This window comes from Ornithodoros turicata, chromosome 4 (assembly GCF_037126465.1).
Source record: "Ornithodoros turicata isolate Travis chromosome 4, ASM3712646v1, whole genome shotgun sequence".
Classification (NCBI taxonomy): domain Eukaryota; kingdom Metazoa; phylum Arthropoda; class Arachnida; order Ixodida; family Argasidae; genus Ornithodoros; species Ornithodoros turicata.
This window is the reverse complement of record NC_088204.1, coordinates 62128865-62273043: the sequence shown is the minus strand read 5'-3', so window position 1 is coordinate 62273043 and position 144179 is coordinate 62128865. Positions and strand designations below refer to the sequence as shown.

The following is a 144179-nucleotide window of genomic DNA, read 5'->3' as shown; positions in this document are numbered from 1 at the left end:
CATGACTAGCTGATACCTCTCAACAGAATACTGCATTGCGAGTGTAGTGAAAGTTTAAATCCTGCCACGATTTAAATCTGAATGAAATGGAATCCCACTTTAAACCACATTTATCATATCCATCGCCAAATCCAAAAGGCTAGCAACATAAAACAAAGTTCCTGGAAGAACAAGCCCAGCTAGCCAATCTAAATCCTGATACTTCCACAAAAGTATAATGCAATCAAATTTTAAATCCTTTATTAGATGCACTATTCATTCTGAAGCTAAATTTGCTTGCAAAATGAAGTTTATATCTAAATTCATTGGAATTTTTCCCATACTTGATTTTGATTTGATTTGCTGCATCCTTTCAGATAACCTCCAATTTGTTTGGTCAAATTCACATCCCTCGTGTAGACTGGTATACACATTATACTGTGAAGCCAATGTACATCTCATTGCTTAGTCGGCCTCTGAAACTGCAATTCACTAACGAACGTTTATCAGCTTACATACGACTTTTGTAGCTTACTTAAATGCTTCGTGTTTCTTCCTTTAGACCTATCGTGAACCAGCCAGAGGAGCGGGGCCTTCCAACAGAGTGAGCCTCCCAACAATACCAACTTGTTAAATAAATATTTTTATAAAGTTCCTGCACAGTTCCTGCACCTGTTGTGTTGGTGACAAGTAGTCTGAGCAGCGAATGTCATTGTGGATGTATTCAAGTAGGTTTTCCAGCTTAGAAGAGACGTATCACCACTCCAGAGCACAAGTACATCGTACCGTATATCGGTCAGAGGCTGCGATGCCCTTGTTCTATTTATCTATTGCCCTTGTTCTATTTGTCTACACATCTTTGTTCATGTGAATCATTTATATGCGGTCTCCGTTAGTACAATTGGGTATGGGTTGAAAAGCGGTAGCACGTCATAAGTACCACTCGTGTATAAGGAACGTGCGTCGTACAGGAGCTAGTGCAAACGCGTGGAGCTGTAGAAAAGAGCTGGTACACTTCATTATAAAGGAACAATCACTAGTAAAAAAACGGCGCACCTTAATATTTTATAACGGAACATGTGCGGTAAAGAAACAGTTCGCCGTACACCGTAGAACGGACAAATCTCTGCAAATACGTATCGGTAAAATGTCAGTTTTTCTACGGCGCTTTTGTAACGTCTTGCAACGGAGGATTTGTTCGTAAAGAAACTGTGCTCCGTTGATCAGAAAACAGACAAATGTATGGCAATATCATATCGAGTAAAGTTCCCGTTTTTCTACGGAATTATTTTTAACAGTGTAAAGCTGAGTAGCAGAGAAACACTTTGAACGGCGCATCATCCACGCGTAAACAATAAATACATGCAAGGGAATAATGAGAAACACGATCAACAGCTAATAGAGAGCCAAAATAATGCACCATCCAACACGTAAACAAGAGGTACACAAAAGAAAAATAATCGAAAAACAATCTATCAAAAGGATAAACATGGACGCACTTAACACTGAATAGTAGGGAAACACTCTAAATGGCGCATCTGCCAACGTGTCAACAACAGACACATGCAGGAAAATAATATCGAAACAAACTACCAAACAAGAACCATTACAAATTTAGCGGGGCAATTTTCGGGGTAGCAGAATTCGCATGCGCCAATTTCAACCTCCCCTTGTTATTTTACTAACCACCAACCATTACAAATTTAATAAATCTAAATGGAACTAATCTATCTTTTCAACTATCATAAAATCATCCTTGCAACCTAATCTAGTCGAACAATATATAATTTTCATTCCAGTCAGGCACTATAAACATTACCTTGACAGAGGTATACAACCAAGACAGCTATCTTTGCTACTTGAGCCTGATGGGGTCACAATCAATCTCCCTCTATACAGCCCAAAGCGAAGAAACCGCACGTCCTTTGTCAATCTATGGGTGGGGGACTCTCTCTCTCTCTCTCTCTTTCACATTCTTTCATCCAAAGGGGAATATTCTTAGGACTGGTCAAGTTTGCACAGAGGCGAAATTTTTTTATTGATCAACTATCGGAAATAGATGTTAGTATTATTCGATTCTCAAGAACACAATAAGAATTCTATCAAAACAAACAGTAGCAAACAAAACAATTTACGAACAGACATCATTATCACTGCAAACTGCTTTTAGAGAAACATCTAAACAAGCGAGAAATATTATGCTACCATCGGTGGAAGCAATACTCAATCAAAACGAGAAACGTTGTGAATTGTATTTTCAGACTATTGTTAATCAATCAAGAAATCAACAGACACAACTAATAAATCATGCCTACATAATTTTCAACTCACAAAATATCAACCGTGTGAACATCTGAACCAAAGAGAGAAAGTCAAGTTTATCCAGTGATAGAAACAATACTCATTCAAAAACGAGAAACAAATTTAATTACATCATTTTTATGATAACTTTGCAACAATAATTTCTACACGCAGAAGCCACAAACAAACAACACATCTGAAATGCCAATTAATGTGAAAGTTTTCTACAGAGGAAATCAACAGACACAACCCAGAAATACCTTCCCGACTCGTAGGGTGCGTTTTCTTATTCAACTCTGGCAACTCCGAGTTACTCTCACCCGGCGAAAAATAGCCGGAGTAGCCAGATTAGCGGAAATGACGTCATAACTCTGCGGCGAAAATTAGCCAGAGTAGCCAGGGAGTGACAACTCTACTCTACTCTGCTCTGAAGAAGGGTAGCCGTCGTTCTGACGTCACACACAAGCTAGCAGACGACGATGCGTCGTCTGCTATCAACCGTCCTGTTGACAGACAATATGAGTGGTGTTCATTTTCGAAATGTAGGACTGGTTAAAAACTGTCGACCATTTTCAAAATCTGCTGGAGTGCACGCATCTGCGTTACGTTGTTAAACAGAGTGTCTGCCAGCACTTCCACATCGTCTCGCCCGTCAGGCCAGTCCGCCATTTTGAGCGCAGAGTAACTCTAGCCGTTCGAAAATTACGGTCAAAGGTAGCTACTCTGGAGTCACGTGATGATAAAGGCTCTGACGTCGTTACCCAACTCCTGGCTACTCGGGTTGAATAAGAAAACGCACCCGTAGAATATTTTTATTAATATCAATCCAGTGATCATCTGAAACAAAGTCAAAGCAGTAATTAATTCAGGCAAACATTTTCTAAACAAGCAGCGCGAATACACAAAGAAACTTGTCTTTTTCATTCAGGATACACTAGTGGATTCGAAAAGAGGGGGAAGCTGCTAACCATACAATTCCCATACATTTTCGTCAAAGTTCCGCCCTCAGGGAGTAGGGGAATTCTCTTCGCGGTCTTGGTACACAATAGTTGAAGGCCATAAACTCGCCCCTACCTAAGTCAAGATAGGGAGGGGAGGACTCTATAGCGCGGTCTTGCACATAGAATCATTGAAAGCATTTTCCATAATTCTCGCAGCGGGATATTATTAATATTCTAAACCTGAATAAAATGAGCACAGATATGATTTAATGAAGTGCAGAAGCGCACCAGAAAACAGGACAAGGAAGCTTCAGCGAAGAGATAGACGAACTTTGTACTCGTTACCATAGGTCATGGGAGGACATGATAAGAAGCTGATTCGAAAAAGAAGAGCAGCGAAATGATTCCATTATCACAGCATTTCAATACGTCTTAGATATGGTCGTATTCGGAGATATGGTACAAATTACTGAAGTGAAGGTGCAAGAACTTGTATGCCGAATCTACAATAGTTATAAAAATATTTGCACGTCAACAAGGAAGGACCGCTGGGATTGATAGTGGAGTTTTTGAGGTTTGCTAATGAAGAATTGAAATACACTAGACCAGATGTATTTCTAGTCATTGCAATATGCATTGCATTAATCAAGAAAGCAATCAGATCAAATTATCATATACAAGCAGTCTATATCGCAGATTCATTACGGATTTGTTGAAATTACACCTAACGATTGAAATGGAAAGTACATAAAAAAATCTTATCACGTGATATGTACCACTACAGCGTCTACACAATTATTTTTTCTATCAGTTCTTGCAATGATGTCGAATGAACAGAAGTTCAATATTGTCGTACAAGGTTTGATGTATCATCACTTATTGAAGCTCAATGAACATATGAATTGTGGTGGACCACCGGACGATTTTCATCTAATACTCTCTTGTACGCCATTCAAAAATCTTCATACAAAGAAAGGAAACATCAATAAGAGACTGTGCAAGTTCATCGCAACAAAGTGCAAGTTGTTGAAGCAATACAAACACGGCGACAACATATCACCTGCGTTAATCAACGCTGGATTGAAGCGCCCAATAATCAGACTAAACTATTTGATGTCTTCGGAATTCATCAATCAAGACAACAAACGAAAACTTCAGAGTTTGGAATAGAACTGCAATTTATCGAAATAAACAAGTGTATAACTGAAATAATAAATGTAATATTCGTCATGAATGTAATGTATTCTACACATCACAACGAAAACAGCTGATTATTATGGCTAGATTGAAGATTGCTATGGACACATTTATTCCACACTATGTACAAGGATCCTCGCATGGAATCAGCACTGACAATCAAAGAGGTTTTACACGACTACACTCTATACAATATCGACATCCGAAGGATAGAATTGCAGAAGAAGAATCACTAATTGAAATTTAGACGCAGGTTACATCAATATTTGGTTACAAAAGAGCACCACTAATGTTTTGCAAAAGCTTATTTTATGAATTAAATTGCAGAGTGTATATATTTCTCAAACGGTTGGACAGTTGTCAATATATGTTGAAAGGCATCTATTATCAAATTACGCCATGCAAGTGATGGATTTCGCAAGCATGACGCGCAGGCGCAATCTACAATTCTAATCATCACAGAACATGCGGCACACGATTGCATTTAGATTTTGGGAGAATCGAATCACACAACTGTCACCAGACATGTTTAACCACTATACAATGAAGATGAGCACTATGCATAAACACAATGGAAGATATAAGATGCAAAAGGAATAAGTAAATATTCCTTTTGCAAACTTAACCAAAGCAGCACAGATCACACATAAGCATAGATCTAATTCACAAAATGTACCTGAGGTTTCCATTAGCCATACTGAAAAACTATCAGTCTATTCATAATCTCATAGCATATGAGGCACTCCAAATGGAAAGGGCATAGTTTAATTTTAGCTCATAATGAGACAAAATGCACATCTTGGGGACTCCACACCAAAGATCATTTTGTAGTTTAAATTTTCAAAGTCAAACCTGTACACTCTTCAAAGCTGTCTTAAATTAAAAAGATTAAAAAGCTGTCTATATAGTCACACATTGTATACAAGATATTTGTTTGTGCATAAATTGATAAAATTTATTAGATCACATTCTGGAGCAGTGGAGACTATCACACATCAGTAAGTGTTTAATTAAAATGTGAACGGGTGCTAATTTCACAATACGCAAGCTTTAGCTGGCTCACTTTGACACGCGAAGGTTTTAAGAACTCTTTCACGATGACAGAGAATTTAATCGAATGGATTGATATTTTCTATACACATTATAACGAAATGTGAATTCTCTATGTCGTGGATATTAAAAGTTACGAATATTTCTCGAACGAAGTTTACTTAAAACTCAAAGAAATTGCCACCCGCGTCGTCGAATGTGTTTCGGCAACATGTCAAGCAACGTTTCCCGGACACCGTTCCGAAACCGAACGCGATTCGGCGCCCGACGTGTTAACGCGGCACCCCACGCGAGCGTGTTGCTTTCTTCCGGAAACGGGTTCGCTCACGCACCACCTGAAAAAATTACGAACGAAGTCGGCCCAGGCGGAAAATCGCCAAAAAAGTCGGCCCAGGTGTTGTCAGCGTGCATGCGTCTGCTTGCACGTAAACCACTCACACCCCACCTGAAAAAAATTGCGAACGAAGTCAGCCCAGAATGAAAAATTCACAATGATAAGGGCACGGCCAGACCTACGGCCCACTGCTAAGCCCCTCACCCGCGCACCACCCACCGCGCGCTGGAAGAAAAATCGCGAGTGAAGTCGGTCCAGGGTGAAAAATGTACAACGATAAGGGCACGCCCAGCCGTTCGGCTCGTGGTAAGCACCCGGCCAGCCTCTCACCTGCGCGCCACCCATCGCGCACTGAAAAAAAAATCGCTAGAGAAGTCGGCCAAGGTCGAAAAATGCGCGACGGTAAACGAACGCAGAACCCAACTAAGCTATTGTTCTTGAAGTTACGTACATCTATCAGAACTTTGTGACTAAAACTCCACTATGGTGCTCACGTATAATAATGTTAGACTTTTTATAATAAAACTCGTAATTTTGATTGTAATCATATTGATTAAAAATATCTTCTTTGATTAAATGTGCTACCCATTTTAGTTCTGATTCATTGAAAACTTGTGTGGTTACCATTAATAAATAATAGTGTGTATGATGTGTGATACCCTTCAATGCTATGGCATCATACCTGCAATAAGTGTAATCTTTGTTACGTGTATCGTATTGTGTTTCTTCTACATCAGGTTTTTAGCTGGGTTTTTCTCCTTCAGAGTTATAACATATTTCCCAACACTAATGACTTTAATAAATATATTTCCCCTTGTACTTTTGTGTATGGCTATCCTTTGCATGTAAACCATCTACTGCACACCTGTTGTAGCGGGGAAAAAATGCCATTGAAGTCGGCACACATAGAAAAATGACGAAAGAAGTCGGCCCAGGCTGAAAAATGTATGAGGCTAAGCGCACACGTAGCCGTTTCCCCGCCGGTAAGCGCGTGGACAACCCTCCGCCCACGCGCCGCCCGCCGCGAGCGGGAAAAAATACGCGAGTGAACCAGATTCGACGGTGGCGCTGCCCTGGCGGGGGTGCCCGCATCTCTCATTGCCCGTGTTTCTCACCCTAATAATACTACTGGGGATGATCGGAGATTATGAAAACACAAGAAAAAACGCCGGTATTCGTGCCACCGATCACCGACGGTTCCCAAAAACAGACGAGGGGATGCGTCATATTTCAGTACGCTCAGAAGTTAGCAAAGAGAAGAAAATGCTAGAAGTCCAAACGCGTTTTTTGTAGCCATAGCACCATTCTTGGGAGGGAGTGATGGTCGGATATTACGGAAACAAGAGAAAAGACAACAACATTCTTCATTCAGTCTTCTATCTTCAGTCACTCTGAGTCCAGCAACCCAAGATGGGCGTAACCTCAACGGACGCTCTCAGTTGTAAACAATGCTGCAACAGCCACACTGAAAGGAAGAAAATAAATCAAATAAATAAAACAATAAAAATCATATGCTGTCATCTAATGCTATGATGGAAATGGCATAGAATGCATGAAGTTCATGTTATGTAAGTCTCATGTCTTGATGTCATGTAGCTTGGTGATGTCACGAGTGGGTAAGCCAGTGATGCACCTTGGATATCCAATATTGCGCTTTGTTTCCATGCTGCTATGTAGTATTTAGAGCATTGTAGGGAATGGCGTCATAAAAATACAAAAAGAAAATTAACAGTCATTCATAAAGTCAAATGTCATCGCACAACACTAGTAGCCATTACCCGAATTCAATACCGAACGATAATTTTCGTTCACGTTTCTGTTTCCAGTAATGGAGGACAGTGGCTTGCGTTTCTGTTTCCGTTACCATCTCCAATTTCGGTAATATGCCGTTTCTGTTTCCGTTACCATTACCGTTACCCTCCCCTCATGTGATCATCGAGTAAGAGCAGGCCTATGGCAGCCTTAGACGTAATAGATGGAACATGTACTGAAATGATAGTTGTTGGAGTACGTTCATTAAGTCTGCAGTATAGGGTGAAGACGTTTTTGGAATTCATTCGTTCATCTGCCAGTAAAGCCGGAGTATAACCGCTGATACCTCTGGCGTCCCTTCCTCACACGTATTGTGTTTTTAAAGGTCAGCTATGCCGATATCCCAAATAGTCGAAACGGTTGTGATATTCTGAAAGCCCACATCCAGCTCTCCCCCAAAATGCACCTTCAGACTCTCAGTTTGGTACAGTACCATGTCAAAAAAATAGATAATTCATTCCGAAACACACATGGGCGCAGCCATTTTTATGACGTAGATGCACCCGAACGGGCATTGTGACGTGTAAGCGCCTTCGTACTTGTCAGTGGATTCCAGCTACGGCTTCTCGCGGCTTCACGTATCTGTGCTTGAAGATGGCGGACAGCCGGGTTCCATCGTTGCGCGATAAGTAAACAGTGCAACAGTGCAGCTGAGAACTCATTCGCGAACCAACCTCTGTGCGATGTTGTGACTGGAATTCGTCGTTTGTGTTTTGTGAGCACGTACAATTTGTATCAAGTCGCGTCTGCGTTAGCCCCTTTAGAGCACTTGCTCATTGTAGGGTCAATTATCTTAAGAAATTGACTGACATTTCGACAGCCGTTTTAGCAAGAAAATGCCGACAGCGTTTTATTCTTGCAGGAAAAAATTGTGCTATGTATTTGAGAAACCGCATAAGCACTGTTATGGGACAAGTTTTACGTACGATATATCAATGTGCAACACCGTCGACGATGGTATGTAACGACGAGAGACGTAAAACGAAATACAAATCACATTTTAAACTTTTTGTGGGATTCTGTGCATTTTCCAGAAGCTTTCTTTGAAACACACACTCCCATGTCACGCTGCGTTGTGTGGCACGCTACAAACTACTGCATTTTATATGTCTAACATCTGGTTATTGTTTGTAATGAGCACCGTAGCACAAAAACATGCACACGAAAGCTCCAGAAGCCATGTGGTTGCACACTATGCAGACGCAAAAGAAGTACCAGAGCACATACTGACACTGAGAAATTGTATTTTCAGAAATGTGGGGTCTGAAGAGTTAGGGCATAGCATAGATCCTAGAAATCAGGTGCACCTTATCCTTCTGCAGAGTGCTGTTTCAATTCACAACTCAGCCCATGGGGTGTAAAAGTGTTAGAGGCAATTATGTGACTTATCGTCCTGGGTGACATCACTGGCCAGCCTCGGAATTAATTCCGTGCTCAGGAATTATTGTAGAAATCACTTTTAATATTTATCATGTAGGACATGATAAGCAATATGTAAGTTGCAACCCTGTCTGCAGCATTCTCGATTGCCTCTTACCTTTACAGTTAGAGACACGTTACCAAACCATTTGCAAAGGGCACTCTTACACTTGAGTTTTTAATTTTTAAAATTGATAAAAAATAAGTATACAATAAGTAATATAAAATTTATATAAAATAAAAATAAAATTTATAAAAAGAATTTATAAAAAAGGAATCATGGCAGCAATGCGTTAGCAAACCCATTGCACATAAAGCACAATTATATATGCTTGGACATCATCTTATTAATCTCCTGAACCATATGTGTGGCTGCATACGAAATTTTTTATGCGCATGCTCTACCGTCCTATTCCTACATGTGCACACGAATAACAGTGCATATATGTGAAGTGGCAAAAAGCAATGCTAGACTCTACCATCATTGTGCCCCTTTAACTTTTCCACATTCATGTCTGGTGAACAGGGAATACCTGAACAGGTTGAACCATGTTCGAGTCCTACAGCTGGCTCACCTTTTCTGTGACTTTCATCTTTCATCTTCTAGGGAATACCTCACTAGAAAAGAAGACATTTGTGCATCGTTTGGCAAGCAAATAAATATATTTATTTACATTTTCCATCAATCAACAATGTTGTGACCTGGTGCAAATATTAATGTCAACAAGGAAATTATTCCTCTGTACTCAAATGCAGATATGACAATTCTCTTTTTGTACCTCAGCACAGTACAGTTTCAAAATTAACAAACTGCACAGCATCAGTAATCTTAAACTATCTCAACAGGGGAATCACATCACAGGGGAAGAATGAAGCACTCACCCTTTCTTGCGCTGCAGGTTCTGCTTGTTGCGTCAAGCTTATCGGAATCATCACGCTTCATACCAGCATTTTCGACAACTGTTCCACGTGATGGCAGAGTTGAGGATCTTCATCTGATCAAGTCAAGTACGGCGATTTTGACATCTACCACCTGTCAACATTGGTCGGAGCCCATCTCACTTCTTCAAAAGGACCGGAACGCCAGCCTTCAGTCGGGGCACGGCATCGCTCAAAGAACGAAGCACTCACCCTTTCTTGCGCTGCAGGTTAGTTATCTCGGTGGTACCTCTTCGTTTCGCAGCAATGATATTTATCTTGTGGCGGTGCCGTGCCCAGGCTTTCGGAGGCGCTATGTTTGCTTGCATTGTGCGTTACGTACTTATGTCAGTAGACTTCTCGCCCTGTCAGGAGACATTGAACTTAACCCTGGCTCCCCAACTCTCAAATCTCAGGACGACGTAATGACTGCCCTAAGAGTCATACAGGAAAGTCAGTCCAACGTACTTCGCGAGTTACACAAGATTCAGGAAAACCAAAAAGTTACTGAGCTTTGCCTTCGGTCACTCACCGATAAAGTTGCGGGTATTGAAACCGAGCTAACTAAACTTCGTGGCCTGTCATGTGAAGTAGCAGCTGTTAGCACCTCAGTATCTGCCCTATCCACTACGGTCAACAATGTATCATCTCGTCTGATAGACCTCGAAGACCGCTCGCGTCGCAACAATTTAATATTCTTTGGGCTCAGTGACTCGTCAACCGAGACATGGGCGGAGTCTGAAAGGCTCAGAAGTCATTTTTAACACCCCGTTTTCTTCCTATAAAACTGTTAAGTTTGCCAGTAAGATGCACCATGCGAAGTAATTTACACCACAGAGTCATAATTATCGCAGAAATTGAATTTAAAATACGCCGCAAAAAGCGACCGTGCGCAACGGTGGTGAAGAGCAGTACCAGCCTGCGATCTGCCTGGAACCTCGCGCTGACGCTATAAGGAGAACGTTCGCTGATTGGCCTAGAGAAATGTTGTCTGCTACTCCGCTGTCGTCTGCTACTCGGCAGTTCGGGGTTCTGATAAAGCCTTTCTCCTTGCTCGGTAATGCTTCGGCCGCTCCTTCTATCCCCAATTCTCCAGGAAACTGGCAAAACAGGTTTACGGCGGCAAAGGGACAATGCGCTGACCCCCACTGACCGGCAAACCAGAACGAGTCTCCTTATGCCGTCATCGGTGACGTGCCATCATACCTCCTCATCCTCGTTATAGCTGGAGTGGCGAGTTAAGGGTGAAGGCGCGGAGCTATGTTTATGTGAGTTTTTTTCTGGGAAACAAATTGCACACATCAAAACCTTTCGCGCTATTCGGTATAATGACACACACACTTTCATCAGATGTCTTAATCTGAAATTTTTTTGGATGGCCCTCTGTACTCCTTTAAGGTAGACGTCGCCTCGCACGAGATCGAACGCGCACATCGTCTGGGTAAATACACACCTGGGGGGGGGGGATATGTTTAATGATAGCAAACAAACAAACAAAGAAGAGGAACGAGGGAAAGGTCAGCCAGACAGGGTGTCGGCTTGCTATTCCCCAAAAAAAGAATATAAAATTAAAAATAAAAATAAAAGAATCAGAGAGAGAGTACCCAGGCGGGCACAGTCCGGTTCACAAGGCGACCAGTAGGTCGGTGGCAGCGAGGTAACGGAGGAGCAGTCTGGTGACTAGGCACTGTCGGGCGCGCTGCACGGGGCCGAGTAAGGTCCGCAGCGTGAGGTGCAGGCCGAGGTGTGTGAGCTGTTGCTCAAGTGCGGCTCTGGCTGAAGAGTAAAGGCGGCAGTGCAGGAGGAGGTGGGTAGTGTCCGCCACCACACCACATTTCGTGCATAGTGGAGAACCTACGTTGCCCATGAGGAACTGGCGCGATGGGGTCTTAGTGACGTTGAGTCGTAAGCGGTGAAGGAGTGAGCTCTCCCTTCGAGTGAGGCTCAGTGGGATGGTGAGCTCCATCTTGGGATCGATGGAATGAAGGAGAGTGCGGGCTGGGACGGCGCTCTCAGTGAAGAGGCGAGTGTGCTGGGCGCACATGCGGCGTATGTGGAGTCGGCATGACGAGGGTGATAGCGGGACCGATAACAATGGTGCAGAGGTGTGGGCCTGCTTCGCAGCGGCGTCGGCGGATGTGTTGCCGGGGAGGCCTGTGTGACCGGGGACCCACTGAAGCCAAACGCTGTGGCCCGCGCGGGCGAGACGGCTGAGGCACTGAACGATGAGAGCGCCAATGTCCTGAACAAGGGCGATCGAGAATGATGACAGCACTTCTAGCGCCGCCTTGCTGTCTGTGAAGATGGTCCATGGTGCGGGAACGGATGCCGAGATGAACTTCAGGGCTTCATAAATGGCGATCATTTCGGTTTCGGTGGATGAAGTCTCGTACGGGAGTTTAAACCCATGGCTGCAGTGGGCGTGAGGCACGTAGAAGGCTGCTGCCGACCCGCCTGGTATCACCGAGCCATCAGTGTATATGGGTACTCGCTGGTCATGAAGCGAGTAAATGTGCTCCAACGCGAGCTGCCGCGCGACCCCCGTGGGTGTGTCATGCTTGCGAGGGAGGCCGGGGATACGTGTTATCGTTGTGGGTCGGTCGAAGGTCCACATAGGGGGTGCGAACGACCCCGCCGGTGCAGGCGGAAGGCGCCCGTTGAGTCTGCGAATGGCGTCGTCGAAGGCAGAGTCCGGGTACTTCTGCGGTATCGTTCGCAGGTGATGCAGGGGGTGCCGTGTGATGAAGCGCGCGTAGGTTCGGAGGGTCTCCTTGTCGCGGAGGATGGGGGCCGGGGGTTCTCCCGCCTCTGCAAGGACCGAGAAGGTTTCGGACGTCCTTGGGACGCCGAGACAGATACGGAGGCTACGGCCTGGATGTTTAAGAGTTCCCTCTCTCCGGTACGGCCAACACCGCGCAGGACCGGGAGGCTGTAGCGGAGAGCGCCCAGCGTGAGCGAGTTGTGCACATGGTGGAGGTCAGCGTACGACGGGCCCCAGGAGGCGCCGGAGATGCGGCGGAGCACATTTGCGAGGATATTGGTTTTGGAAGACAGGACCCTGACATGTGGCGACCACGATAGCCCTGCGTCAATGGTTATGCCTAGGTATGTGCACTGTCGGACAAAGCTGAGCTGCGCTCCCGCAACTCGAAGGGGGTAATTCTTGAAGGAACGGCGAGAGAAGCCCATGGCCGACGTTTTGCATGGGGACACGGAGAGACCACGGTCGGAGAGGTAGGACTCGACGGTGTTGAGAGCACCTTGTAGGCGGCGTTGGATAGTGTCCCGGCGGGTGGATGATGTCCAAAGGCAAATGTCGTCCGCGTAGATCGTAACGTTGACATCAGTACTTATTTGCGAAGGGAGGGAGGCCATGATGACATTAAAGAAGAGGGGACTGAGCACACAGCCCTGCGGAACGCCGCGCTGCACAGCAAAGGTAGCGGTGTCGCCGTCGGCAGTACGAATAAACAGGGACCGGTTGCAGAGGAAATCTTGTATCCACGAGAGCGGGCGGTTGCCCACTCCCGCTTCTTGAAGCGTCGCGACGGTGGTGCTGTGGAGGACGCTGTCGTAGGCCTTCATCACGTCCAGGAAGACCGCCACAGTGAGCTTCCCTTCAGAGCGTGCTTGCTGTGTGCTGGAGACAATGTCGATGACATTGTCAATTGATGACCTGCCTTGCCGAAAACCTGCCATGGCTTCAGGGAAGAACATCGTGGACTCGAGGTACCAGTTGACGCGGGAGGACACCATGCGCTCCATAACCTTTCCGACGCAGCTTGTCAGGGCTATTGGCCTGAAGGAGTCGATGTTATGAGGGGATTTCCCTGGTTTGAGGATGGGAACCACCATCGCCGTTTTCCACTGCTGCGGGACGCATCCTGAACGCCATGATTCGTTAAAGAGTTTGAGGAGGGCTTCGCGCCCGCTGCGAGGGAGATTGCGGAGTGCCTTGTACGTGACCTGGTCTGCCCCTGGAGAGGTGTGCATGGGTGAGTGTGCTATGGCCGACTCGAGCTCAAAGAGGGAGAAGGGAGCGTCTAAGCATGGCTCCATCGACGGCTCCAAGGCTATAGGAATATCATAAGGTGACGTAAGGGCGTTGGCTGGCGCTGACGTCAAGCGCGAACAGAACTCCTCTGCGACTTGGACTTCGGACTGTCCAGAGGATACTGCAAGCGACCGAAACGGGTGTCGCTGGGTGACTGGTGTTGCGAGGCCGTGCAGGACAGTCAATATCCGGGAGAGCGGGGTGCGGGGGGACAAAGATAATGCAAAGTTTCTCCAATGATTCCGCGCTAGTGTGCGTAAACGCCTTTGTATTGCCGTTTGTATGTTTCGGGCTTCACGGATGTGGGTTGGAAGACGGGTGCGGCGGGCACGACGCTCAGCGCGGCGCCGTACGGCACGGAGTCGTTCATATTCCGCGTCGACGGCCGTGAACTTAGAGGGTAAGGTGAGGACTGTCGTTGCGGCGTCCACGGCAGACACGACTTCTCGGGAGAAGTCCTCCATATTGTCCGGAGCATGATCAGCCACGTGGGACCTGAGTGCAGACCTGTAGCACTGCCAGTCTGTCCTCTTCACACGGCGAGAGGGGCAGGCCCGCCGGGGTCCCAGCACGCTAACCAGGACGGGCGGGTGGTCGCTTCCGAGCGAGTCGGCGTCGACGCCCCACCTGAAGAGCCGCGCAATGGGGGACGAGACGACGGTGAGGTCCAGGCACGAAGAAAGATTCATGGACTTAAGGAACGTAGGGGAGCCATCGTTCAGAACAAGGAGGTCCCATTCCTCGAATAGAGCCGCAAGGCGCGCGCCCCGAGCGTCCGTACGTGTGCTGCCCCAGATGGTGTTATGGGCATTAAAGTCGCCACAGAGGAGACACGGAGACGGCACGCTGTCGAGTAGAGCAGCCAGGTCGTTGACGTCATACGCTGTAGCAGGAGGCAGGTACAGAGATATCACCGTGAGCACGAGGTCGCCCATATGTACGGAACAGCAGACATACTCCCCAGTACCCACGGTGGGGACCGGCCGCTTAATGGCAGGGATGTCGGAGCGGACGAACAGCGCGGCACTGCATCTCTGTCCTTGGGAGCTGGAGGTAAAAGTGAGGTAGTTCGATAGGCGGAAAGCCTCGGTGATTCCACATTCGGAGATGCACAACAGCGGGAACTTGTGGCGCCAAACAAACTGACGAAAGTCAGACACTTTGGGCTGGAGGCTCCTCGCGTTCCATTGGAAGATTGTCGTCTCTTGGTACTGCATGACTGGATGAGTGGTGGTGGTGAGTGGTGAGTGGTGGGGCCTAGTGTCGGCCTAGACCGACGTGGAGGAGTGAGTCGATTTCGCTTTCGAGGTTCAGAATCGACTGGACTTCCGAGAGAGCGGTACATTGAGGGAGGGCGGTGACAATGGCCTTGAGCGCCGCGAAGAGGACTCGAAGGATGATGGTTGGCACGTGCGCGCTGTGTGATCGGTCCCAAGATGCGCGGTCGGAGGCCCGTGGGTAAGTGCGGACACTGGGGGTAAGGGGCTGCTTGGGTGAGGCGGGGGCGGAGGGGGCGGGTTGGGGGCTTCATCCTGGCGACCGTGGCCTGGTGGCGGTAGGGGCGGGAAGTCGCTCTCTGTCCTGGCGGGCTGCTTGCATGGGTCTGGTCCAGACGCATTACCGGATGCGCGCGAGCGAGCTCTGGTGGAGCGGCCAGGTGTAACCCTTTTCCTTCGGCTTTTCCGGCGTTCGACGTTCCGCACCTTTTCAAGCGCAACTCTGTAACTGCTGTCCGAGCGATAGCGCTCCCTGGCGACGCGCCGCTGTTCCTTGAACTTCGGACAGTCCCTAGAAGTGGCGGGGTGGCCACCTCTACAGTTTGCACAGACCGGTTCGGTACCTGGACATTCAGCGCTGTCGTGGGATGATCCGCAGTTGACGCACGTTTCTTTACGGGTGCAGCAGGCAGCGACATGACCGTACCGCAGGCACTTGCTGCATTGGGTGGTGCGGGGCAGGAAGTCACGGACTTGCATAGTAACGAGGTGAAAGGTGATTTGTCTTGGTGCCTTCGATCCGAGGAACGTAAGCCTAACAGCTCCCGCGTCCTTCCGTATTCGTCGCGCTCCAACGGTTGGCGGATCCGACTTGATGGCCTCCAAAATCTGTTGGTCCGATAGCGAGGAGTCGATGTCAGTAATGACGCCATAGCACGAGTTTGGCGGACGTGGCTCATAGGACCGCACCGGAACAGAGCAGATTCTGGTGAGTTGCAGCAGCGACGCTTTAGCGGAAGGCGCAACAACGTCTACCGCAATAATATTCTTAGAGTAGTTTGGGCGGATCTCTTTAATTCGCCCGGGCAGCTCCGAGGTGAGGAACTGGGAGACTTCAGGCGGTTGAGCCGTGCAAGGTTCAAGGTTCTGTCGACTGGGGCAAAAATCACGGTCGTGCCCTCAAGGGGAGGGTAGTGACCGGTGACGCGGCGACCAGCTTTCCGGGGACGCTTCAAGACATCTTGGAACGGTTCGTCGTCGGATGAGGATCTACCGCTCGTTGAAGGCACGCTTCTCTTCCCCAGAAGTATGGTGCTGCAGCTCGAGGTGGAATCACTGTCAATATTACTCGCCTCCTCCGTGGAGGACGAGTCAGGGCTGGGACACTCCCATTGATCGCAATGGGGACGTTTTTCGGGCAGCAGCAGCGCCAAATACGACCCCAGTGGTTGCAAGACCAATTCTGCGCATGCGCATTCGCTATGATTTTGGATAAGGCGGCGGGTACCGCATTCGTCCGAGGACACTGTTTTTCATGCTTATCCAACATGGCGGAGAGCTCAGCGGCCTCTCCGGTGCTGCGGTTCTGTGCCTTTCATTAATTATTCTACTGGTTTACGAGGCGGACGTCAGAAAGTGACAAACACAGATATTGGAACGGAAACACTGTATTCATCAAGCTTATTCATAGATATGCAAATATGATGTCACTAGTTTTCTCGAAATCGCTGCGCAGGCGTTGCAAAAAAGTATAATTATAGTTAACAAACACATCACAGGGTTTCTTCGTAACAAGCCTCTTCTGGAGGAGGCATGCTTTGTGACTTGCTTTCCAGTATCATGAAGCTTGATTTTCAGGCGGCCTTTATATGTTTGCAAGGGTTCTTTGATATGTCAATGTGGATTTCCGTACGTACACAACGCTTCCGGGAAAGCAGTTTCGGTGTTCTGCACCTCGAAGGACCTGAAAATAATCGATCAAATGTGAATCCTGCAATTCCGGGTTCTGCACGTACTAACTACCTTCACAGAGATACGAGTATTCTTATTCTTACCAGTGCGCTTTTGCTTGGCGTATATCCGTGTATCCGGAACTGGTGTCTATCACATCTGTGCAATACAAAATCGCACAACAGTTCACGCACCCACCCACGCACATTCACCATAACTCATAATATTTCTACGGTTACTTACTTTGAAAGATACAGGTTGATACAAAGCGCACACTAACGCACCAGCTTCCACCTTCCGTTGCTGCCACTCCAACGATCAACGGTTCAAAGCTCGCGCCCAAAGTTTCGGATTGCTTGCTGGCGGTTGTAGGAATGTGACCACGTGACACACACATTCTAAATGGAAGAGAACATGTTTACTCAAAGAAACTTAGGCTCGCACTTTGTCCAGTTGTTGTAGAAGAAGTACACCTATTAAGTCGGGTTTTGTTTTCATGATGAAGAAGTCTTGCGAAGTGATGGCGCCCCAATCGATACTACCGTGGCGACACACTTGGCGCGGCCGCGAAACTCTCGCAGTGGCCCCCCTGTGGACGAGTGGCCGGGGGACGCCGCTGCCTCCATCTTGGGGAGGCGGGCGAGTTGCCCTACGCCGCCGTTTGGGGGGCTTACGGGGTTGCCGTACAGGGTGTGGGAGGAACAAAACGCTCTGGAATCTCGAAAGATTTAGAACAAAATCGGCGGAGCAGCAAAATCGTACGTGTGGACAATTCAGCTTCGTCGTCGTACACACCTGGTAAAAACCGCCCAGTCATTGTGAAATTGGTCTCAACTAAGGTTAAAGATAATATAATCTCAAAGAGCAGTGCCTTTCGTGAAACTGGTGTTTCTGTTAGTCAAGATTATTCGTTAGCTACAAGGCGCGCTAGAAGTAAGCTTGTTGAGCACGGGCGAACTCTTGGTCACCCTTTCAAACTCCGCTTTGATAAGCTGTACGCCGCTGGAAAGTGTTTTGTCTTTGATCATTGTGCCAATTGCGTACAGGAAGTACCAATATAGCAAATTGAGAGCAATGTCACGCAAACACGTCCGCCGTCGCCACCACCCCGACAACAGTTATCGGTTATTCTTGCTAACGTGCGAAGTATACTGAATAAACAAGATATCGTTTCAAGTGTTATAGATGATTGCTCATGTGATGTCCTACTTCTTACGGAAACGTGGTTGACCTCCGCTATTTGTAACAATGAAATCACTTGCTTGCATCCAAACTTTGATGTCTATCGTTGCGATCGTGCAAGTCGTCGTGGTGGCGGCGTCCTCATCGGCGTAAGGCAGGGCGTCCAGTGTTCACCAGTTCATGTCGAGTTTCTTTTAGAAATGTTATGGGTCAAACTAAAGCTCGCATATGTCGACTTACTTTTAGGCGTTTTTTGTAGGCCACCGGACTCTGTTGGTTTTGTACCTTTGTTCACTGATGCACTGTTGACACTTATCACACGTCATCCTAATGCTAAGATGTGTATCACGGGAGATTTCAATTATCCGGGTATCAACTGGAACATCCCTACTGGGTCTTCGCGTGAGGAATTTGATTTCGCCTATGTTTGTTCTACCCTTGGTTTAACACAACTAATTTCTGAACCTACACGTACTTCGACCTCAAGTGCATCAATTCTCGACTTGATACTTGCTAATGACCCTTCTATCGCTAGACCAATATCATTCCCATTGCATATTAGCGACCACAAAGCTATTCCCTGCCGCTTCGCTTATGCGCTCCTATTAGACAAGCCGCTCGTAAAACAATAAGGCTCTATGACAGGGCTGACTTTGTGGCAATAAACCACGAGCTACTTTCTTACTTTCCATCATTCATGGTCGGTGGTGGTGAACGTTCGGTTGAGGAAAATTGGATCCTCTTTCGAAATAAACTTAATGAGCTGATTGACAGACACGTCCCATCAGTTGTAATAAAACCATCTACGTGCGCTCCTTGGTATTCAAATAACCTAAGGAAGCTCCGCAATAAGAAAAACCGCCTCTACCGGCAAGCCAAACGAACTGGTACTGAGTCCGCGTACTCAAAATATCACGAGTGTTCGACCGAGTACATAAGGGCTATTCGCCATGCAAAGCGCAAGTTTTATTCCACGGAGCTTACCACTACGTTATCTAATAACCCTCGCAAATTTTGGAAAATTATTAATCCACCGGCGCGAGATTCCATCCGCCTGACTAACCCCGACGGATCAGCAATGTGTGACGCCGACTGTGCGACTGTCTTTAACGAAGCTTTTGTCAGTGTGTTTACGCATGACGACCGTCAAAGTTTCCCCCGTGCTCTCACATCCACCGGCGCTTTCACTCCTATGCCCAAAATTGTGGTCTCCCAGCCCGGGGTACTTAAGGTAATTGAGAACATGAAATTATCGCACTCTTGTGGACTTGATTCCATCAACTCTAAGGTACTTAAAAATACCAAAGAACCCTCGTCCATGTTCCTGACCTTCATCTTCACGCAATCACTTGAACAGGGGCACGTGCCCCACGACTGGCGACAGGGCAAGCTCGTCCCCTTTTTCAAAGGCGGCGATACGTCATCTCCCCTCAATTATCGTCCCATTTCCTTAACTAGTATTCCGTGCAAAATCATCGAACACGTAATTTACTCAGCTATCTCGTCTCACCTCGAAGGCAACAATTTCTTTTTTGCTCAACAACATGGTTTTCGTAAGGGTTTTTCATGCGAAACCCAGCTCTCCCTATTCACCTTTGATATCCTCTCCAATATGGATCGTGGAGTCCAAACAGATGCAGTCTTTCTTGATTTTAAAAAAGCATTTGATTCTGTGTCACATTCAGGTTTTTTACACAAACTTTCGCTCCTTAACCTACATTCCGACGTCTTTAAGTGGATCGTGAGTTACCTTTCTAACAGAGCTCAAACAACTCCTCTTCGGCCTTCCTCCCTGTTTCTTCGGGTGTACCCCAAGGTTCTGTTCTTGGTCCTCTTCTATTTCTTATATTTATAAATGACCTCCCGCACTCCATCTCATCCTGCATCAGGCTCTTCGCCGATGACTGCGTATTATACCGTGCTATTAAATCCCGTTCAGATCAAATAACCTTTCAGCAAGACCTTGCGTCAGTTTCCAGCTGGTGTTCCTTTTGGCGTCTTCCCTTAAATGCTTCCAAGTGCTGCCATGTTCCATTTTCTCGCTCTAGGTCCCCTCTCACCTATCAATACCACACTGACGAATGGGTTGTCAACACTTCTGATAACTACAGGTATTTAGGGCTTCATTTCTCATCAAATCTTTCCTGGTCAGATCACGTTCATACCATTGTAAAGGATGCAAATCGTAAACTTGGCTTCATACGTCGTAACCTTAGGCCTGCTCCCCCGGACGTCAAACGTCTTGCTTACCTAACCCTAATTAGACCCAAACTAGAGTATGCCTGCAGCATAAGGGATCCCTACCACTCAACTCTTACGGATCTTCTCGAGTCCATTCAAAATCGTGCAACCCGTTTTATTTTGTCTAACTATTCATATCCGTCTAGTATTACCTCGTTAAAATCATCCATCGATCTTCCCCCTCTTGCACTCCGTAGAAGATACTTTTGTTTGTGTCTCTTTCACAAGTTTTACTTCAATCAAGCCATCCGACCCTCTTTCATTGCACCAGCACACTACGTCTCCGCCCGGACTGATCACACATGCAAAGTTGAGCATATCCATTGTCGTTCATCCCAGTTTCTCCATTCCTTCTTTCCACATGCTATTGACATTTGGAATGACCTTCCCCAATCCATCGCCACCATCTCTGATGTTTCTGCATTTCGTAGACAGTTGTGTTCCTTTTTTGAATTATAAAGTGTGTCTCATTTACTTGTATTATTTTGTTTGTGTGTTACTGAACATATGTAACCTCGCGTGCTAGTTTATATTAATATATTCATTATGTGATGTATAGTTCTTATTGTATTATTCGTTCACACACCCCTCATGTAACGCCCCTCGCGGGAATCTGAGGTATTTGCAGAAATAAAAAAAAAATAAACATAAAGCTCCAATAATAGACTGTGCAAACAAGGCTCCAAAAAACAAAGTTCAACAAACAAACAAACTTCAAGAAAAATCTGAACAATCGGTTGCCATTGTGATATGTACTACTATGCACAGTTCATGAATGGAACATGTCACCTGATTGCATTGCCTCCATGTGAGCACTAGAACAGGCAGCTTTTTAGGTCGCTCTTTTCGTGTTTTTCTATGGTCTTTTTTTGTTTTGTTTTTGTTTTTGCAATAGCAAGCATGGCCATAGTGAAACACAAGCAGTCAAGGACAGGATGAGACATCTACAATGCGACTGCTAGCTCTCAACTGATATATTTATTAGCAGACTCTGGAATATACACATATATGCTGCTAAGCGAATGACAATTTAACCAATAGAATAACAGACAACAAAAAGGGTTATATATCTCCCCCTCTCCTCATTCTATTTCACAGGCAGCCCTAGTACCATTCATAGTGTGCCCGTGCGTCACCTTTGAGATAACGTATCTCGGCCAGAAGCAAATGCAACTGCGGACTGCTTACACATGCAACTGTCTTGGATTTCTCTAACCACTTGTTGTTTAACCGCTGCCTTGAGCTCTGGTTCTGGAAATTTAGGCAGCATCTAGGGTCCCTGCAATGTGTTGCCATGTTTCTCGAGGGCATCAAAAGTCTGTCCTTGGCTGCCGGTGTTTCGCTATGGCTCTCAGATACAAACTACCCCATTTCAGCACAGCAGGAAACACAGATTTGTAAATAGCATCTGTTGATTGCACTGTACATACCCCCCGCATAAAGGATCATAGTGGATACTACATCTTGTGCGATAATGTCAGGAACACAAAAAAGCTAGATTTGAAACCACTCTTACGTCGTAGTAGTAGTATTTGTGTGACGCTACATAGTTCCTGTCCTGCAAATAATTTAAACCATATGTTTCATCTGCCAGCGTAATGATCCCCTGAAAAGCAATCCACACTTGGCCGGAACTACCGGTTCTGAAACCTGTCCCTGACATGTGTAGCCATCAGGGAGGAAACCCAAGGGCGGCGGGGGAAAAGACAAACACACACGGGCTATGTTCTCTCTGTGTATCAGCTGCTCTGGCTACTAAGAAGAACATGTTGCAAATTAATGTAACATGGCTTGACATGATACGCCGGCGAAAGCCAACCAATAAAACAAATTAGTAGTTAAATGTACAATACATAAACACTTGCCATAGCATGACAGTTTCCTTCCTGCATTCATGCGCTACAATTCAACCCACATAAAGAGTGTACTGAATTTTTTATAGCATTACACTCTCGTTTGACAGAACTTGAACAAGATTACATAGCACACGATAAAAGTAGAGTAAACATAATGTGCAGAAAAAACGGCTAGGAAACAAGCGAGCTGGTGAAGATGATGCATGATGTAAAACCCGAGAAAAGGGAACACAAAGGGACGTGTTTGTGTCTGTTCCTTCGTGTTCCCTAGTCTTGGGGTTTTACATCATGCATAATGTGCAGCTTTCCATTCACGTTTAATGGCCGTAGCAGTAATGCATGAAGGCCACTGCTAAGTTGTGTTGAGAAACACCACTTTATGTTTGCCATGTCTAAATGAAACGTACCTGACCTGATCGAAATTAACCGTTCTGAGTCTGGAACACACAAAGAGAAAAACGCAACACACTCCACAACATTAACAGATGAGCTGTGGCGAGCTCCACCTTGGGACAAAGTCAACAAGTAATTCACCAAAAGTCAATGAGTGCCTGAAATGTAACATCTCTGACTGGTAGCAGGACGGTCCACGTTCAATTCCTGGTGCTAGCACTGACTGGCTTTTTCATGAATTATTTGTGGAAGTTTCGATGTGCTTGAGAACATGAACCATTCGTCAACAATTGTATCCTCATGAGGTGATGAGGGTTTGTCATCCCAAAGAGACTCCCTTTCTGGCATGTGTCCTTATGGTTGCTTATCACGCCGAAAAAAAAAGAAAGAAAAGAAAAAGCATTTAATGACAAGAAATGGATAGTCATATGTACTTTATAATGATTGTACACAACAGAAAGAAGACTTTCGCACAGAAGGCTGTACTTCTTGAGGTCCAACATCAAGTTGCAAAATTCCAGAATATATAAGACATGTTGTAAGGTAGAGAACAAGTAGAGTTATTGAGTTATTGAGTTGAGAGTTCCTTTTTATTTTGTTCTATATGATTGTATAATTATTTTTATGTCTGTACCAACCCTCGCTCTCTACATTACAACATGTTTTATATATTCTGGGATTTTGTAACTTCATGTTAGACATTAACAAGAGCAGCCTTGTGCACGAAAGTCTCGTCTCATTAAAATTTAGATGCTCTCAACAGTCTTCTTTCTGTTGTGAATCTATATCGCAGCATACCTGCACATTGCTGTTCTACGTACTGTGACTTTGCAGTAAGAGTATGGACTTTGGGTAAAAAGACTACACAGCATTACTCAGGTACTTTTGCCTATCGAACAGTATGTATGTATGCAGTATGCACGCAGTATTTGTGCACCGGACCCACTAAAAATGTAATAAATGTGGTATTGCCCACGGTAATGCACCAAGTTCAACACAATTATTGTAGAATCCAGGTATTTTACCTTACATGTCAATCCAGTACCACATCCAGTGTGAAGTTGTGACAAATAAATAGTTTCCATATTTCTTAGGTCTTCGAACACAGACAGTGAATTAATAAGAGTAGACAATGTTAACATGAATTCTGGGCTATTCTTCAATTAAAAATTCACGGATAGTAAAGACACCTTCCTCAATGGACGTTGATGACACTGAAAATTCTAAAACGTTATCAGAGGCGACATCAGCTTCTGCGTGTCACAAAGGATTGTTTGTCCAACAGTAATCCAGCTAACAGTAACAAAAATGTGCAAAAGACAAATTAACTGAACTAATGTAACGTACCTTCTATATCAGACAGTGAAGCTTGTAACACCCCGTCCACAGGAACCAGTGTCCAGACAGCAAAAGTGCTTGAACTGGGAGATAGCAGCTAATCGGAATGGCGACCTTTGTTTTCCACCCTGAAAGCACAGGTTGTAACTTTGAGGGCAGATTTAAAAGTGGTGTCAAGATGTCTGCATGTGACCGCACATGAAAAGTTGAACATAGGTGAATACTCAAATTATAACATCACATTGTCATACCTGTTGGTGGAGGTAGACTGCAACTAACATGTCAGCAATTTCTTCATGCACCAGATGCAAGCCAGATCCTGCTTCATTTCCGCCTTCAGCGTGCACCTGTGATAATTCAGAAGTTAGATTATCAATACTATTGTATTGTTAATCGTGGTTATATCAGAGTAAGCGCAGTATAGGACCGCTGCACAATCGATTCATTAAGCTTGCTATTTTTTATATCTGAACCTCGACTTACCTTTTTTGCTCTCGTTTTTTGCCTAGATCCTCCGTGGCACGTTCAAAATGTTGTGCGTCGGGCACCTCAGATTTTCATCAGACGATTTCGTGCCGAGATTCCAAATTGCCTCTGGAGTCGCGCGTAACGTATGATAACATTCGTGGACGAAATCCTTGCAGTGGAAATTAGCAGGCACCACTGTCAACCAAGAGCTTCGCACTGCTTGGTCTTTTGGCAGCTTATAATAGGCAACACTTGAATTCTCCGATGAATTGTTCTAATAGCGTAGCACCGTCGCATCTTCAACAACTTCGCCGTGGCATATCACGTATCATATCGCTCCAGCCCATAAAAAACAAGGTCAGAACAAGGTTGTGCACTTTCCAAACGACGCCGTGCCAAAAAAATATTCACATGCTTTGCTTCCGGCTTAGCAATAACATAACAGCTGTTCGCTTATGTACGATGCACAGAGGACAAAACGAAAGAAGCAAAGCGGCCAAGCCATGAGTTCATGCCAAGCCAAAGACAGATAAACCGAGAGCAGTGACGTCGATGAGCCAGTGCGTAGGGTTTGCCGACGGTCTGACGGGCGGGCTTGAGAACTAAAAAAAAATGCTTTCTAAAAAAACTACGAACAGTTGGACCAAGATATTTCGCACACATATTCAGTCTTCGCTAACGAACACACAGCGCGAGTATCGCTCAGTTCTGGGGCACTTCAAAATCGGTATATCTGACCTCTAAGCATTTACGAATCGGTGAGTATCACAGGTAACCCAGGTTTACTGAATGGGTACTGGTTATAAAAAGCAGTCAAACCTCTCATGCCCTGCACACTGCAGCAGCATGGGCGTTCCCACGATTTTTCTAAAAAGGGGGGCAAGAGTGCAAACCCGACTCACCCCCTACCAAATCTTTTTCTGGAGGCGGATGTTGCGCACGGTGTGGGTGTTCAGAGGTTCCTATAATGACATCTGAGAAATCGTTATGATCTATGACTAAACAGCGTGCTATTTTCGCAAGTGACCTTGGAGTTCCAGGGGGAACACACAGCGCGAGTATCGCTCAGTTCTGCGGCACTTCAAAATCGGCATATCTGACCTTTAATGCAAATCTACGTCTGCTGTAGAGGTTAATCGCCGCTAAAAGCTAAAATAAAGGGTGCCGAGTTAAGAGTGTACTCTATGCTATCTACCGACCTAGTTAACATGGCTACCCCAGCGACTTTTCAATTGGAAGTTCTATACGTAAAAATACGTAAAACATTACATGCTGTAAAGAATGTACACTCCTGACACAGTTTGTATCTTCTGGTCTGGCTCAGAGAGTCATGTCATTCATACCGCTTCTATGTACTTCGTGCTTGTACCGCGAAGCTTTTTGCATGCAACCGGGCTTATGGACATCCTATGACACGGTGAATGTGTGATGTGTCCTGTGTGTGCCCCCGGTGATTCCGCCACTTTACTCTAACTTGGGCGCAGCTCTTGAACTTTTGACCTACATGTTGAACTCAATTATCATCTCTGTTCGTCTCTGGACATCATCCTTTTGCGTTTTCATCATCTCATCATCAGATTGAACTTTCTGTATTAAGTGTACTGGGGTAGCCAGTTTGACTTCGTCGAAACTTACATCCCCATTTTTTTCTTTACTCACATCACATCACATCACATCACCGCGAAGCAGATATGGCTAAAAGAAGTGTCCAAACGTGGACACGTATTGCGAAGGGCAAGGGAACCACAATCAAGCAGGTGCATGAACGCGTCGCAATAGTCATGAGTTTATTAAATTCAAGAATAAAATCAGCGAGCCAGTGTCAACTTCTAGGTGTGTAAAGTGCTGGGAAAGTAAACTAGTGTTTTCACGTCATAACTGCCCTATTCATCCATTGCCATTCGTCCATTGGTTCATCTACGACTGTCAACTCGACGCCGACACAGACCGAGTCATCACAAATATAGCCACCGCGGTTGATGTCGCCGAGTCTGCAAAACTTCTGTTCACCGTAACACTGGTTGCACGGAGTGGTGGGCCTCATCCTACAAATCGGAACACCATCCGTTTCAGTGCTGTCCAAAGTTTCAGTGCTGTCCAAATACATTCGCATGTTCTTCTCGGGTTCAGTTGGGTGTAACAGAACGAAGTAGTGAGAATTTAAAAGTGGCCACTTCAGCATCGAATCTCTCGAACTTTTACAGATGCTGAGATAGAGTCCAAGGTACATTTCGCCGCGGATACTCCTCAGTTCCAATTTCAGCTTTACCGAATAGCCACACACTACGAAAACATCCGTCCAGCGACGAGCCACTCTATTGTCCAAAGCTTCTTGATGAAACTGCTGAAAGCCCTGAACGTGGCACCATGCTTCATTGGTTCCACACTTTGCAATATGTTCGGCTCTGTCTAGCTTTGCTTGTATTTCGTTGAGTTCCTTCATGATCTTCTCAGTTTCCAGTCTGATCGAGCTGTTATCCTCTTTCAGCGTTTCATGAGTAGTCGTCGGCGACGTCACATTTTTAGCTACCTCTTTCCTTTCTACGGATCTTTGTTCCTGATGTCCCAAAAATGTAGTTGTGGTTGGTTGGCTTGGAGAAAGATCTGCATATAACAACGGCGGCGAATACGAAGATTCGCTTTCTGTTGTAATTGAATAAGCGCCTCTTGCAATGTGATCAAGCGAGGTCATTTTCATAATTTTCAGTGCAATGTCTTCCTTCCTTTCACTACCGAGAATGTTCCTGTTGCTGCTGACTGGGTTTCCACCGCAGTTTGACTGACGCCCCCTCTGACATCGTTGTTCAGTGTAATGATGGACGATATCGCGGCGCGGCACAGCAGTATTGCACCTGTTGCACGTCGCAATATGGAAAGCACAGTCGCTCAAGAAATGATCCTTCACTGCGTCCACATCCCCAATGAAGTCGCATCCATAGTGGAAATTGCAGCAGCGCATTTTCTGTTTCTTAAGATCACTCGGTTTGAAAGTAAGTGTCTGCACTTCCTCTTCTAGAACCATTTCGCCGTCCAAGGGGCAGAGTCCGCTGCCTTGGAGAACTGTTTGGTAACAGTGATTACAGAGCGAGTGGGAACATGCCGGGATGAAAGTCTCTCTGGGCACTACATGACATAAAGAACACGAGTGAACAGAAGGAAGGTCAACGAATTCAACAGGACGCCAATCCATCGCGTCCGAAAATCCACTCATGTACTTCGCGGTTGACATCTTGTAAATTAATCCGAGGACTGTCCAGCTGAAGCTGCACGTTGAACGAAACACGACACGCACGTAGTATGTGAGTTGTCGAAAATAACTCGGCGGAACGATTGAGTCAACAGCTTGTTGCAGATTACGTGCTCTATGTAGTTATCTCTCCTCTGGCGTTCTTTAGTGCTGCCAGGGGACACACAGTCTTATCCTGCATAGCATAGATATGAGGAGTGTTCTTGAACTCGGCTGTTGAGATAATCGAACTATTTAACTCATTTATCGGAATTTTTAGAAAGAGATACCAAGGTGCTCGTGTGATGTGCGTATAGCTCGCTTTCCTTGTTCAGCTTTCGAGTTTCGAATTAGCCCCGAATTTATTGATATGGCTTGACTTGAAGCCGCATCTTTGCTTGTGCAAGTCTGTGCCAACACCTGTCCTCGTACAAGACAGTTTGCGTCTTTCATGAACCCTCCCGCTAGGTGAGTTCATCAAGTCCCAGCCTGCTAACTGCGTCTGGTAGCGAGAATTTCTCTCAAGCTTTTGCACTTAAAATTTGCTCTGCGGTATGAAACGCGGCATCTTTCTACGTCAGCACTCCAAGTTAGCGTACGTTAATACTAACAAACCTTACCAAAAAATAAAATGTGATTTTTTTTCTACGATAAAGGTACTTTCTGACTGTTCCTATAACTTCATCTTGCAATCTTCATAGAAACCTCTCCCGGTACCGAAACTGCCCCCTGTCACGAAGTCCTGGACCGAGCACGGGAGCCTCCGTGACCAGGTTGTTGTTGACACAGTCGGAGCGTTGGGGAAGGTTGGTTAGACGTGCAAGTGACACGAGATTGGAGACATGCTCAAACTCAACAATCTAAATTTACTTCACCTTGAAAACACAAGAACAATGAAATCAATTCAACGTTCGCAGGTACACCGCAAGATCAAGGTTACTACACGAAATATTATACAGTCGCAAATTCACGTTGCCACCTAGGCATAACACAATTCACATTGCCACACAGGCTACGCTACACTTTCTTAAAGACCTGCCACACAGGCTTTGATACACTTTCAAACACTGAGCTGCCACACAGCCTCTTCTGATACACTTTCTAAAACAGTCGGCACACAGGCTCTGATACACTGTCTAACACTGAGTTGTCACACAGGCTCTTCTGGTGTACTTCCTTAAACAGTTGCCACACAGGCTCTAGTAGTGCCTGAACTGACTTGCCACAGAGGGAGTGGAAAACCTCCCCACTTCATCATCAGAATATATCTGTTGTTGTTATTGTTGCTACACAGGCTGTTCTGATACACTTTTTAAACGGAGTTGCCACACAGGCCTTCTGATACACTTTCTAAACTGACTTGCCACATAGGCTCTTCTGATACACTTTCTAAACTGAGTTGCCACATAGGCTCTTCTGATACACTTTCTAAACTGAGTTGCCACACAGACTCTTCTGATACACTTTCTAAACTGAGTTGCCACGCTCTTCTGATACACTTTCTAAACTGAATTGCCACAGGCCTTCTGATACACTTTCTAAACTGAGTTGCCACACAGGCTATTACAAATATAAAACAACTTGAAAGAGAGTCTTATCTGAGGGTCAGGAAGTTTTCCGAGTTGGGGTTCGCCGATGTCGTCTTGATGTTCATTTGCACTCCTCGATGCCTTGCGGTCACACTTCACCACACTTCACAAGCCGGAACACACTTTGAGGTAGTTAGGCTTTGATCACATGTCTAACGTTACATGGCTTACTGCGGCGTCCAAAATACTTCCCCGGCAGATTGCCGCTTACGTCTCGCCTCGCTCAGAGAGCGACCTCTTCGCTACAAGTTCCAATGTATATCTCTCCCTCTGCCAGGATGGCGGTTGTCTTAAATAACATTTCGACAGACAAAATAAACAACGAAAAGAAAACAATCTCGTAATTGAAAACACCTGTCCATCTGCACCTGGGCTCTCCCTGTCTTCCCCAAAATCCCATTTGTTGAGCATCCGCACAGTCCAGCCTGAAGCGTACACAGCTTTCGGCTCAAGCCACTTTCATCCTTTTTGTTCCTGTGAGACAGGAAGAAGCCTCTTTCAAGGGTGTTTTGACTGGTACTAATCCCGGAAGAGCTTCCACACAGTAGCCCAACGTAAAAGACTAGTCTGGTGGCCTTGCGGCTTTGTTCGTTGCAGACAATTTGTCTCCCCTACCTCCGAACCCGTGCATTCCTTTAGGGAGGAATTCGTTGCAAAGAAACAAAATAGTTGGAAAAGCTTAAACATCTCAATCATAAGCCACATGATTGATGCACCTGTGACACCCCCAAACATTTGAACTGGCCCAGTTCGAACTGGTACTACTTCACTTCCAGCTGCCACCTGTCCAACTTGAAATGGTACCAGTTCACTCTCCAGTTGCCACCAGCCCGGCTGAGCTCCTATCCGCTTACTGTCCAGTCGCCACCAGTTTGGTACTAGTTGGTTCCTGCATCTACCAGTTGGTACAAACTGGGAGCTTACTGGTACCAGTTGACTTTCCAGCTTTTTTCGCTGAGGAAGTCACGTGTGTCTGCAGCCACCGATCACATGCGTTGTTTCAGGAAGACACAAAATGCAGGCTAGCTGGTGATGCATGACTACATACTCGAATACCCCGAGGCACGTGAATAGACACAGACACAGCTTCTCGTGTTGTCCATATGTGTTCCTACGTGTTTGGGGGGTCTTCATGTGTCAAACGTCGGCGAGCTAGGAAGTCCTGCAAAGGTTAGGAATATGAATGGTTCGATTGTATTTCGCCACAAAAACGCTCATGAAAATGCACAAGCAGAGGACTGCAGAAACTTCATACTTTAGTATCAGCGGTGAGCAGTTCTCAAGAAAAAGCAAAATTAAAAGATTATGTAAGATGACGTATGAATGATAGTATATGCACAACGGGAATTATTTCTCACAAGTACAGAACATATTGGAGCTGGCCTCCATCATGACCCAAAGCCAACGCCACAGAAAGTCACATGCAGCCAAGTACAAAAAAATTTAAGGGACAGTTAAGCAATTGCAACGCAATTTTCAACGTCAGTTTTGCGTTCACAGTTGCATATGATTGAAATGGGTCATAATCATACAATGTCAATCAGTCCGCTCGTGCTTTCGTAACTGACGCTGCAAAACACGGATTCATTACAGGATGTGCATGTTATTATCCAAACTCACAGAGCACGGCCATCTTTACCAAGTTTTTGAGTTGCACGCAAAGCAATGCCAAGGCGTGTATCTACGGGAGCCAGATTACCAGGGACCGCGAGCGACACCCCGCGGCGGCAAAACGTTCGAACAATTAGGGGCGTCACATTCGAGGGAAGTTCAGCTTCTCCTCCGTGCCCGGACATGACTGCGTTCAGTGAAGCAGGCCCAAGCTAGCGATGAAAAGAAACCTGCGTCTCTTCCTGTGACCTATTTATGAATTCGAGGTTCTTCCAACTACCCTTTCTCCAGGAACTAGAAGCAAGACCCCCCAGGCAAAAATCTGGAGTGGGACCACTTCGAAGTGGATTATTGGACAGGAACAACTTGGAATGTGGAACCATTCACTGGCTGGAACCAGTTAAAAGTGGAACCAGTTTCGCGGTGGTACCACTTGAAGTGGAACCAATGGAATTTATCCAGTGATCCCCTCTGCTAAGTGGTCTCGGATCCGACCACTTAGCAGATGGGACCACTGAATGCATGACCGAAAGTAATGCGTAGGAAAGCACATACTGTTCAAGTAAATATAGTTTATTCTGCTATGAGCATACACTAAGAATAAAGAAATAATCGATACATCTCTAACGTACTAAGTCGCACATGGGTAGTTTCTCACTGCGTCTAGACGAGGCATGTGCTTGTGTTGAATTTGCAATGCACTCACGGACAACAGGGAGCATGGCGTTTTGTTGACCATCTCACACGTGTATTTTCTCAGAGAAGATGACACCTCCATGTAGGTCGCGACATGTACCCTTTTCCTCTTCACCAAACGATCCTAATCTTTATACTCTTAACCGTGTTTCTCAGGTTCCTCTAGCTCCTGAAATAAAACATATGATCAGTAGTAATCGAAGCACCACGGTAAGCACTTATACCTCTTAACATCGGAACAATCATTCGGTGCAGTCTGTTCGGCGTTTCATCGTCCGGTTCTTCTGCGGACGCCGTGTCTTCCTGGCGTCGAAACTTCTCCGAGATATCGCCAATATGTTTCACATGACTCATTGTCATCACGTTGTCTTAGAAAACGCACTAAAAACACGTAAATAGTGCACAGGAGATGCCCGATCTCTGCCACGGCAACCGAAGAGAAAAAAAGACCTTGCAACGACGCGTCCAAGTTCCAAATGACGCCTGACGCTCTCTGCTCCCTCTCGCCATCCTGCGGCCCTCCTTTCAAATTTGAATTGAAAGCCTCCTGCCGCACCGGGGCGCCCTCATAATTATTGTATCTGCTTTGGGTCAGCCCGTGCAATTACTTCTTTGTTTTTAGTTCATCTAATTATTTGGCGGAGTGTGTCATCTTTTGATTGTGTCTTTTGGCATTTTGCTGGTACCTTTTATGACATTTGCCTTTAGATGAGAATATGAGCACGAATCGAAGTTACAGCATATATTTTAATGAAGACGTAGACGGATAAAAAGCAATAAATATAGATCATACGTGTGCTAAAATACATCAAAATAATGGCTAATAAACCAGAAGGGTATATGGCAAGAGTGGACTCTTCTTCCCCTAGCGGATCTCAAAGGGGGAATCTGCCCAGCTTGGAATCTCAAGTGGTTCAATTGACCATTGTGGGAACAAAATGGTACCTGTGAGGCTCCCACTGTAAGTTCTGGAACCATTTGAGACCTGAGTGGTACAACTGATTTCACCAATGTGGAACCAGCCACCCCACTTGCAAATCCAGCAGGGACCATCAAGATTCAACTGGAATCATTCCGGGACCATACACATTCAACTGGAACCAGTCCAGATTTTTGCCTGGGCCACGTATCTACGCAAGAGACCTTACGCCAAATATTCCCAAGCAAGCATAACGAATATGTCTAAGAACCGTCCCCGAAGCAGGTATGGTAATACAGTTGTGGTCACACAGCTTATGGGACGTCAGAACATGTTCAAAGTCGTGGGTTCACACGGCATGTTCACACGGCATAACTGTGTGAACATGCCGTCCTGCAAAATAGTCTTTCGGTTGAGTTTGACAGCTTATTTTCAAACGCATGAATGCGTATTGGGACGATGTCGAAAAACATCTTGTGCGATGTTGGAGAAATCAAATTTCTTTCATCATACGTGTTTGAGCGTCAGCGGCATTGGGAATCAGTTAAAAAATCTGTTAAAATGGACAGTTGAAATTTGGAGAGGGAAAGCATTATTCTAGCGAAAGCCGGACGCGACCAGCCACGCCTGTGTTATCTCTTTCCACTTACCTTATTATTATCTCTGTGTGGGTCGGGTTTCCATCCGCCATTGTCATACTGACAACGATTGCGCTAAAAAATTCGTTCCGCGCTATCCTGTGGGAGCTCCATAGAGCACGATGTTCGGGTATTTTTTCTGTTGGGATAGCTCCTGAATATCTCTGTCAATTGTCATTAATTTGAGTAAATTAGACGCACTCTTCACATTAGTGGGGTAAAAAAGTGCCCTTTGGCAAATTTCGGCCTTCAGTTCGCAAAAATGTACATACTTACACTTACGTTAGACAACATTCACATCGGGAGGTGGCAAAAACTTTGAGTTGAGTTGGGTTGGGTTGAGTTGAGTTGAGTTGTTAAGAAAAGCAAAACTAAGCAAAAACTTTGTAAGAGCAAATGCCATTGACCGCATTATTCTAGGTGGTCTAGGTTTTTTTATTATAATTCGAGGGCACGTTTTCTGGAACACCCAGTATACATTTGCAATCAACTGTTATGTCCGCCACGTTCACACGAGAGTGGATAAACAAATCGGCTGCCCTACAGTATTTAATACACTCTAAAAACAGAACTTCACCGCACAGCACACCCTGCACCAACCACTGTCACGAATGGTACGGTTATTGCTTCTGACTCAAAAGAGATAGACGAGGCGTACACCTTTTTGTGTCAGTTAGGATATATAATAGTTGACACAAAAAGGCGTACGCCCCAATCTCTATTCGAATTAGAAGCAATAACCCTATCATTCACATCGTAGTGTCATGCGGTCATTCTTGACAGTCAATACGGAAGCAGAGTGAGTATGATGGATTATATTATGATTTTATTAGAGGGAGAGTGTCACCTCCCTGGGTGGCAGCCATCCTATCTGTGGGGCAGCAATATTTTGAGATCTGGTGGACTAGATTTCTTTTCGTTCTGATGTTGAACACGACTATAGTTGGCTTTACAAAATACGCCTGGGAAAATTATATCAAGATCTGTACTGCAGGTGCTGCGGTTTGATCAACTGGTACCAGTTGGCCCAGCTGGTTTCTGGCCGGTCCCAGTCTTGACTGGGTCTGGTTATGAACCTCATTGTTGAGCTGGGACCGGTTGAAGTGGCTCCACTTGAAGTGGTCCCTGTTAACAGAGTTGAGCTGATACCAGCCCAACTGGTATGTAACCGGTGCCCCTTTGCAGGATCGCTGTTCCCAACAAAGGCAGATCCAAGGAACTGCAATGCAAAAATTCATTTTATTTGTGGTTAAACATTACACATATTCTAATGTACCTGTAGTGTAACTATAGCAAATATATGTAACTATAACGTAATTAAATTATAGCAGTTGAGGAACTACAGAGTTACACAGAATATTAATAATATTTCGTGTTTGATTGGTCCCTTGCTTGACTGCCTTGTGGACATCTTGAAGTCCCAGCAGCTTAACGTTTCTGGAAAGTTGAAAAGGTACAAGTAAATATAGGCATGCAATTGCAACATGTAATTGTAGTGTGTGCTTGGACAGTCACTCAATTTGAGCAGTCGTGGCCCCGGAAAGCATGCGAATCTCTCAACATTTGCGTTGTGCAGTAGTTGTGCATTTTCACCAGCTCCCGTGGCATAGGGGTTAAAATGGTCACTTCCCACGACGAGACCGGTAAGTGACACGAGTTGGAATCCTGTCACCGACTGTTCTGTCTGAGGCTTTCCTGGGTTTTCCGAGGACTTTCCAGACGAATGTCGGCACAGTTCCCCCTGAAGTCGGTCCAGGACGCATACTAACCCCCCTGTCCCCCACTCCTTCCTACTGTCCTCTGTCCACGTCTGTACGCCGCTTTTAGCCACAGTTGCTTCGCGGCGCTAGCACGAAAAAATTTGCTGTGGATTTTAACTAAGAGATTCGCCGGCTTTCGGGGGCAATGAGTACTACTCTGGCGCGCAACGCTGGTTCGAGAGCATCCGCGTTTTCCGTGTGAAGGATCTAGAACACGAAAATGAACGCGTGCCATTGTCAAAAGAGTTGCTGGTAACGTTTGCATAAACTGGATGTTACTCGTAAAACGGTAAGGTGTAAGGTCTTGAAGGTGCCACGAATGTGACATGGAACAAAGAGGAGAGGTTCTGGTGGAAGTGATGTTTCTAAATGGTGCACGAGGAAAAGCACTTCAGCATAGTACTCACGATAAAGCGGTCTTCACAGTTGTAGCCGAGCTGTAATCCAATCCACACCCGTCCGGCCGCACTAAAGGCGCTGGCGGTCATTACTGTCGCATTGTCGTAAGTTACAGAAAAATCATATAGAGTATACGAATAACGTCTATGTCACGCATCGCCGTACATAAGGAGCAAAAATCTCTGTTCAGGCGTGCTGCTTAGCGAGCGACCGACGTTACACATACACAGTAAAAGCACCGTTCATAACTGAAGTCGACAAGCGCAAAATATAAATATAACAATTTCAAATTAGCGTACGTTAATACTAACGAACCTTACCAAAAACTGAGATGTCATTTTTTTCTACTATAAAGTTAGTTTCTGGGCTTTCCTATAACTTCCTCTTGAAATCTTCATAGAAACCTGTCCCGGTACCGAAACCTCCCCAAAACATGTGGACTGGTCCAGTTTGAACTGGTACTACTTCACTTCCAGTTGCCACCCATCCAAGCTTGAACTGGTACCAGTTCACTTTCCAGTTGCCACCAGTCCAGCTTGAACTGATTTCACACAGTGCCAAGTTGCCACCGGCCCGGTTTGAACTGGTACCCGCTTACTTTCCAGTTGCCACCAGTTTGGTACCAGTTGGTTCCTGTGGTCTACCAGGTGGTGCAAACTGGGAGCGAACTGGTACCAGTTGACTTCCCAGCTTTCTTCGCCTGGGAAATCACGTGTGTTTGCAGCCACCGATCACATGCGTTGTTTTAATGGTTGCCTCTGATGATGGATGCCATTGCGCGAAGGAGATAATAAGAAAAACTTCCCAACCAGCACAATGCACTGGAAGTCGAGTGGAATAGGGGTGGACGGTATGTGTGGCAGAGGTGGGGAGAAATGCATTACAAAGTAATGCATTACCGGTAATGCATTACTTTTGAGTAATGAGTAATGGTAATGAATTACGTTTTGCCAGCAAGTAATGAGTAATGGTAATGCATTAGATTTCGACTGAGTAATGCAGGGTGGCATTACTTTTGTCGAATGTTCATTGCGCCACGTGAAGATTGGGAACATCCAGGTTTTCTTCAACCCCCCTTTAAGAATGAGCACAAGGCAACAAGGAAAGAGAAAGGCACAGCCTGGGGAGTTCTGCAAGAGTTCAACAGTCGGCGGTGTGTGTCACAAGTGTCTACATGATGATATCACCGATTTTCTCTTGTGCGTATTAGGAGTAAAGGAAAATCAATGAAATAGAAACATAGCCTCTATGAGGGTAATACGTAACAATTGCCGTAGGGATTCACTGTTTTGGTATGGTACCGTGTTAGCTTCTCTTGTGCTGTCCTACGGAGGCTTGAGTGGTGGCTTGAGAGCCATGGATTCTTTCCCCAGGAGCAGAGCGGCCTTCGCCGTTACCGTAACTCAATGGACTCTGTAGTTGATCTCGTCACAGCTGTGCAAGTTGGTAAACAGCGGAGGAAGATTTCCGTCGCCGTTTTTCTTGATGTCAAAAGGGCGTATGACACTGTCAGTCACGTATCAATCTTGCATGATCTGTACCAAGCCGGTCTCTCGCATCGTACACATGTTGGCTTCAGGACTTTCTCCAACAACGGTCCGTCTTCGTCCGCACATCACAAGGCGACACCGACTTGTTCCCGGTCCCTTAGGGTGTTCCACAAGGAAGCGTCCTGAGCCCGCTCTTATTTAATGTTGTAATGGCGGGCATTAAGAGTTGCATTCGAAGGAAGGTCAACTTGCCCATTTACGCCGACGACATATGCATCTGGTCCACTGGTACATCTCGCCATGCCATTCGACAACGCCTCCAGGCTACATTGGACGACATTCACACTTACCTGCTCCGACCAGGGATGGAAATATCAGCGGAGAAAAGTGCGGCACTCGCCTTCTCCCGCAAATTCATGCAGCGATGCCGTCTGCACATTGGGGACAGGCCACTTATAAATGTCCAGCGCCACAAATTCCTCGGCATAACCCTAACCACTAGCCTCTCTTGGAAACGTCACATCGATGGCATGGAGAAGAAAGTTCAGCGCTGGACCACTGTCTTCCGTCACTTCGCTGGAATGAGGTGGGGACGTGATGAGAAGGACCTCCTGATGCTGCATAACGCCTTGATTCGTGCCACAGTCGCCTACAGTCTGCCTGTGCTTCACGATCTCCCCAGCACCTTAGCACAGAGGATCCGCGCTATGCTGGCACGGAGCCTACGGGTGTGCCTCGGTGTCCCCCGCGGGGCCGAGACAAGGCTAGTGGTTGCGGAAGCCCGCGACATCCTTTTGAAGTTCTCCGAAACACAGAAACTGTGCGCCAGTATCTCCGCCTGATTGCACACCATCGCCACCACCCGCTCATCCGGAAACTTCGGGCAAGGCGCAGCACGCCGATTCACGGATGTATAATGTCATTCAAATCCCGCGTTCCGAAATTCGTGATCAGCCCCGCCGCTGAAAGCACGGCCCCGTGGACACTTCCGTCGCCAAGCGTCACCGCCTCTGTCCCAGGGATCCCGGACAACAAAAGGAGCTACCCCGACCTCGTACTGCAGCAACTGACTATGGATTTCATCGGCACCGCATATGACCGGTTCTGCACAGTCTTCACGGATGGCTCCTCAACGAAAACTTCGTCATCCTCATCTTTTGTGGTACCCTCGATACCGCTCACCCGGGGTTGCCGGTTGTCCCATCGCACCTCTTCGACCTCAGCCGAGCTGTACGGAATCCTGCTGTTTTTACAATATGCGGCCACCTGCGATCCACGGCGATGGGTAGTCTGTACGGACTCCAAGTCAGCTCTTCGATGCCTGAAAACCTCAGGTCTCCGCGGCTCACTGGCCACACTTGTGATAAACATTCTACGCCTACTGAAGTCCATAACTGCCCACGACCACACCATCGCTTTTCAATGGATTCCGGGTCATTGCGGAATCTCTGGCAACCACGTTGCCGACGCTGCCGCAGCGGCCGCTCACCACCAGGGCAAGTGTGTTCCGATTGTTCTCCCAAGGGGCGACAGACGGTCCCTTCTTCGTGACTGGGCTGCCTCCTCATCCGTCGAACAATGGCGTCGGGATGTCCCGGCCAGTACCATACTGGGAATTGTAGACCCAACATTCTCGTGTCGCTTACCGACATCTTTACCGCGCGTCATTAAGTCCCTCCTACATCGCTTACGGCTGAATGTTGCCTTTTCGCCGTACTACCGTTACCAGATAGGGTGTGCCAGTAGTCCCTTGTGCACGGGGTGTGGTGGGCCAGCGACCGCGGACCATGTGATCATCGCATGTCCCACTTATAGGAGGGAGCGTCACTTGTTGGCAAACGACTTTGCGCGGATTGACAGCCGACCCCTTGACCTCAGACTCATTTTGGGACCATGGGACACACGAAAGCAGATGTCCGTCTTGCGACCCTTCATCAAATTCCTGCAAACTACCGGCCAGATCGACTCTCTCTAAAACCCTGTCAGCGTCGTCAGCATCATCCTCATCACCATCCTCTCATTTTCACCCAATAGCAATGGGGTAGCATTCTGCTCAATGAGCGGAAGTCATCCCCATATCATCGTCATCATGTACGTCTCTCTCTCTTGTGCTGTCAGAGGTAGTTTTTCTGCCAGGACAGAACTGTATAGCTGGGCCTCATCCGCCGGCTCCATAATGCTAGAAAAGGCATCATCTGCAATAAATCTTATCTATAGCTTTTGCCTATCAGACTCGCTTCTGCGGGAATTTAGTGGCACCGACTTGGGGACACTCGGGTGGCTATTGCAATAGCAAAAAAAAGGAAAGAAAAAAACTTATGCATAGCACCTTTGAGGCTTATGCCCTAAAACGTAAATGTAATGCCAGAGTAATGCCATTACTTCGTTAAAGTAATGGCATTACTAATGCATTACTAATATCCAAAATGTAATGAGTAATGTAATGCATTAGTTTTTTATACAAGTAATGAGTAATGGTAATTCATTACAAAATAAAAGTAATTTCCCCACCTCTGTATGTGTCTTATCAATGTCTTTCAGTTTCAGGAGTCTGTTCAAGGCCGTCTACCTGCTCATCCACCCCTATTGCACTCTACTTTCAGTACATCGTGCTGCTTGGGTTCATGTACGAGGCAGTTACTAGCCTGACCTTATCTCACGAAACGCAAAAACATCAAAGTTACACGACGACAACACCTACGTGTGCTTGTTTTGCCAACGACCCACTCTTTCCCACTCACATGATATCTCGATGTGACGTGCCGCGGCGGGTGGTCTATTCCGATAAACGGGCACGAATCGAGCCGTTTGATCCGTTCCAGCCGTTCGAGCAGTTTGATACGCAGATTATGATGATCATGACAGACAGAAGAAAAAAGAAGGGGGGGGGAGACGAGCCGCGACTAAGTCTGACTGGCAACCCCAGTATACCTACTCAGTAAGAGAAGAAAAAAACGCAGAAAGTGGTGGTGGTGGTGGTATTACCACTTGCTTGTGTTGATGGAATTTCGCAAATGTTCTGATAACACCGCCAGGGGAACACGCCGCAGTGTCGTGCAAGGTCACGCTAAAATAGTCTTTCTTAGTATACTCGCTCGCTGCACATGACATACAATAGCGTCGATAAAACTATACACTCATATCCGATATATTCAATTACATCTGCGCCAGATCAAAGCAGGTCTGTGAAGCCGAACGACCGAAGAACACAGAAGTCGTACTTCAGGAGTCAAAGACCTATCGTTTAAGCAGATGCATACTATTTTTATTGAGGCCAACAAAACAGGGCGTGCCAGCCTTCAAGCCTTAGAAGGCGTTTGTGTGTCTCCTACATGTCTGTCCCTTCACGTCACTTAGACCCTAGCTATGCATCAGCTAGACAAATATTTACTTCTTATGCCATTCTGGAACAGTTGGTGTGGTCAGAACAGTGCGATCAGAAAGGTACAATGAAACTAAGCGATCGAAGCGTTCTCTCAAACATGTGAGGGGTTTTGTTCATGACATAAAAGAGAGCATTCCCTTAACGAGGAGGTTAAGGAATTTTTACGCCAACACTGATAGAGTTGTTGTGTACAAAACCTTCCTTCGCTACATCTTGTAGTTTGCAAAGTACAGCTGCGCCAAAGCCACTGCTGTTTTCTTCTACTGGCTTAATGAAATACTCACTATCGCTATCTATGTATTCTAAGACATTAATATCACACTCAATGTTCTTTGTATCATCGGTTGGGTGTACAAGCATGAGGATGTAAGGCAATGTAAAGGGCCATTTTAAGCAAGAGTCCCTCGAACTCCGACAAATAGCTAGATAAATTCCCAAGCACAAGTCTCCATCACATCGATCGATCTCCACGAACAGTCTAAAGGAGTAGCCATACAAGACGAAAGTTTCAGAGCACAGACTTATTTGCTCGTTTTCCGATTTTTTCTGAATATCGCTAAAGTCCTGAATATGATAATAGGCAACATTTTTGCAAGCGTTTAAATATGACTTCAGCACATCCAACATTCCTTCAACAGAAGAAAATCGCTTGCACGCATCAAAAACAACTTTTAAGACCCCATCGATCTTGTCCACGTCATTGCTAGCCCCAGATCCAATTTGACCATGTGGATCTTGCACAGCACCAGCATCACCATCTTGGGCGTTGTCAGAATCATTATCGGGTTCCGCCGTTGAGGACCGATCACTAACGCACACTGCAGACGCCGCCGAAATAGCACCTGACAGCAGACGTTTTCCGGTGTTTAGACATTTCGTTAATTCCTCGATATTCTCTCTCATGACACTGTACGTTTGTTCCTGCAGGTTCAGAAGTCTGCTTAACGCCTTCCCATTCGCAGATATGCGTTGCTTTGCATCGTCGATGCTAACGATGTGGAAGTTGAGCTGCGTCTCAATGGCGCATAGTCTTTCCATGGCAGAATCCAATGCAACGTTCACCTTGCTTTCAGTGTCAACAACGTTCCCTTTGGCGCTGGCTTGGTTTCCATCGTTCGATGATGAACTTCCAACATGACATCGCTGTTCAGTGTAATGATGGACGATGTCATTGCGTAAGATGGCAGCATCGCATGTGTTGCACGTCGCAACATGGAAAGCACAATCCTCCAAGAAATGAGTCGTCACTTCGTCTAAAATGCCAACAAATTCGCATCCGTGACCGGAGTTGCAGCAGTGCATTTTCGGTTTCTTAAGATGACCTGGTTTGAAAGCAAGTGCCTGCACTTCCTCTTCTTGAACTGGTCCGCCGTCCACAGGACACAGCCGCCTGCCTTGCAGAACTGTTTGGTAACACTGGTTGCAGAGTGCATGTGAACATTCCAGGATGAAGGTCTCTCTTGGTACCACGTGACATAAAGAACTCGACCGGACCGAAGGCAGGTCAATAAATTCAATGGGACGCCAATCCATCGCGTCGGAAAATCCACTCATGTACTTTACGGGTGACATTCTGTAAACTGAATCGACGTCGTCCAGCTCAAGCAGTAGAGAGAAAAAGAAGACACTTACATGGTCTTTGGAGCACCGTGATTATCACACTAACTGGAATCGACGAATAAACGCTTGGCTCGCGTACGCTGCGATTGGTTCCTATCGATAACGCGCGATAATGCGCGAAGGAGAAAAGAAGGAAAACTTCATGTACGAGGCGCACACTACCCTGACCTCATCCCACGAAACGCGAAAACATGCAAGTTGCACGACGACAGCAGCACAATGTACTGGAAGTCGAGTGCAATAGCGGTGGACGGTGTGTGTCTTATCAATGTTCTTTAGTTTCAAGAGTCTGTTCAAGGCCTTCCATCTACCCCTCCACCACCCATATTGCACTCCACTTTCAGTAGATTGTGCTGCTTGGGACTCTGTTTTCGCCACCAGAAACAGATTGTGTTAAAGGGACTATGAAACGATTTTTTTCTTCGTTTCGTTCGAAAGAAGACATTTTTCTGAGTCTAGAACCGAAATTTTACTTTCGTCGCGCGAGCGGATTTCTCGGGAGCGAATTTAAACGGAGCGGCGAAGGGAGGACAGCTGGCGCCGCGCCGTGACGAGCTGCCGAGCGGAGACACAACGGGTAACTTGACGCGACCACGGCCGGCTCAGCAACACGTCATCGTGACGTGTTGCCGAGCCGAGGAATCCCGCCAGGAGCATGCGCCGTAGGATCCCGCATATGCATTCATCGGGAGTGGAAATCTCCATGACAGCAGCTTTCGCGCGATCGGCAGATTTCGGCAGTGGCGGCAGCATGTGGCAGCCACAGCGCGAGCTCGCGGCATTACTTGCCATTGTGCAACACCGGTGACGTAACGGGGAACCGAAGAGCGGTCCGTACAGTTACACCATCGGCAGGGAAATATGCGCGGGAGAGGAGGAACGCGGAAGAGAAGAGAACGCGGAATTTCCAGCGCGCGCTCTTCGCAGAGTGGAGCGATTTCGTCCCGAAAAATTTGTGGCATATTAGTTTCTCTGCGGGAAGAACAGTTTACATCGAAAAAAAGTATGGGGGTTCGGGAAATTTCATAGTCCCTTTAACGAGGCTATGTTGGAAAACAAAGCTTCAAACAGCGCTACCATAAGAACTAACATGACAGCGGAAGAGGGCAGCTCATTGCGTGTGCACTTTGACTTATTCAACCATACCAAACAACATATTTCCAATCTTCTACAAGAGAGTGCACTCACAGACAGATCAACGTATGCAACGGGGAAGTAGTTGGCTTAGGAGGGTTCACAGCAGTAGCAGTCTTCCTGAAGTTCTTCTTCCAGGCCCAGTTAAACGGTACACGTGCATGAAAGTATGAAGGGAAGTGCCTCAGGAAGATAGTCCTCGATATTTCGAGCACTGACTGTTCTTCTGGACTCAGTGGGAACACAACATAGCTCACTCCCTTCTCTCTGATGTAGACCCCACGCTTTCTCTCGTCCTTCCTCCGCGACTACCGCGCCCCTTAACTGCTCTCTTCCACCGCATGACGCTCAACGTTGCCCTTACACCTGCCTTTCAACACCGTTTCGGCTCCACCTCGTCTTCCCTCTGCCCCACTTGTGGAGTGCACGGCGACCTCAGCCACGTCATCCTGGCTTGTGGGCAATACCACTACGAGCGTACCCTAATGGAACTCTCTATGCAACGCATTGACAAGCGGCCGTTCAACCTAGCGAAGATCCTCGGTCCGTGGTCGAACACTGCCCACCAGACGCAGGGCCTTCGTCTTCTGGCGGAGTACTTGTGCTCCACCGGTCTGGCGACGGCTCTTTGAAAGCCCCATCATCATCCCTTCATCCTCCCACAACGCGAAATAGGGCAGTGTACCGCCTCAGCGGCAGTGAATCGCCCACCCCATCACCATCCAATGTATATGTGTGTGTGGGCACCGTCCTCATCATTGACATCGTATTTAAAGGGTTAGGAATGACGTGTTAAAGATTCATGCGAATCGTGAGTCAACAGCTCGGGGGTGAAAAAGGTCCGTTCAGGCTTTTGCAACCAATGGGATTAGCCGCATTGTTAGACGGTTAGACGGTGACATTACCAACGATAACACTCTCATTATCGACAGAAACAAAGAAGTGTTCCGCCCAAGACAATACAGCGAAACGATAGCATTGACATATTTTTTATAGATAATAGGCTGTATGAGCTTATCTCCCTCTGACGTCCTAGCTGTTGCCAGGGGGCGGATGGCTTTAGCTTTGAATGCGTTAGCATTCGGAGTGTCAAAATGGAAAAAGCTGTATGTATGTGTGGTATGTCTGTGTATCAGATGGTGACGCCTCACCGAGGCAGAGGTATAAGTGGACATGTAAAGGGGATATAAGAGGGTAAATGTAGATGGAGGCAAATGGTTTGAAACTGAACTAGTCGAAGGTAATTTAAGTCGAAGGTAATAGGTAAGAGTAAGAGGTAACAGTAATTGAAGGTAATTAGGGGCAATTAAAGGGACCGTCGCATCCATAAAACCCATCTATGAAACCGATACCACTGCGTACGGCATCGGCCAATCGTTAACCTGGCTAATGTTTTCGTTCCAAAAGTGCTTAGATGTTAACGAATTGCAAAGATCAGCGCTGCCTCCACCGCTGCAGAAGCTCCAGCGGCGTGACTTCACTCCGTAAGCGAAGAAGTGAGAGGGCGGAGCACGGAGGAGGAAAGGCGCCGTCTAGACGTCCCGTAACTCTATGGGACGCCCGCACGGCCGTGGCATTCCTTTTCTGAAAGGCACGCCATCATTGGCCGGTTACAGAATGACATTTTCTGGTTTTTCCAGAGAGGGAGTTCCGGCATACCTTCAATATCCGTCGTCTGCACTTGTCATGTATTCCGTCCAAAAACAGACGCTTAACGCTAACGCATTTACCGCTAAATCGACACTGAATTTTGCTGCGAGAGCTGTACTTACACTAGGCCGCCGCCCAGCCTCTAATTTGAGAGAAGGATAATAGCCCAGGCAACACAAACCCTCGGGAAAAGAATGGGAACGCAATGGGGGGGGGGGGGGGGGGGGTTATATGTTTATTCACACAAAAGGGGGCTTCGGCTCCTGAACGGGCAATGGTGCCCGACTGGTTCCCAGCTGTGTGGGAACGGAGGAGGTAGAACATAACAGAAGATAAGGTAGTCCCCCGACCTTGATGATTTCCCGCTCTGGTCTCCTTCTGGTCATGTAAACAATAATGTAGGATCGCTCCCCGATGCTGCTCTGATCATTTCCCGGTCTGGACTGATCTTGGTCATCCAAATTATAGGATGGCTCCCCGATGCCGATCTGATCACTTCACGATAATCCGTCACATGACCGGGGCGCACAACGGATTTCTCTTCTCAGACTGTCAGGCGCCGAGTGTTGCAACCACGTGACCGACAGTTTCGAATCTGGCTAATGATGTTCCTCGATCGTCCAGCCGTGTTTGCACCACTGATCTCGATTGTAAAAGGCTGGATCGCGGATAGGGAGCGCGAGCGTGAAGAAACCGGCCGCCATCTTACTGTACCCACAACAGTCGCCGCAGCGATCATGGCAATTTCTTGCAGTTACGGTCGTACCAACCGTACTGGCAAGGTTACAGGGCCTAAATTTATACAGGTGAGTCACTCTTCATCAAAGAATAAATAGGCGTCCATTCTGTATATTTAGTTGACCATTATGAAGTGTTTTTTTGCCCAAAACGAGCACTGGATGCAGGTTGCTTGATCGCTCTTCCGACGTTCAATCGAGCACACTTGCATTTTACCCGGCGGCAAATACAGTTTGAGTGCATAATATGCTTGAAAGAACATGTTACACTACACAGGTAGTGTTGTCATCAATATATGTGCGAGCACTCGAGCGCTTTTTTGCATGCATTGCTAGCATGGTACACGGTGTTCTCTGCGGAAGCAAGTGCCACATTCATTTCTTTGAATTACCTTCGCGCACAAGTTCGGTATTACGTCATAACGAGACCACGATTGTCACCTTTTTTCATGTATTGGTATTGTTTTGTGCCTTGGTTTGATTTGTGACAAAGAAACTACGTAACTGTTGTGTGGCGCGACTCCAATAACGCCTTTGTGTCTGAGCTGTATCGTCAGCTTGCTACGATAGTAATAATTTGTAGCGTGTCGTGCTATTTGTAGCAGTTTTTAAGGCAAAAGTGGTCTCTCAATACAGGTTTCGTCATGAGGGCTACCCAGTGAATAATCTGTGCAGTGTGATACGGCTGGGTGTACAGGTAAGCATCACGTTCCTCATCCACTGGTTTCTACTTTACAGGAAAGAACAACCTCAGTGCACGCACTGTGGTTAGCCTCTCTCAGTTTTGCATATTTTCTTACATGTTCACATCAGAAACACACCTTACACTTTAGGCTCCTTCACCCAGCAATATAATAATTAGAGATTATAATTCTTTTTAGAAGAGTTCCCCATATTCTTTTTAGAATAGTTTTTAATCTTTTTAATTTTTAGAAGATACAGGGATTGTAAACCATGTTTTAAACTGATGTTTTAACATTTGTCCAATGCATTTATTAAACAACATATTCATTTTTAACTGGTTGCACCCAAACCAATGTTTTGATGTATTTATTTCCTTTGTTGTAAAACCATAAAAATTGGAATAATCATCATCAATGCAGGTTACTTCACAGCTGCCTCGACATACTCAAGAAATTGGTGCAGAACCTGCGTAATGCCCACAAACCTTGACTACCACAGCACCTCCAGAAAGTAAAGGCATATGTGTCACTGTCACATGGGATTTTTTAAAGGCATTCACAGTATATAATACCTTGTATGAACTGTTGTAGATCTAAGCAGTCTCTACAGTACACTCTCAGAAATTAAAACTTGTCATGGAACTGTGATAATTGTTTCAGTTAATAGGCATGCACATATACGCTATAAAAGAAAATTATTTATTGAGAATGCACTTCTCTGGCTACTCATGTTGTTTACATCTACTGTTGATCACATTCATTTATCACATACAGTGAAACCTTCCTATGTTGGACACCACGGTGCAGCAGAAGCGTGTCCTACTTATAGAGGTGTCCGAGTTACAGAATATGAGGGAAACAAAAAATGGAAAAGATCACAGCTGTGTTGCCGGAAATGTCCCCCTTCTTCAATTTATGGTCCTGAGTGGTACCTGGTGGCAGTGGTACCTCTACCCACTCTTCACTGATAATTATTACTGATTTTAGTAGATTCAATTCTGTTCAGATTCCACTCAATGGCATTACCTCTGGAGCTTTTTGAGCAGCGATGACTTGTCTCTGAAGCGTCAGCCGACTTTTCGTTGCTTTGGTGCAGTGTGCGTTCAAAGGCTCTAGACAAACCGAAGACAAATGCTCACACAAAGAATTACGATGTACACTGACAGCACTTGTTTTTGGACTCGGAAAAACTAAAGCAACAAAATTCTGAGACCAGTATAGCGGAAAAAAGGGGCGAAAGTCAAGGCCACTGGCTCGTTTTGGGTATTTTTGGTGCAAAGATGGGCCGGTAATTTGGCCAGGGTTTTGTCCGACTTAGCAGGGAAAACCCTGTCCAACTTACGAGATAGGGAGGTGTCCGATATAGAGAATTTCGTCCCCGTGTAGTTTCAATGGGAGCCTGCCCGTGCAATGAAATCTTGTCCGACATGGGGAGTTGTCCGAGGTAAGGAGGTGTCCAACTTTGGAGGTTTTACTGTATTATATTCTTATATATTATTATTATATTATCACATATTCGATCACATTAAATTTAAAATTTAGCATATATGTATAAGAAAATATCAGGAGGGGAGTTGCTATTCATTGCTCATTCCAACCTAAAATTGAGAGAGCGTACCTGACCATTGTTATTCCTAAAATATATATTGCCATTGTAGCAAGGTCACAAAACAATAAATGTAGTCTTTTGCGACCTCCCTGCACGTTCATTGTATCCTGAAACGCATAAGTGCAAGAAATAAATCTTGAACTTGAATAAACTTGATGTTGTATAAACTTGACATAAAATGTTGAATAATCTAATGAATGATATAAAATATTAAATAAACTTGAACTCGTATATTCTCTTTACTCATCATCAGTGATCTTCATTACAAAAGCATATCGTGTTAGACTTTTTTGTTTGCGGTTCACAGACTGGGTACACGAGGGCCAAAATGACAAAATCACAACTGTTTCAAGCTTCAAATAGTCCTGTTGCAATTTGAAGACCATACGTGGAGCTGCATTTTTTTGGAACATGCTCCACATAACAAGCATGACAAAGTCAGCACTGGATAGCAGGACCCCGTCCCCAAGCAGCTTTTCTCACGCTGCACTTGTATTCAACAAAAGCATGTGAGTGCTGGCGAAGGACATTCAGTTTGGCACAACCGCGCCTGCAAATAATCAGAACAAATAAAGGAAGAAGCAAACAAACATAGAAGGACTGTACTTCAAAAAGAGATAAGTCCTGTGTCTCAAGGAGGTGTTACCACTTTCTAAGTAACTTAATTGATTAAGCTTACATCACTACCTGATTAACTGTCCTAACGAGTGTGATCTAATTGCGTGAAGTAATTATTTGGGCTGCTTCGGTGTGTCCATATTTGCCAGGCAAAGCACCCCTGTCGTTTACTAAAAGACTCTTTCTAAGGCGATGCTTGATATAAATCATACTAAACGCATACACGGCTAAAACAACGGCTGTGATTCTACAGAACGATCTCTTTCTGTCATGCGAGTATATCTTTTCCCGGACCGTTCTTTATGGAGCAATTTTTGTTCAGAACGCAGTACGGGATATTATATACATGGTTGTTGTTAACCTCAAGCCGTTTCTTATTGAAATATTGGCTGGGAAACGTACTGTAGTACAATCCCCAGCGCTGCACTGCTGTGACGGTCTAGTTTCGGAATGCAAAACATAACGTAATTAAGAATCGAACGGCAGGACACCTGTGAAACACTGTTAGGATACATCAGTATACTGGCACCTTACAAAATTGTGTGATGAAAAACAACGACCAATGCTTGCAGCGCAATAAATACTCACAATCTCTGTTGCCTCCCATTGTTTTCTATGGGCACACACAGCACTTTAGGGCCCACCAACATGGCGGCGCGAAGGCACGCCTCTCCCCCACGAGCCCCTCTCCCATGCGCGATCCAGCCTTTATACATAGAGATCAGTGGTTTGCACTGTCGGAGTCCCCGCCGCCCTCGCTGCGAGAAACGAACATATCCGTCCGTGCTCCCGAAACTTTAGAAATTCCGACATTAAGCGATTTATGGAGGGGTAAGTGCTATTTCTTCTTGTGGTATTCCTCACATTGATCACATTGATAAACGTTACATAGATGCTTTTCAACATGAGTGACACCGTTCTAGAAGGCTTCTCTCGAAACTTGGCAGCGTAGCATCGCATAGTTTCGATTTCAGTGATCCATTGTGGTTTATGCGTTGCTTTTAGAATAATGGACTACGTTTTGGTGAAAATATGGTTCAGTAAAGTGTGGAATCGTATGTATTGTGTATTTGACATCAAATGAAATAGAACCATTTCTCAGGACGACTGCGTGCTGCAGCTGTGCTTTCCACCTCCTGCGTGCCTACAAAACTGGAATGCTGGAGGACTTCAGCTCAAGGTTTTGTTTTGTAGTCATACTAAATAAAAAGAAAAAAAAAGAACTTCCGAAGTGAGTAAATTATTCCGCTTTAATCCGTTTGTGTAATATGATCGACGCATATGATATGTCAATTTGTTTGAAATTGTGAGTGAATGAAAGCTATCCTGATCTTTCATTCAGAATGTCATGTTGGACCAATACCAGAGCGTGCTTAAAGAAATCAATGCCCACCACCAGATCTCCGCCTCAGAGCCAGTGGTGATGGTCAAGATATTTCTAGCGGATCTGGTCATGTCATGCTGAAAACTGTAAGTTTAGGTATTTGGTCTGTATTCAATAACGTGTGCGTCTTGTGGTGTGGTGTACTTTTCTCGGTGTAACCCTGACCTCAAGCAATCTTCCACTTTCAGAATCCACCCCGCACTTCGGCTACAACACTATGAACCTATCGCGCTGTGATGTTTGCTTGAAAGGAACACAATCTGGTATGGTGTGTTGTTTTTCTTCTAGAAGGACATCGGGTATCCATAATAAGAGGCCCTCATAGCAAGAAAGCCAATATATAAGAAAAGGCATCTTCTTGATACATTAATATTTCTCAAAGTATCCTAAAGACAAAGGTACGAGTCACACTACATGTGCCATACTGCACTCTCAGAAAAAAGGGTGTAGCAATTACACACCTTTTAGGAGGTAATAGTTGTCGCATATGTTGTGCCTAAAAGGTTGCGAAGTTTTACCTGCTACCTACGAATGATAGAGCTACCGCTTCTGATTCGGTGAGCGAGGGGGGCGTACGCCGAGCATTAGGAAGCGGTATCGCGCATCATAACGATAAGCGGTGTATTGATAATGATAGAGGGCATTGAGTAGCAGGGTTAAAACGTGGCACGGTTCTACGATATGTGCGTTGGGGACAACTCATAGAGCATAAACTTGCTTTGTGTTCCTTTCACGTACCCTGTTACGTGATCAAAATCATCAAATCCCTTCCTAAAGAAGCCTATAAATGTAGGCTTCTTTTGTCGTAGCGGATATTGATATCGTTTTTGTATATCAAGACTATTCTGAAGCGTCTTGAATCGCCCATTGTGACAGCAACCATATAGACAGGTCAAGAACTAAAAAGTATATATATTGAGTAGCAAATACATTGAAGGTAACTTGTTACATTTCTGAAGTAGCTTAGGAACTTCACGTCAATTTTCATTGCGTTCGTGTAACTGGGTTTGAAATTTAGTTACGGGCCGGTTTCACGTCAGTTCAGGCAGGGGGTCCCAGCGACCCGCTAGGTTTTCAGTATTTTTTATATTTATAAGCTCATTGTGCATTATGATCAACAGCGGTAAAATGAATCATTTTTGCCGAGTGGCTTTCGTGCAAAAAAAAAATCGGGAAAAACCGGCTCTGAATTCGGGTGTTTCAGTTTTGCCGTGTTTGTACGCTATATCTCCCGGGTGTTAAAAGATATTGCGTTGATGCTTTATTATGCCTACAGGCCAGCTGTCAGAGAGCAAATATTAGCGCGCAGGTGCAACGCTGTGTGCAAAAAAAAATGGCAAGCATGCGCTCTCGCGCATATGGCTATAGATGTCCCTGATTGCCATACTTGGTATCAGCTCACTCAGCTTTTAATTCTCTTTCATCTGATACTTCCTGATCTGATAGTTCCTAGCGGCATGTGCTGAAATACGCAAATGTTTAGGCGTATTTCGAAAAAACATGAATTTTGCACGTGTATCTCTCAAAAAGATCCCACTTGATTTCGTAAATATTTTGCCAGGATATGGCCCGATGTTAGGCGTTTCATCTAACGCAAAAAATTATTGTCCAAAGGCGTATACTCTCTTAATTTTTTTACACCCTTTAGGGTGTAATAAGGGTGTAATCCCAAAGTGCGATACCTCACTCCCTTTAGGGTGTAATATCACACCCTTTTCCACCGGCTACAACCTGAAAAAAGGGTGTAATTTGCTACTTCAAAAACACCCTTTAGGGTGTAATCCAAAAGGGCTTTAACTCACTCCCTTTAGGGTGTAATCCAAAAGTGCTATAACTCACTCCCTTTAGGGTGTAATTTAACACCCCTGGTAATATTACACCCTTCAAAAAGGTGTTGTTTATCTGTCAAGTAATACATGTGCTACTTGAGAGATAGATGCTATAGTTCTCACAAATGCCAGCAGCCAGAAACTGTGAATCTATGCACATGTACGCAGTCCAATAAATGAGGAGTTGAATTACTCATACATAATTCAGGGGAGTGCCTCTCTGCTAATTACTGTGGACACAAGAAATTTCCACGAGCATCAAATGCACAGCCACTGCAGCATTTGGGAAATGCACCTGAAAAGAAAAGTCCAGACGTAGGTTAAGTATACAGATTCTTTATTTTATAGTGCTCGAGGTCCAATTGCTACCGCAGTTACAATCATTTGTATTGCTAATGAGGCCAAACCAGACAAACACCACATATCAATACAAGAACAGTAATTACCACCGAAGCTATATATGGCATGAAACTCTTGCTTGCCAGGATACAAAGCATCTGCTTTGTGCATTGCATAACAAAGCTCGGTCTCCCTTAGTTCTGGGGTCTTAAAAGAAACATTCAACAAGAATGATGTAAAGTCCTGCTGGGCAACACTGCTTTAAAACTCTTGACGCCAGTATATCAAAGTGTGCCAAAGCTTAATGTGCCCTCAAGGAGCAGCGAAAGAGCGAGCAATGAGCAGCGGCTTTTTCGCTTCACAGGTTTTCTTGAATGCTCTGAAAAAAAGTCATATTGAGCTCGACATGTACTGCTGGCGACATACTGTCTGTCATTTGGGTTTCATGGTTTCGCTGCTTTCTGCGGCATGCTGCAGGTAGTGAGTAATAAACAGGCACAGCAGATTTTTCCCGACCTGCCTGCTGCTTACTACTTGCAACGACCCTTCACAGAGGCTGCAGAATGCTGTGAAAGCCCGAAACCCAAACTTCAGACGTGTACGTCTCAAATAGGACACAATGTACACTCTAAACCCATTGAGAGATAGGTGCCGCCTGATCAACTGGCACATTTCTGCACGAGATGACTTCAAGAGGAAGCCTGCGAAAGCTGTAAGTGCCTTGTGCCCCCTGAAACAACTGGTACGACATCGCTGCTGACGCCAGGAGCCACAGTGTACCGGACGTAATGAAGGAATACTTGTACCAACTAATACGCGAGACACATTATGCCTCTCGAGTTCTCTAACAGAAAATGATCTCCAGGCTTCGCAAAAAAACAAAAAAAAAGAAGAAAAAAATAGGGGAACAACGCACCAATGAGATTGAACTTGAAACGCCAAATTTTATTGCAGTGCACATACCTTTAAATTTCATCAAGTACATCATCGTTGGCCGAATGGAAAGCATACACGGTTCACTAATCCCAACACACACATATGGAGCACACGCTGCATGAACACAACCCCTCCGATGCACCAGGCGCGCACTGCAAAGTTCAACCAAGATCATCCTTAGTGACGAACACGACAGTTCCTCAAACGAAATGGCCGACGAATAATTGTCCAAGCATGTGGCACCAGACGCCTCTTCGATGTGAGAAGCAGTTGCAGTTCTGCACGCATATGCGTGACCGTTGAGACAGGACACTATCTGTAAAGAAACCGAAGTGAACATCACGCTGGTATTGTTCAAACGTTAATGCTAGAATATTACAGCTTTTTTGTAACTCACGTCCTTGCAGTCGATACAGTCCCACGTTCACCTATAACGAAAGAATACAATTAGCCTCGCTTGTAATATAAATCGTCGCTTCACGGATGTAGCCGATCCACTCCTGCCACCATTTGCAATGTGTCCATCGTCTGCACCAGAACGATTGTTAAACACAAGTAAAACGCAGGCGTCGTACGTTGCATCACAGCCAGGTTGACTTACCTTAAGCAAACATTAAACTTGTAATTAAAAAGCAAGATTGTCGTCCTTTCACAGGCGAGGTTGCAGCGCACATAACAGGCACGAACGCAGCGACGAATGCACTGCGGTAGAATACGCGGTGCCACGTCACTCCTCACGGGCGGAGCGCAGAACAACGTAGTACGCTCCAGCGCAGGCACACATATTCAGCCGGCACACGGATTATTCGACAAGCACACGAGTATACGGCTCAGGGGACACACATATTATTCAGCGGGGCACACATATTTGTCGATAGGGATCGTTGAGCTTGCTATTTGATAGCTGTTACGGCTGCTTCCAGACGGTTACGGCTGTGTACCGGCTGTACTTTCTGAGGGACCTTTTTTAACCGGCACATGTTCGTCACAAGATTTAGAGTGTAGACTCAAAATTTCTACTAAGGTGTCCTATTGTATGCATCTGTAGGTAACATGAAGCATATCATTGTGCTTTCAAAAGAAATACAGTTTATGTAAAAGCTCTATGCCCGCTACACCCATTTTACGCCTCTTTTACACCCGCCCAGGGAGCACATGGTGGGCTAGTAAACGTCTAAATGACGTCTAAAAAAAGAGATAAGGAATGTCTATAGAATGTCTAGGCAATTAGACCAAATGTCTAGTATCCGTCCACTAGACCTCAAATAACACGTCTAACGTTACGCCACCTAGCCATCTAGCCCTAGACATCCGATGTCTATGTACCTAGCTGTGATTTAGACATTCTTTTGACCTGGATGTCTGGAACAGGGTCAGACACTTAACCATGTATTAGACATGAAGTCTACAGCTAGACCAATTTTATCCCTCCATTCAGGCGACAGGTCTAGGGTTATACATTTCCTGTACCTTACTTTAGCCACCTTTAGACCATGACTAGTCCTGCTACCGTCTTGGCATGCATTCATGCAGAAATGGGATATAATTGATAGCAACACGGATCTCAGCATAAACATTTATTTGCAGTAAACCACACACGAAGTCTACGGTACAAAACTCTGTCTAAAACTGGATTGACTTTGCCGCCAAGCAGGCGTCTTGTGTTTTGACTGAGGAGTGTTGAACTGGCAGCAGGGTGTTGATGGCCACCTCATTCCTTTCTTCCAATGAGTGATGGTTGGCGCTGCAGCACTGCCTCCAATGACTCACTGTGGCTAGAAAATAGAACAAAACATGTCAGAAAGCATCATGTAGCCTGCTAGTTCTAACTAGTTTGTTTAGTGGCTATGCACACTCCTTCACGGGATGCTTGTCTGGCCACATAAGAGTAAAAGCTGTATCAACACTGATCTGAGAGACACAAAGAAAAGAAGCTGCACGTACAAAAATCACAGAACTGTTACAGCTACACAACACAAATTGCAGAAACAGCTGAAAATCTGTTTGCGCGTCACTACCTGATGTGGACGCTAGAGCCCTGCACCATCTGCGGATGGAAGCGGATATCCGTAAGATACTTGCGGATTCGGACAAGAATTTATCACTTTCTGCAGTGTGCGGATCGGATGGCTCGAGGTCAGATGCGGATATACCGCATGCTGTAATTTCTCTACTAGCAATTTATTTGTATTGCGCACCGACAGCGAGCGCATGCCCGGGTTCACCTTTGACCATGCACGGCCAAGACAGGAGAGAAGGCATTTTGGCGCGAGTCCTTCCATGAGAGCATGGAGGCATCCGAAATTATACCAACATTCTTCCGGCTATGTTTACGCGTCCTTCGAAACTTGCGGATCTAAACGGTTGCGTATGCAACGGTGCGGATCGGATAATGTGCACGCAGATGCTAAAAATCTTATCTGCGCAGGGCTCTAGCGGACGCTGCCAGGATCTCAGGGAAATGAGGATGTAACAGCTGTCGCTGTTAAAGTACATCAATGTGACAGGCGTTTTCTCGTGACACACAACCTTACCTGGTCGAGCAGGCGACTGCTAAGCACTCTATGATTGGCGCAGCACTTCCATCACTGCATTACGCTAAAACAACATCTGTGCTGCTCTCATAACTTTGGTGCAAAAATTCTGTACAGGATAAAAATAAACACTGTGTATATTATAAAAGACAATACAAAGCAAAACCTGTATCACCACGTCAAATATTATAAGTACGTACAAGTAGTATACAAGTTTATTCACATGACGTCATCCGCAGGAGACCGCCACTGTCGCTAGCAGGCAGATTTGCCGCCATCGGCCTTGGTAGATCTCGGCCCTATTGTAGATTTCAGTCAAGCTGTTACCCATATTATACTCACCGCATATCTGGTGTTTAAAACTTGTTGCTCTGTGATTTGTAGAATATCCAAGCAATTTCCATATTTTTTGGTGTTAATAGTCACCTAAAAAGCATAATGCAGCGAACAAATGCAAGGACTAAACATTGAGGGACCTATAGTATGGCGCTAAGGTGACTTCAGTGAATAAACCTTTTAGGAACTCAAATCTTGCACTACTACCAGATAGCTGTTTGGGTGAAGTAAGACGGAATGACATAGTCACGCTGTTCTCCATACAATACCAAGGATGTCTCAAAACGACAAAGCACAAAAATACTAGTTTTGTACCGTTTGATGAATATTTTGTCTGCTACTCACACATGTTGTGCGGTTCTTTAGGAAGCTTCTGGCAGTCGTTTCTTCTACATCGCACTTCCCTGCTGACTTTCACAGCATCTGAAAAAAAGTTCGAAACCATGTGAATGGAAAGCAGTTAGAGTCTTCCACCAACTGTATTTGCAAAAAATTTAAAGAGACTCCCTCCAGAGTAAGATTCGGGGGCACATCGAACATCAGGAACATTGGAGGACAACACAGTCACACGTCAGAGACAACTGCTTCCCCTCACCTCACAGGGAACTGTTAAGCTTATGTGCAAATAGCTGTTTCGTAGGGTAGGTTACCACTATTTTCATATCCACCGATGCAAGATAGTCCAAGCACCTATAAAGAGAAAAATTCAGTTGCTATGAAACCATGATATGCAAACAAAAGTACTTGCGCAAAATTTTCAGTGTGTAGTTTCACTACCAGCGAAAAATGCAACAACCGAAGTCGGGTTGACATGACAATGAACTAACCAGCATTTATGTTCCGGCATGTCCGCCCTGCAAACCGTAACTGTCGACTTTCGTTTACTCAAGACTTCAACAGTCATCGAAAACTCGTGAATCTCGATGATTAATTAGTGATACCGTATTTGTTTTAGCACCAAGACGAACCAAGGCACTTAATGAAACGTTGTACTGCCGAACATACAACGTTAATCACGACTTCGAATGCAAGTGCAGTCAGGTCAACCCACACTTCCAATATGCTTCAATCGGTGATACGAAGCCGAAATAGAGGAAACGATATTCCGATATTATGCCACGCATATCTACTACATGCGATTTGGTGTACAGAAACAGGCACATACTTTAATGAAGAGTGAACTCACCCCTTAAACTTGAAAGCCAGAGAACAAAGAAACGTTGTCCACCACAGTACTCTGCGAGCTCTGGTGCGCTCAACAGCTTTTATCACTGGACAGCACGGCGTACGTCCTCGCTATGCTCAAAAATTGCAAGACAAAACGCGCGGGAGATTAGAACTTCGAAAGATTTTCGTATAACAACCAGTGGAATGCAGCCGCGAAGACCCCAACTGCTACCCGTTGCGCGTCCGGAAAGTTTGAAGTTTCAACCGTTGAAACTGAACTGGTTCGAACTGGTTGGATGGATGGATGATGGATGGTGATTGGGTAGACGGGCAGACGTCATTGCCATTGCTTTAGCTCGTGCTTTTTGAGTACTTATTTTTTGTAATACTTTAATTTCCGTGGCCGTTCATTATAATTGGCTGGTGGAGGTTAAAAGTTAAATAACACATATGCCAATCCAGCGGAAGTGACACCAACATCATCATCATCATGCCATCGCCATCGTTGTTGCAGCGACGAGTGTCGTATTTTGTGATGTGTGTGTTGAAAATCGCTGTTCTTTTTGCAAACATTTTATCAGTGCCTTTGCTACTGAGCTACAGGTGTGCCTAATATGTAGCGCATTGCCTGTTCAGCGGTTTCAAAGAGATACCATGGGCAGTTTCAAGATTTTTTGAAGTGTCCTGAAATCCCTGAGTCACGTCAGATTCCATTTTACTGCTGCTGTGTAGCTTGTGGGAAAATGTTATGTGCAGTAAACAAACATCTGCTATCTGCTGCCCACAGTACGTGCAAAGTGCTTCTGTGTTTGTGGAGCTATGGTTTATAGTGCTTCGCTGCACGATTCGTCGGAGTCGTCGACTTTTTTATTGACGTTTCAGTGATTCAATAATTTAGTTGCTGATTTCTTTAAGTTGGTGTAACGTAGTATTGTGCAGGGGACTCACTAACGTACAAAATTTACATTTACCAGCAACGGTAACGCCATCAGGAACGCTAGTTCAAGAGACATTGCCCCGAACAAATGCGGGCTTTCGTTAAGAAAAAAAGATATACATTCAGAAAAATAAAATATTACTTCACAGCACTTAGATTCTGGTAATGTCTTCTAGTTGTGGATGCTGTCAGTGTATATGCATGTCAGTGAGCCAAAAACACTCGGATCATCATATGTATGGACATTATTTAAATTATCTACGTACCTCAGTCAGACTGCCTTCATCTGACTGATCTTTTGTTACAATATATGGGCATACAACTCACATAGCATACATACTATCCATTTGGTCATAATATAATTGGACAAAGTTAATGTGGTCCATTCATGCATAGTTTCTGAAGGTTGTTGCAGAGTCCAGTTTTATTACCTCAGTATGATCATTTGCAAACAGATTGTACTTGCTGCTCCACACACGTGTGATGGAAAGTAAGAAAATAAGGAATTTCCTTCATGTATGAGGATCATCTAACAAAAGTTCCTCTGCTGTGAACAAAATAATAAACCTATAGCACAACATTGAAAAAAATTATGTACAGATTAGAGCTCAACGTTACTCCCTAATATAGTCACCTTATTTAGCTGAACATTTTTGATACTGTGATACCAAGTATTCAATACGTTGTCTGTGCCATGCTATGCCCTGTTTACAAAGTGAGGCATTCACTTTGCATTTCACCTGATCAATTTGTGTTTCATGATCACTTGCGAATTGGTGACTGCCGAGGGGTGCTTTGAGAGGAAGATGGAACAGCAGATTGGGCAAGTTTTCATTTAAGTAGGAATCATCACCTTGAGCACGAGGAGAACGAAGTATACAGGAAGCTCACGAAAAGGAAACTCACGTTTGTGAGTCTCCTGTATACTTCATTCTCCTCATGCTCAAGGTGATGCTTCCTACTTCAACGTTGTACCAGCTCGCTTGTGTACTTTTTCTCTCTTTGGCAAATTTCCAGATGAATTTCTGGAACAAATCCCGAGTCTTTCAAGACGAGTGCAGACAGCGTTGACGTGGTTGTACTACACCCTTCCAAGTCCTGTGCGTTTTTCTTTCATTGTAGTTTGACGCTTTCCCAGGATCTCGCAGTACATCTTTGCATTTACTGTGGTTGTGCATGTGAGGTAATCTACAAGTTGCAGACAACGATAGTCCTAAAACACTGTCGGCATAGCCTTTCCAGACGAAAACGCGAGTTTGACCTCCTTCAGAATGCTTTCACCGGGCACCCATCATGGCTTCCTATGGTATTTTGTCTCAGCACTTGCATAATGCACCCACGTTTCATTAATAATAATTGTTCCAAGAAATTCATCTTGACCGTCTTGATACCATTGAAGGAAAATGCAAGCTGCATTCATTCGTTGCTCTTTACGAACGTTACCGAGCAAATGTGGCCCCCATCTCGCATAACTTTCGTTGACCAAGCTGAAGGAAATTTGTTCCCATTAGTATCAGAGTGAAGTACCAGTGACCCGCCAGTCTCCGTTAACAATTCTCGGAATTTCAGAAAAGAAACGTCGTTTCGTGGTGTTATAGCTGATCTCCCACTGTACTGTTCATTGTGCAGATTTTCACGACCCTATATAGAGGACACACCATTTCAATGCCTGTAAAGTGTTTTGTATAAACAGGTGTTAACTGTCAGTGGATATTCTCTAAAGCACTCTTTTTTTCTTTAACGAAAAATAGGATAACTCTTCCTTACTAGGATAGTCAGACGTACTCGGAAATATTACATCCATGCTTGAATGCCACACACATGTTCACATAGGTGAACGGCACTCCATTAACCAACATCTGCAGTGCCGGGATGTCACACCCAACTACTACGCCATTCAGTTTGTCCTAGTGGTGTTTACTTTGAATAACAAATATCGGGGAAACTTATTTTTGGATGACCCTCCTAATTCCAGTTCCCTTTCTGCATTTGGCTACATTTTTTAGACTTCTTGTGACGACTCTTGTGGACAGATACCAGCATAGAAGACTTAATAACAATTGGGGTTTACATTGCGAGACAGCTGAGATCATGAGCGACGCCACAGCAGTCGGTCTGTGGATTGCCCACGCAATGAAAGCTCACCACACAACACACCGTATTTAATGTCCCTTGTGGAAGATGGCATGTCCAAGCAACCTGTATCCTGGCACTAAGTTGCTGGTGTTTTTGGCCGGGTTCGAACCAGCGATCTCGGGATCAGAAGGCGAACAGACTCAGTCACCAGGGCCGGTTCACGGACAACTTGAACACCACAATTATATTAACTCTGCCATCAAGTAATTCAGTTTCCTGCATATGTTTCGTAGCAATTGAACTTCAGTTTTGTAAGCCTGAAAGCTAAGCTTAGAACCACCTATTATAATATAGTGACTGTATTTGATGTGTGAATGTGTTCACACCTCTTAAAAAGCTAATAAAACAAAATCTTGATGATTTCTAATATGTGGTATATACAAGGCCAGCTACAAGACGTCTACAATTAGACGTCAATTACTAAATGTCTACAAGATGTCTAGTAAATCACTAATTTTAGACGTCTAAATAATGGTAAGACTTTTAGACGTCTAGTCAACGTCTAGTTTGGGCACTATCCCTAAAGTCTAGGGCTAGAACAGGTCTGGACGTCTAGTTGACTACCATGTGTTCCCTGGGCGAGCTCAGTGGACGTTGTAAATAAGGTGTTACGTTATTACTACACCCATTTAACACCCCTCATCCCAGGATGTTTCTTCGAGCTGGTGTAATTTGGGAGTAAAAATTAGTTTACACCCCAGTTACACCCTAAAGGGTGTTTTAAATTTAAGAGTGTACTGGTGATTAGCGCTTTAGAACGCGGCCCTACTACGTACGAACCTGTCGGAGATATCTACAGCCAGTGCAAGAAGCGTCGAAGCTGGAACAAAACTGCGCGACAGAGCATGTTCGCCGCTTTTTATAAATCACAGTGTTGCACCTGTGCGCCAAAATTTGCGCTCTGACTGCTGATAGGTAGGCATACTAAAGCATAAAAAGATTTCACTGCGATATCTTTTAAAACTCAGGATGTATACACGTGCAAACACGGCAAAATTGTAACAATCGAATTCAGGGCTGGATTTCTCGATTTTTTGCACGGAAAGTATTCGGTAGGAATGATTAATTTTACCAATGTTGATCATCATGTACGATGAGCTTCTAAATATATATAAGAAATAATGAAAATCTAGGAGGTCCATGGGACCTCCCTGTCTGAGCTAACGTGGAACGCATGCAATTATGTTCTCGCTAACTTTTTCAGTAACTTCTATCTTTCAACAGTCTAATCTAACTGGCAACGGGTTCCAACTTCTATCTCTGTTCCATATAACCTCTGTTAAGTGAATATTTGTGAAGTAAATAGTACATATGCGGGACTGGTGATTGTATACTTTGAATGTAACACTCATTTTTTTCATTGCTGGTGAAGTGATGCCATAAAGAGCCCGTGTATCTTATATGACTGATGCAATAAAGAATTTTCTACAGTGACATATTGATTTTGTTTTTAAAAATCGCGCAAATTAACTGTTGTTTGGGGGGTAGGAGGTACCCGTAAGTGTGCATTGGCTGCACCTCGGGAAATCGTTGGGGTACGATACAGGCTGCCGATAACGGACCATTAACATCCCCGTGTTGCAAACCGTATGCCGGACCATGCTCGGGAGCCGACCCGGTCGGGTCGGTCGCCGCCGGCGCACCGACGTTGGGTCGTCGCGCTGTACTGCCTGGAAATATTCAAATCAGTCCAAAACTGATAAGACTGACTGCACTGATAAGACATCTACCCTTCAGCCTCATATACTTGCACTTTCATTACATACTGCTGTTTATGAATTACATTATTTCATAGATAATTAGTAATCACCCCGCGACGGTGCGCGTGTGCGCCAAACGCTGCAGATTACGCAGATAGTCTCGAATCGGTGCTTAAATGGAACGTGGGGCATCAGGATATTCTGAAGCTGAGTTACACGTCGTTGACATCGTGGCTTTGTCTTGCCTTGGCTGGAAAACAAACGATGCTTCTGATCGTGATCACAGGTAAGCGTCGGTGATCAGAACAATCCACATACACTCGTTCTTCCGGGGAAAGCAGCGTTTCTTTTTTTCTTTTTAAGCAACCGAATACGTGTCCGACACCACACTCGAAAGAAACCTACGGGGGACGCTACGGGTTTACAAAATAGATAAGCGCAATGCGACGTAATCATATCTCGTGGACGAAGACAGAGCACGAAAAAAACACTCGCAGCGTCCGATTTTGGGTGCGTGACAGCTCTACACGCGAGATGGTATCGATGTAGGAATCGCCTTCTCGTATTCATGAGAGACAGATACGCATTTCATCAGTTAAATCACGTGGGCTAACGCCCTCTCGCTATGTTAAAACTGCTCCATCGCCAAATTCAGTCCAGCAACGGTGTGCCCTAAGATCACTCCTAAATTTTTTGGACACTTTAGGACTTGGGTCCTCACTGTGAGGCAACTTATTATTCTATTTCACCACATTGCCTTCAGCAATGAGGTGTTACAGGAAGGAAACTCGGAGACCCGCTGTCATGAATATGGTCCCACTTTATTCGAGAGGGGCGGAACCAAACTGCCTGAACAAAGGTGCAGCCACGAGTGCTGGGCTCGCGATTCCCCATTCTCTTTCGGTACTCGCGTGGGCAGAAGCGTCCTCGTCGATTCCCAAGAGAGGAATGATACCGCACCTCGCGATGAAAGAGCCCACTCATCATCACTTAAGTAAAGTTGTTGTTTTCACCCATTTCATTGCATGATCTCAGAGATGTGGGCAAGTCGTCCACTGGTCCGTCCAGCAACGGGAGGAATCTGTCACTTAGCAGGAGCGTATTGATAATGAGACACAGATTACATCAATAAAGTTCTCAAATATTTACTGTAAGTGTACAAGGCCACAGCATTTCTACCATGTTGAAGATGAGTTGGTGACATTAACTCCGAAAAAAATACTGTGTTCAGGACATTTTCACGTCAAATGAGCTAGGGTGGTCTGGACCACACCCTCGATTTACTTCAGAAAATGACGTATGCCTCAACACCTATGTAGTGCATTGGTGCTAAAATTAGTACAAAATATATGATATATCATTTTTCTTAATCGCCAAAGTTAAGAGTGTACGGCGTGCACTGTACAAGCTTGGCATTTTTTATCAAGTTTGGGCACCCGTATCGCCGAGACTGCTCGTGGTAATAGAATGAAAGTTTGTATAGGATAAAAGACGCCCACCTTCTCCCTCTACCTGTGACGTTTAACCGCTGCATATCTCGAAACGTAATTTTACATACATTTGCAAGTTTTTTTCTCTTTTAAGTGTAAGTTTTTCTCTTACGGTGCCATATAATTTATCTGAAGACACTGGGAGATGGGGATGTGTTTGTTTGGTATTTTTCAGGGGAACACGCTCATTCTGCTCATGTGAATTTCGCACCGCTGAACGAAACGCGTGTTTGCACCTGAGACGCTCGTATCGGAGTCACTCAGCGAAAATGCGCAGGTTTGAGGTGCCTCGTTCTCAAAAACACCCGCTTCGATTTCGCTGAAATTGCTCACCACGCTAGGCACATGCGCCAACAGTTATGTCTGAGCATTAAACTTCGCCATAAGACAGCCAGAGGTGGAGCACGGCCATTCCCGCGCACGCTATCCAAGAACTGCGTGTGGGCCTGTGCGCTGGGGCGCAGAGCAGTCGAGAGACCGTGCCGCTATCCCTCTCATTACTGCTAGAATGTGCGTCAGTATTGCTTGTAAGTGGATTAAGACAAAGATAAGGTCCGAAAGGAAGGCCTCGAAGAGGATCTCGTTATCTTCCTGAGAGGAGGCGCCGCAACCTTGCTGTCTTACCTTCGAATACACTCACTTCCGATTGCGCCTCCCCCCCCCCCCCCCCCAAGCTTTGTCTTGTACACGTGAGACTAAAACTAGGCAATAAAATTATCTCAACAAGAAAGTGCCTCACGGAGGAGGGTAGAATAAATATATACGCGGTGTCTTCTCTTGAGCAGCACGCTCAGACCCGTGCCGTACGCTATGAAACGGGCGTACAGTACAGATCGGATATTTTGCAAGGTATATGTAAAGAGGTAGCGATACTCCCATAAGGCCCAGCGAGTTCAAATCTACGCCATCTTTCGACGGTCAGCGCCATCCATCCGTTGTACGGACAACTACAATTGTGACGTCACACATGACATCCGCTGACGTCACAGTCGACGTCAGTTGTGTTGTCAGTTCACGTGTCACGCACTTCCGTTTCCCTTTCCCTTCCTTCCCTGTCCCCCTCACCCCGCACTCGCTTTGTTTTCCTTTACTTCCATGGCGACATCGAACAGTTGTTCGAAGGCTTGGCCTTGGAAGTAGTCCACTGAAGAGAGCAATGAAATACAAGACAGATAACACTTCATTGTGTGGTGCACTTGTGATCTCATAAGGGTCCTGCTCAAGTTTTGATTACAAGAAAGCTTTCAAAGAAGCTAGTCCATTCCACCATCACACATCACTGCAACACAAAGTCTACAATCTGTGGGAGTGCACTATGCAATATATGCTACTGGTATGACATGGTACCACAGGCAATAACTCTCAATATACAATCTGTGTATCACCTGTAACTTTCACACGCAGATCACAAGTGAACGTAGGACACTACAAGGCGGCACTCAAAAGGGCAGGGAGGGTTACTTCATCTGGCACATCTCTGATAATGCTGTGTGGATTGCTTCACCTTTTTAAAAAGTGTTGAGTAATCCAAGGTAGCAATTCTCAGACACTGAGGGAGGGCAACAAGCAGCAAGTGTGCATAGCCCCTTGTACATGGTATATGCACATGACAGTCAACCTGAGACATGCAAAATAACACAATGCAAAGCACAAAATGCATAATAAGCACCAAACCACACTATATTACTCAGTAAAGTAGTCCGTACTACGAACAATGTTTCTTCCAGAAGCATTTATTACGTGGTCTTCACGTGCACCGAGTAAAATCATGAAAGAGGTTAAACAAATATGTACAAACAAATATGTCCAACAATTACAACCCCAGCCTTGCAACTTGCCCTGCTGCCCTCGGATACACTGTGCAGTCCTTCAGCTCAGCATTTTTGCGTCCTCACGGATCAAAACAAACCCACTCGAAGAAAAGGACTGAATACGTCAGCATACTCTGACAGAGAACACAATGCTGTAATGTTTCGTTTGACCATATCTAAGATTTCCCGAGAGCTTAGAACTGACCCCTTGGGCGGTAAGAAACCTGTCAATATTGCACTCAAAAGCTTCTTCACAGGTGTTAGCAAATTAAGCAATGTTCTTTCATACTCCTGCACGAGTTCACAGATTGTTCTTCATTGCTGACGTCGCTGTAGATCTTTGTGCAGTTTTTCGTTGAAGCCTGGAGTCTGTGCACCTATTGCCGCAGCTCCTGCAACTTGCTCCTTGGGTGTTGAAATGCTGTCTCGTATTGAATCACATGATGCTGAAGAAGGCATTGCTCACCCGAGCCTATAGGAATGATGACAAAAGAGAGGTGACGGATTACAGTAATTGTGATAAAAAAGCTACTCCATGGGCGCGCATACCTGCAGCTTGGGTTGGTGGTCCTGATGGCACTTGAAGAACATTGTCAACTGTAGGTGCACAGACCCTGCTCGCATAGCAGTGGTCCTCAAGGGAGGAGTCGTACGTCACGATGCTCAGTAATCTGCTGGGTGATGAGACCTCTATCCCATTCCCTGTTGTGCAATGCAAGGTGGTGCCCACTGTTAAAGGTCAGCTATGCCGATATCCCAAATAGTCGAAACGGTTGTGATATTCTGAAAGCCCACATCCAGCTCTCCCCAAAATGCACCTTCATTCTCCCAGTTCGGTACAGTACCATGTCAAAAAAATAGATAATTCATTCCGAAACACACATGGGCGCAGCCATTTCTATGACGTAGATGCACCCGAACGGGCATTGTGACGTGTACGCGCCTTCGTACTTGTCAGTGGATTTCAGCTACGGCTTCTCGCGGCTTCACGTATCTGTGCTTGGAGATGGCGGACAGCCGGGTTCCACCGTTCCGCGATAAGTAAACAGTGCAGCAGCTGTGAACTCATTCGCGAACCAACCTCTGTGCGATGTTGTGACTGGAATTCGTCGTTTGTGTTTTGTGAGCACGTACAATTTGTATCAAGTCGCGTCTGCGTTAGCCCCTTTACAGCACTTGCCCATTGTAGAGACTGACGTTTCGACAGCCATGTTAGCAAGAAAATGCCGACAGCGTTTTATTCCTGCAGGAAAAAATTGTGCTATGCCTTTGAGAAACCGCATACTGCTATGGGACAAGTTTTACGTACGCTTTATCAATGTGCAACAGCGTCGACGATGGTATGTTACGACGAGAGACGTAAAACGAAATACAAATCACATTTTAAACTTTTTGTGGGATTCTGTGCATTTTCCAGAAGCTTTCTTTGAATCACACACTCCCATGTCACGCTGCGTTGTGTGGCACGCTACAAACTACTGCATTTGATGTCTAACATCTGGATATTGTTTGTAATGAGCACCGTCGCACAAAAACATGCACACGAAAGCTCCAGCCATGTGGTTGCACACTATGCAGACGCAAAAGAAGTACCAGAGCACATATTGCCACTTAGAAATGGTGTTTTTAGAAATGTGGTGTCTGAAGAGTTAGGGCATAGCATAGATCCTAGAAATCAGGTGCACCTTATCCTTCTGTAGAGTGCTCTTTCAATTCAAAACTCAGCCCATGGGGTGTAAAAGTGTTAGAGGCAATTATGTGACTTGTCGTCCTGTGTGACATCACTGGCCAGCCTCGGAATTAATTCCGTGCTCAGGAATTATTGTACAAATCACTTTGTATGTAGGACATGACAAGCAATATGTAAGTTGCAACCTTGTCTGCAGCATTCTCGTTTGCCTCTTACCTTTACAGTTAGAGACATGTTACCAAACCATTTGCAAAAAGCACTCTTACAGGGGCCGTGTAACTTGAGTTTTTAATTTATAAAATTTATAAAAATATAAGTATACAATATGTAATATGAAATTTATATAAAATAAAAAATAACATTTATAAAAAGAATTTATAAAAATAAATAAAAAGGCTTCATGGAAGCAATCCGTTAGCATACCCATTGCACATGAAGCACAATTATATATGCTTGGACATCATCTAATTAATCTTCTGAACCATATGTGTGGCTGCATACGAAATTTTTTATGCGCATGCTCTACCTTTCTATTCCTACATGTGCACACGAATAACAGTGAATATATGTGAAGTGGCAAAAAGCAACGCTAGACTCTACCATCATTGTGCCCCTTTAACTTTTCCACATTTATGTCTGGTGAACAGGGAATATCTCACTAGAAAAGAAGACATTTGTTCATTGTTTGGCAGGCAAATAAACATATTTATTTACATTTTCCATCAATCAACAATGTTGTGACCTGGTGCAAATAATAATGTCAACAAGGAGAGTACTTACAAATTATTCCTATGTGCTCAAATGCAGATATGACAATTCTGTTTTTGTACCTCAGCACAGTACAGTTTCAAAATTAACAAACTGCACAGCATCAGCAATCTTAAAGTATCTCAAGAGGGGAATCACATAAAGCTCCAATAATAGACTCTGCAAACAAAGCTAACAAAAACAAAGTACTTCAAGAAAAATCTGAATAATCGGTTGCCATTGTGATATGTACTACTACGCACAGTTCATGAATGGAACATGTTACCTCATTGCATTGCCTCCATGTGAGCACTAGAACAGGCAGCTTTTTAGGTCGCTCTTTTCGTGTTTTTCTATTGTCTTTTTTTGTTTTCTGTTTTTGCAATAGCAAGCATGGCTATAGTGAAACACAAGCAGCCAAGGACGAGACATGTACAATGCGACTGCTAGCTCTAAACTGATGTATTTATTAGCAGACTCTGGAATATACACATATATGCTGCTAAGCAAATGACAATTTAACCAATAGAATAACAGACAAGAAAAAAGAGTTATATATCTTCCCCTCACCTCATTCTATTTCACAGGCAGCCCTGGTATCATTCTGAGTGTGTCCGTGCATTCCCTTTGAGATAACGTATCTCGGACAGAAGTAAATCCAACAGCGGACTGCTTACACATGCAACTGTCTTGGATTTCTCTAACCACTTCTTATTTAATCGCTGCCTTGAGCTGTGTGTTCTGGAAATTTAGGCAGCATCCAGAGTCCCTGCAATGTGTTGCTATGTTTCTCGAGGGCATCAAAAGTCTGTCTTTGGCTGCCTGTGTTTCACTATGGCTCTCAGATACAAACTACCCCATTTCAACACAGTAGAAAACACAGATTTGTAAATAGCATCTGTTGATTGCACTGCACATACCCCCCATATAAAGGATCATAGTGGATACTACATCTTGTGCGATAATGTCAGGAACACAAAAAAGCTAGATTTGAACGTAGTAGTAGTATTTGTGTGAAGCTACGCAATTCCTGTCCTGCAAATAATTTAAACCATATGTTTCATCTGCCAGTGTGATGATCCCCTGAAAAGCAATTCACACTTGGCGGGAACTACCGGTTCTGAAACCTATCCCTGACATGTGTAGCCATCAGGGAGGAATCCCAAGGGCTGCGGTGGATAATACAAACACACACGGGCTATGTTCTCAGTGTGTATCAGCTGCTCTGGCTACTAAGAAGAACATGTTCCAAATTAATATAACATGGCTTGACATGATACGCCGGCGAAACCTAACCAATAAAATTAGTAGTTAAATGTACAATACGTAAACACTTGCCATAACATGACAGTTTCCTTCCTGCATTCATGGCTTACCATTCAACCCACATAAACAGTGTACTGAATTTTTTTATAGCATTACACGTCGTTTGACAGAACTTGAACAAGATTATATAGCACACGATAAAAGCAGAGTGAACATAATGTGCAGAAAAAATGGCTAGGAAGCAAGCGAGCTGGTGAAGATCATGCATATGTAAAACCCCGAGACTAGGGAACGCAAAGGGACGTGTTTGTGTCTGTCCCTTCGTGTTCCCTAGTCTTGGGGTTTTACATCATGCATAATGTGCAGCTTTCCATTCACGCTTCATGGCTGTAGCAGTAATGCATGAAGGCCACTGCTAAGTTTTGTTGAGAAACACCACTTTATGTTTGCCATGTCTAAATGAAACGTACCTGACCTGATCCAAATTAACCATTCTGAGTCTGGAACACACAAAGAGAAAAACGCAACACACGCCACAACATTAACAGATAGGCAAATGAGCTGTGGCGAGCTCCACCTTGGGACAAAGTCAACAAGTAATTCACCAAAAGTCAATGACCGCCTGACATGTAACATCTCTGACTGGTAGCAGGACGGTCCACGTTCAATTCCTGGTGCTAGCACTGACTGGCTTTTTCATGAATTATTTGTTGAAGTTTCGATGTGCTTGAGAACCATTCGTCTGTCATTGTATCCTCATGAGGTGATGAGGGTTTGTCATCCTAAAGAGACTCCCTTTCTGGCATGTGTCCTTATGGACGCTCATCACTGCAGAAAAAAAAAAGAAAAAGCATTTAACGACAAGAAATGGTTAGTCGTATTTACTGTATAATGTTTGTGCACAACACAAAGAAGACTTTCGCACAGAAGGCTCTACTTCTTGAGGTCTAACATCAAGTTACAAAATTCCAGAATATATGACATGTTGTAAAGTACAGAATAAGTAGAGTTATTGAGTTGTCGAGTTGAGTTGAGGGGGGAGTCGTGCCCCCTTTTTATTTTATTATATATGATTGTATAATTATTTTTATGTCTATACCAACCCTCACTCTCTACATTACAACATGTTTTATATATTCTGGGATTTTGTAACTTCATGTTAGACATTAACAAGAGCAGCCTTGTGCACGAAAGTCTCGTCTCATCAAAATTTAGATGCTCTCAACAGTCTTCTTTCTGTTGTGAATCTCTATCGCAGCATACCTGCACATTGCTCTTCTACGTACTGTGACTTTGCAGTAAGAGTATGGACTTTGGGTAAAAAGACTACACAGCACTACTCAGGTATTTTTGCCCATCGAACAGTATGTAGGTATGCAGTATGCACACAGTATTTGTGCACCGGACCCACTAAAAATGTAGTGAATGTGGCATTGCCCAGGGTAATGCACCAAGTTGAACACAATTATTGTAGAATCCAGGTATTTTAGCTTACATGTCAAGCCAGTACCACATCCAGTGTGAAGTTGTGACATATAAATAGTTTCCATTTTTCTTAGCTCTCAGAACACAAACAGTGAATTAAAAAGAGTAGACAATGTTAACATGAATTCTGGGCTATTCTTCAATTAAAGATTCACAGATAGTAAAGGCACCTTCCTCAATGGACGTTAATGGCACTGAAAATTCTAAAACGTTATCAGAGGCAACATCAGCTTCGGTGTGTCAAATGATTGTATGTCCAACAGTAATCCAGCTAACAGTAACAAAAATGTGCAAAAGACAAATTAACTGAACTAATGTAACGTACCTTCTATATCAGACAGTGAAGCTTGTAACACCCCATCCACAGGAGCCAGTGTCCAGACAGCAAAAGTGCTTGAACTGGCAGATAGCAGCTAATCGAAATGGCGACGTTTATTTTCCACCCTGAAAGCACAGGTTGTAACTTTAAGGGCAGATTTAAAAGTGGTGTCAAGATGTCTGCATGCGAGCGCACGTGAAAAGTTGAACATAGGTGAATACTCAAATTATAACATCACATTGTCATACCTGTTGGTGGAAGTAGACTGCAACTAACGTGTCAGCAATTTCTTCATGCACCAGATGCAAGCCAGATCATGCTTCATTTCCGCCTTCAGCGTGCACCTGTGATAATTCAGAAGTTAGATTATCAATACTATTGTGTTGTTAATCGTGGTTATATCAGACTAAGCGCAGTAGGACAGCTGCACAATCGATTCATTAAGCTTGCTATTTTTTATATCTGAACCTCGACTTACCTTTCTTGCTCTCGTTTTTTGCCTTGATCCTCCGTGGCACGTTCAAAATGTTGTGCGTCGGGCACCTCAGATTTTCATCAGACGATTTCGTGCCGAGATTCCAAATTGCCTCTGGAGTCGCACGTAACCTATGATAACATTCGTAGACGAAATCCTTGCAGTGGAAATTAGCCGGCACCACTGTCAGCTAAGAGCTTCGCACTGCTTGGTCTTTTGGCAGCTTATAATAGGTAACACTTGAATGCTCCGATGAATTGTTCTAACAGCGTAGCACCGTCGCATCTTCGACAGCTTCGCCGTGGCAATATCGCTCCAGCCCATAAAAGGCAAGGTCAGAACAAGGAAGTGCACTTTCCAAACGACGCCGTGCCAAAAAAAAAATATTCACATGCTTTGTTTCCGGCTTAGCAACAACATAACAGCTGTTCGCTTATGTACGACGCACAGAGGACGAAACGAGAGAAGCCAAGCGGCCAAGCCAAGAGTCCATGCCAAGCCAAAGACAGATAAACCGAGAGCAGTGACGTCGGTGCGCCCGTGCGCAGGGTTTGCCGACGGTCTGACGGCCGGGCGTGGGAACTAAAAAAAAAATGTTTTCTAAAAAACTACGAACAGTTGGAGCAAGATATTTCGCACACATATTCAGTGTTCGGTAATGAACACACAGCGCGAGTATCGCTCAGTTCTGCGGCACTTCAAAATCGGCATATCTGACCTTTAACTTCAGGTTATGCCACTTTCTCATGTCAGTGAACCTCTACCATCGGGGTGATGGTGATGATCCTGAAGGGGTAAGCGTGGTGACCCAGTGCTCCCTGTATCACCTTCTGTCCCTGCAGTTTCATCACAGACGGGCCTGCTGGGTACCAAGATGATGGCATGTTATCTGCTGTGTTCCCCAATGCTTCTGCTTTATGCTATATGGTTCCAACATATATCTGTAGAACAATACATGCATCTGTTTTAGTCCTGTTGAGGTCACACTGATATAATGACAGGAACACAGAAAATATTGCTCATTTCTATTTTTTTGTTGGCCCTACTTAGCAGCACTATATGAAGGGCACTTAAGTGTCGGGACTGCATCCCACCTGAACCTTCCTGTGTGTAAAAGTGCAGTTTGTGCAAAGGGTTGTGCGCAGAGCAACGCGGGGTGCCAATGAAACAGAACAGCTCTACAGCTTCACGTCACAAAATTCCAGCCATGCTGGCACCTGTAAAATGGTTCCCATTGTAAGTAGATGTTACACAAAAATGCATGCAGGATATTACACAACAACTGGCCAGTATCCCAAGCATGCATCAGACTGTGAAGCACCAAGCCCAAGAGCTCATTGCAACACCATGTTCAAATGCACAACTACCAAATGCAGTCAGAAGCAAGCAAGAAAGCAAGCCCAAAATCATGCCCAAGTGCGCACCAGGCAAGCTCCAGACTCCATCCAAATATGGGAAGAAGAAGAAATCATGCGACAAGCTCGTGCCTTTATGTCAGGTGCAGTGGTGCACACTGTTCAAATTAGCGCGCCCAATATCAGAAACAGCAAGGCACGTGCATAATATTTTGAGTGTTTACCAGCTCAGTTGATGTTGACCAATGCGGAAGGATGTTCACGCAGCAACAGCGCTGAAAATCACACAATACCATTTATGCACCAGCAAACTATATCATGTAGTTGCACGACAGTGTTCTTTCTCTTTTTTTTTTCTTTTCGCTCTATACACATCGCACCATATCGAAAGCTAACCGCTTGGAATATGCGTAAATGAGAATAACCGCAGACGCATGCATATGCACGAATAGCGCTTCTCGAAACAACAATGCTTCTTCAGGTGCTCACCTTGCAGGATCTTGAAGAAAACGGTAGAAAGTTGTACCGCTTGTGTGGTGCCGTCAGCGACAGTCTCCTCTGCTGTTCAGAAAGCACGCCTATGTGTGTATCTGGACATGGCTCACGCCTTTACCGGGGCCCGCTATAGGGAATATTCTGATTCCCAGCTTCTCTACTACACGTTCAGCTTACCTTCAAGTCTCCAAATGTGTAACTCGAGTGTTCTTGTACGATATAGCAATAAATACACTAAAAAAATGCACAGCAGTCCGTGCGGCACAAACGGAGAAACTTGAGGAACTGCACACGCGCAGCCCCCGGAGAACAGCAGGATGCGGAGACTCGTTTACTCTGCACGACTTTGACGTACGCATAGAGAAGGCAAAGAGGTACTTTTTCCTATATTGAATAACCGAGTAAGTGATTAGTATACACCTAACTTATCTCATCGATGTAAAAAAAAGTAGTTTACACTAGCATTCGTCCCAACAACACCCAGGTTCGCTCGCGCATCAAAATACCAGGGTTGCCGGGTCAGATTTCGCATTTTTTCCCGCCCTCGCTACCTTTTTAGATTTACCTTGTATGTTGTGCGGACTATGAAGGAGAGCAGAAGAAGAAGAGTCTGCTCCAGAAAAGAAGGAGTAGGAATGTCTCGGACGTGGCATCGCTCAACTTGGTCCTAACATTAGGGCAGACTTTCGTCTCTCAAACTACCTCACCTATGTGTCTGAGCCTCGTGGACGGAGTAGTCGTGCCGCGATTTTTGTCCGGGCCGACCTCCCAGTGATCCAACGTGATCTGCAGATGGATGGGATCGGGGGCTATGTCTGTCGTTCGGTTCGTGTCGGTTCACTTGACCTCACCAACGTCTCTCTATATATCCCACCAGCAATAAGATACAATGTGGCCAAGTTGGGATCACTTATTAATGGCCTTCCTACACCTTTCGTGCTCTGCGGGGATTTTGATGCACACAATGCAGTCTGGGGCAGCACGCGTACGGACACCCGCGGCCAGCAGCTTGCAGACCTTTTTGCAGACAGAAACCTCTGCGGGTTACACGACGACTCGCCAACCTTCATCCATTCAACCTACCTTTCGTCCTGTCTCGACCCCACCGTCGCGTCGGCGTTCCTAGCCCACCGGCTCGGCTGGTGTGACGATGCGGACACTCTTGGCAGCGATCACCTACCTGTCCTAGTTGGCATCCCACGCGCCCGCCGCTCGCCTATCTCACACTCCGTCAAGTGGACCAATTGACATCGTTTCGCAGGGGCACTCGAGTCAACCCTTTCAAGTAATGTATATGGCAATGCTCGGGACTACCAGCTACCAGCACCTACCGTGTTCCATTTCAATTCTCAACCGTTGATGCGGAATATGAGCGGCTCCAAGCCCTTCGACGACGTGCCGAACGGCGGGTACGACGCACTCTCCAGGCCCCGCACACAAAGAGCTATGCAGCGTCGTCTCCAGAAGCTCAGATGGGACCGCTGGCGTTGATTTACGTCGTCCTTTTCGCCCCGTAATCCCCGGTCTCGGATCTGGGGCCTGTTTAAGGGACTCTCGACTCCTGTAATACAACGTCACCCGTTCCGCTCCATCTCTTTGGCCATGTCATGCACGAAACTCTAAATTGCAGAGGACTTCTGTGCCCGCCTCACCGCTTTGCCTGCGTCAAACCAAGCTGTTCCTCATGTAGTGCAATGTACAAGCAACGCCGCCCTAGACCTGTCTTTTACTCTCATGGAGCAGGATGCTGCACTAGGTGCATCACCACAGCATACCTCACCAGGAGCGGACCAGATCTCGTACAAAGCACTTCAGCATCTTCCCTATGCGGGGCGACTATGCCTCCTACGCATATTTAATGACAGGTGGCGGCAAGGTCGATTTCCCGAGGAATGGAAAGCCGCAATTGTAGTTCCCATGCTCAAACCCGGCCAATCTCCTCACCACCTGGACTCCTTCCGCCAGATAGCCCTTACCAGCTGTGTGGGGAAGACCCTGGAACGAATGGTGGTTCAACAGGCTCAGCTGGTACCGAGAGAGTACCGGCTTTTTCCCGGCCACGATGGGGTTTCGCAAAGGCCTGTCGTCATTTGATAGTGTCCTTACTCTCGTCAGTGAAGTGCAACAGGCTCGTGTGGATGGCTTCCTGTCCGCCGCTGTTTTCCTAGACGTTAAGAAAGCGTATGACAGTGTCCAACATAATGCACTTTTGCGAACACTCCAAGATGCCAACGTAGGAGCTCTCCTCTCCTCCCGCCATGGCGCCGAGACTTCCTCACAGACCGTTCTCTTTTTGTACGCACTACGGAGGGGGCTACTGCCTCGCATCACGTTCAACGAGGTGTCCCACGGGCAGTGGCGTAGCCGGACCTCCAAGGTAGGGGGGCTCTATACGAAAACTCGCCCTACCCTCCCCCCCCCCCCGCCGCTGATCCTGGGCGCGACAACATACACATACTCGTGCACGCCGCAAAATGGGGTTAAAAAAACAGAACGAAAATAATTGATTTGGACGTATCCCCCCCCCCCATATATTATTTTCTCCTCGAATTTGCACGATTTCCGTGGGTCGGTCCGTGGCAGGTAGGGGGGGCTCGGGCCCCCCTACCTGCTAGCCCCCCCGTGGCTACGCCACTGCCCACGGGGCAGCGTACTCAGCACCCTATTGTTTAATATCGTCATAGCCTCCCTTGTAGCACAGCTGCCAAAACACACTCACGTTACACTCTATGCGGACGATATTTGTATTTGGACATCTGCGCTTCGTCGTGATGCGATCCAACGTCGTCTACAAGGCTCCTTGGACACAATATGTCATCTCGCCGACCGAGGCCTAACGAGATCACCTGCCAAGACTGTAGCCATGGCCTTTTCACCGAAATCATTCCACAAGTACCCACTATCCCTTGCTGGATCGCCCGCTGTCTGACCCACCCTTCCCATCTCCTTTGTCAGACTGCAGAAAGCTGCCCTGCTTCCGCCTTCGGTACTGCCATTGCCCGCCTAAGGGATTATCTCCCGCCCACGACATATACTCCCTCCTTTGCGCCAGCTATGTGGACCCTTGAACGTCCCGTCATTCAACCTGCAATGCCGGACACTCCTCGAAAACATGAAGCTCCTCGAGTAGTAGCCCACCAGTTCTCCTTGGCACATATCAACTCTACCTACCCTTGCTGTCGTCAAATCTTCACATGCGTGATACCCAGGGGCGGCCTTTTACGTCACAGATACGGACCACGAGCAAGCCTACACGTTGCCCTATCCTGTGTCCTCTACTCAGGCGGAACTGTATGCCATCCTCGCAGCCCTAGAATACATAGCTGGCCTGCCACCTGAGAAGTCCTGGGTTGTCCTCGCTGACAGCAGGGCGTCCCTCCTCCTTTTGCTGTCTTCCCACCCCACCAACATATGTGACCTGCCCAGCATGATCATCCAGGCATACAGTCGGCTCTGTGCAAATGGTCACGTTCTTTCTCTGCAGTGGATTCCCGGTCATGTGGGTTTATCCGGTAACCCACGCGCAGATGCGGCTGCACGACGTGCTGCACAAGTTGTGTCTCATGCTACTGTACATCTGCCCCTTACTGTTTCTACTTGCCGTATGTCTATACGCCGCCGGTGTGCTGCTCGGGCCCCAGCGTTCAGAGCTGAGGCTGCCTCATACTATAGTCTCCTGCAATCAATCAACCCCGCACTGGACTTCTTTATTACGTGTTGCTGCGCTGGCCACGGAGGAATCGCTCCTGCACCGTCTCCGTCTAAACGTCGCCCGCACACCGCTGCAACTGTTCAAAACGGGTACTCCCCTCTGCACTAGCTGTGGCGTGGTGGGTGATATTCCCCACTGCATCCTACACTGCCAGCAACACCTTCTGCACCGTGACGCCCTCTGTCGTCGTCCATTCCAACTTGGCTACGGTGCTATGACACTGGCTACCTTACTGGGTCCCGTTCGTCAGTCGTCCCAGTGGGCAGTCACCACTGTGCTCCTCCGCTTTCTCCACGCTTCGAACCTTGTCAACGCCTTGTGATTGTGTGACCGTGCGTGTGACTTTTCAGTTTTAGTTTTGGGTTCTTCCTTTTCTTTTTCTCTTTTCCTTTCATTTTCTCTTCTTTTATTTCCCCCTTTTCTCCTTTTTCTTCTTTTCTTTCCTTCTTCCTTATTTTTCATTTCTTTTCTTCTTTTCCTTGTCCTTTTCTTTGCTTTTTTCCTTTCCGTTTATTCATTTCCTTTTCTTTCCTTCCCCTTTGTCCTTTTTTGGAATAACAAGTCGACCTCTGTCTGGCGGACCTTTCCTTTCTTTTTTCTTAAGAAACATACCCCCCCCCCCCCCCCCGAGGAATACGATAGTCGGATTTAGGAGTCAAAGACACATCGCTTAATCAGACGTATACCATTTTTGGTGAAACCAACAGAACAGGTTGTACCGGGCTTCTTACACAAACAGATACATGAAATTTAGGTTTCTAAAGGAGCAAAACACAAGGACAGGGGAACAGCACACCACACAGCTCCACGATAACTGTTTAATGAAAATTCGTCCCACAGGGGGGGGGGATATATTTATTAGACGAAAAGGAAAAAAAAACGGGGAAATGTCAGCCAAAACGGGACGTCGGCTTGCTATTCCAGTAATAATAAATAAATAAAATGAAAAGATAAGAATTAAAGAAAGAAATAGGAAGGAATAAGAAATAAATAAAGAAAGAAAATAAATAAATAAGAAATAAATAGAAAGAATTAGGAAATAACGAAAAACTAACAAATGATGAAAGAGGGATGAGGTAATTTAATTAATAATTGGGTGTTTACGTCGCGAGACAACTGAGATCATGAGCGACGCCACAGTGGTCGGTCTGTGGATTGCTTTTGCCCACCTGAGGGTTCTTTAACGTGCGATGAAAGCTCATCACACGGCACCCCGTATTTAACGTCCCTCGCGGAAGACGGCGTGTCTAAGCAACTTGTACCCTGCCACCAAATTGCTGGCGTCCTCGGCCGGGTTCGAACCCGCGATCTCGGGATCAGAAGGCGAACACGCTACTGACTGAGCCACCGAGGCCGGCGAAGGATGAGGTAGATTAAAGACAAAGATGACAAAAAAAAGATGAATAACAAATGGTGAAAGAATGATGAGATGGATCACAGAAGATGACTTTAAAAGGAAAGCATGAGGTTAATGCGTTGAGGGTGGGGCACAGAAGAATGAGATTGCACGACTGAGTTCACAGGTTGTTCATCAGACCTGAATCTCTCAAGAAAGTCAGAACTGCTTTGGTCACAGACCGCTGTGTGTGATCTCGTACTGGGCCGAGCAGAGTGGCCAGAGAAAAGTCCGTGCACCGCAGCTCGAGTAGGCGTCGTCTCAGCGTGGCTCGAGGGGTGTCGGACCTGTAACAGTCGAGGAGAAGGTGTGGCACATCAGCTTCAACAGCGCAAGTGGGGCATTTGGGCGACTGGTGAAGACCCATTTTAAAGAGAAGTAGAGGTGTCCTGGCGACATTAAGGCGTAGTCGGTGTAGAATGGACGTTTCTTGACGCGAGCAGTGGTGTGTGGACACGAAATCCATCGACGGGTCGATAGGCCGGAGATGGTCGTTCAGTCGGACAGCGTCCTCTTGAAACTGCCGAGTGCCGTTATTACGGAGTCGCTGTGTCTGTAAACGACACGATGAGTCTGAAAGTGGTAGAAGACAGTTATTGGAGGTGCCGTCCCCATGTGCCCGACGTGCTAAGGCGTCTGCGCGGGTGTTTCCGTGCAGGCCGGTGTGACTGGGTACCCATTGGAAACACAGGCTATGACCAAAGGATAGAAGTCGGTTGTATATTGCGACTATCATGGTGTCTAGGCCGCCGATTGTTCTAGAACAATAGTAGTAGAGAGACGGATAGAACCGAGCCGGGGGCGAGTACGTTCCATGAACCCCTGGGCCCTACCCTGAGCCCTGCGCGTATTTTTCCCTGCGCGGCGCGTGTGGGGAGGGTTGTCCGCGCGCTTATCGGCGGGGGAGGGCTGCGCGTGCGCTCATCGTAGCGTATTTTTCAGCCTGGGCACACTTCTTTGGCCGACTTCACATATTTTTCCGATACAGCAGGTGAGCGGTTTACATGCAGAGACTTGCAAAGAAGGGGCATACACAAAAAGTACAAGTCAAAATATATTTATTAATGTCATTCAAGTTGAGATATATTTATTAAAGCCAATAGTGCTGGGAATGGTGATGCCAATCAGATGAAGGAGAAAAACCCAGCCGAAAAACCTTCACCAACTGTAACAGGGCGGTGCTTGGGTGGAGGGCTGCTGTGGTGGGCGGAGCGTGACCGGAGGGCTGCGTGCGCGCTTACCTTTCCATCTGGGCCGACTTCACAATTTTTTTCCGGTACAACAGGTGGGCGGTGCTTGGGTGGAGGGCTGCTGTGGTGGGCGGAGCGTGACCAGAGGGCGTCGTGCGTGCTAACCATTCACCCTGGGCTGACTTCTTTAACAATTTTCCTACTTGGGCGTCGCGTGGCCGGAGGGCTGCGTGCGCATTTACCATTCAGCCTGGGCCGCCGACTTTCGTAATTTTTCAGCCTGGGCCGCCGACTTTCGTCATTTTTCAACCTGGGCCGCCGACTTGAATCGTCATTTTTCCAGCTACAACAGGTGTGCAGTTTACATGCAAAGGATAGCCATACACAAAAGTACAAGTGAAAATATATTTATTAAAGTCATTAGGAATTATGTTATGACTCTGCGTGAATGGGAAAAACTTAGCTAAAAATCTGAAATAGAAGGAACACAATACACGTAACAATACTTATTACAGGTATGATACATTAGCATTGAATAGGTATCACAAATCAAACACAATATTTTTTATTAGTGGAAGTTTTCAATGAATCAGAAGTGATAGCGCATTTAATCAAAGAAGATATTCTTACTCAATACGATTACAATCAAAATTACAAATTGTATTATAAAACATCTAATATTCCTATACGTGAGAACCATCAGTGCAATAGCGGGAAGTTCTGATAGCTGTATGCAGTTAAATGTGAACAGCAGAGACTCTGGAGGACTATGGGACACGAACACAAGAGGAAATAAAATCTATACCACTACATTGGTTAATCAAAACAACATAGTAATCTATCATTCAGAAAATGAAAAAATCAAACTCATCAGGAAATAGACATGTTAAAAATGAACTTCACCACATAGCACGCTCCTAGCCAACAATCAGAACAAAGAACGACACGAACACAAGAGGAAATAAAATCTATACCAATACAAAGAAGATATTCCACTTCACCACATAGCACGCTCCAAGCCAACAAACAGAACAAAGAACGACACGAACACAAGAGGAAATAAAATCTATACCAATACAAAGAAGATATTCCACTTCACCACATAGCACACTCCTAGCCAACAAACAGAACAAAGAACGACACGAACACAAGAGGAAATAAAATCTATACCAATACAAAGAAGATATTCCACTTCACCACATATCACGCTCCAAGCCAACAAACAGAACAAAGAACGACACGAACACAAGAGGAAATAAAATCTATACCAATACAAACAAATTCCACTTCACCACATAGCACACTCCCAGCCAACAAGCAGAACACGAACGACAAGAACACAAGAGGAAATAAAATCTATACCAATACATTTGTCAAACTCATCAGAAAATATACATGTTAAAAATGAACTTCACCACATAGCACGCTTCTAGCCAACAACCAGATCTAATGACATCTACCCTGATTTATTGAAGACGAGTGCCGATAGATGTATGGAAGACCATGGAATACGAACGACACGAACACAAGAGGAAATAAAATCTACACCACTACAAAGAAGTTATTCTTAATCACAACAACATAGTAATCTATCATTCAGAAAATCAAACTCACCAGAAAATTAATATTCCTATACGTGAGAACCATCAATGCAATAGCGTGAATATCTGTCATAACATTTCAAGCGCAATAGGGAATCTCAGTTTCATATTCCAACATTACTCAACTTTTCATTTCTTATTAAGTGAATAGCATAGACGTAAGGAAATAACGAGAAACAACACAATCAACAGCTACAATTAATAGAGAGCCAAAACCTGCGCACCATCCAACACATAGAGAAATAATAGCTAATCAATCTATCAAAGGCGAAATAGCACAGGCTTAACGCTGAAGAACAGAGGAACACGCGACGACACGTAAACATCAACAGAGGAAAATAATCTATCATTGAACCATCATAAAATCGATCAATATACAATTTTCATTCTAACAAACACTACGAACCTTGATGGAGGTATCCAAGACATAGGAAATATGCACGGTTTTCACTCTTTTCCTCAAAGTTGGGAGACTTTATGTCTCTATCTATGTGACCATAGCACAGCGCATGCTTTATCACTCAAAGGGTTAGGGGCTATATTACTTTGTCCAGCAAACGGGGCGCTCTAGAGGTCAGATAAGAGAGTTCAAAGGCGATATAGTTTATTGTGCAGCGCAAATAGATGTCGATATCACTCGCTGGGGTCACTATCTTTTCGCATCCTTTCCCTGAAATGGAAATCTTTCGTCAAAGTGGTTGTCAAGTTGGCTAAGTTTGTAGAGATGTGATATTGTTATTGAAGATGTAGAGAAAGTCCAAATTATTAATTGGTAGCAACGATACTCAATCAAAAACGAGAAACAAATTTAACTATGTCAATTTTTGTAATATCTTGCAATAGAAATTTCTAATGAACCGCACAGAAATATCAAATGTGAAATGCAACTCAGAGTTATGAGGCATTCCCATCTTAGAGATACTTACTTATGTCAATCGAGTGAACAATTGAAGCAAATGCAAGACAATAATTATCTCGAGCGGTAAGTTCACAACTCATAGAATATCAGTCGAGTGAATACTTGAAACAAAGTCAAAACAATAATTCTCACGACAGGTGGAGATTATAGCATTCTAAATCAGATAATAAAATTTTAATCAATAAAATAAACATAGATATGCTTTTAATTAAGTGTAGACGTGCACTTGAAAACAGAAGAGACAATTGCTCTACTTTGAAAAGATGGACAGATTTTGTACCCGCTACCATAAGTCATGGGAAGATGTGATAAAAAACTGCTTCGAAAAGGAGGAGCCGCGAAACGATTTCATTATCGCTGCATTTCAACACGTCCTAGACATGGTGGTATTCGGAGATATGGTACAAACTACAGAACTGAAGGTGCAAGAATTTATATGCCGAATCTACAATACTTATAAAAATATCTGCACATCAACGTCGGAAGGGCCATTGGGATTGATGGCAGAGTTTTTGAGGTTTGCCAACGAAGAATTGAAATACACTAGACCAGATTGTAATCATTGCAATGGGCATTGCGTACATCAAGAAAGCAGTCGGATCAAATTATCATATACAAGCGGTCTATATCGCACGATTCATTACGGATTTGTTGAAATTACACATATCTGAGATGGAAAGTACATAAAAACTTATCACGTGATATATTCCACTACCACGGCAACGCAATTATTTTCTTCTACCAGTCTCTGCAACGATGTCGAATCAACAGAAGTTCAATATTGTCGTGCAAGGTCTGATGTATTATCACCTGTTGAAACTCAACAAACATATCAATTGCGGTGGACCACCGGACGATTTTCATCTAATACTCTCTTGTACGCCATTCAAGAACCTTCATACAAAGAAAGGAAGCATCAATAAGAGACTGTGCAAGTTCATCGCGACAAAGTGCAAGTTGTTGAAGCAATACAAACACGGCGACAACATAGCGCCTGCGTTAATCAACGCTGGATTCAAGCGCCCAATAATCAGAAAAAACTATTTAATGTCTTCGGAATTCATCAATGAAGACAACAAACGAAAACTTCAGAGTTTGAAATAGAACTGTAATTTATCGAAATAAACATGTGTATAAGTGAAACAATAATTGTAATCTTTGTCATCATCTTCGCATCACAATGAAAAACACTTTACATTTAGCATGGCTAGACTAAGAACAATGATCGCTAAGGAAACGAATATTCCACAATTTGTGTAAGAATTCTCATATGGAATGAGACCTGACCACCAAATAGGTTTTACTCGACTACACTCTGTACAAATTCAACACCCGATGTATAGAATTGCCGGAGAAGGATCGGTCATTGAAATTTAGAGACATGATACATTGGTCTATGATTACAAAAAGGATCACTAAACTCGTGTGAAAACTTATCATATTTCAGGAATTAAATTCCACAGTGCATGTATATTTCTCAATCAGTTGCACTATCCCAGACTTAGTAAAAGAAGAAAAGGCCTCTTTGACAAGCAACCCGATTGGAGTGCGGAACAAATAAATAAATATTTTTGTCAACACAGTTGTCCATTGTTTGAGTAGGAAAAAGGAGCCGTCCAAGGCTTGCAGTGGGGGCCAAGATATGGCAAAACGGGAAATAAGGCAAGATAACTGATTGCTACGAGCCGTTCGCGACAACTTTTACAATCGCATTGGGGTTCACTGCCTGGGAGATAATACGAAGCCTTCGCGAAAAGCGAATCTATTATCAGCTGCCACAATGCAAACGAAAGATTTTACGAGCACGACGTACAGGCCAAGTCTACGTTTCTAATCACGTAGTCTTCGTAACACACGGCACACAAACGTACATGAAATAATTTCCAAGTGGCAATCAGATTTTGGGAGAAGCGGATCACACAACAGCCATCAGAAGTGTTTAACCAATGTACAATGAAGATGAGCGTTATGCATAAACACAATGGAAGATATGTTATATTAATTATAATAACCAGATCAGCGCAGGTCACACATAAACGTAGATCCAATTCACAAAATATACTCGAGATTTCCCGTAACCATACAGAAAACCTATCACATTATTTTAGTGTCATGACATCTGGGCACTACAAATGGAAAGGCCATACTTTAATTTTATAAGTCTTTAGCTCATAACGTTGTAACACGCAAATTCCACACTAAAGATAATTTTCTTCTTTAAATTTTCCAAATCAACACTGCACGCTATTTCTTGCATTTTTCCTAAAGATATAGATTAAAAAGTTGTGCATATACTCACACATACTATACAAGATATTTGATTGTGGATTAACTGCTAAAATTTATCGATCCACATTAAGGAGAAGTGTTGACTACCACACAGCGGTAAGAGTTTAATCACAATTTGAAGAAGTGTCGCGATTTATGATCAGTGTTGTAGAATGTGTAATTTCACAATACGCAAGCTTTAGGTCGCTCACTTTGACGAGCACTCTTTCATGATGTCAGGGAATTTAATCGAATGGATTGATATTTTCTGTATACACTATAACATAATGCGAATTCTTTATGTCGCGGATATTAAAAGTTTATTGACACATATTACATATTATATATATTTATACATACATATATATTACATATTAAAATATGTTTGTTGAGTTTCAACAGGTGATAATACATCAGACCTTGCACGACAATATTGAACTTCTGTTGATTCGACATCGTTGCAGAGACTGGTAGAAGAAAATAATTGCGTTGCCGTGGTAGTGGAATATATCACGTGATAAGTTTTTATGTACTTTCCATCTCAGATATGTGTAATTTCAACAAATCCGTAATGAATCGTGCGATATAGACCGCTTGTATATGATAATTTGATCCGACTGCTTTCTTGATGTACGCAATGCCCATTGCAATGATTACAATCTGGTCTAGTGTATTTCAATTCTTCGTTGGCAAACCTCAAAAACTCTGCCATCAATCCCAATGGCCCTTCCGACGTTGATGTGCAGATATTTTTATAAGTATTGTAGATTCGGCATATAAATTCTTGCACCTTCAGTTCTGTAGTTTGTACCATATCTCCGAATACGACCATGTCTAGGACGTGTTGAAATGCAGCGATAATGAAATCGTTTCGCGGCTCCTCCTTTTCGAAGCAGTTTTTTATCACATCTTCCCATGACTTATGGTAGCGGGTACAAAATCTGTCCATCTTTTCAAAGTAGAGCAATTGTCTCTTCTGTTTTCAAGTGCACGTCTACACTTAATTAAAAGCATATCTATGTTTATTTTATTGATTAAAATTTTATTATCTGATTTAGAATGCTATAATCTCCACCTGTCGTGAGAATTATTGTTTTGACTTTGTTTCAAGTATTCACCCGACTGATATTCTATGAGTTGTGAACTTACCACTCGAGATAATTATTGTCTTGCATTTGCTTCAATTGTTCACTCGATTGACATAAGTAAGTATCTCTAAGATGGGAATGCCTCATAACTCTGAGTTGCATTTCACATTTGATATTTCTGTGCGGTTCATTAGAAATTTCTATTGCAAGATATTACAAAAATTGACATAGTTAAATTTGTTTCTCGTTTTTGATTGAGTATCGTTGCTACCAATTAATAATTTGGACTTTCTCTACATCTTCAATAACAATATCACATCTCTACAAACTTAGCCAACTTGACAACCACTTTGACGAAAGATTTCCATTTCAGGGAAAGGATGCGAAAAGATAGTGACCCCAGCGAGTGATATCGACATCTATTTGCGCTGCACAATAAACTATATCGCCTTTGAACTCTCTTATCTGACCTCTAGAGCGCCCCGTTTGCTGGACAAAGTAATATAGCCCCTAACCCTTTGAGTGATAAAGCATGCGCTGTGCTATGGTCACATAGATAGAGACATAAAGTCTCCCAACTTTGAGGAAAAGAGTGAAAACCGTGCATATTTCCTATGTCTTGGATACCTCCATCAAGGTTCGTAGTGTTTGTTAGAATCAAAATTGTATATTGATCGATTTTATGATGGTTCAATGATAGATTATTTTCCTCTGTTGATGTTTACGTGTCGTCGCGTGCTCCTCTGTTCTTCTGCGTTAAGCGTGGCTAAAATTTCGCCTTTGATAGATTGATTAGCTATTATTTCTCTATGTGTTGGATGGTGCGCAGGTTTTGGCTCTCTATTAATTGCAGCTGTTGATTGTGTTGTTTCTCGTTATTTCCTTACGTCTATGCTATTCACTTAATAAGAAATTAAAAGTTGAGTAATGTTGGAATATGAAACTGAGATTCCCTATTGCGCTTGAAATGTTATGACAGATATTCACGCTATTGCATTGATGGTTCTCACGTATAGGAATATTAATTTTCTGATGAGTTTGATTTTCTGAATGATAGATTACTATGTTGTTTTGATTAAGAATAACTTCTTTGTAGTGGTGTAGATTTTATTTCCTCTTGTGTTCGTGTCGTTCGTGTTCTGCTTGTTGGCTGGGAGTGTGCTATGTGGTGAAGTGGAATATCTTCTTTGTATTGGTATAGATTTTATTTCCTCTTGTGTTCGTGTCGTTCTTTGTTCTGTTTGTTGGCTTGGAGCGTGATATGTGGTGAAGTGGAATATCTTCTTTGTATTGGTATAGATTTTATTTCCTCTTGTGTTCGTGTCGTTCTTTGTTCTGTTTGTTGGCTAGGAGTGTGCTATGTGGTGAAGTGGAATATCTTCTTTGTATTGGTATAGATTTTATTTCCTCTTGTGTTCGTGTCGTTCTTTGTTCTGTTTGTTGGCTTGGAGCGTGCTATGTGGTGAAGTGGAATATCTTCTTTGTATTGGTATAGATTTTATTTCCTCTTGTGTTCGTGTCGTTCTTTGTTCTGTATGTTGGCTAGGAGCGTGCTATGTGGTGAAGTTCATTTTTAACATGTCTATTTCCTGATGAGTTTGATTTTTTCATTTTCTGAATGATAGATTACTATGTTGTTTTGATTAACCAATGTAGTGGCATAGATTTTATTTCCTCTTGTGTTCGTGTCCCATAGTCCTCCAGAGTCTCTGCTGTTCACATTTAACTGCATACAACTATCAGAACTTCCCGCTATTGCACTGATGGTTCTCACGTATAGGAATATTAGACGTTTTATAATACAATTTGTAATTTTGATTGTAATCGTATTGAGTAAGAATATCTTCTTTGATTAAATGCGCTATCACTTCTGATTCATTGAAAACTTCCACTAATAAAAAATATTGTGTTTGATTTGTGATACCTATTCAATGCTAATGTATCATACCTGTAATAAGTATTGTTACGTGTATTGTGTTTCTTCTATTTCAGATTTTTGGCTAAGTTTTTCCCATTCACGCAGAGTCATAACATAATTCCTAATGACTTAATTATTTTCCTCTGTTGATGTTTACGTGTCGTCGCGTGCTCCTCTGTTCTTCAGCGTTAAGCCTGTGCTATTTCGCCTTTGATAGATTGATTAGCTATTATTTCTCTATGTGTTGGATGGTGCGCAGGTTTTGGCTCTCTATTAATTGTAGCTGTTGATTGTGTTGTTTCTCGTTATTTCCTTACGTCTATGCTATTCACTTAATAAGAAATTAAAAGTTGAGTAATGTTGGAATATGAAACTGAGATTCCCTATTGCGCTTGAAATGTTATGACAGATATTCACGCTATTGCATTGATGGTTCTCACGTATAGGAATATTAATTTTCTGATGAGTTTGATTTTCTGAATGATAGATTACTATGTTGTTTTGATTAAGAATAACTTCTTTGTAGTGGTGCAGATTTTATTTCCTCTTGTGTTCGTGTCGTTCGTGTTCTGCTTGTTGGCTGGGAGTGTGCTATGTGGTGAAGTGGAATATCTTCTTTGTATTGGTATAGATTTTATTTCCTCTTGTGTTCGTGTCGTTCTTTGTTCTGTTTGTTGGCTTGGAGCGTGATATGTGGTGAAGTGGAATATCTTCTTTGTATTGGTATAGATTTTATTTCCTCTTGTGTTCGTGTCGTTCTTTGTTCTGTTTGTTGGCTTGGAGCGTGATATGTGGTGAAGTGGAATATCTTCTTTGTATTGGTATAGATTTTATTTCCTCTTGTGTTCGTGTCGTTCTTTGTTCTGTTTGTTGGCTAGGAGTGTGCTATGTGGTGAAGTGGAATATCTTCTTTGTATTGGTATAGATTTTATTTCCTCTTGTGTTCGTGTCGTTCTTTGTTCTGTTTGTTGGCTTGGAGCGTGCTATGTGGTGAAGTGGAATATCTTCTTTGTATTGGTATAGATTTTATTTCCTCTTGTGTTCGTGTCGTTCTTTGTTCTGTATGTTGGCTAGGAGCGTGCTATGTGGTGAAGTTCATTTTTAACATGTCTATTTCCTGATGAGTTTGATTTTTTCATTTTCTGAATGATAGATTACTATGTTGTTTTGATTAACCAATGTAGTGGCATAGATTTTATTTCCTCTTGTGTTCGTGTCCCATAGTCCTCCAGAGTCTCTGCTGTTCACATTTAACTGCATACAACTATCAGAACTTCCCGCTATTGCACTGATGGTTCTCACGTATAGGAATATTAGACGTTTTATAATACAATTTGTAATTTTGATTGTAATCGTATTGAGTAAGAATATCTTCTTTGATTAAATGCGCTATCACTTCTGATTCATTGAAAACTTCCACTAATAAAAAATATTGTGTTTGATTTGTGATACCTATTCAATGCTAATGTATCATACCTGTAATAAGTATTGTTACGTGTATTGTGTTTCTTCTATTTCAGATTTTTGGCTAAGTTTTTCCCATTCACGCAGAGTCATAACATAATTCCTAATGACTTAATTATTTTCCTCTGTTGATGTTTACGTGTCGTCGCGTGCTCCTCTGTTCTTCAGCGTTAAGCCTGTGCTATTTCGCCCTTGATAGATTGATTAGCTATTATTTCTCTATGTGTTGGATGGTGCGCAGGTTTTGGCTCTCTATTAATTGTAGCTGTTGATTGTGTTGTTTCTCGTTATTTCCTTACGTCTATGCTATTCACTTAATAAGAAATTAAAAGTTGAGTAATGTTGGAATATGAAACTGAGATTCCCTATTGCGCTTGAAATGTTATGACAGATATTCACGCTATTGCATTGATGGTTCTCACGTATAGGAATATTAATTTTCTGATGAGTTTGATTTTCTGAATGATAGATTACTATGTTGTTTTGATTAAGAATAACTTCTTTGTAGTGGTGTAGATTTTATTTCCTCTTGTGTTCGTGTCGTTCGTGTTCTGCTTGTTGGCTGGGAGTGTGCTATGTGGTGAAGTGGAATATCTTCTTTGTATTGGTATAGATTTTATTTCCTCTTGTGTTCGTGTCGTTCTTTGTTCTGTTTGTTGGCTTGGAGCGTGATATGTGGTGAAGTGGAATATCTTCTTTGTATTGGTATAGATTTTATTTCCTCTTGTGTTCGTGTCGTTCTTTGTTCTGTTTGTTGGCTAGGAGTGTGCTATGTGGTGAAGTGGAATATCTTCTTTGTATTGGTATAGATTTTATTTCCTCTTGTGTTCGTGTCGTTCTTTGTTCTGTTTGTTGGCTTGGAGCGTGCTATGTGGTGAAGTGGAATATCTTCTTTGTATTGGTATAGATTTTATTTCCTCTTGTGTTCGTGTCGTTCTTTGTTCTGTATGTTGGCTAGGAGCGTGCTATGTGGTGAAGTGGAATATCTTCTTTGTATTGGTATAGATTTTATTTCCTCTTGTGTTCGTGTCGTTCTTTGTTCTGTATGTTGGCTAGGAGCGTGCTATGTGGTGAAGTTCATTTTTAACATGTCTATTTCCTGATGAGTTTGATTTTTTCATTTTCTGAATGATAGATTACTATGTTGTTTTGATTAACCAATGTAGTGGCATAGATTTTATTTCCTCTTGTGTTCGTGTCCCATAGTCCTCCAGAGTCTCTGCTGTTCACATTTAACTGCATACAACTATCAGAACTTCCCGCTATTGCACTGATGGTTCTCACGTATAGGAATATTAGACGTTTTATAATACAATTTGTAATTTTGATTGTAATCGTATTGAGTAAGAATATCTTCTTTGATTAAATGCGCTATCACTTCTGATTCATTGAAAACTTCCACTAATAAAAAATATTGTGTTTGATTTGTGATACCTATTCAATGCTAATGTATCATACCTGTAATAAGTATTGTTACGTGTATTGTGTTTCTTCTATTTCAGATTTTTGGCTAAGTTTTTCCCATTCACGCAGAGTCATAACATAATTCCTAATGACTTAATTATTTTCCTCTGTTGATGTTTACGTGTCGTCGCGTGCTCCTCTGTTCTTCAGCGTTAAGCCTGTGCTATTTCGCCTTTGATAGATTGATTAGCTATTATTTCTCTATGTGTTGGATGGTGCGCAGGTTTTGGCTCTCTATTAATTGTAGCTGTTGATTGTGTTGTTTCTCGTTATTTCCTTACGTCTATGCTATTCACTTAATAAGAAATTAAAAGTTGAGTAATGTTGGAATATGAAACTGAGATTCCCTATTGCGCTTGAAATGTTATGACAGATATTCACGCTATTGCATTGATGGTTCTCACGTATAGGAATATTAATTTTCTGATGAGTTTGATTTTCTGAATGATAGATTACTATGTTGTTTTGATTAAGAATAACTTCTTTGTAGTGGTGCAGATTTTATTTCCTCTTGTGTTCGTGTCGTTCGTGTTCTGCTTGTTGGCTGGGAGTGTGCTATGTGGTGAAGTGGAATATCTTCTTTGTATTGGTATAGATTTTATTTCCTCTTGTGTTCGTGTCGTTCTTTGTTCTGTTTGTTGGCTTGGAGCGTGATATGTGGTGAAGTGGAATATCTTCTTTGTATTGGTATAGATTTTATTTCCTCTTGTGTTCGTGTCGTTCTTTGTTCTGTTTGTTGGCTTGGAGCGTGATATGTGGTGAAGTGGAATATCTTCTTTGTATTGGTATAGATTTTATTTCCTCTTGTGTTCGTGTCGTTCTTTGTTCTGTTTGTTGGCTAGGAGTGTGCTATGTGGTGAAGTGGAATATCTTCTTTGTATTGGTATAGATTTTATTTCCTCTTGTGTTCGTGTCGTTCTTTGTTCTGTTTGTTGGCTTGGAGCGTGCTATGTGGTGAAGTGGAATATCTTCTTTGTATTGGTATAGATTTTATTTCCTCTTGTGTTCGTGTCGTTCTTTGTTCTGTATGTTGGCTAGGAGCGTGCTATGTGGTGAAGTTCATTTTTAACATGTCTATTTCCTGATGAGTTTGATTTTTTCATTTTCTGAATGATAGATTACTATGTTGTTTTGATTAACCAATGTAGTGGCATAGATTTTATTTCCTCTTGTGTTCGTGTCCCATAGTCCTCCAGAGTCTCTGCTGTTCACATTTAACTGCATACAACTATCAGAACTTCCCGCTATTGCACTGATGGTTCTCACGTATAGGAATATTAGACGTTTTATAATACAATTTGTAATTTTGATTGTAATCGTATTGAGTAAGAATATCTTCTTTGATTAAATGCGCTATCACTTCTGATTCATTGAAAACTTCCACTAATAAAAAATATTGTGTTTGATTTGTGATACCTATTCAATGCTAATGTATCATACCTGTAATAAGTATTGTTACGTGTATTGTGTTTCTTCTATTTCAGATTTTTGGCTAAGTTTTTCCCATTCACGCAGAGTCATAACATAATTCCTAATGACTTAATTATTTTCCTCTGTTGATGTTTACGTGTCGTCGCGTGCTCCTCTGTTCTTCAGCGTTAAGCCTGTGCTATTTCGCCCTTGATAGATTGATTAGCTATTATTTCTCTATGTGTTGGATGGTGCGCAGGTTTTGGCTCTCTATTAATTGTAGCTGTTGATTGTGTTGTTTCTCGTTATTTCCTTACGTCTATGCTATTCACTTAATAAGAAATTAAAAGTTGAGTAATGTTGGAATATGAAACTGAGATTCCCTATTGCGCTTGAAATGTTATGACAGATATTCACGCTATTGCATTGATGGTTCTCACGTATAGGAATATTAATTTTCTGATGAGTTTGATTTTCTGAATGATAGATTACTATGTTGTTTTGATTAAGAATAACTTCTTTGTAGTGGTGTAGATTTTATTTCCTCTTGTGTTCGTGTCGTTCGTGTTCTGCTTGTTGGCTGGGAGTGTGCTATGTGGTGAAGTGGAATATCTTCTTTGTATTGGTATAGATTTTATTTCCTCTTGTGTTCGTGTCGTTCTTTGTTCTGTTTGTTGGCTTGGAGCGTGATATGTGGTGAAGTGGAATATCTTCTTTGTATTGGTATAGATTTTATTTCCTCTTGTGTTCGTGTCGTTCTTTGTTCTGTTTGTTGGCTAGGAGTGTGCTATGTGGTGAAGTGGAATATCTTCTTTGTATTGGTATAGATTTTATTTCCTCTTGTGTTCGTGTCGTTCTTTGTTCTGTTTGTTGGCTTGGAGCGTGCTATGTGGTGAAGTGGAATATCTTCTTTGTATTGGTATAGATTTTATTTCCTCTTGTGTTCGTGTCGTTCTTTGTTCTGTATGTTGGCTAGGAGCGTGCTATGTGGTGAAGTTCATTTTTAACATGTCTATTTCCTGATGAGTTTGATTTTTTCATTTTCTGAATGATAGATTACTATGTTGTTTTGATTAACCAATGTAGTGGCATAGATTTTATTTCCTCTTGTGTTCGTGTCCCATAGTCCTCCAGAGTCTCTGCTGTTCACATTTAACTGCATACAACTATCAGAACTTCCCGCTATTGCACTGATGGTTCTCACGTATAGGAATATTAGACGTTTTATAATACAATTTGTAATTTTGATTGTAATCGTATTGAGTAAGAATATCTTCTTTGATTAAATGCGCTATCACTTCTGATTCATTGAAAACTTCCACTAATAAAAAATATTGTGTTTGATTTGTGATACCTATTCAATGCTAATGTATCATACCTGTAATAAGTATTGTTACGTGTATTGTGTTCCTTCTATTTCAGATTTTTGGCTAAGTTTTTCCCATTCACGCAGAGTCATAACATAATTCCTAATGACTTTAATAAATATATTTTCACTTGTACTTTTGTGTATGGCTATCCTTTGCATGTAAACTGCACACCTGTTGTAGCTTTAAAAATGACGATTCAAGTCGGCGGCCCAGGTTGAAAAATGACGAAAGTCGGCGGCCTAGGCTGAAAAATGACGAAAGTCGGCGGCCCAGGCTGAATGGTAAATGCGCACGCAGCCCTCCGGCCACGCGACGCCCAAGTAGGAAAATTGTTAAAGAAGTCAGCCCAGGGTGTATGGTTAGCACGCACGCAGCCCTCTGGTCACGCTCCGCCCACCACAGCAGCCCTCCACCCGAGCACCGCCCACCTGTTGTACCGGAAAAAAATTGTGAAGTCGGCCCAGATGGAAAGGTAAGCGCGCACGCAGCCCTCCGGTCACGCTCCGCCCACCACAGCAGCCCTCCACCCAAGCACCGCCCTGTTACAGTTGGTGAAGGTTTTTCGGCTGGGTTTTTCTCCTTCATCTGATTGGCATCACCATTCCCAGCACTATTGGCTTTAATAAATATATCTCAACTTGAATGACATTAAAAAATATATTTTGACTTGTACTTTTTGTGTATGCCCCTTCTTTGCAAGTCTCTGCATGTAAACCGCTCACCTGCTGTATCGGAAAAATATGTGAAGTCGGCCAAAGAAGTTCGCCCAGGCTGAAAAATACGCTACGATGAGCGCACGCGCAGCCCTCCCCCGCCGATAAGCGCGCGGACACCCCTCCCCACACGCGCCGCGCAGGGATAAATACGCGCAGGGCTCAGGGTAGGGCCCAGGGGTTCATGGAACGTACTCGCCCCCGGCTCGGTTCTATCCGTCTCTCTACTACTAACAATAATTTGCTAGAACTTCTAGCGCCACCTTACTGTCCGTGAACACAACCTAAGCGCCAGGCGATGATACCGCTATGTGGTTCAACGCGGTCAGTATGGCGAAGAGCTCGGACTCTGTAGATGACGTTTCGTAGGGGAGCTTGTGCGCCACTTCAAGGTTTTCATTTGGCATATAAAAGGCTGCAGTAGATCCGCCTTGAGACACTGATCCGTCAGTGTACACAGCGAGTCGTTGAGAGTACGCTGAGTTAAGGTGCTCCAGTGTAAGTTGGTGAGCAACAACGGGAGGTACAGAGTTTTTCTTCAGAAGACCAGGAATGTGATCACATACAGGAGGCCTGCGAAGAGTCCGCATCAGCGGGGCATAGGAAAGCACTGATGGCGTGGTGGGGAGGTGCACTTTCAGGCGGTCAACAGCAATACCAATGCTGGAGTCCGGACAGTCAATATCAGTGAGCCGAAGATGATGGTAAGAATGCTGTGTGAGGTACCGCGCATATATCCGGAGTGTTTCCACGTCTCGTAGGACGCCTGCTTGTGTTTCGCGTGCCTCTGCCGGGACAGAATAGGTCTCTGTCGTTCTAGGAACTCCCAAACAGACGCGGAGGCGTCGGGCCTGAATATTGAGAAGCTCACGCTCTCCGGATATGCTGAAGCCGTGTAGAATAGGCAGGCAGTACCGCAATGTGCCCAGAATCAACGCTGTGTGCACGTGACGGAGGTCAGCGCATGAAGGGCCCCACGACGATCCAGCAATGCAACGTAGAGCATTTACAAAACCGCTGGCCTTGGTGGCTATTGTTTTCACGTGCCGGGACCACGTCATGCCTCTGTCTAATGTCACGCCAAGGTACTTGCAATGACGCACAAAGTCCAGCGGTGTCCCACTGACGAACAATGGATACCTTTGGAATGAGCGTCGGGTGAAAGCCATGGCGACGGTCTTTGCAGGAGATACCGATAAGCCTCGGTCGGCAAGGTATATATATAAAATACAATAGAATCCAAGGCGCATTGTAACCGGCGTTGGACGGTGTCCCGACGGGTGGCAGAGGTCCATATGCAGATGTCGTCTGCGTACAAAGTGATGCGGGTATGATCACGAAGCTGGGCGGGAAGCGAAGCCATTAAACATTAAAGAGGAGAGGGCTCAATACACTTCCCTGTGGGACACCACGACGGACTGGATGGAAAGCGGTGTCACCTTCCATTGTGCGCACGAAGAAGTGCGTCGGTCAGCTAGAAAGTCCTGGATCCATGAGGCGGCGCAACCTCCTATTTCCGCCTCTTGTAGCGTCGCGACGATGGTGCTGTGCAACACGTTGTCATAAGCTTTCTCTACGTCGAGAAAAACTGCACCGGTGAGGTTGCCTGCTTGTTGGACTTCAGCGACGAGATCGAGTACGTTGGCAATTGCTGAACGTCCCTGACAAAAGCCTGCCATCAGCTCAGGAAAAAAGCGCGTGCTTTCCAGGTACCAGTTCAAGCGGCGGAAAACCATGCGCTCCATTGTCTTCGCAACGCAGCGTGTGAGGGCAATCGGGCGAAAGGAATCAATATTATGCGGCGACCTGCCTGGTTTCAGAAGAGGAACAACCATTGCAGTTTTCCATTCGCGTGGAACTTCACCTGTCCGCCAGGTTCTGTTAAAGAGCCTCAAGAGGAGCCGACGCCCACATAAGGGGAGATTCCGGAGGGCTTTGTACGTCACCTGGTCAGCTCCAGGCGAGGTGTGTTGGGGGGAATTCCTCAGGGCAGATTCAAGCTCAACAAGCGAGAAAGGTACGTCCAAGGCAGGGTCTAAAGAGGAATCCAGCACGATAGGGATATCACGTGCAGATGACAGCGCAGAGGCTGAGAGCGTGGTGAGACGTCCGCTGTACTCTTCAGCGATCTGCAGAACTGAGCGCCCGTAAGCTAGTGATAACGATAGGAATGGGTTCCGCTGAGCAACTGGGGCAGAAAGCCCCCTGAGCACGGTCCATATACGAGACATCGGTGTACGGGGTGACAAAGATGCAGCGAAGTTCCGCCAGCTGTCGCGCGCTAACTTACGTAGACGCCTTTGAATTGCCTTCTGGATCCGTCGAGCTTCAGCTTGGTGAGTTGGAAGTTGGGTGCGACGAGCTCTGCGCTCGGCGCGACGACGAATGGCACGGAGCCTCTCATATTCGGCATCAACCGCAGAAAATGGACGGGGACGCGGATAACGCTTGTAGCTAATTTCGCTGCATCAGTGATTGCCCGAGAAAAGCCACTTTCACTGTCGGGCGTATTGGCGGCGAAAGTGGATTCGAGGGCAGTCCTGTAACTCTCCCAGTTGGTCCGATGCAGTGACTAGCGTGGGGCCGGCAGGCGCCACGGATGTTAAGCAGTATGGGCAGGTGGTCACTCCCGAGCGTGTCTACGTCAACGCGCCAGGTGAAACGATGCGCTATCGATGCAGACACGGCTGTTAGGTCCAAGCACGATGAAAGTAGTGGGCCTTGTATAAAAGTAGGGAAGCCATCATTGAGAAGCCCAAGATCCCGTTCTTGAAACAGGGCAGCAAGCCTCTCCCCTCTCGTATCCGAGCGTGTACTGCCCCAGATGATGTTATGGGCGTTGAAGACCCCACAGACGACATCCTGAGAGGGAATCCTGTCCAGTAGGGCGCCCAAGTCATCCACATTGTAATGAGTTGCCGGCGGGATGTATAAGGAGACGACCGTGATGTCAAGAGAAGCCAAACGAACGTTACAGCATACGTATTCGCCAGCCCCTGTTATCCGCACGCGGTTTTGTATTGCAGGTATATCGGAGCGCACGAGGAGTGCTGCTCTGCTTCTTCTTCCAAGGGGCTCGGAAACGAAGGTGACATATTCCGACAAACGAAATTCCTCGGTAGTGCCGCATTCGGATATGCACATGAGGGGGAATTTGTGTCGCCACACAAACTGGCGGAAATTGGACAACTTCGACTGCAACTGCGACTGTGACTGGGAACTTTGCTGAAGAGGGCGTTGTTGGTTAGGTTAGAGGATATAAACCAAGTTTGATGATAAATCCTTGTTCGTCAGTCTGTGCCTGTGTGTTGTGTCGTCTGTTGACTTGTTCCCCCGCACGGGGGTTTTATCGCTTTTAAAGTGTTCGACTGCAGACCCCTTGCGTTCCATTGAAAAACTGTTGCTTGGGATATCGAAGCGCTGACAGGGTCGTTGTCCTATTAGGCATTCCGGGGTACCGAAGTGGAGGCACCATTGTTCAGAAGTGGTTCGAGAGCAAGCACTGCTCTGACCTCCGGTAGATCGGATGCTAAGGGAATCCGATGAACGATGGCACGTAGTGCTGCGAACAGCATAGTGAGGACGGAACCGAAGACATTGTCGTGACTTTGGAGCGCTGGCTGACAGCAAGTTTGACGCTGAGATCCAGTCACAGATTGCATCGGTTCATGTTCCTTTGAGGGCGTTTGGGGTGACGAAGCGCACGTGACCGTCTGAGCCTTCCTGGCGACGGAGGCGAATGTTTTATTGAATTTCTTGTTTCCAACCTGAGGCTGTTGACTGGTACTTGAAAGGCTCGGGAAGTGAGGTTCAGGATGGTGCAGAAAATCAGGCTGCGGCCGGTTATTGACAAGAGGAGGTGAGATTGTCCGTTCGCACAAGACTCTCCGTCGATGACTGGCCATTGCCGCCCTAGCAACTCTACAAGCTCGATAGGTGGCAGTATGAGGTCCGGTGCAGTTTGTGCATTTGGGCTCGCGCTTCGCCGTACAGTCTTTGAAGTCGTGGGGACCGGAACACACCTTGCACCGCAGGGGTCCGCGGCAATTTCGGGTATAATGGCCGTACCTTTGACATTTGAAGCATTGAACTGGCGGCTCAACGTACTCTGACACCGGGTAGCAGGAGAATCCCATGCAGACTTCCGGGGGGAGCGCGAGCCCGGGCTGGAACGTTAGGAGGACACTGGATTTGACGATTTCGTTGGCGGAACCATCGCTCTCGCGGGTATATGCCACTTCTCTCTTTACACGAAGGACTCCGCTGGGCTTCAGATATTCTAGAAGCTGTTCTTCGCTGTATCGGCGCGGAACTTTAAATATGCGGCCAATCGCGCGCAGATAGGATTCTGGGATGTAGGGATGAACAGAGACTCCAGCAAGTGATCGTAGTGCGACCAGGCTGCGGGCAGACTGTTCAGAGGACACGTGGACGATGAGAGTACCGTGCTCGTTGATACGGTTATGCCGCACTTTTTCTTGAGTAGCCTTCAAGATCTCTCTTGCTATGAGGTTGGGGTCAACCTGCCAGAATGAATCCGACTCTGTCGCACATCTGAAGACGACTGGGATGCCACCCGGTCGGCTTTTCCGGTACGTGACGACTTGGAATGGCTTCTCACCTTTGTCTTCAGCGACTTGCATATCTTCCACGCAACATTTATCTTGAAGGATACCGGTGACGTGGCCGAGCTCGTCGTCTCACAGGGCAAATCTAATAAAAACAGGTTAAACAACATAAAACGATGACGTATATGGAAGATGCCAAATACGCCTCCCGGTGGTACATAGATACTCTTTCTGTCTTTCATGCTTTTACTCTGTCCTCAAGATTCCTTATCTCTCAATGGTAAGAGCAACAGAAGGTTCACTAATACATTCTGTTCCGTGTTTCTTCATCAAAAAGGCATCAAACATTTCTCTTTCTAATCTTGTCTTAAAGAGACCTTTTACGTCAATCTTATTAAAAACAGGAGTGCCCCCACATTGTTTTACAAGGTGCTCACTACATTGCCATTTACGTTGTTGTGGTGCTCTCTTAGTCTTTGATTAACACGCCGTCGGACTGACCCACATGAACGTTTTTACATGACAACGGAATTTGATATACCATAGAAGACTGACATTCAACATAAGTCGTTTTGTGCTTTTTGTCGCATTTTTCGTGGGGTTTTCCATTCGTTAATGGAACAAGTGAGGACAGCTTACGTAGGGAACTAAAACCATCGGGATACCAAATCTGCTAGCTACTTTTTTCATGTGATGTGAAGTTTTGTGCAAATATGGCATGACCTGAGGTCTACTGGTGGGTAAACGTTAACTTTTTTCACTCCTTTTAACTCTTCAAGCATTCTTCACAAGATTGCCAAAATTACATGGGAAGGATACCCTGCTTCATTCAGGCGGCCTTTCTGAAACATGATACTATCACTAGTTTTATGCAGGCAAGACTTCTGTACCGCTTTTTTAGTACACGACATCCCAATTCCATTTTCTGAAATTTTTGAATGGTAACAACGGTTTTCTAGATCTTTGTTTGTACTGCCAACACGGTGACGATCTCCTTGAGTCAACCCAAGATCCAAAAATTGTAGTTTTCCTTTAACCGGCAATTCATACGTAAATTCCAAGCCAGAAGCAGATGACTCAAATATTATATCCTCAGAACTTCACTAACATCTACATGACTACAAGAAATACCTTATTTTACAAATCTGGACAAGACATGCCTTCTTTTACAAAAAGAATCCTTCTTTTTCATTAAACAGTTGTTAGTGGAGTTCGGTGGTGTGCCGTTCTCCTGTCCTTGTGTTTTGCTCCTAGTTTCAAAGCTGTACCATCTGGCTGGCCGGCCCATCTGGCTGGCTGAAGCTGGCCCATCTGCCATTTTAAATAACGTTATTTCTAGTTACTTAGGGCTTTCTTTGCGTGCCTCTTCGTCAAGACAAGACTGTATGGTTGCCTTTTACATTGAATAAATAGCCTACCAGAGCTGTAGGGCAAGGCTGTTGTCCTTTCATCTCCGGAAGCGTACAAGACCCCTGGAAATTAAGTTCTTCTTGTGATTCAAGTTAGCTTCAGCTGGGCACAACCGAAGGATGACCCGGATTTTACGCAGTGAGCTTTGGACTCAAGTGGAGTTCTTCAGAGGCCGTCTAGCAGCGGCTATATACCAAAGTGAAGAGCCGGATCATAGGAAGATGAGGTGGCTAGGCCAGTTAAGAAGGGTGACAAATAGTTTGACAGAAGGAATGTGGAAGAATATTCTTCCACTCTTGCCTAGGAAGAAAACGACAGAAGACAGACGTCAAAGTGACCTTGTTTGTTTAGGAGAGGTTCATCTTCCAGAGAATGTAAAGAAAACTCTGGGTCAAGGCCCGAAATTTTGTCCCCGTCAGGAAGTTCCCGCTGCTAGGAAGGCTTTCTACATTAGAGGTTTAAGCGGGGCCCTACCAGAACAGGACAGGGCCAGATTTGTAAAAGAAAGCATTGCCTCATCAAGACAAAAGACCATTCAATCTCGAAATCAACCATCAACTTCAAGAGGTTATCAAGAATTCTTCAAGACGATCAACTTACAACGTTACAAACAGATAAAGATGGGTGTCTCGTAATCGACCCTGAATGATTGTTCCAGGCGAAGGCCAATAAAGCCTTGGATAAAAACTTCCGACGAACAAAAAATGACAAAGTAAAAAAGTTGGTGATTTAGAAATGTAAGGACCTTTCATTGACGCGCATCGCGAGCGTTTTAACCAGAACGAAAGGAGAAATTCTGCTTTTTTTTTTCACAGCAATTCACAAACCTTATACCCCATTCAGACCAATCGTATCTGAGAAGTGCACATGGCAAAGGGAATTAGGTAATTTTCTACAAGGAAAGCTAAAGGAGTTGGAAATCAATTACACTTTCAGAATTTATTATTCAGGGACAATCGTGCAGTTTTGTCAGGAAAACTCAGCATCGAATCTCAGCATAATATCGATCGACATAAAAGACATATTATTCTATACACTCAGAATCACTTTTGTGTACTGAAAAACAATGCATTGGAGAAAATGGCCTTGTACGGTTTCAGAATGAATGCGGCTTTGAGCTCGGACCTACCGGATTTGTTAAAGATGTACCTTGAATCCCTAAAATTAGTGTTTAATGAAGAGGTCTATGCACAGCGCGTGGGCATTTGTAGAGGCTCCTCTACAGCTCCAGTTTTATTTGATATTTTCTTAGGATTTTTTTTTTATGTCAGGGTCAATCAACTTTTGAACGCATATTGTGTTTAAAATTTATTTAGGTTTGCATACGATTTTTTGTTAGTTTTTGAAGGTCATTCAGATGTTAGTGAAGTTCTGAGGATTTTTTAATCATCTGCTTCTGGCTTGGAATTTACGTACGAATTGCCGGTTGAAGGAAAACTACAATTTTTGGATCTTCAGCTGAATCAAGGAGATAGTCACCTTTGTTGACAGTACAAACAAAGATCTCGAAAACCGTTGTTACCATATAGCTCAAACCATTCAAAAAGTAAAAAAAAATGGAATTGGGATGTCGTGTATTGGAAAAACAGTGCAAAAGTCTTGCCTGCATAAAACCGCCTGAATGAAGCAGGGTATCCTTTCCATGTAACCTTGAGAATAATGCTTAAAGAGTTAAAAGGAGTGGAAAAAGTTACCCACCAGTAGACCTCAGGTTACGCCATATTTGCACATGCAAAACTTCACATCCATGAAAAACGTAGCTAGCAAATTTGGTATCCCGGTGGTTTTTAGTTCCCGACATAAGCGGTCCTCACTTGTTCCATTAACGAATGGAAAACACGACCAAAAATGCGACAAAAGCACAAAACGACTTATGTTGAATTGAATGTCCAGTGTTCTATTGCATATCAAATTCCTTTCTCATGTAAAAAAAGTTTATGTGGGTCAGTCCGATTGGTGTGTTAATCAAAGACTAAGAGCGCACCACAACAACGTAAAGGGCAATGTAGTGAGCACCTTGCAAGCTCATGTAAAACAATGTGGGGGCACTCCTGTTTTTAATAAGATTGACGTAAAAGGTCTCTTTAAGACAAGATTAGAAAGAGAAATGTTTGAGGCCTTTTCGGTAAATAAACACCGAAGAAAATGTATTAGTAAACCCTCTGTTGCTCTAACCACTGAAGAGATAAGGTATCTTGAGGACAGAGTAAAAGCATGAAAGGGTATCTACATACCACCGGGGGGCGCATTTCCCATCTTCCATATATGTCATCGTCTTATGTTGTTTAACCAGTTTTTATTACACTTGCCCTGTGGGACGAATTTTCATTAAATAGTTGTTAGTGGTGTGCTGTTCTCCTGTCCTTGTATTATGCTCCTAGTTCCAAACTTAAATCATGCACCAACTGGCCCAATGTGCCATTTTAAGTAAGACACTCGAAAATGTGGCGTATTCTTGGAATTATTGAAGAGACATCCTTTGAGCGGGACCTTCCTCGATGTCAACAACTTTATTTTTAAGATGACGTATGGGGAGTTTCATCGCTAGGAGCGATACCGTACCCCAATGATGTGAAAATCTTTCAACCTTCACTGTTTATGCCACTAGAAAAACTGTTGTCATTGTGTGAGCAGGCCCATGTTGGAAAACTGCACTTCGAACAGGCTGCCGTAAAACTCACATGACAGCGGAAGAGAGGAGCTCCTTGCGTGCACATTTTTACTTCGTTCAACAATACCAAGCAACATATTTCCGATCTTCTAAAAGACAGTGCACTCGCAGACGGATTAACTTATGCAACGGGAAGGTAATGCGTTGGCTTTTTTGTAGGGTTCACAGCATTAGCATTCTTCCCGAAGTTCTCCTTCCAGGCCCGATAACTGTACATATGCATGAAAGGTATGTTTGACAACCATGATGCTATTTTCAACATATAAGAGTATATCAGCCTACCGCGGACACTTATAAACACCTACTGACATGGCGTCTGAATATGTCATTGTAGCTGGTGCCTGAGGGGAGCGAAAGGACCAGCATGTACGAGACCAACACAAGTCAGCGCCTTCAAACCTTGGAAGGCGTTTTCTTTTGTGTGTCTCGTACATGTCTGTGCTTTCGCGTCCCAGAAACCTCAGTTATGTACCAACTAGACAAATATTTGCTTCTTTAGTCATTGTGGAACACTTAAACGCTGAATAAGTGACCAAAATAGGAGTGTCATCAGAGAGGTAGAATGAAACTAAGTGATCAAAGTCTGAAGTGTGAAGTCTCAAAGTGATCAAAATCTCTTGAACCGGTGTGAGGTGTCCTCCCCATGACAAGAGCAGGCCTTTAACAAACAGGTGAAATAATTTTTACGCCCACACTGATGGAGTTGTTGTGTACGAAACCTTCCTTCGTTATAATTTGCAGCTCGCATAGCCTACGTGCGCCGAAGTCACTGTTGTTATCCCCTGCTGGCTTAATGAAACACATACTTTTACTATCTATGTATTCTAAGACATTAACGTGAAACTCGATGTTCTTTTTCTCATCGGTTGGGTGGACCAACATGATTTTATAAGGCAATGCAAAGGGCCATTTCAAGCAGGAGTCTCTAGAACTACGACAAATAGACAGGAAAACACCCAAATACAACATTCCATCAATTGTATCGATCTGCACGTGAAGCTTGGAAGAGTAGCCACACAATACCAAAGTTTCAGACCACCGATTTACCTGCATACTGACCGATTCTTTCTCGATATCGTTGAAGTCTTGAATATGATAATAGGCAACATTGTTTTTGCAATTGGTTAACAATAACTCTAGCGCACCCAACTTTCTATCCATAAAAGAAATCCGCTTGCAAGCATCAAACACAACTTTTAAGGCCTCGCCAATCTTGTTGACGTCGTCGATAACCTCAGATCCAGTTTGATCAGATGAGTGTTGGAGAGCAGCAGCTCCACCTCCACCTTTTTGAGCGTTCTCAGTATCATTATCGTGTTCCGCCATTGAGGACGTATGACTAACACCCGCTGCAGACGTCGGTGAAATAGCATCTGAGAGCATGCGTTTTCCGGTGTGTAGACACTTCGTTAATTCCTCTATCTGCTTCCTCATGACACCGGATGTTTGTTCCTGCAGGTCAAGGAGCCTGCTTAACGCCTGCCCATTCGCAGATATGCCTCGCTTTGCACCGTTGATGCTAACAACGTGAACGTTGAGCTGCGTCTCAATCGCGCAAAGTCTCCCCATGGCAGCATCCAATGCATCGTTCATCTTGCTTTCAGTGTCGACAATGTTCTCGTTGGCTCTGACTTCGTTTCCATAGTTCGTTGATGAACTAGCAGCCTGACATCTTTGCTCAGTGTAATGATGAACGATATCATTGCGTAAGATGGCAGCATTGCATCTGTTACACGTCACAACATGGAAAGTACAGTCCTTCAAGAAATGAGTCGTCACTTCGTCTAAAACGCCAACAAACTCGCACCCGTGAGCGACGTTGCAGCAGCGCATTTTCTGTTTCTTAAGATGACTTGGTTTGAATGCGAATGTTTGGACTTCCCCTTCTTGTACTGGTTCACCGTCTAAAGGACAAAGTCGCCTGCCTTGCAGAACGGTTTCGTAACACTGTTTACAGAGTGCGTGGGAACATTCCAGGATGAACGTCTCTCTGGGGACCACGTGACACAAAGAGCATGACCTGTTGGAAGGAAGGTCAAGAAATTCGACAGGGCGCCAATCCATTGCACCAGAAAGTTCGCTCACGTACTTTACCGATGACATCTTGTAAATTGAAGCGACGACCGCCCAACTCAAACGGTGTGTTAAATGAAACTTTGTACTCACACGGGAGTGTCCAAGACAATGCAGCGAAACGGTAGCGTCCACACCTGTTGAAAGATTACGCGCCGTAAGCGCTTATCTCTCGTCTGACAAACGATATTGGTGTTGCCAGGAGGCGGATAGCTTTGTCGTTTTGTTGGAGGACTGCGCTTACACCAGGCAGTCGTTCATCTTTGAAGTTTAGACAGGTACAATGTACTTAAAGTGTGACAGCATAGGAGTAAACCAGTAGAGCAAGGTTGTATTTTTAAATGCGAAAGCATTTACGAGGGAATCCTTCGGGCCTTCTCGGGGTGAGGTATGTTGCCGCCGAAGCTCTGCACTCATTGGTTGCTGCTTGGCGATCACGTGTTCGAGCACGGCTGCAAAACTGCCGTGAAACATACCACATCCAGATAGCAGAAACAGATAGCGGGAGGCATGATTGTGAATCCTCTAAACAGTGCAATTCGCTGCACTGTGCTTTGTGTCTGGGAACAGTGTAAATATTGTAAAATTGTAAATGAAAATAAAGTTTATTCGTTTGAAAGAAAAGAAAAGAAGAAGCCATAGCGGCCTGGTGGCTACGACGACGACATTACACGCCCAGCCTGGGCGGTGTTCCGAGTTCGAAGCCGGGTGCCAGCTGCGCTCTCTCGGTGTTTTTCCTGGGTTTTCCTAGGACGCTTTAAAAGACAACAGAAATGAAATTTGGCGACTGCAAGAAAAGGGCCAAACGAGGTGCAAACTTTACGTAGAATTATGATGCCACCAGTATTTTGTGGATACGGTGTACGGATGGACGTAGTTTTGACAATAACGAGCCCGCCCGACACGATATCCCGCGGAGCGCGCCCGCGCTGTCGCAAAGCATTTCGGGAGCAGCCGATGACCGCGTGACGTCAGATATTACTTGAGCTCCAGTTGGTGTCTATCAGGCGAACCGTGTTACACGGCAAATTCCGAACAACGCATCAAAATGTCAGCAGCGGGGACCAGAGGGGTCTGACGCCGAAACGCTGTCAAGATTTCCATACGTTTGGCTGAGAACACAGAAGGCTAATAAGCACCACGGGATTTGTTTTGAAGTCTTTGTCAACAATATGTGCTACGCACTATTCATCCTGTTTCGCCTGTCTCCAAGTAGGCCTAGATGGATTCACGGCCTGGGTAAGTATCCGTCCGAAACAACGACAGACTGGTAGAGAGTGTTGGATTTGGTGAAACATGTGCTGGGCGAACGCAAGAGGAGACACCATACAATGTGAGCAGTACGTCTCTCGCCGTTGGAGAGAATGAGGTCACTTTTTTCTTTTTTTGAAGGAATTGGGGGCCAACCTTGGTAGGGTCATCTTCGTAATAAAAGTTTGACGCTGTATCTGTGTTGCCCGTCCGCGTGTCGTCCAACCAAGAAATATCCTGACCACCCGTTGCCGAAAGGAACACGGCAATATGCTGTAGCACAGTCAGAAGGGTGATTTCAAGCAGAGATTCAGGCAGGGTGGTCCGATCGACCACTCAGATTGTTTTCGTTCTAATATACAGGGTGTCCCAGCTAAATGCGAACATATTAAACAAAAAAAAAAATATATATATATATATATATATATATATATGTTGATCATACGGCTGGTCAGGTTGATTTTTGTATGCTGAAACGGCTTCATTCTCGTGGTCAACCGCCCTCCTAAGCTTCTAATCTATTTCTACGATGACCACCGACAGAGGAGGACCGAAGATGCCCATCAGGAAGTATCCTTTTTATGCTCCTGTTATAGCTGTACTCGGTGACTCACAAACTAAATATCTCCGTTTCCACTTCGACCCCAGATCCCGTACTGCCCCGACAATGTTCGTGTCCAAGAGCGGAGGCCGAATCGCAGACTTCGGAGAAGAGGTGGACCAGCTGCCCGCAAGTGTTCGTGTCGTGATGTTGCACTGTGGGACGAATGACATGCCGGACACCGATCCCGACATGGCCATCCGTCGCTATGTGCAACTCATCGACCACATTCGCTCTCGGGGAAACATCGAACTTGTGGTATGTACCCTCATCTTACCCAGATCCTACAACCGCCGTCGTCCTTATCTTGACAGGCGACGCGAATTCCAGTGCAATCCCCGGGCGTTTGCGTTCAACCAACGACTGATGACCCTGTGCCGAAGTGCCCGTGACCTGTATTTCCTGGACCATGGTTTCCACCGACAGCCCCCCACCAGAGTCCTTGCAGCTGACGGCCTCCATCCCAGTTTCGAAGGAGTCGCCCAGATCGCCCACCGACTGCAGTCCCTGGTACCCCGGTTGCTCCGCCGGCTACCCACACGTACAGCAAGTACTGGAACGCCGGACCCCGTATGGCCGACACTCCAGGAGGCTGCAGCTTCGACACAAAGAAGCACACGTGCCGAGAAATCGTCACGATCCAGGCAGCAGGATTGGCTAGCCGGTGAGTCAGTACCAATTCACTCCCCACAAATTGTCAGCAGTAGCACTGAGGCGTTCTTTAAACTCAGAAAAATCGCGGATAAAGTTGCACGCTACACCTCCCATCGTGATCCTTTGGCTACTTATCATGAAAACGACAGGATTCCGCGTGCACTAGAAATCCACAAAACATCAACCTTCCCTCTGAACCATGAACGCAATGTGCAATGGCTGTCCATTCTTAACAAAGCATCTTTAGACCTAACTAAAATTCTAATTTCTCACTGCCAAGATACCATCAAGTCTCTATCCGAAGACGCCGACGCCATTAACAGCACTACCCCGGTGTCATATTCTCATAGATCAGAGTTAGACAAATTCCTCCAAAAGAAAAACATCCACCTGAAGCTCAGAAAGCAAACGAAATTATTTAGAGATAAAATCGAGTGCCCTCCAACTCATAATACTTCCACAGATTCGGCACCCCCTAATCCCGAAGCCCGTAGCAATACTTCACAACTACGTCCAGATACCCCGTTAGACAACAACTTTGCCCCCGACATCCCCACACTAACCAAATGTAGCGTAGTGAATCTTTCTTCTCGTGACCTTACACCCGCGGAAATCTCTCTTCTGGAGAAGGGATTATCGTTTTGTCCCAATAACAGTAAAATCGATGAATATCAGCTACATCTGGATCTTGACAACTTTGCGCGGCGACTACGCCTTACGGAATACTTCTACGACAAACCGCAATCAAATCTAAATCCTTTCCGTATAAAATCCGATTTTACTCCCGACCCGAACCGAGATAAAAGTCTTGATATGTATATCAAAGCTGTTCAAAAAGATATTCTCAGTACATATGCAAACTCAACCAATCGGAAATTCCGGCACAATCTTACGAAAGCAGAACAGCAAAGCTTGTCCGCGCTAGAAAGCAACAAAGGTATCATCATCAAACAGGCTGATAAAGGAGGTGCCATAGTCGTAATGGATAAGCAAGCTTATGTGGCGGAAGGACTCCGTCAACTTAATTGTGGAGGCTTTTACAAACCTCTCGAATCCGACCCCACCAATGAAATTGCCGCAGATATATGTAAAACACTAAAACGGTTAAAGGCCACTAAGAAAATTGGCGATGCGCTCTACGAATACTTACTTCCTAAAGACCCTAAACCAGGACGATTTTACATGCTCCCTAAGATACATAAACCAGGCAATCCCGGAAGACCAATTGTGTCCAGTAATGGTACCGCTACAGAAAATATATCGTCCTTCGTCAATCACGTTCTTAAATCTATCCCCCCTAAATTACCTTCCTACGTCAAAGACAGCAACCATTTCCTTCAAACTGTATCGCAAGTAACCGTTCCCTCAAGCTGTCTCTTGGCAACGTTAGACGTCACGTCCCTTTACACTAATATTCCCCACGCAGATGGTACAGCAGCGGCCGTTTCAGCATACAAAAATCAACCTGACCAGCCGTATGATCCGACTGTCCTCGCCGAACTGCTAACACTTATTTTGATCTCCAATAACTTTGAATTTGATAACAAGCATTATCTGCAAGTTAACGGGACAGCTATGGGCACGAGAATGGCCCCCAACTATGCAAATATCTTCATGGCATCCCTGGAGGAAACATTTCTCGAATGTTCCGTATTGAAACCACTTGTGTACAAGAGATTTTTAGATGATATTCTTATCATATGGCCTCATTCTGAAAGCGACCTTCTCACGTTCATCAACCGGTTCAACCAAATTCACCCTAACATTCAATTTACCTCCCACTACTCCGCCTCCACTGTTACCTTCTTGGATGTGGAAGTCAAGTTACAAAACGGCAGTATCTCAACCAACTTATACCGGAAGCCTACGGATGCTCAGCAGTACTTATCGTTCCGCAGTTGCCATCCAAGACATACTAAGTTAGCCATACCTTATAGTCAGGCATTGCGCTACCGCAGAATATGCACTAACGATGCCGAACTAGACAACCATCTCCAACGACTAGAACAGACCTTCATTGATCGTGAATACCCGGACAAACTTGTGAAAGACGCTATAGCCAGGGCAAGATCCACAGATCGCCAACAATTGCTCCAAAGATCTCCTCGAACCAATGGAAACTCTGCAGTAAATCTCACTGTCACATTCAATGGCAGCGTTCCTAACATTAGCCGGATACTCAACCGCCACTACACAATTCTTTCACAATCTGATCGCATGAAGGAAATATTCTCACAGCCACCGCGCGTAAGTTATCGCCGGGCGCGGAACATCCAAGTCAGACTAGTAAATGCCAAAATTAACAAACTTCCAGAAAATAACATTGGCTGCCACCCTTGTAATGCAAGTAGATGCCAAATTTGTAAATCAATGCAAGCCGCTAACTCTGCAGAAAGTACCAATTCTAATTATCGGGTCAACATTAATGGCGACTTTAACTGTAATTCTTCTAATGTTGTCTATCTTCTTCAATGCAATGAATGCAACGCCCAATATATCGGACATACAGCGACGTCATTTAGAACGCGATTCAATAACCACAAACCTGACGTCGCGAAGAAACGTTATCTGCCAGTGTCGCGCCATTTCAGTAAACCAGGACACTCAATCACCAATATATCTATTTTCATCCTGCAGTCAGGCTTTCCTTCCCAACGGCTCAGGGAACAGCGCGAATCTTATCTCATTCATAAATTCCAGTGTCAGATAAACGAAGATCCAGGAATCCTTTCTACTATTCGCAACCTGCATTCCTAATCCAGCACAATACATACGCTCTTTTGTCTCTTTTTCAGGCTCGCTGGTATTTCCTCAAGGTCCTGCTGCACAGACCCGGCCATTCCCCTTTCACTTAGTCACCAACCTGTGTTAGTCATGACAAAAGCGCATGCGCTGCTCTCTTTCCCTTGTACATAACCCTCTCCCATATATAAAGCTTGTTCTTGTCACCAAACCCCAGTCCCGTCGAAGGCAGCGCTGACTGCCGAAACGTCGTCCCCTACCCCCTTTTGTGTTAATAAACTCCCCTTTGTGTTTTCCTGTAAGCTCCTTGTCGTCTTCTGATTTTTCCTGCTTATTTCATTCTCGTGGTCAACCGCCCTCCTAAGCCTCTAATCTACATATATATATATATATTTTAATATGTTCGCATTTAGCTGGGACACCCTGTATATTAGAACGAAAACAATGTGAGAGGTCGATCGGACCAACCTGCCTGAATCTCTGCTTGAAATCACCCTTCTGACTGTGCTACAGCATATTGCCGTGTTCCTTTCGGCAACGGGTGGTCAGGATATTTCTTGGTTGGACGACACGCGGACGGGCAACACAGATACAGCGTCAAACTTTTATTACGAAGATGACCCTACCAAGGTTGGCCCCCAATTCCTTCAAAAAAAGAAAAAAGTGACCTCATTCTCTCCAACGGCGAGAGACGTACTGCTCACATTGTATGGTGTCTCCTCTTGCGTTCGCCCAGCACATGTTTCACCAAATCCAACACTCTCTACCAGTCTGTCGTTGTTTCCGAAAGACGGATACTTACCCTGGCCGTGAATCCATCTAGGCCTACTTGGAGACAGGCGAAACAGGAGGAATAGTCCGTAGCACATATTGTTGACGAAGACTTCAAAACAAATCCCGTGGTGCTTATTAGCCTTCTGTGTTCTCAGCCAAACGTATGGAAATCTTGACGGCGTTTCGGCGTCAGACCCCTCTGGTCCCCGCTGCTGACATTTTGATGCGTTGTTCGGAATTTGCCGTGTAACACGGTTCGCCTGATAGACACCAACTGGAGCTCAAGTAATATCTGACGTCACGCGGTCCTCGGCTGCTCCCGAAATGCTTTGCGACAGCGCGGGCGCGCTCCGCGGGATATCGTGTCGGGCGGGCTCGTTATTGTCAAAAATATGTCCATCCGTACACCGTATCGACAAAATACTGGTGGCATCATAATTCTACGTAAAGTTTGCACCTTGTTTGGCCCTTTTCTTGCAGTCGCCAAGTTTCATTTCTGTTGTCTTTTAAAGCGTCCGAGGAAAACCCAGGAAAAAACACCGAGAGAGCGCAGCTGGCACCCGGCTTCGAACTCGGAACACCGCCCAGGCTGGGCGTGTAATGTCGTCGTCGTAGCTAGAGCACTGCACGGGCCGACTTTTCCGGGCCCGACCCGGCCCGGGCGCATCGAAAAATGGCCCGGCCCGACCCGACCCGACCTTCATATTTTTATGCGGCCCCGCGCGGCCCGGCCCGGTGACCCAGTGACTAGAGCCCAGCCCGGCCCGGCCCGGCGTCTAAGCAAATAGAGCCCGGCCCGGCCCGGCCCGGTGACCCGGCGAGTAGATCCCGGCCTAGTATTTCCAGCCACGACGTACGCGTTTCTGGCGATTATCAAACAAATTTATAAGTAAATTTATAAGGAGAGAAGACAAACATACAAGTGATGGCGGTTTGACACCGTAACCGCACGAGACCAAATTAAATCCAGAACGCACGGGGCGTTATCGTTACACTGTCAAGATTTTGCGGAGATAGAGCATGCTGTCGACAAACTGCTTCTCCCAGTCCCTATCCCTCTCACCAAGCTTTGCCAAAGTGATTGTGAAATATGTGAGGAGTGAGGAACAATGTAAAGTGGCTTGGAGAATGTTCTAGAGGGTCGAATCATATGCATAATGCAGTACCCTTTGCTTGTCTTTGCAAAATATGCACAGGAATGACGCAAGCGCATGATGATATGAACTAATGCATCTCCAATGTGTGGAATTAGTTGCGTGGCCCGGCCGGACCTGACTCTCGGGAACATATTTGTCGGCCCGGGCCCGGCCCGGCCCGCGGTGGTGGCGTATTTTAACGGCCCGGCCCGCGGTGGTGGCGTATTTTGTCGGCCCGGGCTCGGCCCGGCCCGGAGCACACAGCCAATAACAAGCCCAGCCCGGCCCGCGGGCCGGGTCGGGCCCGGGCCGGGTCGGGGGCCGGGGCCCGTGCAGTGCTCTAGTCGTAGCCACCAGGCCGCTATGGCTTCTTCTATTCTTTTCTTTCAAACGAAGAAACTTTATTTTCATTTATAATTTTACAATATTTACACTGTTCCCAGATTACACTGTTCCCAGGATTCACAATCATGCCTCCCGCTATCTGTTTCTGCTATCTGGAGGTGGTATGTTTCACGGCAGTTTTGCAGCCGTGCTCGAACACGTGATCGCCAAGCAGCAACCAATGAGTGTAGAGCTTCGGCGGCGACGTACCTCACCCCGAGAAGACCCGAAGGATTCGCTCGTAAATGCTTTCGCATTTAAAAATACAATCTTGCTCTACTCGTTTACTCTTATGCTGTCACACTTTAAGTACATTGTACACCTGTCTAAACTTCAAAGATGAACGACTGCCTGGTGTAAGCGCAGTCCTTCGACAAAACGACAAAGCTATCCGCCTCCTGGCAACACCAATATCGTTTGTCAGACGAGAGATAAGCGCTTACGGCGCGTAATCTTTCAACAGGTGTGGACGCTACCGTTTCGCTGCATTGTCTTGGACACTCCCGTGTGAGTACAAAGTTTCATTTAACACACCGTTTGAGTTGGGCGGTCGTCGCTTCAATTTACAAGATGTCATCGGTAAAGTATGTGAGCGAACTTTCTGGTGCAATGGATTGGCGCCCTGTCGAATTTCTTGACCTTCCTTCCAACAGGTCAGGCCTCATTCTGAAAGCGACCTTCTCACGTTCATCAACCGGTTCAACCAAATTCACCCTAACATTCAATTTACCTCCCACTACTCCGCCTCCACTGTTACCTTCTTGGATGTGGAAGTCAAGTTACAAAACGGCAGTATCTCAACCAACTTATACCGGAAGCCTACAGATGCTCAGCAGTACTTATCGTTCCGCAGTTGCCATCCAAGACATACTAAGTTAGCCATACCTTATAGTCAGGCATTGCGCTACCGCAGAATATGCACTAACGATGCCGAACTAGACAACCATCTCCAACGACTAGAACAAACCTTCATTGATCGTGAATACCCGGACAAACTTGTGAAAGACGCTATAGCCAGGGCAAGATCCACAGATCGCCAACAATTGCTCCAAAGATCTCCTCGAACCAATGGAAACGCTGCAGTAAATCTCACTGTCACATTCAATGGCAGCGTTCCTAACATTAGCCGGATACTCAACCGCCACTACACAATTCTTTCACAATCTGATCGCATGAAGGAAATATTCTCACAGCCACCGCGCGTAAGTTATCGCCGGGCGCGGAACATCCAAGACAGACTAGTAAATGCCAAAATTAACAAACTTCCAGAAAATAACATTGGCTGTCACCCTTGTAATGCAAGTAGATGCCAAATTTGTAAATCAATGCAAGCCGTTAACTCTGCAGAAAGTACCAATTCTAATTATCGGGTCAACATTAATGGCGACTATAACTGTAATTCTTCTAATGTTGTCTATCTTCTTCAATGCAATGAATGCAACGCCCAATATATCGGACAGACAGCGACGTCATTTAGAACGCGATTCAATAACCACAAATCTGACGTCGCGAAGAAACCTAATCTGCCAGTGTCGCGCCATTTCAGTAAACCAGGACACTCAATCACCAATATATCTATTTTCATCCTGCAGTCAGGCTTTCCTTCCCAACGGCTCAGGGAACAGCGCGAATCTTATCTCATTCATAAATTCCAGCGTCAGATGAAGGAAGATCCAGGAATCCTTTCTACTATTCGCAACCTGCATTACTAATCCAGCACAATACATACGCTCTTTTGTCTCTTTTTCAGGCTCGCTGGTATTTCCTCAAGGTCCTGCTGCACAGACCCGGCCATTCCCCCTTTCACTTAGTCACCAACCTGTGTTAGTCATGACAAAAGCGCATGCGCTGCTCTCTTTCCCTTGTACATAACCCTCTCCCATATATAAAGCTTGTTCTTGTCACCAAACCCCAGTCCCGTCGAAGGCAGCCCTGACTGCCGAAACGTCGTCCCCTATCCCCATATGTGTTAATAAACTCCCCTTTGTGTTTTCCTGTAAGCTCTTTGTCGTCTTCTGATTTTTCCTGCTTATATATATATGTATATATATATATATATATCACTTTTTCCAAGATGATATCAATTGCATTATAGCATAGGCTGAAGGGCACTCCTTAGGAGGGCATTAGCAAACTCCTAAAGCGATGTCTTAATTAACTTTTTAACTTAATTAACTTAATTTGCTTTTTAATTATAAGAGCTACGAAGTTGTCCCAATGAGAACATCTGGTTCCTTTGGTTACCTGATACCGGAGCCGTTTTCAGAAAAAAAATCATTCGATAGATCGTCCGCAAAAAAGTCGTGAAGGAACACCTTTTTTTTTCTTTATTTTGTTCATTGGGCATCTTCGGAGACGCGTATTTCCTTCACCCCCCAATGTGTGATGAATGAGCACACTATCGCCTCTTGCGTCCTGGAAAAAGATTAAAAGAAAACAGAAAATGCAACCCAAGGTAAGGGCAGTTCCGATAGAATCACCCGATACATTCGTGCACTCATGCCCCCCTGCTGCCCATGTGCCGCTTGCGTCTTTTTTCTTTTCTGTTTCTGTTTTTTACAAGGAATAACAAGTCTTCTGCCTGGCTGACCTTTCCCTTTTGCTTGCCTCTTCTTTTCTTTTTTTTTCTTTCGTAATAAACATATATCCCCCCCCCCCCCATCCGATACATTTGTTTTTCTTTTGTTTCCGCAAGTTAAGGCTCATCTTCGACGCATAAGGCGGCATGGTGCTTCTTCACCCTCTCACATTGGGGGTGAAGTAAAGACGCGTCTCCGAACATGCGCAATGAACAAAATAAAGAAAAAATTGTGTTCCTTCACGAATTTTTTGCGAACGATCTATCGAACGGTTTCGTGTTCTGAAAACGGCTCCGGCATCAGGTGACCAAAGGGACCAGATGTTCTCATTGGGACAACTTCGTAGCTTTTATAATTAAAAAGTTAATTATTGAAAGTTAATTAAGACATTGCCTTAGGAGTTTGCTAATGCCCTCCTAAGGTTCAGCCTATGCTATAATGCAATTAATTTCACCTCGGAAAAAGTGATATATACATATATATATATATATTTAAATATGTTCGCACTTAGCTGGGGCACCCTGCATATTGAAGGCAAGGGGTGTAGTTCCGTATCGGGACCACTCGTTTTCAAAAATTAGTGAAAGCGTTTGTATATTTATTTATTTTGGAGATTTAGTTTGGATAAATATTGCATAGAAGTGAAAGAATGTAAGAATCTAAAAATGTAAGAAAATTCTGTGCACTAGAACTTTTTTATATGCATTTCAACATCCACATCTGATGCACTTCTAGCGCAGGAGAAACACAGGAATGCTAAGCCTAACCCCCTTTTCCCTTTTATCTTTCCTTTTTTTTTCTGCTGATAAATTCCTCCCCCCCCCCCTAGGTAAGCCTAACGGATTCGAAACTTACCGTCTTGCAAAAAGGTCGTTGAGTTGGGCTAAATCACCTCACTTTAGTGAGGTTGGGTCAGCTAGAAACAACAACAACAGATTGGGGGAGCGCCCCCCCCCCCCCCAGGCACGCACTAGGCGGCGCGGGCATGAGACTGTGCCGCCGGTTAGATCAGAAGGTCCTCAGTAAACATGGCGGATCGCCTTCCAGAAACGGGGGATAAAATTTCAGTTTATACGTTTCACGCAATATACGAGCGGCATTACTGTTTAATTTCGTTCGTAATTAGTTCCTCTTTTACGTAAAACCGTTTGATTCTTGTTTTTATTGTTTTTTCTTTTTAAGAAACCAGTGTCCCGATACGGAACTACATCGAAGGAAAGTGCTTACGAAGTACATTGGCGGAGGAAATAGCTGAAAATACTTGATACTTGTATTCTTTTTTTTTTTCTATAATTTTCGAGACTGACCATTTCGAGCGCTGCGCTTCCTCGCAATTTTCATCCCTCGTATCTTCCTAACCATTGTGGCCATGTGCCATTTTTTCCCACTCTTATTGCCTATGTGCTGCAGTGCTGTTTGCTGTATCTTTGAAGTTCTAGGTTCTGCAGGCGTCCAGATAAAAAAATCGCAAAGTTGCCCCATTTGGACGCGTAACTGTTTTTCTACAAACACCAGAAGGTTAACATGGGTGACATCGTTCTGTTCACCTTTAAATGCTCTTTCCACTCATATAAAAGGGATTGTTGGAAAATCTCGGACATGCTTCCTAACGCGCGTTTTGTGAGGTGTCGTAAGGTACGCGCAACTTCGGTAGCGTACTTTTCATATTCGCCCACTCGTGACGTGGTTCATATTCCTCACACATGTCATTCATAACAAGCTCACACAGTGTAGTGAAAAAAAAAAAGAAAGAACTCCAGAAATGTCTGAAGTTCATTTTCGTGCTTTCCGCGCACACCTGCCGTGGCGGTTCGTGACGGGCGCAGCAAGGGCGGACAGTGGAGTTTCCTCCCTTCGATGGCTTCATATTACATTTGAGATAGTTAAGTTCTGATTTATAAGGGTTATTACGAAACAAAGTTGGAATATCTATATACAAAAACAGGAGTTACGCTCCGTAGGTCGGCATAAGCGCAAAACACAAATTGAAAGCACGTACGGACCCTAATTGATGACAAACAGAAATGGGACAAAGTTTAACAGTGGAATGATACTTTCCCCCATGCGTTCTTCCCCTTCACTCGTTCTCTTCAGGCTCCAGAAGATAGAAGACGCCGGTAGCCATCTTTGGAAAGGGCTACCGAAAAAGTAGGGCTGCAGGCAGAATGGAGCAGAACAAGGTCAACTAATAATTGGAAAGAATTACAAAAAGATCCTACACTATAAGAAGCCACATTTAAACGTGGCTTTCTTGTGACTTATCGATTTTTTTACTATGGTAGTTCCACTCTACCAAGTTGGCTGTGCTGTTGTACCACCTGACGTCATTTGTTGGCAAACAGGGATAGGTCTCTACCGATGCCAAAAAGGACTTATAGGTAATAACTCTTGAAGTTGCATCCTCGTTGTATTAGGAAAACGCTTATGCATGATGTTGCTGTCCAGGTTGGCCGTGTTTATGTATTTCTTCTACCCATCACCTCTTTCGCCAGTGCCGGTTAGCTATATTGAGTACAAGCAAATGAATACCAAAGGAAACTGCTTTCTTTTAATCCTGCGTTCTGCTTGTGTTCTCACACTGTTGTCCTACTTTTAATTAATTTACAATTTACTCATTACTTACATCTTTAGCTACTGTACTTGAAGTGATGTTTAATGGAATGCCCTTTAGTGAAGTGTGCTTGGAAGAGCCAACCGCATAAAATATGTCTCGTTCACCTGGGGTTAAAATGCCTTCCACTAACACTGGGGATAAAAAAGGAAGAAGTTCCGCCTTCAGTAAGAGATAAGATTACACTCGCGTCGGCGATAATTGTGTCAAGTGTTGATAAGCGATAGCTACAGGAGCGCCTGATTTCTTAATTTTTGAATGGTTTGCTGAAGAAATAATTTAGGTGGTCGAAATTAACCGCAATCCTACTTAAATGTTTGTCAGTCAGTGCTTCGTCTGTTTTGTCTCTCTGTGTCCCCTGCACCGGGGTTTTATCGCTTTTAGGATCCTACTCTGCGGCACATGCAACGTATAGCTACACAAACAGACTGACTCACCGTACGTGTAAATCTACTCCCAATTAGTATTACAAGGCAGCACGCGGTGCTCTCACGGCACTCTCTGCACTCGCGGAGTTTTTTATGGCGGATACAATAAAGAGTTTTAGGAGCACGGAGAAGTTTTGCGATACCGCGTCCGAAAACATAAGCCAATCGCCCGATTCCTTTGAAGTGGCTGACGCCATGTTGTTGATACGGACTGGCAGCGATATGGAGTCGGAACAGGAGAGCCCTTGCGATATCTAAAACTCACGGAGGCAATATTCACGCGTTTCTCGTCAGACATGCACACTAATTTTCATGTTTCACCCTTTTCTTCATGCAAATAACAGTGCAATTGTTTTCATAGCTTTCACGCTCATGCGTACTGCGTGTGCGTCACATCCGAACAGGTGTCCGCGCAAGTAGTTGGGCCCCAAGGAGATTGCTTGCATGGATACTGCGTGTATGTCCAAGAATTGCAGGATATTCCATGCACCTATCGAAATCGAAGGATGTTTGGAGCACGCCATGAAGGAGCGTTTACCAAGACCGCCCACGCATTTCACGGCCGTGCGTCGCGTACAAAGGGCTTACTTCTCGTGTTTGAAGATGAATCAACATGCAAAGTACATAACCACCAACCAAAGTGCATCTTATTACCTTGTAGCAGCCCGCATCGCCATCGTTAAGCCGCGCCCTGCACGCTGCACGTTTTTTCCACTTTCGTTTTTTGTGGCAACCGCCACTGGAATAAACCCTCAGTTCTTTCCCGCAAATTGTGGTGTGAACACCTTGTTTACTTCGCTCCACAATTTCTGGGAAAGAACTGAGGGTTTATTCCAGTGGCGGTTGCCACAAAAAACGAAAGGGCGAAGTCGTTGAAGTCGTGGACGGGCGCTGGAGTCGTCTGGGGTGCCGCAACCGGCACGGGAGCGAGAGCTCGTATGGTCCCAGGAAGTGAGGCTGCGTTAGCTGTGTTGACTGCCGAGACGCCGGCTGAAGCGTGCCGTGGCGTCGGCTGCCGCGACTGCCGAAACCAGCAGGGGAGCACGTTGCTCAGTTGTCGCGGCCGGCAGCGGATGCGAGTCGAGATGTGGAAATGAAGCGGTGCGTCGTCAGTGTGCCGGAAGCCATAAACAGCGCAGGTCGGTCCCTGGAAGCCGTGAAGCGATGGTCGATGGGCGGATGCGATGAACAGCGAGCGGTCGGGTCGTTGGGTAGTTGCGGGTCGGTCTATCGGGTCGGTCTATCGGGTCGGTAGCGTGGACGGAAGCGGGACGGGAGCAGTCGGCGTGTTGATCGAGAGGCAGGCAGCGGTCGTGATGTCGTCGTGATGAGTCTAGTAATGGTGGGGGCTTCCAGGGAGAGCGTGCCGTGGTAGTGCTTGTAGTCGATGGTGTTGTCAGAAATTTGGGATGGTCAAGGGCCTAATTGCGCCGAACGTGGTGTTCATAGTTCGGGTCACCAAATGCAGAGGACGATTGTATTCCTCTACATGAGCCCCGACCGGCGATGATGGTATGCCACGGAGAGGCGATGACGGTGGCCTATCTCCATGGCCGCGCCGGTGGAACTAAGGCAGGTGCTCCAGGCGCGTGGCCATCTTCGTCGTTGTCCACGGCCCGCTACAACCTTTCCACATCATTTATTACATCCCCAAACGAGGAAGTCCCATCCTCATTCTCTATTCGGCCCCTCTATCAACCTTCTCTACAAAATGGGAGCCGCATGGAAGCTCTTGACGCATTGTTTTGGAAAGAAAAATGATGAGAGAGACGACAGATGAAAAAAAAATGGCGACTTAAACAAGAAATATATGAAGCAAAAGCAGTGACTGTGAGCAGATTCCTTGGGCATAAGCGTCTTATAGCAGCCAAATGGCTCGCCAGTTGTAGATGCTAAATTATCGCGCCAGAACATGTACCTGCGAGAGGAAGCTACCTCAAGGATTTTTTAAAGGAAGATGGTGGTGGTGGTGATGTTGAAAGGGCTTGCCGTTGTTGGTCTCACGTATGTGGGCAACGTCACGACTGACGCCCTGGGGAAATGTGCGTCCTGGGCCGACTTCTAGGGGAACTGTGCCGACATATGTCTGAAAGCGTCTGAGGAAAACCCAGGAAAAACCCCAGACAGCACAGCCGGCACCGGAGGAAGAGCTGACTATCATTACACAAAATGGCCCAATCATATTCACTCCAGGCCGCTCTATCCGTGTCATACTGAATAGCTTCTTTAAAAGACATGAAATCGATGCACAGATGCTATTCCAAAACAATATCTATACGTTATTGGTCCCACGTCTCTTTGTTATCCCGGAGCAACTCAAGAGGCTCCTCAAATTAAACACCAGTAAATTGATAGAAAGTACAACAAAATACATTGGAGATCCATTGCATTCAGTTTTGGTGGTGTTATAGAAGAAGTAATAGTTGCATCGGAGGAAGTCGCAGTTCCATCAAATTATTACGAGAGACACCATGTTCGTTTCTACAAGCTATCAGAGACGTGCTAAGTAGCAATGATATACTGATGTACAATGAAGGTACGCGACTACTTATTTTCAGTCCCACTGGTGGGGTAACTATAAATGTTTCTGAATATTATATTGAATATTAACAAATGTATCTTAAAGAAGTGCCAGACATCCATTATGGATCGGGACTTGGTGATCTTGTACCATACAAAGGGCCTCTGTAGCGGGATTAGCAATCCGACAATGGTCGCTTTTCACATGCAGAAACCGGGATGAGTGGGGTGGACGATGTTTTTCCAATCGTAAACGGGATCGATGTCCAAGCAGGGTTAGAAGTTGGACACTGATCGCATTCCGAAAAGACATGGTCAGTGGGGCTTCCAACAGTGAACGGGTTTGGAGGTGTGGTTGTGAGAAAGGGAAATCGGCGTCCAAGCGGGGTTAAAAGTCGGACAATGATCGCATTCCAAAAAACAGGTGGCCAGTGTGGTTTCCAAGAGTAAACAGGGTTAGAGGTGTGGTTGTTAGAAAGGGGGATCGGGGCCCAAGCGGGGTTAGCAATCGGACAATGGACACTTTTCACATAATCCTGCTGGAAATAGTCCAATTCGAGATAGCCCAGAAATCTCATTCGGTTTAAGTGGACATCGCATTCACAATTCTCATTGAAGGTGACAAAAATTTCCCATTCCCAGTCGACAATTTTGGACAAATACCATATTGAAATGAACGGGAATTTAGTGGGTTTCAATGAGAAATCACTGAAAATGTCAATGGGAATGAAGTGGAACCACGCTCAATCACACCCATTGGAGATCAGTCTAGTTTCACAATTGGCCAATGTGCCGCAGCAAGGATTTCCCCATTAAAGTCACCCTGAAATTCTCATTGTCGATGCACCTTTTAAATGTACAGTAACGTTCGATTTTGCTGCATCAAATGAGCAGAAAGCATGCTTTTGCTGTAAAAAGGAGCTACACTAGATGCCGTTTCTGCGTGAATATGTATATTTATTATTACATTATTATTACCTACATTTTACATCTATAACAATAGAGTAGATATTGTTACGACGACGACGACGGTGTCGGCAGGGACGGGCGCGTGTCACGCACTGTCATTCTCATTCTGTCCATTAGACCATTGCCATCACCACGCTGTGCTGCCCGTATCATTTGGTGGAGGTGCGGGGCACTTCTTCGAAGCGCTGTTGTTCTGGCCATCAACGCCCCATAGCCCCGACCCTAGGACCACAAGAGACGACGACGACCGGAGACGACAATGAGTAAGCCCTGAAGATGCCCCCAGCCCCGAAGACGCCCAACGACGCCCGCGACGACAGCGCTCAGTGGAGGATACCCTCGGCCCCGACCCTGTGGAGGCAGCACAGCGTCATTCCACCGTCGTCCCATCGTCGCCCACCCGTCCATCCTTCGAACGTCACCGCATCGAGCCATTCCCATCACCGACCACACCGTCGCCGACCATCGACCACATCACCTATTGTGACCCCGGCAGCATGGCATTCTTCATCTGTCGTGTCCCGGAGGGCACGCCTCGGGGAGAGGGGCAATGTTACGACGACGACGACGGTGTCGGCAGGGACGGGCGCGAGCCACGCGGTCATTCTCATTCTGTCCATTAGACCATTGCCATCACCACGCTGTGCTGCCCGTATCAATATGAAAACATTACAAGTGGCAGATACAAAGGTGGAAGTTATTTCAGATGCTTTGTATAAGTGTGAATATTCACCAATCAGTTAAAAATCGCTAGCAAGACATAGTAAGAGCAGAAACTTGATTCAGCACTTACATGTTTTGAAAGCATACGGTCCATCGTCAACACACAACATAAATCCATAGGGATGTATACCAGATGCCCGAACAATGCCGACGAAAAAAAAAATCTTGAAGCACTGAATGCCACGGTGATCAGGCTCTTCTGTGTTTTGTAGGTGATTTGCGATGTCCCGTCCAGCTTGCCTTTCTTGCGTGAAAATTAACGCCGTCCAACTTCGGTAAGATTCCGTTTTGACCACCTGCTGACAAATGCCGACGCCCCGATGCCAGCCGCGTCGTACGAGCATAACCTTCAAGAAATACAATTTCAAAAGATACTGGAACAGCAGCATGTCAGTGTGGGTGGGCGTCAAAATATATTACATACCGTTGCACACAGCGCGGGTGGTAAAAGTCTGACTGCACATCTTGCTCTCCTCCCATCAGCGCTGGTAATGCCTACGAGCAGGGTAAAAACATGACACGCCGTACAAAGAACAGGAATGCTTGACACATCGACTACATACTTTAGAAACTGATAAAACATCAAATGTAGCCCGAATGACGCCAACTGCTTGTGAGCCACAGCCAGGCACAGCGTACGTTCGAACACTTCGGCATTTCGCAACAGACTAATCCGTTGGAGAGTGGGCAAAATGCTTTCACTTACATGCACTAGAATGTTGTACTGAATGCAGAAACAATAGCTTAAAGGGACTATGAAATGATTTTTTCCTCATTTCCATCAGAAAGAAAACATTTTTCTGCGTCTAGAACCAAAATTTTACCTTCGTCATGCGAGGAGTATTCTCGGGAGCGAATTTGAACGGAGCGGCGAAAGGAGCTTCGCGCCGTGGCGAACTGCCGCGCGGAGACACAGGGAACAACTTGACGGGATCACGGCTGGGTCCGCGACACGTCACGGTTACGTGTCGTGGTCCCGCCGAGAGCATGAGCCGTAGGATCCCGCGTATGCGTTCATCGCGAGTGGAAATCTTGATGACGCCAGCTTCCGCGCGATGGTCGGAGTCTATCGTATAGTCGCATCCTGTGGTTTTCGCCGACATGCCAATACGATGTTGGATGGTTGGTTGCCCCATTTCACGTCAATATTGGCCTGGCATCCAATGTCATATGCTTCCCAGTGACGAGACGGACAGCTTTTGATGCCACAAAGCAATCGGACGGCCGGAATGGAAAGACGGTGCGGTGCTATCGATTGCTCGTGTTTGTAGCGAACATTTAGATTACGAAGGGGACGCTGAATCTCTTCAACGTACTGGTTACCGGGCTCAGTGTCGTTTGAATCAAGCTGTAGAGCCATCACAATACCTGTCCACACCGGGAAAAGAACATCCACCTAAACGGCGCAGAAGTGTGCGTACTTTTCATTATTGGAGCTAACGAAGATCTCTCAGTCCGTGTGGTTCAAATGCTATCAGAGATTTCAGGATTGTGTAAATGGGTTAGTTCTCATCTGCGTGACTTGGAACCTTGCGGCCGCTTACGGCACACAAGGGGGAGAGAGGTAGTAAAAAAAAAGGACAAAATAGAAGTTCCTGAGTCTATAGTCACGAAACTCAGGTGGTGCACTGTTGATAAAAATAGATTTCGTTTAGCATGATCTTAAAAACCATAATTCAACAGAATACTTATGTAACATATTGAACATATATATCCGTTCTTTTCTCTTCACTCATCTGCTTTCATGTTTACAGGTAACTTCCTGAGCGGAGCCTGAAACCCCTGAGGTGAGACGGCATGATCACTCCAACCCACTATTCAGAGCAGACAAATGCTGTGCAGCCTCCTTCCGGATTTCTCTTTGCAGCATTGTCTTGCCTACCGTTCGGGCTCTGTATATTGTTCACAAGTTTTTTTTCTTATTTGATTTCAGTTTACTTGATCGCCCTGCTGGAAATACTCCAATTGAAAATAGACCAGAAATCTCATTCGGTTTAAGTGGATATCACATCCACAATTCTCATGGAAGGTGACCAAAATTTCTCATTCCGAATTGACAGTCTTGGACAAATACCATATTGAAAACAACACGAATTTAGTGGGTTTTAATAAGAAATCATTGTAAATGTCAATAGGAACGAAGTGGAACAGCGCTCGGTCGCACCCATTGGAGGCCAGCCTAGTTTCCCATTGGCCAAATGTCAACAGCAAGGATTTCCCCATTAAAGTCACATTGAAATTCACAACAATAAGTAGATGTGAAAATATTGCAAGTGGCAGATACAAACGTGCAAGTTATTTGTGACGTTTTCTATATGACTGAATATTCACCAAGCGGTTAAAAATCACTAGCAGGACATAGTAAACACAAAGAATAGAAACCTAAATGAGCACTTAGGACACCTTTCCATCATCATCACTTTCTCATCCCTTCCACAAGCGCAATGGGGTAGTGTACCGCGTTAACAGCGGAGAATGACCCACCACATCATCGTTCCATTTATGTGTGCGTGTGTGTCTACATGTTGTGAAAGCATTCTGTCCATCATCAACACACGCAACATAAACCCACAATGAGTAAGTTCATAGAGATGTATCTCCATGTCCGAACAGTGCCGACGAAAAAAAAAAGCTCGATGGCATAACGTTCTTCTGTGTTTCGTAGGAGATTTCTAATGCCCCGTCCAGCCTGCCTTTCTTGCGTGAAAATGAAGGCCATATCCAGCTTCGTTGAGATTCCGTTTTGACCACCTGCTGACAAATGCCGTCGCCCCTATGCCAGCCTCGTCGAGGGTACGAGGGTAACCTTCAAGTAATACCATCTCGAAAGATAATGTAAAAGGTGCTGAAACAGTAGCATGTCAACGTAAGTGAGCGTCAAAATATATTTCATACCGTTGCACACAGCGCGGGTGGCAACACATTGACTGCACGATCCTCCCATCAACGGCCGTAGTGCCTGCGAGCAGGGGTAAAAACATGCAAAGCGGCGTTGAAAAAACTGGAATGCTTGACAAATCGACTACCTTAAATAATAATCCTCGATGATAAAATCCTCGAAATCAAGCACTGATAACGCCAACTACTTGTGAGCGACCACACACATCCTAACGCTCCAACATTTCGTGAGAGACTGATTAATCCGTTGGTGGTGGTCCCGGCGCTTCCTGAGAACGCGTCCACATATATCCACTGAATCTTGTACGGAATGCTTTAACAATAGCTTACAGTAAGGGGTGTAATACAAAGGTACCACGGCATATGTACTTTTGAGGATAATATGTTCACAAACATTTGAAATAACGCGAACTATTTTCAAGTCACACGGGCCACTATGTGGTGCGGCACAGAAATGTAATACAACGCGCCCTCTTGGCGACATCGCGGCCGGCGGTCTGCTCGCCTCCTCAGTTGATTTGTTCGGAATAAATTTTAATTTCAAATTTTCATTCAAATTTCACTTGCAATATTTTCTATACGATTCGTGTTCTGGAGTTTCATTTGTTCGAATTTGGTCAAATTAGTTCATCGTCGACACGAACGTACAGCGTTCTTCATATTCATATATTATTACTTAATTTGAGAGTGATGATGTACCGTTGGTCATCATTACACTCGTTCCTTCAACAACTGACGTCTCAATTATTGTAGTGGCGGCAATGCAACATGTTGGATCCCATTAAATCAACTGGAAAGAAGATTTCATTGATACACATTAGGCTAGTTCCTCATTCCTTCTATTGGCGCAGTCTGTAATACACAACATGTCGGATCTCATTAAATCAATTGGAAATCAGCGTTTTTCGTTGACGCAGAGACTAACATTTCAATTTTTATATTTTAAAAATCAATCAATCAATCATCGTTGACGCCCACTAAACCAATTCGTTGAATTGGTTCCTTACTTCGTTGATGTGGTCTTCGCCACACAACACGGCGGAGCCCGGTTTCGCGAAGACAGCTTCCCTGCTTGACTTCCAATTCAGTCAATGAGAAAGAGTCGGCTTTCACATGTTGAACGAATTAGCAGTCTCATTAAAATTTCGTGAAGAAATGAATGAGATCGTGCCTACTATTTCCAGCAGGGCATGTGCACAAATATGATACTGAGAGGGACAGGTTCTTGTTTACACCTGAATAAGCTAGGATGCTTTTAAGAGGTGCAGACTTTTGTTCCTTATTCTATAATCATTACTCTGGTGGATTACATCCATTTGCATTAACCGGAACTGGAGTTGCATACTGTGTCATTCATTTTCTTCTCCCAAACCTGGGCGGCCCATGCTGGGCAGGATGGGCAGCTGAAGTCTTTTACCAGGGTAACATGCAGGAACAACTTCAGCAAGTGCTCTGCTGTTCACCTCTAAAATAAAGAAACCTATGTTTGATGCACTATGTCCTCAAAAGATTTTGTTCCTGCTACAACTCTGCGCTTTGTTTTACGTTACCAAAAATAATCTTACCAGCCATTACCATATCAGTGGTGTATACTGCTGTGTTCAACCAGTTCAACTTGCTCTGGGCATCGTGTAAACCCCGTGCAGCTACTTCAGCCCTTGTTTGCTGGTAATATTGGTGCCAATACAGTTGTTAAATGAGCTGTGTGACAGTGTAAAATAGAATACATCCTGTGTTTGCATATGCATAAAAATTATGCATGTGTAGCATATAATGTGCATATGTAGATGTTTCAGTTATTAGCTCTTATGTATTTTAGTTATCGTTGGTCAGACAAAGTGTTTCGTCAGTACCGTTACCTTGGTACCAATATCGTTACCTTGGTGGTATCGTTATCACCTTCGACAGGATTTTTCGAACGGCTGGAGTTACTCTTCGCTGCAAGAATGCCGTCGTGGAAATTCGTTCGGATGATGTCAGGGAGTTCTTGTACGAACCCACGATGCAGCACCTTTCCTGCATTTCAGGTTTCATAAATGAAATAACGGGGAAACGAAATGTGAAAAGCGTTTATATGTATATAAAAAAGCGCAACCCACCACGATTCGAACCCGGGAGCGCGAATGCTGCATTTGCCCACAATACCAGCAGGCCAACAAGGCAACAGGCAAACCCTGAGGTATTAAGTTTAAAAAGTTATGATAGCCACCGTAGGTCTGTCGTGTACTTCTATCGTCGTGAACAAATATTGGAGCCCCCTGCAACTGAGCGCAATGTTGCAGAGCGCAGAAGACAGGTCCGCCTTTCATGTCCGATGTCGACACTTTTCGGGGGCGCCATGGTTTTGACATTCAAAGGGAAATACATGCCAATGTATTCTGTCATGAAGCCAACACTGCGAAAATAAGTCTCCCAGGCACAACCTGTGACCAACTAATGTGGCCAACAAATATGTGACCTGCTGTAACAAATGTGACCAACAAAAAGCTTTTATGGTGAACTGCATGGTGAACCGAAGGTGACCACCAGATGGCACAGCCACCGAACTTTGCACTGAACGGATCATTGCTATGTATCGTGTGTCTTGTTGGTGTGTACCGTTTTGTCGTTTTTCCTGTCGTTTCCCGTTTTTCTTTTTCTTTTTTTTTTTGTTTTTCTCTCTCTGTGGCAACTCGCGGCCCGTACTCGGCAGACAGACCACCCTGTCTTTCTTTTTTTTTTTTTTTTCGATAAACGATACCCCCCAGGCAAAAAACGTGACGGTCTTGCGCTTCCATTCCACTTGCAGACAATCGAGAAAAACGCCGTCGTCACACCTAGATGTGGACACTTTCTTTCTTTCTTTACCCTCAGATCGTACAGAATAACAGAGAGGGTGGTACATGATGCATCAACTATGAAAATAATGCTTCGAGCAACTTTCGAAACTTGGTAGGATCACGGGCTGCGACAGTGGAGGCAGGCAGGTTGTTTCCAGTCCTTAGATGGCCTTGGTGACGAACGAGTTAGCATAAATACTTGTACGGCTAAATGGAACGAGTAGTTTCTCAGACTGGCCTAGATAATTGGTTATGTGATGAGGAGGTGAAAATAGAGAGTACCTATGAAGAATGTTATGATAGTAGAACTTATGAAGCAAAGAAAGACGAGCGATCATCGACGAGCAAAAAGAAGCGGGAGAGACCATAGAATAGAATAGAAATAGAAAGAGAAAAATTGAAACGTAGGTCGCACTGGTGTTACGAGCTGGTGCGCCTTTGAGGAGAGTTACGCTATAAGGACGGGAATAGTCAGAGAAGATAAAGCGGGCGGCTCGAATTCGTAGCGCTTCTAATTTGGAAGTTAGATGATCGTGGTGAGGGTCCCGTGGTGAGGGAAGCATACTCAAGCTTTGAGCGGACTAATGAAATATAGAGCTGGCGTTTGAGGTCAGAAGGGATTTGGAATAATTAAGTTAATAAAGCCGAGTGCAGCTCTGCCTACGATGGTATTAATATGAATGTCCCAAGTGAGATCGTTAGTAATATGCACACTAAAAAACTTGTCAGTATTTACACTATCCAGTCTAGTACTACCAAGGAAGTAGGAAGTAGTGGAACTGCTACTACGACTGATCGACATGCATTTACATTTGTTAGTATTCAGTGACATAAGCCAAGTCTGACACTAGGATGTCAGAGCGTCGAAATTCTTCTGTAGGGCTGAGAAGGTAAGACCAAGAAGCACGATTATTACGCGATATATATTGCGCAGTAATCAGCAACAATATTTATATAAAAGCTTTCTCTTGTCCCATCCTTCGGTTGGCAATACCAAATATTTATAGTTGAGGAAGATGAGTACACAATCTTCTGTGGCTCATCTCATAGAGTCAACAATACAAAAAAAATGTATGTGTGAGGTTATTGAGAGGCGTAGATCATTGATGTAGATAAGAAGGAGAAGGGGACCAAGGACGGACCCTTGGTGAACCCCTGATGTGACATATGTAGCAGAGGTGTTATTGACGCAAACAAATTGAATTCTATTACGCAGGAAGTAGCGAATCCAAGCTACGATGTTAGGACCGATTTTAAGCGAAGGTAACTAAAGAAGAAGAAGGTGGTGTGGAACAAAGTTAAAGGGACTGTCGCATGCAGCGGCATGCAAACCGAAACTTCGGTGTGGGTGTATCACACGGCCGACAATATTCACGACGGCGAGAATTTCACTTGAGACAACGTCATACTTTGCACGCAATTTGAGCTAACATGCAGTTAGAGTAGACGACGGCATAGTGGAAGCCCTCACGCAAAAACCGTCAAAACGTCACACGGAAGCCCTACAAAGGAACCAATCACCGCACGCGGAAAACGATCGCTTCACTTCGAGGTTTCCTCTCCCCTGTCGATGTTTTGCAGGGCAGGATTATGGAATCTCGTTCGTTCTTTGATGTGCATGTTATCATGGAAGATCGTGCGTATCATTTGCTGGCTTTGGTAATACTTCATAATTGGAAGCGTAAAGTTAAACATGTACGGCGACACGAACAAACACCGGTTCAGCGGCTAACCACTGATGTGGCGCTGGGATCATCTTTTGTGCTTGTCTCTGTGTGTTTATCTTAGCGTTTCCAGTTATAACTCAACTCCAACAGGACTAGCACACAGTTTTAACAATTTGTAGCTAACCCTTTGTAAACTGGTCACTTCGCTGACGGAGTGTGCCCACATTTGACGAATGATGACATCATTCATACCCCAAGCAGCACACAATATTGGGCCCATATTAGCTGGTCATTTGCAGTATGTGTCCAATATGGGGCCCGTTTCGCCAATGTTTCCCCATTTTGGCTGAAATTGGGCAATATGGGCCCGATATTGCCCGTGTAGACCCCATATTGGCTGAAAATTGATAGAATTGGCTGATTGGACGTTGAAGCATGTGAAATGCTTAATTCAATACGTCGTTACATCCAACAACTTCCCGCCCTTCGTTGTCACCTTTATTTTTATTTTTTTAATTTTTTTGTTCAGTGTTCTGGTTACTCTACTTACCCTTATTGTACTTGTTCTAATTAACTGATTGTTCGTTTTGGACTGTACCACAGTGCTTTGCCCTCACAGTCCTGTTATACATCTGTGTCCCTTCTGTAAATGTGCATTCGAAGAATGCACATTTACGAAAAAAAGAAAGAGACAGACAAGCTGCCTTCAGTTCCAGACAGGGGAAAGAGTCTGGTTCAAAGCACAAATGGCTATTGTTGCATGGCAGACAATATAATGTTTTGATAATCAAGATAGTTAAGTTTTACAGAAAACAAAGCTGTAGAGATCTGACGCATCTCTTTCAAATCTATTCCAAGATGAAGGGTAATCTACAGGACAGCCCAAATATCCTGCTAGTAATCCAACGATTATATAAAGTGTTATGATATGAAGTAAGTTAGTAAGTTGATAAGTGTAATATGTTAATAATAATGATAATAATAATGATGAGTTGTTAAGTTAATATGTGTTGTTGCATTATGTAAATGCATTGTATGCAGCATCTACACAATGAGGCGTTCTGAAAATATTCAGGCTTGTGAAACCGCGCAGGAATTATTTTGTTGAAGCCGGCGAATGACAAATTGAAACAGTGCAGCTGCAATGGACCGTGTGTAAACAACAAAACAGAAATGCCAGCCCAATTTCACAAAAATATAACTCCTAACAGATTATACTCAAAACCGTCCTTGTGTAAATCATGAATTTCAAGAAAAGTGAAATTTTGCACATTCATATTTAAATTTCTCAAGTGTGCTTTGCTGCCTGTCACTTCCTCTGATTGCAGAGTGTGCACAGCTAATTTAGTAAGATGTTTTCTGAGGATGTACCATTTATTGGGATAGAGACATATAAGGTCACTATAGATGCTGTTGGGAAATTTCTGCTTGCTGAGACCAAAAGGGGGAAATTGAAGCGAGATTTTACTGCAACTGCAGCACTCAAGTGGGCTGTCACTACTGTAGCTTCTTTCATTGTTGTAGTGAAAAATACGGGTATCACACAAAGAACAGACAGACACAGAGCTCAGCTGAATGCACTTTATGGATTTTAGTTAGGTTCTTCTATCTGTGCTATCGGTGCTATCTCCTTGTAGAAGTGTGGGGTGGCCTGAAAAGGGCCATTTTTAATAACTGTGGTGGTAGGTCTCAGATTGGCACACACAGGTGGTTCCGTTCCACAAATTTTGAACTACGGGATAGCTTTTAGAGAACCTGGTCTGATGTTGACTAAACAATGCACAGGCGTACATTTGGCTCGTCGGAGGGAATTCTGCAGGCCGAGAACGAGGTGTTGCATGCTCATCCCTGAAAAACAATGTATTACACCTAGATGGTGATCCAGATACTAGATTCCACGGAACAATACTACTTTACTCATGAAGAAAACTGGGGGTGGTACGAAACACCACGTGAAGCGATCTCTGATAATTATCACCACACCTGACATGGTATGACTGGGACGAGATGTACGACTGCTGAGGTGAAAAGCAGGTTGGTAACATGCAAAAATGTGTTATGTACTCATATCGCAGTGCTCCCCACTGGCTTCAGTGTACCCTCCCAATGGTAGACAGTACTGAAATATTCATCTAATAGTTGCTCCATTGAAATTACTAGAAACGTTACTAAATTTCTTAGCTTTTAGAACAGTGTCACCTCCTTCACTCACATCAGACAGGTGAAAGGTTATGTCCATTGGGTGGCATGTGCTGGACTTTGGAAACAAATGAACAACTGTGGAATGACGAGTGATGAATATCCTATATTGGGCATGCCTGCACATGTTCCGCTCTCGAGACTTTTTTTCTTGCACATCTGTATCATCAAATGTTTACGAAGTCTGTACAGCTTACCCTTCAGATGGTACAGTGGTATTGAATTATGAAGATACGGAAGCCGCTGCTTGACACTGTGCATTGCTGATGTGTTGTGAGTAGCTATTGTTTACAGTTGCAGCACTCCTGTACCACAAGCACTCCTGTGTCCTTTGTGCCATAAATTGCCAGGGCAGTGAGCTGATCCTATATTGGGGAGAGTGTACAGGAAGGATTGAGACTCAAGCCAGTCTGTGTGGAAGCGTTGAATGAAGCTAGTCTGAGCAGCTGTGAAAGAAAGCACTGACATAATGTAATAATTCATATTACATAAATCGCAAGCAAATGGCCGGTTAGAACCGCTGCAGATATGACACAAGTGTGCTGAGGAATCCACACTGGCTTACGGTTTGGTCCACTGCTACACCTAAATATACACTAGAAAACGAAAATAAGAGGCGTAAAATAATGATTTCATGCGCTCAGGAAACGAAAACAGCAACTGGGAGTGACCGCGTCAAAGTATACTCCTGTCAATGGCTTAGTATCATAACTACCGTAGTAGTTTTAATTCAGTTAGTGTCCACGAAACCTCGAACTCATGTACTGCAGAAAGTCTAATGCTTATACCTGTCACTGTGTCAAAAGCGCAAATGTCCATCGATGGGCTTGGAATATGCATGGGTTTCACTCTGAAAGCAAAAGAAAGCAACACAAGTTTGCAGCGCTACTATTACTTCAACGCTATACGCCATCTTTATCTCGTGAACGTAAGAACCCTGGGATTACGTTACAAATGTACGGTAATCTTACTTTCATATATCTTCTCCATAGGATTCATAAAAAGACGGTCGGCACAACATGGACTTTTAGCGACTTTTTCTTTTCTTCTTTGTCCTTGGCATGCTCACTCTTGCTTTGAAGATATCACTACGTCGTACTACATACGCGTCGTCTGAGAAGTGCATCGAACAGACATGACACGCTGTTTTCAGTTTTATCCCACGGTTGATAGCTCGCAACCGTAGGTTGCCACTTTCGCTCCGTACATCGTCGTCTTCGGTATGGTAAAACGAAATATTCGGATCCTTCATTGAGATATTCTTGCAGTAAGGCACACTGCAGACATTATCAACCGGCACCCTTGACAACAAATGCCGCGTAGACCAATTAGGAGCACTTTGAAAGTTCGGAATCAGGACAGAAGCAGACGGAAACACTGGCCGTATGTCGTCTGCCCGGTGGTGGTGGTGGTGAAAAGGCTCGCCGTTGTCGGCCTCACAGAGGTGGGCAGCGTCACGACTGACGCCCTGGGGAAATGTGCGTCCTGGGCCGACTTCTAAGGGAACTGTCACGACATATGTCTGAAAGCGTCTGAGGAAAACCCAGGAAAAACCCCAGACAGCACAGCCGGTGGTGGTGGTGATGGTGAAACGGCTTGCCGTTGTCGGCCTCACGTATGTGGGCAACGTCACGACTGACGCCCTGGGGACAGCACAGCCGGCACCATCCGGGGCCTCTCATACAACCAATCAGCTGGGATTCCGTAGAACGTAACTGGTAGCTGTTGTTGCCAGCTGACTTTTGTGTTGAGAATGCGGCCTGAAAATTAATTTTCCCGATAACAATGCAGATTTTTTGCGGCATAATTTGTAGGCTTACATTTCAAGCTACGGGTAATCGAACGGTGATATCTCCCAAAGCGAGTTGCCGCATGCTACTATTCGTTTAAAGGTACTGTAAAGCAGCACCGATCAAATGTCGTTTAGTGTGGCTATTCGATAGTCCAAGCCACCAGGACAAAAACTGCGCAAGTTTCATTCCAATCGACGGTGCAATTAATTAGAAAATTACAATTAAAGATTACGGGCAACACTGTACTAGGTATTCGAAATGAATCCGTCCTCCTGACACATACGGCGGGAACCACATTGCATGCGTATAACACTGGGCCCGACATAACAATCCACCACAATCCACCATAAAATCCGCCCCTGCAATCCACACAACGATCCACATCTGAGGATCAACGGATAAGCGAACTGAAATGAAATGCTGAGCCGTCGAAAAAAATGTGTCAGACGTTCAAGAAGCCAGACAGCGTCGGGTCTTGTTTGTTCACAGAGAGAGTTTGTTCGTTCGAAAGAGGCCGCGAACAGAAGGAGCGCGCAGGCGTAGCAGAGAAGTAGGGAGAGCCTCCATCGAACAGCGGCCAGCGCTGGGTTACTTCGCAAAAACAGGGGTTAACAGGTTAAATTGCTAACAGGGGTTTCAGAATGCATAGGTAAACAGGAAAACTAATAATATGGTTACTAAAATAACGAAGTTCCGATGTAATAGTGTGTAATACCAATTTTGAGTGTTGCCCGCTGTACAGGGGGTTGTTTGACACCAGGCGTCGCACCACTCCACTACGCCGCATCTTTCATGGCAAATTAAAAATATTTAGAGCGCGTTGTCGGTCGTATGGTTCCGCATATGGTATTTAGAAGCAGTAAAGTCTCTAGTCACATCACCGGCATATCATGCTTGTCTACTGCTTTACAGTACCTTTAACATACAGTTATGGGGGAAACAACACTGTCGAAGGGGGAGCAGATATCACCCTTCCCAATGAGGGATACAGCGTACATGTCAAATAGAGTTTTATTACTTTCAACTGTGGGGGAACACGAGCTCTTGCGACCATTTGACAGTAACAGGGCGCGCTGACCCTTTGATGTTAGAAAATTGGAAAAAGTTTGTGAAAACGGTTTTATCACGAAGTCCAATATGAGACCGGTTTACAAGGTAACTAGCAATTAGACCAACCGCAGGTCCTGTGATATCCTATAACTGACGGATTTAGAAAGAAGAATTTCGTGGGTGACACAGTCAAAAGCTCTAGCCACCCTAGTCGATTGTTTGATGCGTTCCGTAGGAGAGAAAGGAGCCGTTTCTGTAGAATAACACCTGCAGAAACCGAACTGGATTGCACATGACACATGAAATTTGTTAAGATAAAACAGTCAATGATTTTGCCCACCATAGAAAAATATCGAAATTGGTCTGTAATTACTGGTATCAGAAGGATCACCTTTCTGAAGTACAGCCACAATGAATATATACGCCTTGCCTAAAACAGAGACTCACAATGTGAGATAGCACAGGGGATATAATGGCCTTAACCACTTTCAATTTAGATGCGAGTATGTTGTCATACCTAGGCAGGGATTTCCCTACACCCCCCCCCCCACCAGGGGGGTGTACACCCTCCCTGCATTTTTGCAACACCCCCCCCCCCCCCTGAAATTTCTCAGGTGACCCCACCCAGCTCGGCCACCAACACGTTCTGGTAGTGAGTCCGGCGCAGCGAGTTACATCCTGTAGTGTCAACCTTGGGCTCTATAGGACCACAGTCATACGGATGATCGTACCATGCATTTGTCCAAAATCATTTGAAAGTGACTGTTCAATGCATATATTCCGCTCATATACGAGCAAAAATGCGTGGGGGCACGAAAACTCAATGTGGATCATCAAGAAGCATTTGCGCCCAACTCAATCAAGAGAGATATTCTGCTTTTTTCGTCTAAGGTTTTCACCGTTAGTTGCTAGGTATTCATTGAGCTTCGTGAGATAAGGTGCAAGTCTTTTTTCTTTGTCGCTCGTGTGACTATGCATCTAACGTAACAACATGAGCAAATAAAACGGGAAAGCTGTGCAGATATGTCACCATTGTGCCACGATTCTTTCCGTGTCTAAGAAAAATTCCGTAAGTGGAACCTTCACCAAGCATAACCCCCCCTTGAAAGCTCGGCACCCCCCCCCCCCCAGCACTGAATTTCTGGGGAAATCACTGTACCTAGGTGACGTATTACGCAATGGTAATTTCGGCCACGTCCGTAGGTGTAGGCTGAGGGGAAGTAAAGATTGCAGAAGACGACATGGCATAGGAGCAGGTAGTACGTACCCTTATCACTATCAACTAAGGTACTAGAAAAAAGGCGTTGAAAGCGGCAGCGATCTCCTATTCTCTTCCCAGAATAGTACCGTTTTGCATGATCTTATCTATCCGGGCCCTCGTACCATCCCTATTAAGGAATTTATTGACTGCTTTCCATTTATCTTTGGTGGTTGAGTAGGACGTGATTTGTGATTAAAAGACCGCGGAATTATATGCACTAAAACCCCGCTAAATATGCATGCAATCATGCAGCAAACTATGGGAAAACATGCAACTAAACATGCAGCAAAAAATGACTAAACATGCATAATACATGCAGCCAAAGTGGCAAAGCAAGCATTAAACATGCTGCAAATGTGTCGAAAAGTGTAGAAATATGCAATATGCGCATGGGTTATTTTCATGCGTGTTGTACAGAACTTGAGGGTACAATCTACATTTACAACATCAACAATGGCTAGAAGAACGAATGTTACTCCACCATCAACTACTTGTAGTTCTGGTGACAATAGACCACGATATACTGTTCCACATCTGGTCGCACCAGCGCGACCTACCGTTTCCATATTTTTTTTTTCTTTCTTTCTATTTCTGTTCTATTCCATTCTATACTGCTCCAAGTTTTCGGGGCTGAAACTTTGACATCTCTCAGTAAGCATAAGCTTGTATGCTGAAAAGCTCCTCTCAACAACATTGCTTCGGTGACCGAGGAGGAGGAGGAGGAGTGTCGTTGGGAGGAACCCGAGAGGTCTGCCTGCCTGATTAGGCGGCATGTTTCTCGGGAAGGGAAATGTGGTGGAGAGGAGGAGAGGAAAGGGTGAAGTGGAAGACCGAGCGGAATCCGCTCGGGGGGAGGATAGCTGCGTCCATGGGCCGACTTCAGGGGAACTGTGCCGGCATACGCCTATTACACATCTGAGGGAAACCCAGGAAAAACCCCAGACGGCACAGCCGGCCCGCGGATTCGAACCGCGGACCTCCCAGTCTCCAAGCGCACGCGTTACCGCTGCGCCACCGGAGCTGGTCCTGGTGACCAAGGAGATAAATGCTGGGATTCTCTTGTACCTAAATGGGGATTCACCTGGCACTATGAATAGGAATCGTTCTCTGACGAGAGGGTCGGGCTATTGACAAGCAAGGCCAAGCGCGGGACCAGCCTATTGTACCAGAGAAAGAAAGAAGGGGGGTTAACATGAAAGAACTGGCTAACCTTTTCAGTGACTTTCATCTTTCAACGGGGGTTAAGTTCCACTGAACTGAAAATTTGGACACGACGGGGAAGTGTGCTGGACACAGACTTGACGACGAAGAAAAGTATTTTGAGTACTGAGTAGACAAATACTGAAAAAAAAAGTATTTTAAATACTTTAAAAATATTTGTCGCAAAAAGTATTGAGTATAGTACCAAAATACCCCAAAAAAAAGTATTGAAAATACTGTATTTTGAGTACGTACTCAAGATACGTACAATTCTGAGCCGACTCCAATGCTGGTTTCGCATGCACCTGTAGCGAACGCAGCCTTCCGCGCGTCTTCACGTGCCCGGTATCCGAGAAGGTCGTGTCAACCGGATGCGCGCGCGCATTTATGCACAAACATGCAGTATTCTTACAAACATGCACTAAAGTTCGAAACATGCATTTTCATGCATTTTAAAACCTTCACTAATGCATTCATATGGCCTCAAAACGTGCAAATATATTGCGTTCGAAGCTCTGCATGCCCCGGAAAGAAACATGCAAAACATGCCAATCCGGGGTCTGGTGATTAATAATAACGCCTCTTAGCGTGATCAACAACCCGAGACAAGATGCGTGAGTAAAGCACATTCCTGTTTCTAAGCATTATACTGAAAGGCTGTTTTTCCACCCTTTTTTCAAGATTGTGTTTCTTTTTTGTGATCCATGGGGACCCGGAGTTTATTTGTTTCGAGATACAGTTATTACAGTGTTAAGCTTGATAGCTGTACTGATCAAACTAGGAAACAAAGCATAAGCTTCATTGACCCACGAGGAAGTGAAAACGGGAGTTTGTTCTTCAAGTACTCCCCATCACCGGTTTATGTGGTGTCAGTTGAACAGAGCCGTGATGACTGGTATGGTCGTCTCCTCAAGGGATATCAGTATGGGTACGTGTATTACTGTAAATATATATATATATATACATAGAAGAGGAACCGAAATTCAACCAGTTTCCCCTCAAGCGTGTGAGGTCTGCTCTCTGTGTTGCACGATAAATAGTTTATTTTCTTCCAAAGTTACATTTCACCCTCAATTACATACTTTCATTTGCAATGTTAATTTGAGAAGTAGTTGTAGGACAGAACACCAAACCATTATGACACCGGTGTCAACATAATTCCAATGGAAATGGAATCATCATGAATAAACCCATCGCGTTTCACACATTCCAGACTAATAAGGAAAGGAACACAGTGCATCATGAATGGCTCACCTGCTGGCCGATATATCCAGATACCTTTGGAACTAAATAGTTTACGTCCGTTGTTAAGGGGGTTCACCAGTGTGAAGTCGCAAGACGTACAAAATGGCCACTTTAGGAAAGAATCGTATGCGCTCTGGCAGATCTGGAGGGAGAAGTGGACGGTCTCATCCTCACTGCCGACGAACATTAGTTGCATTCGCACAGAATAACCACAAAGGACGAATACATCCGAGTAATGCTTTAGGCCCCCTCGCTCCTTGGACTTGGACGCAAGTTCAGTAATGCCCCGAATATGCCACACTGCCTGATTCGTTCCTGCTTTCACAATATGCTCCATTGTGTCCAGCTGCCGTCCAATAGTGTTCAGTTTTTCAATGATTTCATCGGTAGCCACGCTGGTTATTCCACGGTTATCCTGCGCACCGCTTGCGGCGTTCCCTGCCCTCCCTTGCCCTGTTCCCTCATTGATTGTCTTCGAACCGACTTCGAGTGTTCCCTTGAGGTCCTCTCTCGACAACAGATTTGTCGCTGCATTTCTTAGCGCTCCATCTGTACGTTCCAGCCGCTCGAGAAGTTGATCCAATAGCTGCTTATTTGCAGACGTGCACTGCTTCGCGCCTTCGACGCCGGCGGTATGATTGTTGAGCTGAGTTTCAATCGCGCAAATTCTCTCAGCGATAGCGTCCAGCGAGGCGTCGATTTTCCGGCCGATGTTCACGACTCCTTCGTTATCTCCTGCTTCACGTCCGCTGGATGACGAACTCTTGCATTGTTGTCCGCCGTAATGACTGACGATATCACCGCGCAGCACTGCGGCATTGCACCTGTTACACGACACAACATGGAAGGCACAGCCACTTAGGAAGTGATTCTTCACTTGCTCCATATTCCCAACGAAGTCGCACCCGTTGCTGGAGTTGCAACAGCGCATTTTGCATTTCTCGAGGTGATTCGGCTTGAACACGCATACTTGCGCTTCGCTTTCTTGTGTGCTTTCTCCATCGAGTGGGCAACGTTGATTGCCACGAAGGACGACCTGATAACATTGGCCACAGAGTGCATGACAACATTCCAGAAGAAATGTCTCCTTGGGAACCACGTTGCATAAAGAACAGGATCGGACGGAAGGGAGGTCCATGAACTCAATCGGACGCCAATCCATGGCGGATGAAAATCCACTCAAGCATTTTGCGGAACACATCTTCCCAACTCGAGTCGCGAGACGAGCGTAAACCGCTCCTCCCGACCCACAGCCAGATAAGGCTTACGCGCGATAACAGTGTGAGATTTTACAGCCAGACGGACTCAGCCAAATATAGCGCACACACAGACGCACACAGAATCGGCACGCAAGGATCGGATAACAAGAGCAGACAGGCATCCAGCTTTTGAACACCTGTGGTCGCTCTGCGCTCTCAGGTTTCCGGACGGCCGATGAGAGTCAGTTAGCGTCTGCCTCAAGGTGTTAAGCACGCGGCATGTACTCTGTTTAGTCAAGTAAAGTTCCCTGTAACTGTTCCCCTGCCCCAACTCACACCAGCGGCATCTCGTGGAAACAATACGCGCTACTGTGAGTAGTCGCGGTGCCTCCCTCTAGTGTGCGTACAGCTAGTCAGTGCCTTCTCTACAGAGCCGTCGCGAGGCAAGTTTGCGCCCGGGGCAGGGCACATCTGCAGCGCCCCCCCCCCCTCCCTTCCTCACTGCCGTCAGAAGCCTTGTAAACAAAGAAAAGAAAACGCCCATTTACACTGCCGAGACCGTAAATTCAACTTCTCTTCATTCCTACTTTATACTGTCCAACCAACCTGCCAGGGATTGCAGTTCGGCGCCCACTCTGGCGAGGGCGCCCGAGGCGGCTGCCCCTCTCGCACCCCCGTCGCTACGGCTCTGCTTCTCTAGTCCTTGCAGTATCCGATATCATCTGGTGGCGCTCGAGAGTCTGACTTATCCCTATCCCCCGCTCCGCTAGTTAGTTGGTAACCCTCACAGGGGTGGCATCCAATGTATTGCTCCGTAGACGAAAGCGTGCTGGGCGAACGCAATGCATCCTGGACAGGTCCTGGTCAGGCGCCCACAGCTCCCCATAGAGCACATAGTTTGAGATAATTCAGGCAACAATGGACATACAACCAATGAAAATGCGTCGTGATGCCTAGCAGCCAGCCAATCAGCAACCTCTCCGTTTGGCTCGCCTTTCGGCCGGCCCTGGCTACCATTGACTTCTACTGGTTTTCATACCTGGCACCCATTATTCCAAAATAACTAAGACATTTTTATAGGCTAAATATATATTTATTGATGCAACGTATAGACTCAAATGTTTGACTCATATATTCACCGTGCGTACAGGACGTTTCGTTCGTTGAATAGACTGCAACCAAACCAAGTTCGAACTTGCAAAGCACACACACAGTCTACTTCTGGAGGCGAGCGAAGTTCACGTGTGCGTGCGTTTCGCAGATGAGCATCTTCTTCTCATACTGCATGGCGATGCACCGAAGGTCAAACAGTCACGGGAAATACTTTTGTCGTTACGAACACTCTCTTCTTAGGGCTAGATTTTGAACTTTTCGCTATCCCGTAACGCTTGCTAAACGCTCGTGCTCCCCGGTTGACGGCCAATGCGCGTGACGGAATGAGCGCGCAAATTTTGAAAACTAGCTATAACGATCGCTATGTGCACATCAAGATTGAGCCCTTTAGTCACTGTATTTGAAAATGCGACAGCGCTCGAAAGTGTTCCTCACGCGTCAGCTCACCACGCATTCCAGTTCCAACCCGGCTAGAATGTCCGTAGGTTGATACTTTATCGGAGATCAGTACATGGCCAGAGTCACTATAACTCACGAACAAACCCGCGAATACACTTCCTCTTTGGTCGTTGTGGTCAACCGACATCGGCGAGCCGCGGAGACGTAGCGACCTTGCTTGGAGCTGCCCGCCTGCCCAGACTGCCCGCGAAAAGTGAGCTGTCAGATATTTCGAAACTTTGTCAACCAATCCCGGAGTGCGCAACCTCCTCGGGCCAATGGGCATCCGTCATGATGCCTGACGATGTAATACCACGTGACTATGACGTGTTTTATTTTTCTACTGCCCCGAATGCCGGGAGCTATTGAGGCCTGGTCCTGGTCGCACGTCGCAGCAAACGTCAAGGCACACGTGACCTTAAAGATGGCGGCGCCCGTGATCGGCGGTCAAACCGTTTGTAAACAATGCGGTTGTTGTTTCTGCGTGACGTTTTGGATTCCTTTCGATCACGGTAATTATTTTTATACGATAATCTCGCAGTAAAACGCGCAGGTTTACACTAAGTCCTTGTACTGTTGACGACTCCCAAAGATGTGACGACGACAGCGCGTTTAAGTCTCACTGAGCAAACTAACGAGAAATAGGCTACCGTGTTGTGAAGGAAGCACCGCATAGTTTACGCTAGCAAAATAAGTTCATCTCTTGGCTTTACGAGAACGGAAATATGTCGGTAAGCGCTGGAATATGTCGGTAAAACAGCATGTAAACAAAGTCACGTGACCTCAAAATGACGTTCTCTATGACGTGCGACCAGGACAAGATGGCAGTACTAGTTTAGGCTGCCAAGGGGGACGTCGGACAAGGTAGGAGACACGACAACAGAAACAGCTTACTCTCAACTGACGAAGTTTAATGCAAGGAACAAAAACATCAGAACTACAAGATATGATGACGTCAACAGCAATGACAGCAGGGTTAGCACACTCAAACGGTGATATCACGATCTGTGCGACTGTCAGTTAGATAACCACATTCCGCAGAAGACAAGGCTATTGAAGGGGAGCTAACACACTCGGGACCATGCTGAAAAATGTTGAAGGCCTCGTGTATCTCCCTCACTGTCTGATTGGGATGCTTGGCATATTGCTTGCTTGCATAATGCTTGGCATCTATTGCATTAAATTTCGTCAGTTGAGAGTAAGCGGTTTCTGTTGTCGTGTCTCCTACTTTGTCCGACGTCCCCCTTGGCAGCCTAAACTAGTAATGTCACACCAACTACCCCAACTTTGCACTTTGGCAAGATGGCAGTTTTGCCAAAGGCACCCGCTTGAGGGTAGTTACAACAATGGCGGGTTGGTGTCACCCCTGTGGTAACCCTGCACCAGAGGAGGCACAGTAAGCGGGTTTCGTCGCCGCGAAAATAGTGTCGCCGCTGGCATTTCCCGCCAAATTCCGGCTACTTACTTGTCATTGGCTCCGGTCCCCCACGTGACCTTTTTCGATTATGATTGGCTGAGGCTCATTCAACAGGTGGATTCGCTCGCGTGCGTTCCTCCGAGGCGCCGACCCGTCTGACCGTTGTGCAGCTTAGAGCCCTGCACGGGCCGACTTTTCCGGGCCCGACCCGGCCCAGGCGCATCGAAAAATGGCCCGGCCCGACCCGGGCCCGGACCTTCATATTTTTATGCGGCCCGGCCCGGCCCGGTGACCCAGTGACTAGAGGCCGGCCCAGCGTCTAAGGAAATAGGGCCCGGGCCGGTGACCCGGCGAGTAGATCCCGGCCTAGTATTTCCAGCCGCGACGTACGCGTTTCTGGCGATTATCAAACAAATTTATAAGTAAATTTATAAGGAGAGAAGACAAACATACAAGTGATGGCGGTTTAACACCGTAACCGCACGAGACCAAATTAAATCCAGAACGCACGCGGGCATGGGCGTTATCGTTACACTGTCAAGATTTTGCGGAGGTAGAACATGCTGTCGACAAACTGCTTCTCCCAGTCCCTACCCCTCTCACAAAGCTTTGCCAAAGTGATTGTGAAATATGTGAGGAGTGATAAAGTGGCTTGGAGAATGTTCTAGAGGGTCGAATCATATGCATAATGCAGTATCCTTTGCTTGTCTTTGCAAAATATGCACAGGAATGACGCAAGCGCATGATGATATGAACTAATGCATCTCCATTGTGTGGAATTAGCTGCGTGGCCCGGCCGGGCCTGACTCTCGGGAACATATTTGTCGGCCCGGGCCCGGCCCGGCCCGCGGTGGTGGCCTATTTTAACGGCCCGGGCTCGGCCCGGCCCGGAGCACACAGCCAATAACAAGCCCGGCCCGCGGGCCGGGACGGGCCGGGTCGGGGGCCCGGGCCCGTGCAGGGCTCTGCAGCTCACTGATCTCTATGTATAAAGGCTGGATCGCGCATAGGAGAGGGGAGCGTGGGAGAGAGGTGCGGCAACCGGCCGCCATGTTGGAGGGCCCACTGGCACCGGCTGCTCCCATAGGAAACAATGGGAAGCGATTTGATTTGGAGTATTTATTGCGCTTTGAACGCTCCTCATTGCTGATCAGCACGCATTTTTCTTACGAATCAGTGTGCTGATGTATTCCAAACGTGCTTCAGCCGTGTTCCTGCAGCTTTTAATGGTAATTGCCTTCTTTTTCTTCTCCTCTGCCTGTATTCCGAATAGGGGGTCGTAACTGTCTTGCATAGGGCGCACACGCATGAAGGTGAATTTGGTGAATGTCAACTTATAAAATTAATTATTTTTGCTCAGAAAGGTTTCACACTGTTTGTTATTGTAAGGTTCTTCCATTTTTATATTTTTTGTTTGTTTTCGTTTGTTGTTCGGTTTTCGTGTGGTGTTCCGTGGTTCTCGTTCGTTATTATGTGGTTTGGTATTGTATGGTTCTCGTTTGACTTTTTCCGTTATCGTATTATATTCTACGAGTGTCTCTGCGTGTGTTCTACAATAAGACCTCGATCCTTATTCTGAAGGGGCTCACCACCAGCAATGGGGTGGAGTATAGACCCTGGCGATGAAACTCCCCATTCCTCATCTTAAAATAACGTTATTGTCACGAGTGCGTTGCAGTTTTTCAGCTGTCAGCGTATTTCATTACAGAAATTCGAAGCGCTGTGCACGAAGAGCATGCACATGCATGACTTATCACACACGCTGTAGGAGCGACTGCACATACGAGGTTAAAGGCCCGTTCCGACATACAGCGCTTTGCTCCACAGCGCTGCACCACAGCACTGCAAAACAGCGTTGTATTTCCACTGTGGGGTTCGCACTTGCAGCGCTTGTCCCAGCGCTGTACTTGGTGATCTCACGTGATCGTACGTGATCGTACCGTCACGTGAACGCGGCGCCGCGTTCTCATTGGTTCAGGGAGCCTGTCGCTGGGAGACAGCGATGGGATAGTTCACCGAAGCTCAACTTCGCCAAGCGCTGTCGATCGAGTCGCAGCCGGGAGAGGAGGGAAAAACAGCGCTGTTTTCCAGTGCTCTGGAGCAAAGCGCTGTATGTCGGAACGGGCATTAACACAGCAGTTTATTTATTTCCATCGTACTTCACAAATTAAAAGAACAGTGGAACAAATTGGCATATTGGCGCACGTTCTGCATCCGCTTCTTCGGCACAGCTGAGCGACTGTGAGGGGAACCTGCAAGCACAAGCGCATTGTTGATAGAAAATACATTTTGAGATTTATAGGAACAGCCACACATACTTTCTTAGTACGTAATGGCACCAGCGAAGTAGCAATGCAAACAAGTCCGAGTTGTCAGATGCATGCGATAAGAATAAACAGCTTGTTCCTCAAAATAAAGAGCTTACCTG

The 144179-nt window shown here is 45.1% G+C and overlaps 4 protein-coding genes and 2 long non-coding RNA genes across 9 annotated transcripts; 1 reads left to right on the top strand and 5 right to left on the bottom strand.

The window, feature by feature from the left end:
- Positions 1-26414: 26414 nt before the first annotated feature.
- LOC135393289 (uncharacterized) lies at positions 26415-27995 on the bottom strand. The gene has a single exon (XM_064623762.1). It carries the CDS (start codon positions 27877-27879, stop codon positions 26518-26520), a length of 1362 nt encoding a protein of 453 aa, XP_064479832.1. The 5' UTR covers positions 27880-27995; the 3' UTR covers positions 26415-26517.
- An 808-nt stretch (positions 27996-28803) lies between these two features.
- On the bottom strand, positions 28804-139054 carry LOC135391666 (uncharacterized). Of its 4 annotated transcripts, XR_010422073.1 has the most exons (6): positions 137594-139054; positions 132007-132795; positions 131233-131885; positions 124348-126366; positions 121877-121947; positions 120722-121799 (listed from the first exon to the last, which is right to left on the bottom strand). XR_010422073.1 is itself a non-coding variant. In XM_064622006.1 (2 exons), the coding sequence occupies exons 1-2, from the start codon at positions 138783-138785 to the stop codon at positions 30596-30598; spliced, it is 1224 nt and encodes a 407-aa protein (XP_064478076.1). In that variant the 5' UTR covers positions 138786-139054; the 3' UTR covers positions 28804-30595. The 4 variants fall into 4 exon arrangements, 1 of the variants encoding a protein (XP_064478076.1); XR_010422072.1 differs by having other exon boundaries at positions 121877-126366; XR_010422074.1 differs by lacking the exon at positions 132007-132795 and having other exon boundaries at positions 121877-126366.
- LOC135393288 (uncharacterized) lies at positions 40236-42715 on the bottom strand. The gene has a single exon (XM_064623761.1). The coding sequence runs from the start codon at positions 41933-41935 to the stop codon at positions 40514-40516; it is 1422 nt and encodes a 473-aa protein (XP_064479831.1). The 5' UTR covers positions 41936-42715; the 3' UTR covers positions 40236-40513.
- On the top strand, positions 49163-58031 carry LOC135391668 (uncharacterized). Its single transcript, XR_010422076.1, has 3 exons — positions 49163-49245; positions 49517-49884; positions 49987-58031. It is a non-coding gene; the product is annotated as an uncharacterized LOC135391668 (long non-coding RNA).
- On the bottom strand, positions 56147-58773 carry LOC135391667 (uncharacterized). Its single transcript, XR_010422075.1, has 3 exons — positions 56959-58773; positions 56368-56462; positions 56147-56195 (listed from the first exon to the last, which is right to left on the bottom strand). It is a non-coding gene; the product is annotated as an uncharacterized LOC135391667 (long non-coding RNA).
- Positions 100257-104477, bottom strand: LOC135393287 (uncharacterized). The gene is made up of 2 exons (XM_064623759.1): positions 104174-104477; positions 100257-104027 (listed from the first exon to the last, which is right to left on the bottom strand). The coding sequence occupies exon 2, from the start codon at positions 103838-103840 to the stop codon at positions 102668-102670; it is 1173 nt and encodes a 390-aa protein (XP_064479829.1). The 5' UTR covers positions 103841-104027; positions 104174-104477; the 3' UTR covers positions 100257-102667.
- Positions 139055-144179: the final 5125 nt, after the last annotated feature.

Excerpts from the sequence above, each read along its gene's own strand:
- LOC135393287 (XM_064623759.1), bottom strand. The coding sequence starts at position 103,840 with ATGCGCTGCTGCAACGTCGCTCACGGGTGCGAGTTTGTTGGCGTTTTA.
- LOC135393288 (XM_064623761.1), bottom strand. The coding sequence starts at position 41,935 with ATGTCACCCGTAAAGTACATGAGTGGATTTTCCGACGCGATGGATTGG.
- LOC135391666 (XM_064622006.1), bottom strand. The coding sequence starts at position 138,785 with ATGTGTTCCGCAAAATGCTTGAGTGGATTTTCATCCGCCATGGATTGG. Across the intron at positions 30,628-137,593 it reads CTGGATATATCGGCCAGCAG|GACTTCCTAGCTCGCCGACG; the intron begins GTGAGCCATTCA and ends TAACCTTTGCAG.
- LOC135393289 (XM_064623762.1), bottom strand. The coding sequence starts at position 27,879 with ATGTCAACCGCGAAGTACATGAGTGGATTTTCGGACGCGATGGATTGG.